The sequence below is a fragment of the Protopterus annectens genome, chromosome 1.part2 (genome assembly GCF_019279795.1).
Source record: "Protopterus annectens isolate FY-2018-M chromosome 1.part2, PAN1.0, whole genome shotgun sequence".
NCBI classification, from domain to species: Eukaryota; Metazoa; Chordata; order Ceratodontiformes; family Protopteridae; genus Protopterus; species Protopterus annectens.
The window spans coordinates 845,181,365-845,325,543 of NC_056727.1; positions in this window are offsets into that span (position 1 = coordinate 845,181,365).

A 144,179-nucleotide genomic window follows, 5' to 3' on the forward strand; every position below is an offset into this window, starting at 1 on the left:
TAATGCATAGTATAGTGACACAGCATGCATCTGTGGCTGACTCCATTACCAGACTCAAGCAGGAGTCAGTCTTAGAAAGATAAGAGGACAAGGTACTAACCGGACATGTGGGGGCAGATCACATGAGACTAAAAGTGCTTCTCAAGACAGTGCTGTAATTAGTCAGGGGAAACAAATACAACAGATTTCAGGCAGGTCATGTCAGTGCTCATGTGTGCCTAGCAGAACCTATCATTTGAGGTTACAATTATGGTCCTGCAGCATTGTCATCAGTGTCTGCAGGATCACCTGCATCAAGGAGGTCACAACATCAAATCAACTCACCATCCAGCAGCTCTCATGACAGCTCATCTTCAAAATCACTTGGACTATCACTTAGCCTATCTTTAGGAAATGTGTATGATGCATTTGAACTTGACCTGCTATGATTCAAGTGTGACATTTCTGTTGCTTACAATTTGACCTTCATAAACACAGGACAGCATTTAACTAGAAAGAGAATAAGTTCTTTAAAAAAAGCATGTGTGTGTGGGGGGGTGGGGGTTGATCTGAGCATGTTTCAACTTATGAGCATTTCATTCCTGTAAATATACTTCTTAAAATACTCATGGAACTATGGAAGGAAATCTTTATGTCATAACATAAGATAATATTCATTAACACTAATGCTCTCTGAATTACCATACATACAGCTAGCTGTTGTCTACAACGTAAAAGTATATACAAGTTTCCATGGAACACAGTAATGAGAAAATTACACATTAAAAAGTGTATTCTGCCATGAAAAAGAAAAACACTGCTGCATAGCTCCCAACTGTCCAGATTTGTGCTTCATATTTTTATTCTGTTCCTTGTAAAATGTGTGGTATTCTGGCAAATCACTGAGGACTGAAGTTATTAAATAATGACATACATTTGAGTTTAAGACGACATACCCTTCAGAAAATGCATGCTAAGACAAATCCTGTTATTCTTTCAACTTTCTAAGTTTATAAGAGCACTATTTAAAATCTGTCCTATATTTGGGCCTTTGTCCCCCCATTATGCTAAGCTTTGTCCATATTTCTTGCACTAAGAGGTTGGGAAGTATGTACTGCTACCACTTTACCATCACCATTGCACAAAGGATAACATTTTTGTTGCCTCTGAGGTCACAAATTATTGTGTGATAAAATAAAATAATCTGATGTGCAGTACCTCAACATGACAACCTACTTTAATCTGAGAAAATGCTGCATAATGTAAAAAACAATATGATTTATTTTCATTCAAATGCAAGTTATAAACATATGTTAAGTACTGAATTAACAGTTTTGACTAAGTTTACCATGAGGACATTCAGTGCATGCATAATTATGTACACCACTTCAGAAGAATGTATTGTGCAAAACAGTCAAAAATGTGATTTCTCCTTATATGATGGCTTAATACATCACTGAATAGGAGTACGTCAGTACTCATGCATGACTTTTATTGACAATAATATAATTATGAAGTTGGATTGGGGAAGAAACCTCCATGGTATCAATATTGGGAACTAACTCTCCTGATCTGGATATACTTGTCTGAAGTCAAGGCAAATGTAGAGGGCCTTTGATTGGCTAAATTTGCTGATGACTGCATGTTTGGTGCAGTCACTGGATTCCCCTAAAGATGTAGATATCCTCCAGGAGAGTCTGACACAGACAAATAACTGGTGTCATATCCATGACGTAAAACTCATTGCAAAAAAATGCATAATTTTACACTTATGGGAAAATTGCCACCCTTGCAAATTACAACACTGATAACACTCCCCTAAGAACAGACCCACTGGTAAGGGACTTGGGAACTCAGGTTGACAGTAATCTGAACTTGGACCACCATATGTCCATGGTGGTGAGAAAATCCTTCTATATGGCACAACTTATAAGTAAGTGCATGGCATCTAGATCTAAGGAGATCATAGTCCCATTATACTCATCCCTACTTAGACTAACAGTCACGTGCAATGAACCTTTCAGGATATACATGACCAAGTATTTGCAACAGCTGGAGTGGCCACAGAGGTTCTACATTAAAATGGATCTGTTTCACATATACAAAACTAACAGCACTAGAATTACCCAATATAAAGGTCCAAATCTCATCTGTGACATAAACAAAACATGTTGGAGGGACAAGTATATGTCTCAGAGATTAGCTCTTCCCTGGAATAGACTACCCATTTATGTGAAGGAGAGCTCTGCCCTATGCCTATTCAACTGCAATTTGGACCATTGGATGGGAAATCAGAAATTCACCCCTGTCTTGTCATTTCTGTCCCTTATGGACACATGCAGCTTATAGACACCTTAAGGCACAGGCATATACCAAAGCCGCTCTAGTCTGTGTGCTTTGATAAACGGGAAAAATTGAGGAATGAATGGCTAGGCTCAAAAAGGCCCTTGGGCAGTTATCCTTGTAACCGCCTGTGATCTTATGATGCCCTGACCATTACTGAAATAAAAAATATATTTATTTTAAGATGAGAAAGAATGTCAGATGAACAGCAGCAGTAGACCATGTGCTGCACAGCATAACCCACATATATCAATTCATGCACTGATTATACTGTGTTTTTAACTAGAAAGGAAACATTAACCTGAATGTTATGGTCCACAGTTCTGGACTAAACAACACATCTTTACCTGCACATCCATATGCCATGCATGAGTCTGTCACATGAAGTTGCTTACTACTGCTGCTGGCTGGTATTTATTAGTCACCATAGAATTGGAACTGGGAGGTGTAGTGACAGCAGGGCTCATTTCATCACCAGACCACTGCATGATCATGTTGTACAAAATGCAACATGCAGTAAACATCATGCATGCAGTAGCTGTGTCATGCTGAAGGGCACCCCCAGTCTTATCCAGGCTCCTAAAACAACTTTTCAAGTAGCCAGAGACCCTGTTAATGACAATAAGGACCAGGGACATGGGTGTGTGTGGTGGTGTCTTCAGAAGATACACTCACATTTCTTAAAGATGTCATGAACCATGGCTCCAGTTAATATACAGCATCACCTGGAAAAAAGAAAGATATATATAGAGAGAGAGAGAGTGAGAAAAGGGAGGAGGCAAAACAAAGGAAAGAGGTTTGATATTCAGCAATACATTTTACTATGAATAATTACTTATTTCCAATAGAAAAAGGAAAACAAACTTAGCAACAGGATTATCGCTGGGCATCTTGTTATGCAGGAAGAGGGAGTACAGTGAGCATAAGTACCAGATGTAAGAATCATGTTCACAGCCAGGATGCTGGGCAGAGACATCAGCAATGCACCCCCATGCATCACTCACTTCCTGGCAATTTAATGGTAGCCCGTCTTATTGTGGTACTTCTCCCCTGTGGACCATATGCATCCTTAATTGTTACATGGATGCAATCTACTGCACAGAGTACCTCAGGGAAATGTATCACCCCATAAAAGGCATGCATAATCTTGATTCAGACGTGAGGTGACACTAGGAAATAGATGCACTGATACACACATGTCAAGGGCACATCCAAAAACTGCTGCAGTACCCTCTAGGCAGAAGCCTGTGAGATACCCAATGTGTCACCATTCTGTTTCTGGAAGCTCTTTGTGGCAAGTACAGTGAGGGCTGTACATATCTTAATATCCGCAGGTATAGAAAATCCATGAATTCCTCCAGTACCCCTGTAGGGGTTATACATACTCACTAAGACCCATATAATAGCCTTGTCCATTCTGAATCTATCAAGTGTCTCCTGATTATAAGAGTTATACTGAATTATCTTCTGCCTATATCGCCACCTTCCTGGTCAGCAAGCATTGGTATTTGCAAGGGGGTTTGGCTCGACCAAGACAATCAGCTCTCACTGAGAAATACCAAGGCAAGCACCAAGTGACAGCATCTTAATGGATTGAAAATAGATCGGATTAACAAGACTCCCCTTTATATACCTTATCTGTGGATGATGAATAAAAGAATGACAATTTCACTATGGGTCACGAATACATGAGAGAATGCTTCATTGGCATACACCAGTTACATCATTCCTCATTTACATCTCATTATTAGTTTATTTAATTAGGCTTATTCATTGCCATCACACATCAGTGTAAGTCACCTCTATGACTGCTACCCAAAGAGTAGTAGTTAAAGGGACACTTTGAAAGAATGATATGTAGATGTGACTAGTGGGTTACACATGGGATGAATCTGGGTCTATCTGGTGGGGTAGAGATGCAACTGCTTTTCACAACAATTTGTGGTGCATGTCATCATTATGTTAATCCTTTGTTGCCACCTGCAAGGTAATCTGTACTAATGCCATTTTATCCTGTACAGGCTAGCTTGAGAGTATGGCATGAGGTGCAAGATATCCTGCACTTGTAGCAGTACTGAGAACACTGATTACTCATTGTTGTTCTCATCATACCTTTGATTCTACCTCTCATTGCTAGGTATAATGTGATCTGCACCATCCTGAGGGAACTTTTTGTACTGAACAGGTCTTAATTCACCTTCATACTCTTCAAGAGATGTCACATGATCAATGATATTCTGCACTAAAGATATCAATAGGTGTCACACACACACACACACACACACACACACACACACACACACACACACACACACACACACACACACACACACACACACACACACACACACACACACACACACACACACACACACACACACACACACACACACACACACACACACACACACACACAAAAACATACCTGTGCATGCACATATCCATGCAAAACTTGATTATACTGTGTTTTTAACTAGAAAGGAACTATTAACCTGAATGTTATAGTCCACAGTTCTGGACTGAACAACACATCTTTACCTGCATATCCATATGCCATGAATGAGTCTGTCACATGAAGTTCCTTACTACTGCTGCTGGCTGGTATTCATTAGTCACCATAGAATTGGAACTGGGAGTTGTAGTGACAACAGGGGTCATTTCATCACCAGACCACTGCATGATCATGTTGTACAAAATACAACATGCAGTAAACATCATGCATGCAGTAGCTGGGTCATGCTGAAGGGCACCCCCAGTCTTATCCAGGCACCTAAAACAACTCTTCCGATAGCCAGAGACCCTGTTGATGACAATAAGTACCAGGAACATGGGTGTGTGTGGTGGTGTCTTCAGAAGATACATTCACATTTCTTACAGATGTCATGAACCATGGCTCCAGTTAATATACATCATCACCTGGAAAAAAGAGAGAGAGAGAGAGAGAGAGTGAGAAAAGGGAGGAGGCAAAACAAAGGAAAGAGGTTTGATATTCAGCAATACATTTTACTATGAATAATTACTTATTTCCAATAGAAAAAGGAAAACAAACTTAGCAACAGGATTATCACTGGGCATCTTGTTATGCAGGAAGAGGGAGTACAGTGAGCATAAGTACCAGATGTAAGAATCATGTTCACAGCCAGGATGCTGGGCAGAGACATCAGCAATGCACCCCCATGCATCACTCACTTCCTGGCAATTTAATGGTAGCCCGTCTTATTGTGGTACTTCTCCCCTGTGGACCATATGCATCCTTAATTGTTACATGGATGCAATCTACTGCACAGAGTACCTCAGGGAAATGTATCACCCCATAAGAGGCATGCATAATCTTGATTCAGACGTGAGGTGACACTAGGAAATAGATGCACTGATACAAACATGTCAAGGACACATCCAAGAACTGCTGCAGTACCATCCAGACAGAAGCCTGTGAGATACCCAATGTGTCACCATTCTGTTTCTGGAAGTTCTTTGTGGCAAGTACAGTGAGGGCTGTACATATCTTAATATCCGCAGGTATATAAAATCCATGAATTCCTCCAGTACCCCTGTAGGGGTCATACATACTCACTAAGACCCATATAATAGCCTTGTCCATTCTGAATCTATCAAGTGTCTCCTGATTATAAGAGTTATACTGAATTATCTTCTGCCTATATCGCCACCTTCCTGGTCAGCAAGTATTGGTATTTGCAAGGGGGTTTGGCTCGACCAAGACAATCAGCTCTCACTGAGAAATACCAAGGCAAGCACCAAGTGACAGCATCTTCATGGACTGAAAATAGAATGGATTGACAAGACTCCCCTTTATATACCTTATCTGTGGATGATGAATAAAAGAATGACAATTTCACTATGGGTCACAAATACATGAGAGAATGCTTCATTGGCATACACCAGTTACATCATTCCGCATTTACATCTCATTATTAGTTTATTTAATTAGGCTTATTCATGGTCATCACACATCAGTGTAAGTCACCTCTATGACTGCTACCCAAAGAGTAGTAGTTAAAGGGACACTTTGAAAGAATGATATGTGGATGTGACTAGTGGGTTACACATGGGATGAATCTGGGTCTATGCCATTTTATCCTGTACAGGCTAGCTTGAGAGTATGGCATGAGGTGGAAGATATCCTGCACTTGTAGCAGTACTGAGAACACTGATTACTCATTGTTGTTCTCATCATACCTTTGATGATACCTAGTAAATGCTGTATGGAAAAAATCTCATTGCTAGGTATAATGTGATCTGCACCATCCTGAGGGAACTTTTTGTACTGAACAGATCTTAATTCACCTTCATATTCTTCAAGAGATGTCACATGATCAATGATATTCTGCACTAAAGATATGGATAGGTGTCTCTGTCTCTGTCACACACATACACACACACACATACACACACACACACACACACACACACACACACACACACACACACACACACACACACACACACCTGTGCATGCACATATCCTTGCAAAACTTGATTCAACATGCTCATTTTATTTTCAACCTTTTTATGTTGTTATGCAAATAATTAATTTAAGAGGCAATTAAGTTGTTCTAGACAGCTATGTTCATATATATTATCCTAAATGCATAAGGAAAATTTGTATATATTAGAGGGAACTTCTTGTGGTAAACAGGTCTATACTACATCTTTGTTTTTCTTTAAGAGATGTGACATGATAAATAGTATTCTGCACTAAATACACAGATGATGTCTGTGCCCCCCCACACACACTCACGCAGGCACACACACAATTGTACATGTACCCGTCCATCCATTCACAGACTTTATTCAACATGTTTCTTATGAATTTTCAGCCTTTTTATGTTGCTATGCAAACAATTCATTTTGAGAAGAAAACAAATTGTTCTATACCTTGGTTAGGTTCATATATGTTATTATAAATGCATAAGGAAAATGTGCATATATTCTGCATATTTTTTTTCTGAATGGCATGCATTTTATGTTGATTGCTATCTTAACATATTGTATGCACCCTAGTAATTTCAAAACTTGCTCAACTGGAAACCATTATTTTTTTTTAGTTTGCATTCCTTGAGTTCATTAGAGATAGAATAATACAGATTATGCTCTACACTGATCTTTAAAAGAAGTCTTGGTCTTACATAGGATACAGATTTTCACAAAACTTGACATATTTTTAAAACCCATAGTGCTACTGATTTTTGTTAAATATAAATGTGCCATTCAAATAATTCTTACAGTTTCTTTTTGTAATTTTAAATGCACTCCAGAATTTTCACTGTAGTTGACAATCTATGTCAAGACCTGCTGTGAAATTAAAATGAAATGAGCAACCTTTTTCACATCACTTAAATGTTATCAAAAAGAACTCATAGTAAGGTGCACATCAAGCAAGTTATTTATATTGATGTACATCTTTCTAGGGGCAATCTATTTTTTCATCTGACCAACAGGGAGTTATTTGCCAGCAAACTAAATCTGTGTCACAGCCTGCATGTCCTAGCTAAGATAAGGTTATAACATGGGAATCCGATAAAAAATACACAGCTCAGAGCATTGCAGATACAAGATTTTTCAAGAAAACAGAAGTTTGGAGTTAGATGTATTTTTGTCTTTTACTTCAAAAGCATCACAGCTGTGTCTAATGAAATATGAATCATAAACAAAAAGAAAACACACTTCCCATGCTAGCTGTCTGTAAGCCTTCCTGCCAATCCTGATTAGCCTTGTGCAAAAAGAGTCTCAGAGGTATTCAAAACATCTGTTTTGGAGAAGATTGTTGTTGTCCCCTTAATATTTTAGTTTGCTGAGTGCCTTTCAACCTATATAAATTCCTCTGTATTAGTTATCATGGGAAAACTTCACACTACTAGCTCTCTAAGGCTGAGCAGGTAATGAGGCATCAAATTGCAGGCAAATGGCATATCTGTAAAGAAATGAGTTTTCTAAATTACAGTGCACTGAAATTTACTTTTGGAACACAATCTGACTTCTAATGAAGTAAATAGAATGCAGAATTAAAATGTTGATCAAGCCAAAACAATGGAATACAATGGGAAACTTATTTTATTGTGATTTTCAACAAGTATCGCATAATTGATAGGTTACCATATACTGTCTACTGGATCTTTCTTTGAGGACACAACAGCCACTGCCACAACTATACAAGTTAAAACAGATTTTGTTATTTTGTAAAACTAAATGAAGTGAGAACTATTCTGTCTTCCTCACCTGTTGTTGATATTACAGGTGATTTCCAGACAGCACTTGAGAATGATGCCTACTCTTAATCCAGCAGTTTATAATATGAGAATTTCTCACTATCTCTTTAAGCCTTGGGGGCTGAGGGAAGGATTCCAAAAGACGCTGCTCCAAATACGGAAGTACTTAAAGGTGTGCATTAAATCTGATAAGAGTATCTAAACCAGTATATCTTTCACATGCACCACATGTGCTCTCAGTTTTCTGGGGAAATGCAAGAAACAGTAAGTGTGATATCTATCTGAAGTGTAACACTGACAATGAAATTTTTGTACCTAATATACACTAATACAGTATATGGACAAACGCACACACACACATCTACAAGAAACAACAAGTCTAAGGAAAAAAACACACAAAATGCCACACACACACACACACACACACACACACACACACACACACACACTAAAAAACACCAGTTCTCAAAATACCAAATGTACTAAATTACAAAAAAATGTTAATTGAGCCCCGCAACCCCAGACTTAAATGCACCATTACCGTGGCTACACCAAAAGAAACAGGATAGAAATCTCCCTACAGATAGGAATTGCTCCCAGTGCACATGGAAAATTGCACTGATAAAGATTTCTTGCACTATATAACTTGTATGCTAAACAGATATCATAGTACAAATGGACACCAGCCTACTTAGCCAACACATGCACCTCAGAAAGGAATCCCAGTATGTATTCAAAAGACCAACCTACCTCTCCATTTGATATTATTACTGGTAGCACATTTCATTGGTCTCACTTATGTGCCTCTGTCTCCCTGCAGTCCCTGCAAGCTTTTCAACCCTCTGTGCATTCAGTATAAACACACACACACACATATATATATATATATATATATCTATATATATATATATACATATCTATCTATCTATATATATATATATATATATATATATATATATATATATATATATATATATATATAGTGGCAATTTTTGAACAGCTTCCATGTCAACATTGCTAACATTGGTAAACGAACAAAGACACTCCTACACATGCTCTGATGCTATTCCTCAGACCATGCATATTTTAAATCAGTGTTTTTGTAGGAGAGCATGCTCTCCTGCATCCCACACCCTCTGCTAATTATGTATTGCAACTCTTCTTCTTCTTCTTTCGGCTTTTCACGGTTAGGGGTTGCCACAGCGGGTCACCTGTCCGCTCATGACTGGCAGTCCCGTTTTATGGTGTTGAGTTGCCAGCCTAGAGCACAACCATCCACAGAAGGTACAAACATGCACACACTCACACCTAGGGCCAATTTAGAGTGTCCATTCCACCTACAACATGTCTTTGGGATGTGGGAGGAAACCGGAGCACCCGGAGAAAACCCACACGACCACAGGCAGGACATGCAGACTCCACATAGAAGGCTCCCCAGCCAAAGATCAAACCATAGAACCTCTTGCTGTGAGGTGGCAATGCTATCAGCTGTGCCACCATGGCCGCCCTGTTTATTGTAACTCTAAGATCACATAATTACCATGGAAGAGGGCATATTCCCTAACTCTGGGATTGTCCAGTCTTGTGCAGGTGTCATCCATCTGTTTTGTCAACCAAAGTTTAATATATATATATATATATATATATATATATATATATATATATATATATATATGTATCTACTTTGTTTGTTCAAAAATACGTTACATCAAGCAACCAAAGTAGATGCCTACTTCAGCGAAAATGCATTTCAATGAAAGTGCACTTTTGCTGAAGCCTAGTCGCCGTATCATCTGACTGAAAAAAAAAACACAGAAATCATTGTTGCCCCACACACCCCCCCTACTTAAATATATCAACTCTGCGATCACATTACAGTGAGGAAAAAGGAATATTCCCATTCCACGCAGTATTGTGATCTCCGTACTTAGTTTTCGAAATTTTGGTACTTTGAACAACTGGTCTCAACCAAGTGGGTTTCGAAGTACTGAAACTTCGTACAAATGAAGTAGACCATATATATATATATATATATATATATATATATATATATATATATATATATGTGTATGGCTGTAAAAATATAAAACACTTCCTTTTAGATGCATGGCTTGAATGTGGGTCTCCCCTCTAGTTGTTACTATTAGGTGCCATTCATAATACCACAAAATAGGAGGAATTCAAGTACAGATGAGAAACTGATTTAAAGTGTGATGTGTCCCTATCAGTGAAGGGAAAAGTTATACAGCAGCATTCAGAGTCACTTGCAATGTACCCTTTTCTGGTTCTTTACAGCTCTAAATACTTTAGGTAGTTGTTATAGGTGCTGATTTTGTATCCTGTTTCACAGAGCTTGCATATTAAGAGCATTGCCCCAGCCAAGACTGCTTTCACAGAGGACATAGATCGCTACCTATGTTTTTAGTTATATCTCCCACTGTCTGGGCTGCTTTTGTGTCTGATAATGCTTGAGCATCCAATGATACATCAGTACAGTTGTACTGCTCTCACTTTGCAGAGTTTGCTTTATCACTGGCTTAACAATGGTGTATCCTCACATTTAGTTTCCGTCTTTTAACAGCAACAGCAAAACTCTGCCTCAGGCCATTTGTTTACCATTGCTTGGCTGGATGTGCAGAATCAGTGGGTTTGAGAATGCCCACACTGACTGTCTCTCACTAATGTGGGAGGTGTGACTCAACCTACAGGGCTCCTTTTGATATTCAAGCACTATCTGACTCTAGTTTAGTTTGATGTCAGTCCCCCATATCTGACTGCACTAATGTAAATTCTGACCAATACAATATCCCATCTCACTTTTTTAAATTTAACTGTCTTAGTCCTTTCTCTCTAGATGCATGGCTTGGATTTGGCTCTCCCCTCTAGTTGCAATTATTAGGGTAAATATTTTATTTAATTACATGCTTAAACTATTTTAAACATATGTACTACTGTAGTTACAATGTCTGCAGTAAAATGCATAGCAAATTAACTTTATTTAGAGCATCGCTCTATGCAAAGTATCTCATACTCTCCATTTTAAACTCCATCATTTCTGTCTGTTCTAATGTGCTGATTCCCTTATTTTATTTTTTATTTATTTTGCATTTGTTGCCCGGGGAAGTTCAGCTTGGTGCAAAGATTCCTTTTCAGTGGAGACCTGGGTAGAAAAGCTCCAGTATTTGCAGTACAAACAAAATATTTTAAGTTATATAATATCAAGAATGTCAGGCAGAATGCAATTAAAATAAATGTTACAATGTCAAAATAGATAAGATAGCAAATATACATACTGTAATAAGGATTCTTATACTAATTATACTCTGTAAATATATAGTTAAAAAACAATGTAGTAAGATAGATGTCACAGTGGAGAGTACTGAGTTATTTACAAAGGGTGGAAAGCAAAAGGCTGGTATAAATGAAATGAGTGGTAGAAGAGTTAAGAGAGACATAGGTAGAAGAAAGTGTGGTTGATAGTTGGTAACATAGTGGAGGAGAGCAGAGGTATAGTAGAAGAAGAGGGAAAAAAAACTGATATTATACTTATCCTGGAGATGTACAGCTACAGGGCCAGGATGTTCATAGGTGTTTTCTTAGATGTGTTTTGAAAGCCTGTTGGCTTTCAAGAAGCCTGAGAGCATTTGGGAGGGCATTCCAGAGTGTAGCTACAGAGTTTGAGTATAAGGAGGTTCCCAATGCATTTTGGGCTTTAGTGATGGGGGAAGAGGAGTTTGTCATTATAGCAAAGAATTTTGGTAGAGTGATAGTGCTGAAGCATGCCTTTTAGTGCTGGATACTTATTGGGGTGATCCAGCTCCTGTCTGCCTGGGAAGCCATGGTTGACAAACCATGCTACTTTGCCAGAGATGGTTTGCACTTGCCCCCCCCCAGGCTTTCAGCTGCTGGCAAAGGCTCTTGCCTCCTCCATAGTGCCTTTTTTAGGCAAGATATTGAAAACAACATTATTAATGTAAAATTAACCAATCTGAACAAAAAAGGGTCAGGTTGCTAAATGCTAAGCGCTTAAACCAAAAACTGCACTCTCTAGAAGCACATCTATCACTAGAAGATGTAGATATCTGTGTAGTCAGAAAAACCTGGTTTAAGGCCTCAAGGAGTACCCTGGCCCTGCAAGGCTACAATGCCTCCCACACATTTAGACCACAAAATGAACATGTGAAAACCAAAGGGGCAGTGTTTCAATCTATATTAGAGATAAATGTACCTCCTGTCTTTTTAGACTGGACAACTCCATGGAGTTACTCCAGGTCCAGGTAAAGCTGGGTAAGGCTCCCATTCAAGTCTTAGCCAGTTATAGATCCCCCTCAATGGGTCACGACACCCATGTAGCCTACTTAACCAAACTGAAGACGATCCAAATTTCACTGAACACACTGGCTTTGAGGGATTCCAATTATCCCACAATCAGCTATGAAACCTACTCAAGCCCAAACTCGCTAGCACAAACGTTCCTTGACTTTATGAATTCAAATGCCCTGGAATAAATTGCGCATACCCCCGACAAAAGGAACAAACATTCTAGAGCTAGTCCTCACCAACATGTCCAACAGGTGCACTGCTGCAACTGTTGAACCCTAATTAGTTAAAACTGACCAAAAATCAGTCACCTTCAAAATAACACTAACACCAGAACTCACAAGGGGTGAAATCAGACTAATAAACTTCACGAAGGCAAACTATACCCTCCTAGGTGAAGGTATAAATTAATGCCAAGCCCCACCCACGCTGAAAGTGATAACTACACCGAAGCTTACACTAAAGCCCTGTACAATCACTTCCATAAGTGTATAAACTCGGTTGTACCAGAAAGAATTAAAGCCAGAGCCCCAAGATAAAAACAATCTGCCATGATGGACATCCAGCATCAACAAACTCTACAATAAATGCAAAAAGTTGCTTATCCAAGAAAACAAAGGCAAGGCCCCAACAATGAAGAAGCACCCTCCTCAGCCACAACAGGCAAATAAGACAATGTGTCAAATCCTCAGAGAGCTGCCTTGAAAGAAAGCTAGCAAGTACTGCCAACGATAACCATAAGACCTTTTGCAGCTATGTACATAACCTAAAGGGTAGGACCCAAGCATGTGCAGAACTAGTGGCCCATGGTATCACACACACTGACCCCACAGAAATAGCAAACCTGCTAGTGGATAGGTTTGGAGAAAATGTCACTCCTCTATCCTCCCCTAAGTTACAACAAGCCATCCCACAAACTTCCCCACCATCTTACACATCAGAAGAGTAGGTTGTCAAAGCCCTGTCCAAGGCAGAAAACACAGTCTCTATGGGACTAGAAGATATTCCAGGCTGTCTTCTAAACATGCTAAAACATGAGGTAGCATCACCACTAAGTACCCTTTTCAATCATAGCCTAACTGCAGGCGTTGTTCCTGTGGAATGGAGAACAGGTACATTTATTCATAGGTTCATAGGTTCATACAAGGCTATCTGCCCTAGGGCATTTATAAGCCTAGCCAGAATGTGTTTGGCTTTCGCCACCCATTTTAAATTAATTTTGCTATGCCTTTTTTTGAGGTTAGTATACTGTGCCTCTGTCTAAAAGTGACACAGAAGTGATAGCCGGGGTAAACCTACGATCTCCCATCCACTCATCAAGATTCTTCTTGAAGAGAGTCAATGTGGGACTCTGCCTAACCTGGACTGGGATTTTATTCCAGGGTGAAGGGAGCCTCTGGGTTATGAATCTGTCCCTCCAGCATGTCCTATTTATTTCAGTGCTGAGGTTCAAGTCTCTCGAGCGCGTAGCTCGATGGGATTTGGATTTTCTGAGGTGCAGCATGTCCATTAATTCCGGGTTGGACATGGCTTTATACGTCAGGCACAGATTGCCTCTGAGCAGGCGGTATGCCATTGAGTAGAGCTGGAGTTTCTTTAACGGGACAGCATATGGCATCTGTTTGAGCCCTTTGATCCTCTTGGTGAGGTACTTTTGTAGTCTTTCCAGTTGCTGCAGGTGTCTGGTAAGCTACATCCCAAAAGGGGCATTGTACTCAATTATGGGCCTGATGAGGGATGAGTAAAGAGGCACGATGACCTCCCCTGATCTAGATGTGAATCCCTTCATGATTAGGTGGGCTATATAAAATGTTTTTCTAACCACTTTGGCCACGTGGTTGTCGAATGAGAGATTGCTATCAACTTGGGTCCCCAGGTCCCTAATGACTTCTTCTGTACTTAATGGATTACCACCTATGTGGTAATTTGTGGGCACTTTGTTTTTGCCAAAGGGGATGACTATACACTTTTTGGCATTTAGCTTGAGGCCATGGCTCTGGCACCAGTTGTCTGTTTCTATAAGGCCCTTTTGGAGGATGATTGTGTCGGCTGGAGAGTTGATTATGGCGCCCAGTTTGCAGTCATCTGCGAACTTGGTCAGCCACAGTCCTTCCGTGTTGGCCTGCACCGCCGAGAAATATATACCGAACAAGAGAGGTCCCAGGACTGAGCCTTGTGGGACACCACTTGTAACTGGTTTGGAGTCTGACATGGCTCCAGCAATTCTAACCATGTGGGTTCTGTCCTTGAGCCAGTTTGCATCCCATCTAGTGACATAGGGGTTTATATTTAAGCTGGTGAGCTTATCTATAATGCCCGAGTGGGGTATTGTATTGAAGGCTTTTGCGAGGTCCAGGTAGGCTGTGTGGATCACCTTCCCCTCGTCAATGGCCTTGGTGACTGTTTCAAAGAAATCGACCAGGTTTAAGAGGCAGGATCTGCCCTTAACAAAGCCAAACTGGGTAGGATCCAGTGTCTGTAGGTCCCCAATATCTTTATTTATGAGGTCCATGATGGTCCTTTCCATAGCTTTGCAGACCAAGCTAGTCAGGCTTATGGGGTGATAGTTTCCAGGATCCGTTGAGGCACCACCTTTGTGGAGAGGGACCACTGTTGCTGTATGCCACTCTTTGGGTACATATCCTGTAGCAAGGCTAAGATTGAACAGTAGTTTTATGTTTGGGTTTAGCTCTTCTTGGAGTTCATGTAGGACGCAGCCCGGGACACCATCTGGTCCCATTGATGCTGTGTTTTTTGCTTTGGAGAGGGCGGCTCCTACCTGAGCATCTGAGATGTCAGGGGGGCAGCACTCTGTTGGGATAGATATTTGCCCTTTTGGTGGGGGAGGGAAGAAGTTTGCACTGAACCTGTCAGCTAGGATGTTGGCAATGTCTGAGGGCTCAGTGTATTTTTTGTCATTTTGGACTAATTCTGAGCATATCTGGGAATGCCCACCCAGGTTCCTAACATAACTAAAGAAAGCCTTGTGATTATCCTTAGTGTCCTGTGCAATTTTTCTCTCGAAGCTGACCTTAGACGATTTTATGAGTGCCCGTAGTTTTTTGCTAATACTGATCAGAGATGCCTTCCCTTTTTGGGATTTTGCTCTATCATGTAGTAGCTTCCTCCTTCTATTGTATAGTTTGTTTATGGCTGGGGTCCACCAGACAGGACGTCTGCCTTTGGAGGATTGGGTCTTGGTTTTATTTGGGATTGCATGATCCATGCATTCCTGAAGGTGTTCATAGAATGTGTTTATAAAGGATTCTGCGGTCGGGGCCGTATTTTCCACAGGCCCGGGGGCTTTGAAGGATTTCGCCTCGGTTTTGAGGCGTGTGAAATTTGCTTTAGAGAAGTTTTTCACTGTGGTTTTCTGGGCAGGGGTGGGGTCGGGATGTGAATATCCAGTGAGATTAGTTTATGGTCTGATCTTACCAGTGAGGGATACACTTCTGGTCTGGAGCATAGTGTCCCCATGTTGGTGATGATCAGGTCCAGTATGTTTTCCCCTCTTGTGGGAGTGGTAACAGGTTGTTCCATAGCATTTGAGTTTATAAATTCTAGGAACCTTTGGGCTAGGGTGTTGGAGCTAGAGTAATGCTCCCAGTCTATGTTTGGGTAGTTGAAGTCGCCCAATATAATGGTGTTTGGAGAGACCTTCATATTTTCCAGTATTCTCAGGAAGGCCGAGTGGGGTTCCTGTGTTTGGGAGGGTGGTCTGTAGCAGGCTATAAACTGGAAGGCAGTTTTACCCACAGTTAGTTGCACATGGATAGTCTCTGATGCTTCCTGCTGTGCACCAACCTGGAGGTGTGGGTATCTTTGACGAATATTGATACTCCCCCTCCTTCTGTGGTTCGGTCCAAGTTTTGGGGCCGAAAAGCATGGTATGAGGTATAACCTGGTAGTGCTGGGGTGCTCTCAGGAGCCTTGAACCAGGTTTCTGTTACTGCACAGATATTGATGTTCTCCATGCTAAGGAGAGTTTCGAGTGCGTGCATCTTGAGGTTTAGACTTCTGGCGTTGAGTAGCATTACTCTTAGTTTCTTATCCCTTGTGATACCTATGGAGGTGGGTTTGTCTTTTGAGCCTTGCCTAAAAAAGGCACTATGGGGGTAGCAAGAGCCTTTGCCAATATCCGAAAGCCCAGGGGTGACAGGTGCAAGCCGTCCCTAGTGAAGCATCGTGGCTTGTCGAGCATGTCATCCCAGGCTGACAGGCATTAGATCCCCTTTGAATGACACCAACACTTAAGCCAATTGTTGAAATTGATCATCTTGTCTTCATATTGTGGCATCATTCTTGGTGAGGGTAAGATGCTACTCAAGGTCAGGATCATACCGGCCTGGGCTACATGCTCAGAGAGCTCCTCAATGTCTCTTTTCATGTAGTCCAGGGAGGTAGCCTAGCAACAGTCCTGGGTAATTATAGACCCATAACCCTGACAAGCCTTATCTGTAAGGCCATGGAACATATCAATATGGATCTCATAAACAAAGACACAAGTGGCCTCCAAACCCTGGATCCTACCCAATTCGACTTTGTGAAGAGCAAATCTTGCTTGTTAAATTGATGGATGTCTTTGAAAGTGTGACCAAGGCCATTTATGAGGGCAAATTTGTGCACACTGTGTACCTCAACTTGGCAAAGGCTTTTAAAACAATTCCACATTCAGGCATTATCAAAAAACTTAGAAAACTGAATGTAAACCCCTTTGTTGTAAGATGGGTTGCCGACTGGCTCACAGTCTGGACAGACACTATCAAAGTGGGTGACTTCACATCAACCAGCAGACCCGTTACCAGTGGGGTGCCACAAGGATCTCTGGTGGGCCCCCTACTGTCTGCTATATACTTCTCAGAAGTTCAAGTCAAAACTAAGGGGTTGTGGCTGACCAAGTTTGCAGATGGCTGTAAACTAGGTATGATCATTGAATCCCGAAATGATGCCAGTATACTCCAGGAGGGTCTCACACAGACCAGTGACTGGTGTACTAGTCACGGTATCAAACTGAATGCAAAAAAATGCATCATCATTCCCTTTGTTGCAAACAATGTCCCTTCACACTATCAAATCAACAACAATACCCTAAGTACCGACAAAGTGGTAAGGAGCCTGGGATCACAGATTGACTGCGACCTTAACTTCGACCACCGCATGTCTACCATAGTAAGGAAAATTTCCACATAGCACAGTTGATTAGAAAAGGTATCACCTTGAGAGTAAAAGAGGTTATAACCCCCCATATGCTCAGCAGATTCTTATTATGTTATCAAAACTTTAAAAGTTTGAACGCTATATGGTCGAACCCATATGTTCAAACTTTTACAATTTCGAAAACGACAGAAAAAAATAAAAAACAGAAAAAGAATACCTAACAGTTGTAAGCAGGGCGGCAAGCCCCCTGCACCCCCTGCACCCCCCATCCCCTGCTCTTTAATTATACCAACTCTGGGACCGCATTACAGTGCAGTAAAAGGAAACCTTCCATTTCCGTAGAGAACAGAGATCTCCGTTAACATGTTCAAACTTTTAAAAGTTCGAACATATGGGTTCAACCATATAGTGTAATAGGGACCCATGCTCAGCACTTATCCAGCCCATAATTGAGTATAATGCCCATTTCGGTATGTACTATATGAAGCAACTGCAGCAATTAGAGAGACCTCATAGGTATCTAACAAAGAAGATCAAGGACCTCCAGCACATGCTTTACATGGACCAACTAAAATCCCTGTCACTATACTCTGTAACATATATACTTCTTAGGGGAGACTTATGCCTGGCCTACAGAGCAACCCAAGACCCAAACCTAATGAACTTGCTTTATGTCCATAAATCAAATGGGTCTAGGGCTATCCATTCCAGGGACTTAAATAGGGCATGCTGGAGGGACAGCTTTATCTCCCAGCGACTGCCATGTCTTTGGAACAGGCTACCAATTTATGTGAAATCAAACATCTCTATTACACTTTTCAAGAGGAACCTGCACAAGTGGATGCAGCACCATAAATTCTTACCAACGATAGCACCCACAACCCTCCTGGACATGTGCAGTCATCACTAAATGCGATCTTGGGTATTAACTAGCACGTCTATGGTATTGCATTGGGTTGAAATGGCTAGGCTTAAAATGACCTCTGGCTCGATAGCCTAGTAATCTCCTATAATCCTATGATTCTTTGATTACAGTACAAACTAGCATTAGCTGACTATAATGGAGGTGATGTGGGAGTTTAGTCCAATTTAGTTGTTTAAGGGCAGAACAGTGATGTGCAGGGCAGGCAGAAGGTAGACTTTATCTATAGTGTCTCTATTTCTGTCTATTAGGTATGGTTTTATTTTATACAAGCGGCTGACCTTTTGGTGTTTTTTTTTAACAGTTTAGAAGTTTAGGTCAAATTTCAAGTTGCCATCATTTGTGACTGCAAAGAGTTTGGTGTTATTAACCTGTTCAATCAGGGAGTTATTGAATGAAGTGATTTTCACAAGAATATTACTCTGTGAATATATTTTTGGGGTCAAAAGTAGTAATTTTGTTTTCTGGGGATTAAGAAGGAGATGTGAGTTGTCTACCCAGGATTCTATGGATATAAAGCATTCTTGAGTAATTTCTTGAAGGTTTTGTAAGTTAGAGGCTGTGCAGATTAGTGTAGAGTTATCTGCATATTGTACAAGAGTGGTGTGCTTGGATTCAGTGTTGAGATCATTTACAAATATGTTTAACAGGACGGGTCCAAGTCTTGAACCTTGTGGCACTTCTACAGTAATGGGTCAACATGAAGAGTATTCTTGCTGTCATTTGACACCTTGGAATCATTTTTTTAAATAAGCTGTTAAACCAGGAGAGGAAGGAGGGTGAGAGACATAAGGGGGTGAGATTTAGTATCAGTTTATGGTGTGAGATGGTGCTGAATGTTTTGGACAGGTCTAGAAATAAGGAAGATACTAGGTTTCTGACATTTTTGTTTTATTTATTTTTTATTAATGGTATCAGCAAAGTGAAGTAGGGCAATAGTGGTGCTATGGTTGTGACCAAAAATGTTGTGGGGGGTTTGTTTATGGTTAGGGACTGAAGTAATTAGGAATGGATACACTTTTTTAATATACTCGATAATGGTGACTGGATGGCAATTTGTCTGAAGTTGGAGTAGTCAGCAGAGGGTCCTTCTTATGAAGAAGGAAGTATGCATGCCTTCTTCCAAATGACTAGGATACGAGATTCTAGAGTGGTTCTGTTTATTAGTATAGATATTGAATATGACAGAGCTTCATTTGCAATTTTTAGGAATTTGGAAGAAAGGTTGCCTGTAGCTTCCACTTTAAGAAAATAGAAAAAAAATCATGTATTATGTGGGGCATCTTGCTTTCACAACTTCTTCATGGGAACTTTGCTGCTACTCCCCATAACTTATATATACCATTTCCATATTCAGAAAACAATGACCACAGGCAACATTTTATCTTTCTTTCGATAAAAATTAAAGCCATGTAGAATGTTGACCACATGTGAAGTCCATGACCTGCATGGTCAGCCCTAGTTTCATTAAAAATTAACATGTATATGTGTGCTTGTGTGTGCGGCTGTGTGTGTCTGTGTGACAGTGCTTGCTTATGTGTGTGTGAGTGAGTTTATGTCAGTCTGTTGAACTGACACTTTATTGGCACCAACATAAACTAATTCAGATGAGCATTCAACTTATTTGGACTTCAGTGTGAGAAGGACAAACAATGTTATAGCACTGAGCATTCTACCATCAATAACATTTTGTTTCAGCAGTATGCCAGTGTGCCATATCAGGCATTTCTCTGCAACTCTGCAACTTTACTCATTTATAAATCCTTATTTTTTTCTTGTTTTAAATTATCTATCCAGAGAGACATTCTCTTTCCTTCAAAGTTTTTCAATTTCTTTTTCATGATTTCAGTTTTGAAAGTAAATCAATAAACGTTAAACAGTGTTTTGAGCTGTATATTTTCCAAACAATTCTGCTCCCATGAGTATGGGGACTACTTGTCCCCAGGTGCACTAGCCTTTCAGAGACATTTAATGAAACAACAACCAACTAAAAGTGGCTGTCATCTAGCCAGCCATGTTGTGTTATTTCCCCCCTGCACTATACTTCCTTTCAGTACTTTCAGCACTGAGTTCAACTTCCTTTCAGTCTTAGTATCAGTTGTTTGATGGCCTGGCTTTAGCCCTTCCATACTGGAGCCACCCATTTCCATGAATGGACTACAATTATCCCCACTGTTGGAGAAATGCATCATATCACCCCATGCATCATGCAAGGGATTTTTAGATTGCCAATCCTGTTTCCTTTGAAGACTAACATCCTAGGTACTTGAAAAGTCTCACTCTCTGAGGCCTTATGCAAATCTTGTGCAGTCACACAGCTTGCTGACTCCAGACATCTTGACCTTTCCTATAGCATGATGGACAATTGCTTCCACTGGGTGCCAGTCATACAGCAGGGAAAACTACCTTTCCTGTCTCCAAAAGGGTAATCCATCATCAGACACTCACTTTCATCTTTTAGTGCTGGTACCTCTGGCATATAGACTGCCGTTCAGTCACTTGTCATCTGAGTTGCATTTGGAGCTTTATCTTTCTGCACAACAGAAACACCCCTCATGCATTAGTATGTTTCTTGTACTCCACAAGTTATAAACAGACACATAGCTAATTTTATTGTAATTTAAGATAATGTCAATGACATGCATGCTACTCACCAACAAAGGAAAATATTATCATTCTGCAAATATCAGCAAGGAAGTATTACCTGTTTTCAAGAATAAAATTTCCTAAAATTATACTTTCAATGGTGGATTCACATGATGAAATGAAAGAGCATCATGTCGGCTATGGGTTATACCCATGAGTTACTCATCAATGCAGCTTCACTCTGTTGGGATACAATACTCCTTTGCTTCTTCTCTCACCAGAAGCAAAATGTTAGCACCACTCCTAAGAAGAGAAGCAGGCCACGGCCTGTTTGGTGATCCAAAGTCTTGTCCCAGATGATGCAAGGGAATGCATGCTTGTAGCCCTTTTATGGTAAATGCCTCGAACAGCAACCAGACCAATCAGGTACGTTAAGCACAGACACTCACTCCCCAACCAGAAAGAGTCAGGAATCAATGCACTCTGTTCATACTCTCACCAGGATCAGAATATAAGCACAGATTCCAAGCTGTCACCTATAAAGCAGTTGTTAAACTTTCTGGTGATCAGCAGTCTCCAGGAAATAATGTAACTGCACTCCTTCCTTCACCAGGAGAAAACAGAAGTACTAATCCAAAGATGACTACTGAGAGGCAGAATGTGGGCTCTCCAATAACTGGTGGTCTTGCAATAGATGATTAAAGGTAAGATGAAAAAATGGTTTATCCTAAACACTGCAGTGTGTACCAGAGGAGTTAGATGTGAAAGCAGGTAACAAGTTATACCTGTCTAAAAAGTATAGGAGCACACGTTCATCATTTACTTCAGAAACACTGCATTATCATGCCAAAAGTATACTTTGACATGAGATATCTAATTAATACTGAAAACAGGACTTCTAAATCCACAATAACTAATATAGCACAAACTTTTCAAATAACTAAACAGAAGTTTGTCAATGGAAGTTCAAACAAAATTAATGATATTTAATTATGATAGTACATCCATTGATGAAAATCTCAGTTACAGGAATTACTTACATTGAACAGTAAGAAAAAAAATGCAGACATTCTGCATTTATAAGAATAAGCTTTTACTTTCATGATCAGAATTAGCGTGGTACCATTCGCAGGAAACAAACAGGTAGGAATTACATATATCAGGTGATTAATTCTAGTATATCTTTAGTCATAGATCCAATAAACAAAACTAAACTACTTCCAACCCACCAAACATACTCAAAATAACTCTCACTTTAACATCACAGCAAAAGGCAACACTATATACCCAACTGAACACACCAAATTGCTAGGAGTAGAAATAGACAATAAACTAAAATTTGACATTCACATATCCATGACCATAAAAAAGTCCACAAAAAACTAGGAGCATTATACAGAAAATAAGCAATTTCTCACCAAAGCAGCAAAGATTCCAATAGCAAATTCCCACCTTATCTCCAACCTATTTTATGCCTCTCCAATATATACCAACCTAAGGCAATGCGATCTAAACAATCTGGAGACCTGCTACAACAAAATTGCCAAATTCGCCACAGGGGCATCCTGCCATAGCCACCATTGTCTCTCACTTGCTGAACTGGGCTGGCTTGAACTCCCTCACCTCCTTCAATGGTATCAACTCTCACTCGCCCACAAACTAGTAAACCATCCACTAAATGTCCCATCCCTCCAGAATCTACTCCAACCCTATCACACCACCAGACGACTAAGATCCAGCAACAAAAATCACTTGCAGATCACTAAAGCCAATAACTCTGCTGGTGAAGCACTATTCTCTTGCACCATAGCCAAATTATGGAACTCCCTCCCACCCACAATTACCTCCAAACCATCATGCACCCACTTCAAAACTTTACTAAAAGCGCACCAAAAAACATGCTGACTATGCCCTTGCAACTCCCACTCTAATATCACCCACCCCATCCAACCACTACCTTTCTTTCCACTCCACTAACTACCTTGATTATAGCAAGCTCAGATGCTCATAAGCCTAGTACTTCTGATACAGCAGGAACTTCTTATTGTAACATTTGTTAATGTCTGCTATGTACTTCACAGATAAAGATTCTATTTGTCTAGTGATGTACTATGTTCTTCATCTGTAAATATGTTGCAAGTAATTACTATGTAAATTGTTAATTGCTATGTGATCCAATGTAACTACTGTCTGTTTATTTTAACTGTGGAGCTTTTCTCCCTGGGCCTCCGCTGAAAATGGACCTACGTCCAGTCAGACACTCCCGGTCAACAAATATAAATAAATAAATAAATAAATAAATAAATAAATAAAAAGATAAATAACATGGTTTACATTACTGATTTTTAGAAAAACTGTGTATTGCCACCTGTTAGCCCTTCTAATTTACTATTTCTATGTTCTTTGTCTAACATTAGGCTCGTGGTTAAAAGCCTTTAAACATAACAAATTGTAGTTGTCATCTAGGAGAATTTTTTTCACATTTTCTTTGAGGAACTAGCAGCAAGACGTTTGCATATGTTACTGTTCTCCACTAGCTATGATAATTTACGTAAGCAGAAAATGTTTCCTTAATTTAAAATGATGGCAGTTATGGGCTACATAATCAATAGTATCTTTCAGTTTACATATTCTGTAATTACTGCAATATACTAACTAAAATGGTTGATAGTAAATTAGTAGCATTTAAAAATATATATTATACCTTCACAAGGGTGGAGCAGTGGTGCAGCAGCTAGTTCTTTCGCCTCACAGCAAAAGGTCTCCTGGTTTGATTCTCGGCTGGGGTGTCTTATGTGGAGTCCGTATGCCCTCCTTGAGTTTGCTTAGCTGTGAGCATGATGTGGAAGAGCTACTGTGGCAGGACTAGCCACCTGGTGGTGTTAAACTTGGCTGTAGATGATTGTCACTGTTGAAGTGACTCCCCAATCACATATGCAAAAAAGGGGTTGTGGAGGGATTATATCTTTAGTTTGTTTTTATCCAGCTGAGAGATACATTTAATAGAAACTAACCATTTATTACTACTACTGTTGTATATTTCATATGAAAAACAATTCCTTTTATATGTTCATAGCATACTAAAAGTTGGCAAAATGAAAACTTTTGCAATTATTAATAAAGGATATATTATTCAGAATTCACAGTATTATTATTTTTTTTATTAACACTTGCTGTTGTTCCATGTAGCGAATACATATTGAGGTGTAGAAGTATTAAACACAATAAAGGACTATCTGCCCTTTTAAATGGTGCAACACAGGAATTCTTTCTTTTTCTTGACCCTCTTTTCTGTCATCTAATCTTTTGTTGTTATGTTTTGAGAAAATATCGAATGGTTTAATCATATCTCATTACAGATATTCCTTAATATATTATGATTGCAATTTTATTTTCAAGTGATTATAATAAGGACAATAGTGTTTTATTCATATTGTGTTCAAAGATTTCAGATTTAACGAGACTATAAAACAATCTTATGAAATTACTTCTTGATTTAATCTTAATAGGATGAAAATGTAAGTAATACAAAATAACAGTTACAGCACAATTGCTTAATTTATCAAGTACCAACTACTATTATTACATTATTCAATTATAGAAACTTGAGTAATTTTATGCATTATAAGAAAATTACAGATAATTGCTCTGTTAACTTTTTGAATACGTTGATCAGTTGTATCATAAAGATGCATTTAATTCCTTCTAATTATATTTCCATTATGAGACATATTAGTTTGTCACTCTCTTCCCTGGGTGACTATGAGATAACAAGTTTTGTCAAGTATGAATGATGAAGTGACTAGCACTGGATTTTTGTGCAAGTAATTACTTTTGTCACTACTGTTTGTCAAATTTCATTACCAATCCATTAATATTATGTAGTAACTCATGTTTTTTTTTTTTTTTTTTTTTTTTTTTTTTTACCAAAAACTTAACTAATATCCAGTATAATAGTTGTACTATCTAACAATTTCCTAAAGCTATGCTATGTGATAGGTGTTTATACAATTTAAATTATTTTATGGTATTATTATGCACCATATATGAACTGCATTATAGACTCATACATTTGATGTACATTCAGTAGTTGAATACGCATATATCAATCAATATGTTTGTTTGGGGCATGGCCAAGATGGGCTCTGAGTAGCAGCAGATTTCAACAGCTCCACTAAAGAAATATTATTCTGACAGGAATTCTACCTTCAAACTAAAAACTGAAAATACCTTTATATATGATTTGAAAGAACTTAACTTCATCTACAATAATATCTAGTTAAAAAACAAAAAAGGCAGATTTTCTTGTCAAATTATTCCTGGATAATTTCTCCTCATCTGAAAGAATTTCTCATGAGCTTCACTAAATCCAGCAACCAAGATTCCAGCCTCAAAATAGAGATTCAGACTTTGATAACAAATATACAGGATCTTACTACAAAAATTGATAAGCTGGATATAAAAATAGATAATTTCAAGGATAAAACTACCAAACAAATGGATTTACTTCACCAAGACTTGTTACAACAAAAATCATAGATAACAGGAATTGAAAAAGCTCTGACCGATATGGATGGGAGAATTATTGAAAATGAAAACAATGTGGAATTCTTACTCAAACAAAATACTTCTCTACAAAATAAGTTACATGATCTAGGAAACATATCCAGACACAACAACCTAGGAATATTTAGACTACCAGAAGGCACAGAAGAGAACAACATGACTAACTTTCTCAATACTTCGTTACCTAAGACTCTTGATCTTACTGAAGCTATGTCCTTTGGTATTGAGAGGGCACATCGTTCCCTTGTCACAGTGAATACTGCTAACAAAAAGCAACCTAGATCTATCATTGTCAAATTCCTCTCATCATCAGACAAGGAATTAGTGTTAAAAACTGCCTGGTCCAAGTCACCAATTAAATTAAATGAAGCTACGATACATTTTGACAATGATTATTCATCAGCAGTTATAGCAAAAAGAAAAATATTCTTACCTTTTATAAAAGAATTGAAGAAAGCACAGGTGAAAACACACCTTTTGTTCCCTGCGAAGCTGAAGATATTTTTATCGGATGGTCCCAAAATGTTTGAAGACTTAGAATCAGCTCTGAACTATGTAAAAATCCATAAGATCTTGGAAAAAAAACAGAACAGATGGAATGGGCTAATCCCACTCTTAAGAGAATGGCTTCTAATCCCACTTGGAAGACTTTGGAGAAACAAAAAAGACTAAGAAACAAGTGACTTAAATATCTATGTTTGCAGTTTGTTATGTTTATGGAAACACTGTCACTGTGTTAATTATATGCTGATTTTTTTCACTTACAAGCTAAGCCTGCTTTTTCCTTTTTTCATGCCACTCACATATGACCTTAAGTATACACATAATTTCATAATTTCATTTTTACTTATACTGAGGTAAAAATGTATACTAATGGTAAATATATAGTTATGGGTATTTTTATAAAGATATCTTAAGAGTGAAAGGTAAACAAATCATGCCAACTATTTACAGTCAGATCAATTAAACCTACATAGTTAGTAGTAAATAAGAGTTCACCACACATTCAATTATCATTCTCTGCAATTCATACTGAACACTGTTTTTTTATAGTTTATACATTCAAAATTAATTTAAAACTTGTATATATGTGAAATTCATATGGGGATAATATGATCTGACAATCTCTTAACATTTTTATATGATTCATAAGTGAACTCCTTTACAGTTTTAAATACACTTTTAAATACACTTTTTTTTTGTCATGTAAATATAAAATGGATTAATAAGGCTATGTGATTTATTTAAAATACTTTCTGCTACATTTGGAGTTCTGTGGTGCTGTTTATTTGTAAAGGACAGTTCAAACTAGCTGTGCATGTGTGAGCAGGCTATGGGAAGCATGCAGATGTTACTCATATGATCTTTCCCTATACATTTTAAATACAGTTACATACTTGTTATTTTTTGTGTTTTTTTCACTCAAAATGATGAAAAAACATCTTCCAGAGACTTTGTGAAGCTCGAGCTTGATGTCCACAAGCTCATTTCTTCATGAACTATCTTATTTTCACTAAAAATCTTCTCTGCATTCCCAAATGAACTCCACGACATCACGACACATTTTGATGACGTTAGAGCTAGTCGACCTGCTCAACCAGGAAGTCAGTACATGTAATTTCAAGCATCAGAAACGCTGGGAAAGGTTGTATTTACTTTAAAAATGTATTTTAAACTTGCCGACTACACCATTTGGACTAAGTTTGATTCTCAAGAAATAAATCTTCAATTACCTTATTTTTATTTATGTTTATGGTAAACTGAAGGGGAAGGAAAAAAGGGAAAAGTAAGTGTGCATTTTTTTTTCTTTTAAATTAATGTATCCCATGTTATTTATATTGTTGTGCCTTACTTAACAGGATAAACTAATCGTATTACAAATTACAATTGATTTTCCATTCAGAGGCTGATAGCTAGATAGAAAATAATATGGGTTAAAATAAGCTCACTTAATGCATGATAGCATTTTCTATCACAAGTGCTTAAGGTGTCACCTGACCTTTCACTCTAATGATACTCATATTGATTTGTTTAAAATATTACACCAACATATAGCACATGTGTTAAATGGCTAGTAGTAACTTCAGTTGACAGGCTTCTATATAAGAATGCTGCTTTCATAGATTTCAGACCAGTTTTAAGGTACATATAACCACATATGAAGTTATTATTTAATCCGTTTAATTTTTATATACAAAAAAGATATGATCTGTTGCTGTTGTTTAAAGGTCAGTTTTGAATGACGAAATGGTTTAAGCAATACTTGATGAGTTACACTGATTATAACTATGCCTTACCTGTGTTAACGAATATGCAATCATATATAGAGTTAATATTTTGTATGTTTAACATTCATATATAGTGAAGGTTATGTTTAGTTGCTACAGTTAGAGGTTTATTCCGAATGACATTTTGTTATAAGTAATATTAGATGAGTTACACTGATTACAGATCTGTTTGACTTGTTTTAGTGAATATGTAAATATATGTAAAGTTATTATTTTACATATCTCACATTTATATATAGTGGAGACTGTTTTTAGCTGCTGCTGGGTACGGGTTTGATCCGAGTGACAGATGTCACTGGGACAAGGAGTTTATAACTCCAGGCGGATAGCTACCTCATTTTTTTATCAAATTTACACTTCATTCAATTTTATTAATAAGTTCTTCCTGACATCCATCTTAAGTCAAATGCATATAATTATAAGTTACAAGAATTGTATAACACATACAGTATATTATATGGTAACAGACAAAGACTATCATTTACATAACAAATATTTTGGAGAGGATTATATAAAACATAATCAATATAACACACAAATCACAAGAATTTCTTACTCATTTATAGAGATATTATGACTTCACTAAAAGGTTTATTAATCAACATAAATGGCCTGAATAACCCTATTAAAAGAGGAAGTTTACTTAAATACTTAAATATACACAAACCAAACATACTATTTCTACAAGAAACACATCTTTTAAAAGAAAATATCAACTTTTTAAATATTAATAAATATATAGTCATTGCCAGTTCAGAACATTCTATAAAGAAAAGAGGAGTAGCAATTCTCTGGAATGAAACTCTCCCTTTACCTAGAATTATTAAATCTTATCAAGACGATAAAGGGATGTTGTGCTTGGTGACAAAATAAATACAAAAAATGTTCAGTTTAGTAAACAATTATTGGTTACCGGGTATTGGAACCAGCACTATTAAACAACAATTGAACCAAATTGTATCTCAATCTGAGGGTAATATTATTATGGCAAGGTATTTTAAGTATGTTTTAAATGAAAAGGACTCTAGCACGTCAGGAAAAAGGAAAATGTCCTCACAAGCTAAACAACTAATACAATTCATGGATACATATCATCTAAAAGATATTCATGACTACACACACCTGAGCTCACCTCAATTTACATTCTATTCTAATAGATTCAAATCATACTCTAGAATAGATAGGGTAATCATATTTCCACAAATAATAAATGATTTAAAAAACACCAATATTGTGTCTTGCCCTATTTCAGATCATAATACAATTATATCTGAGCTTTATTTAAATGACACCCCAATGACTCATATAAGAAGAATACCTGCATATATAACTCAATTCAAAGAATTTCAAACATTTTTTGAAGAAGAAACACAGCATTTTATAAAATTCAATCAAACATCCAACTCTCATGACATTTATGTATGGGATGCATTAAAAGCTTACTTATACAGACAAATAAATAAATGGTATTATAACAAAAGGAAGTCCTGGGACGAAGACTTAAAAAATACAAGACAAATTAAATAGATTACATCTTAAAATTAATGACAAGTCCACATCTAAGAATATTAGAGATGAAATAAATAAAACTAAGGAAGAATATAGTGCAATCTTACATCATAAGACTATGATTTCCTTAGAGAAATTTAAATTCCAAGCCTATTCAATAAACCCGAAACATTTAACTAATCTTGCAAATAAAACAAAAAGAATCAACAAACATAATCATATTAAAGAAATATATTCATCTAGAAAAAAGAAAAAGGTTTATAATATATATGACATAATTGATGAATTTAGACATCATTTTCACACGATAAATCAAACATCTCAGATCATTCAACCATTAGATAAGATAAAACAATACATTAAGAAAAACCTGCATGTCACACTCAACAAACAACAGTCAGAAATCATAGATAAACAGATATCTTTACCGGACATACAAACTCAAATTAACAAACTTAAACAAAGCAAAGCACCAGGCAATGTTGGCATCATACCTGAATTGTATAAAATCGTGCCTAAACCAGCTATTTTGCCACCATCCTGGAAATATACTTTTATTTCGCCCATTCTTAAATCTAGTAAGGACCCTAAATTATGTACGTCATATAGGCCCATAACTCTTTTAAATATTGATTACAAAATGTTTATGAACATCTATGCTGATAGACTAAAAAAATTCTTACCCCAATTAATTAATGATGACCAAACAGGTTTTGTAACTGGTAGAAGTACATATGATACCATCAAACGGTCTCTTATTTTAATTGATTATTCACACAGAAAAAAAAAATTGTCTCTGGTTAGTCTTGACATTAACTCAGCATTCGATTCAATACACTGGGATTATCTATTCACATTATTACAATGTTTAAACTTTTCAGATAATTTTATTAATTTACTATTACATCTTTATAAAGGCACTCTGGCTTATATCAAAATTGGATCATACACATCGACTCAAATACCCATCACTAAAGGAACAAAACAAGGCTGTCCCTTATCTCCCTTATTGTTTGCTCTCATAATGGAACCGTGGGCTAACGATATATGAGGAAATAAATACATAGAAGGTTTGGAAATTAGTGACGAAATTACTTCTAAAATTCAGTTATTTGCTGATGATGTGCTCATCACTACTAAAGGAGATAATTCTTCCATAACAGCCTTATTTGAAGCTGTTAACACATTTCAATTTATATCTGGACTGACATTCAATGATAATAAAACTAAGATCCTACCTATCTATTTAAACAATAATAAAAGAAACATTAACAAAGACACTAACACATACATCACAGATCAAATTACATTATTTAGGCATCATTCTTGTTAAAGATATTAAATTAATCACAAAACTAAATTATAATAGATGTTATGTAAATATTCAAACTTTATTAACAAACCGAGGAGCTGCGGTGGTGGTGGTCCGGTAGCGTTGTCGCCTCACAGTAAAGCGTTGTCCTGTTCGATTCTCAGCTAAAGCGTCTCCTTGTGGAGACATGCGTGAATGGGCATACCTTCGTTGAAGGTTGTGCGTCAGGCCTGGCAAGTCGATACGTAAAAATCTACTGCCAATCATTAGCGGACCGGAGTTCCGCTGTGGCGACCCCTAATCAGGAAAAGCCGAAAGATACAACAACAACAACAACATTAACAAAATTGAATACAATTATATTTACAACTGAGGAAAGGTTAACTATCATTAAAATGATAATCCTTCCCAAAATTCTCTATATTATACAATCTATTTTAATACTTCCCAGTAAAGTTTTCATTAATAAGATCAATTCTCTATTATTAAAGTTTTTTTGGTTTCCCAGGAAACCTAGAATAGCACTCAAACTTCACCTTCATAGTTGGAACAAAGTGGGCATAGCCTTTCCTGATTTGAACCTTTATTCTAATGCAGCTATTATTAGGTCCATAGCACAACTTTTAGATACACCATATCAGGTCAAATGGAAAATATTCTGGGAATCCTCAGCTATGCTATTAATATGGAAAACACCGCCATAAAAATTAGAATTAATAAATAACCCAATATTATGGATACTTAAATATTACTTCATGTTACACAGCATACCCAAATATTCATTTAGCCACTTACACAACATACTAATACATTTTAGAAACTTTATATTTAAACACGCTAAGTGCAAGGAACTTTTTTTTACAATTTTCCAGATAGCCTTTACTCAAGAATCCTTGCAATCCTCAGATATAGATAAAATTACCTTGCTTAAACAAAAAGGTCTTTTGTATTGGTTTCAACTTATTACAGATGATAGGGTAAAGGATGTAGATCAGATAATAAGTGAATATCAGTTAAACAACTCCCTATGGCTTAACATACAATCCCTCAGACTATTCTTACAAAATAAGATGAACCTGATCACTTCTGCTAATAAACAGGTCACTAGTATACTGCTAGAATTCTTTAATTCAGTTATTCAACATAAACAAACGTATTCAGACAACATGGCATTTATATACAGACTTATCAGAGAAGAAACATATTGTTGTCCTGCTAATTTCTAGAACCATTTTTATACAGTTAATAACACACTTCCAAGGGATCTAGATAAAACAAATATATTAGAATCTGCAGGGAAAACAACACTTTCACTTAAATGGAAAATATATTCCTGGAGATTTTTATATAGATCCTTCTACACTCCTCAACTAATGAACAAAATTAATGGAAAACGAAATATTTGCAACAGATGTAAGTCTAAGACAAACATTGACTGGAACCATATGTTTTATGACTGTTCTGCTTTAAGTGTATTTTGGGAAAACATTAAAGAACTCCTACAAGCAATATTTACAGATAATTTTATTTTGAGCATATCATTAGTACTCTTCAATTCACCCACACCTGGTTGTGTAAAAAAAGTTAAACATTTCTTACTTTGGGCAATAGTGGCAGTAGCCAGGAAAACTATAACAAGAAACTGGATATCTGAATTCCCTCCTTCCTATAATGATTTTAAGAAAATTCTAATGGAAGTTGTCAATTGCAGATTGCAACTATGATATCTAGAATATCTTGAAAAACATATAATTATCATATATGGGTTAATCTACAGAATTTGTTGAAAAGAGATTGACAATGATATCATATAAATCAAATTTTAACCTCTCTATGTGTTTTATATATATATATATATATATATATATATATATATATATATATATATATATATGGAATAATCAAATACTAGGCAACTTAATGATATTCAATGGATGTCTTTGTATATAGTTTTAATAATTTCACTTTATTTGTTAAACATTGTTATGTAAATGCTTATGTGAACACTTTTTGAATTGTAAATATCTTTATGTTAAAAGAACATGTAATTGTTTATATTTATTTCTTTAAAATCAATAAAATTGTTAAAAAAAAAACAATATGTTTGTTTGACATGAATCTTGCAAACTTGTCCAGAGCATAATTTAAACTCCTAAATATTTTTTGACTTTAATATATACTGTAACATGTTTTAGACTTTATTCTGCACTATTCATAAATAGCATATGTAGCATATATGTGGATAAAAAACAGTTATCTGCAGTTCATCGAAAGCTATGCTGGATAGGGCAAGTTAAAAAAGATCTATTTTCCATTCTCTGTTACCAAAGAAATTTAGTCTGTGAGAGGAGCTGAGAAGGGGCATTTATTAATGTTAGCAGAACATAAAAGCTTTCATTCATTGAAGACTGTCATTTATAGCTGACCTCTGCATTAGTGTGACTTTCACTCAGCCACCCTTACCCACTTGTGATATTAAACACAGCATGCCTTGACTGACCTGTCCCTACTCTACATTTAACTTTGGAAGCTTCACCCAGTCTAATTATTTTTGCTCATTCTAGTGAAAATTAGAAGTTCACGCTGGAAATAACCTCCCCTTGGGCTGATAAAGCTTTAGTTACCCTCTTTTGTCATATATTCCCATTGCTAAATGTACACAGTAGTATGTAGATTATTAATCCATTTCTTCCATCTTTCTTTTAAAATCACAAAATCTAGGTAAAGTGGGTATAACTATAATTTATTGGTAACCTACAAACTATTTCTTAGGAATCAGCTTGGGTCAGTGCTTCTGTTTTGCTCAAGGTGAGATAAAAAGTAGAGGGACTTTATTTTCTATGCTTGGTAGAGACTACCAGCTAACCTGAAAACTGCTTTTTAGGAGCTAACTTGGGATTATTGCTACTGTTTTTCATCTTATGAGAGAAGGTGCAAAATGATAATGATTTCTGACTATCTCTGATTGGGCAGTGTACTTGTCTGGTGGCCTTATTTTGGAACATGGTGTAGTTTAGCTCTCCTGTGCTGAGCTGAAGTACATACTTTCCAGGACATCCATCAGGAGAAGACTGTGACAAGCCTAGTACCCCTTGCAGCATCTGGATAGAGACTTTTTACTACCAATGAGCCTGTCACCTGTTTCCCAGGAACCAGGCTGGAATTAGTGCTACTGTTTTATATCTTGTGAGAGAAGGTGCAGAGGGATATCGATTCCTGGCTCAGGTGATTGTAGCTGCACTGAGACTAACACTAGCAGAAGCCAGGGAGAGCTGTGTGTAGGCTCCTAGGGATGTCAAACTCCACACCCCATAGGTGTTAACTAGCAGCAGTCATTACCATAGTATAAAACGAAAAGAACTTGTGCCATAAATTATGCTCATAAATTTCATAATTTAATTATGAGTAATTACTTACTGAAGGAGAGGTTGCCGATAAAAAAGAAGTCTTCCCCTTGCCCAATTTGCTCACTGTTAGGACAATTTACCATCAAGCACTTTGAACATACAGACTGACTTCTATTTTATAGAAGAAACACAAAAGTGGCAGTTCCTGAAACACGATAGACAGACTGAGTCTATATTGAAACATCGAACACTAAAAACAGCGAACAATGTTTCATCAACACATTTTCAGTGAAAGCTGAAAATGTCGAAACCACAGAACAGCGATTTCTTTCCTAGGGAAAGAAATCGCTGTTCCAGCCCCCCCCCCCAAAAAAAACATTAAACACTTCCAAACACATACACACATACCGTAACCCAATCCCCCCCCCCCCAAAATCCAGTAAACAACTAAATACACATATGCACATAACCCAACCATACATCTAATGAAAATAAAAAACAGTAAACTTTTTAAACCATATGCACTTACCTTAACCCGTACCCTAACCCTAAGGTCAGTAATTCTCACACATTTACATAAACAGTTCCAAACACATACACACTTACCTTAACCCTAATTCTACCCCCCAAAGCAAAAGTAAACAGCTGAAAACACATACACATGTAACTCAACCATACATCTAACACAAAATAAAAAACAGTAAATACTTTCATACATATGCACTTACCTTAACCCACACCCAAACCCTAAGGTCAGTAACTGTTGCACATTCATGCTCGGGAGCTATACCAGACAAGGGACCACACTACACTTTGGAATACGGCAAAACAACAAAGCAGTCAAGTGACTTCTTTCCCAGGGAAAGAATTCACTGAATAGCCACTTCACTGTTTTGCCTGTTCGCTCCACATGTGTCGATGAAAACGCATTCAACAAAATGTGTTTTCGTCATACTAATAGGAACCCGACAGACTATGAGTCTGACAAGGAAATGACCTCCCACTTTAACTATCTTCACCGTGCTTTAAGTTGCAGAAAAGAAAAACACATCAGCAAACGTTCTACCACCGAAAGCAATACTGCTTTTGGCTGTAGAACTTCAGCCTACAGCAGCTACCACCATCACCTCTTCACTCTTCTGATCTGATGTTGAAAGGATATGTCTGAAATGACTTCAGTCCTTGGTAAATATGCCAGAAAACTACACATTTTTAAGAGGAACAATCCAAGGTATGATTTAAAAATCTGGACAACTGACAGGTATGCCCTTGTGTGAAAACTGCTGGTGTGATCCTTATGAAAGAAAAATAATCTAAAGTTACAAGACACAACATGAGTGGTTCCTTTCCATGATGGAAGAGATTTGAAGTATGGAATAAAAAAAATCATGTACAGATAAAACTCTTTGAAGTCCAGTTTGGATTAGTGTTACATTCATGCTGAGGAGAGTGCAGGCATGAAGCTGAACAACCAGATTTGTGTTAGCATACATTATGTAGGATATTATGTGTGAAACTCATATTTATGTATTATTTAATGACTTCAGTCTTCACAGATTTACCAGAAAACCACAAATATTATAAGGATCAGACAAAAAATATGGGACAAACATGCTAACATCATGTGAAGATCTGGACAGTTGAGAGGGATGAGTTGTGCTAGTGCATGTCATCACAAGTAGGGTGTGCCCGTTGTCAGTCAGAGGTAGGTGGTACCATTTTCACTGTCTTGGTGGACTGCCAAACAAGGAAACAATGCATGGTAAAGAATGAGGTGGGGGAATATGCTATCACGGTTTGTGAACACAGACCACTTTTGACAGTACGTTTGCTGTTTTTTTTTCTTTTTTGTAAGCAAATGCAGCTTGTGAACACAGATGAACTGCGAGGACCAAGTAATTTTGCTAACCTAGAAAAATGACTTGATTCTTGCAGTTCAACTGTTTTTAACCACACTTGCAAGTTAAAGAAAAAAAAAACAGCAGCATAGGTATTGCCAAAAGTGGTACAGTTGAGATGTTATTGGATACATTGGGGGAGCTTCAGTTCCCCTTTCACCCCCAGTAAATCTGCCACTGACATTATTGTGCCTACATTTCCTTATAAATAAGTTTGCTCTCATATCAGCTTGTCATAAGTCTTAGAATCCTTGGCAAAGGAAAAAAAAATAAATTATATGTGACTAGACAACCCACCAGTCTGCATTCTCATCAGTGCTAAAAATGCAATATATTCAGCCTATTCATAAGTTAGTGTCTGACACCTGGGCAGTAGTGACCATGACTCCTCTATGTAGATGTGGCCACAGTACAGACAAAGTTGATTATAGGTCCATCAGTCCCACCAGCCTTATATGCAATGCAATGGAACATATCATTGCAGAACTCATTTATGTAGACATGTGCAATTTAAATGATCTAGACCCCATTTAGTTTGGTTTTGTCAAGGGCAAGTCCTGTCTCCTAAACCTAGTAAACATCTTGAAAAGAGTACAGAAGCTATGGGCAGTGGTCACTCTGGGAATGCTGCATATCTTGATCTGTCCAAGGCTTTTGACATTATCCCCTGTGTTGGTATGTTGGTATTACTGAAACAAGAAAAAATCTTAATGTAAACCCATATATTATCCACTGGATTGCAATTTTGGCTAATCCAAAGGATCCAAAGTAGTAAAAGTTGTTAGTACCCTCTCTGAGTATAACATTGCAACTAGTGGAGTACCACAGGGATCATTGCTAGGCCCTCCCCAGTTTGTAATTCATTTTGCAGACACCAAAGCCAATATCCCTGAAGTATGGTTGAACACGTTTGTTGATGACTGTAAGCTGGGCACTGTTATCTACTCATCTACCGATACTAAAATACTTCAACAATTGCTGAAATATGCAAAACCTGGTGTACTGAAAAGCATCCAAGTTAAATACAAAAAAATACAGTGTAGTAGCATCTGATATAAATGCTTCTCCCACCTCCTGTGTCATAATAGGTAATTCTCTTCAAACAGATGGATACTTACGGGGAAAACTCTCTCTCTCATTTGATATGCACCATAGTCAGTATTCCTTTCATTTCACCCCGTTAATTTCCAAGGGACTATCTTCTTGATTCAAATAAGTCATCTCAACACTGAAATCTTCAATTATTAGACTCATTGTTGAATACAGTGTGCCCTTTGGTATGTACAAATCCAAGCAAATGAGCTGTAAAGGCCCCAATGATTTTTAACTTGGATTAGCCTAGACCTAGTCATTTCCAGCATGAGTGACCGGTGTTCCACACCTGAAGTAAACTCCTCGTTGGTCAGATCTGACCATAAGCTAATTACCCTAGATATCTGCATCCCACCCCCACCCATCATTAAGGAAACCACGGTACAAAATTTATCCAAAACCAACTTCATGCTTCGTAAGAAGTGGTGAACTTCATGACACCCATGCAGATGGACAATACAGTTACGACTGCTGAATTCTACACAAATGTAATCTATACGCACTTACACAAGTGCATGGATCGTGCTATCCCAAACAGAACCAAGATGCTATCCTCCAAAAAAAGGAAGCCAATTTGGTGGTCCCCTGCCATAAACAAACATTACAACAGAAGGAAGAAACTTTGCAAAAGAGAGTAAACTCCCATGAGTGGAGGAGCTCCCTGGTCAGCCTCAGTAAGATGCTGAGATCCCTTATATGATCCTCCAAAGCTAGTGACAAAAACAAAATCGCCACTGATTCTAAGGGCAACCACAAAGCATTCTATAGCTATGTCAAGAATCTCAATGGCAACACCCAGATCTGCTCTGAGTTACAGCACAATGGCATGAAAATTACAGAACCAGCTGATATTGTCAACATCCCGGCAGATAGGTTCAGTGCTAACTTTACCCCCTATCAACCCCTAAAGGGCCCATATCATACCTCTCAACCATACTGAACTATTCGGTTTTTACTAAGTTTTGGGGTCTAATTGAAGGGGTGCCACAATTCCTGAGTGGCACCGCTTCATGCTCACGTCGTCATTTCCAGCTGCAAATGTGAGTGGGAAACAGCACTCATTTTGGATTTATTAGCAGCAGCTGGGCCAGAAAATGCACTCTTTTCATCAGAGGGTTTGGATTTATTATTGGGCAATATACTCATTTCAAGAGCAGGACATGTTTGGATTTTATTTTGTTTTTCATTTCATGGAGTTATTTCATTGGAAGGGCAGGTTTGGACTCCAGTAGAGAGAGAGAGAGAGAGAGAGTGTGTGTGTGTGTGTGTGTGTGTGTGTGTGTGTGTGTGTGTGTGTGTGTGTGTGTGTATGTGTGAAAATGCCCCCATGTAATACATCTGATGGCTAGAAGTATTCAGGCTCAAACCCTGTACCTTTGATAGAGGGTGAAAAGAGCTGAAAGTCCCTAGCCACCACCATTTCTGAGCTTTGCCTAGATAATTTTTTTATGCTAAGAGTTGAGAGCTAAGCCTATGGTGAGAAGTGAACAGAATTTGTACTCCCCCATTATTGGCTTTGGTGTTTGTCCAGGCATTTTGTGCTAAGAGTTGAGAGCTATGGTGAGTGAGAAATGAGAACTGAATTCACTACATGATAGCCCTTAAGTTTCAGTCTTCCGATATTTTAGGGGACTGCTGATTTGGCATAGTGGTATGTTGCTTTGACTATAGTGCATAGGGTCCTGGGTTCAAGACTTGCCAGTGGAAATGCATTGCTGGTACCACATTTTATTCTAGCAACTTTCCAAAATTATACAAGCAATGTTTAAAATGTGTCCCTGGTAAGTCTCTAGCCACCAACACTTGTGAGCTTTGTCCAGGTTTTTGTTGTAAGAGTTAAGAGCTATGGTGAGAAGTGAGAACTGAATTCACTAAATGATAGTCATTATGTTCAGTCTTCTTTTTTTTCAGGAAACTGCTGATTTGGCATAGTGGCATGTTGCTCTGACTGTAGTGCATAGGGTCCTGGGTTTAAGACTTGCCAGTGACATGCATGGTGGTAACACATTTTATTCTACCAACTTTCCAAAATTATGCAAGCAATGTTTAAAATGTGTCCCTGGTTTTTGACCTTTTGCCCACCCCCCCCCCCAAAAAAAAAACTGAAGTTGAAAATAAGTGCGAGAAGCTCTGCAAGATGCCTATGGCTTACACTACTGTCATTCTATTTATAATGTGGGTGTGGAAGTAGACTTTTATGATGGAAATGTTCTGAAATGGGCAGTTTTGTCATTATTGGTTCATGCATTTTGTTACATTGTCTACAGTATAGCCTACTGGAAAAATGTTCAAACAATAAATTTAAAATGTGCTCTGACTAACAAGTGTGCTGTATTATACAAGGAAAATAACTTAATAAAGTCAGGAAGGTATATCAAAGAAAAGAACACATGTATGTTTCTTGTTTTGTGTGCAAGGGGCCAATGATTTGAAAACAGCCCAAAGGTAATTTTTATCCACCACTGGCCAGATGCGTTTTCTTTGGATGTGGTGTGTGGGTTTCAATACTATTTCAATGAATGTGAGTTTCAATGGCAGAGAAGTTTTAATGCCAAGTCTGTTTTCATTGTGAGACAGTATTGCTTTGTTTAGGAGATGTCTGTTAGTGTTTGTGCATTGTTGCGCTGCAAAATGTAAAAATAAAATCTAAATAATCATTGTAGAAGTAAAACAGTATGCACACATTAGTGTTTATGGTAAATGGGGAGAAATTGCCAGGTAATGGGACATTGGAATGGCTGCAGGGGGACTCTGGTGCCATATTTTGATTGTCTGTTCTTCAGTTTGCGTTTGAAAGTTGGTATCCCACAATTCCATTGGAGTGGGTGGGGTTACATAATTATGTATTCAAATTGTATGTTAATCAGTGTATAGATTTGTACCTGTTTTTCATGGGCCTTGTCCAGATTTTTGATGTTTCCAGGTTGAGAGGTATGGCCCATATCTATACAGGAAGAAAGCAGAGTCCCTGTAATCACATCTATGCAGGTAAAAGCTGCACTCTCTAAAATCAAAAACACAGCATCCATGGAACTGGACAACATCCCAGGCTGCATTTTACATTAACTTCAGAACGAACTGGCTCCACACCTAAGCACCACATTCAATCATAGTCTCACATCAGGCTTTATGCCCACTGTATGGCACACAGCAACAGTTATCCCACTCCATAAAGGGGGACCCACCACTGATCCTGGGAACTATTGCCCTATTAGCCTGATGAGCCTGGTCTGCAAGGCCATGGAATGTATCATCATGGAACTCATAAACAAAGACATTGGTAATCTCTGAACTCTGGACCCCACCCAGTTCGGGTTTGTGAAAGGCAGATTATGCCTTCTGAACCTGATTGACTTCTTTGAGGCAGTCACCAAAGCCGTAGACAAGGGTAAGGTGGTTCACACAGCCTATCTTGACCTCACCAAGGCTTTCAACACTATCCCCCATTCTAGAATTATAGCTAAACTCACTAAACTAGGTATAAATCCCTACATCACAAGATGGGTTGCCAGCTGGCTCACTGACAGAACCCACACTGTAAAAGTTGCAGACTCCAAATCTGACTTCAAACCAGTGACAAGTGGAGTACCACAGGGTTCAGTCCTGGGACCTCTCCTGTTTGTTATCTACTTCTCTGAAGTACAGGCTAACACAGAAGGCCTCTGGCTTATGAAGTTCACAGATGACTGCAAACTAGGAGCCATAGTCGAGTCTCCAAATGATGTGGACATTCTACTGAAGAGGCTCACTGAGACAGATGCCTGGTGTCAGAGGCATGGCCTCAAGCTCACTGCCAAAAAGTGCATCATCGTCCCCTTTGGTAAAAACTCTGTATCCATGAACTACCACATAAACGTCAGTCTACTTAACGCTGAATGTGTGATAAGAGACCTTGGGACCCAGGTGGACAGTAGTCTCTCCTTTGATAATCACATCGCCACAGTAGTCAGGAAATCTTTCTGTGTGGCACACCTCATCACAAAAGGGTTCTCATCCAGGAAAAAAAAGGTCATTGTTCCTCTCTACTCGGCACTCATTAGACCCATTACAGAGTACAAAGCCCCTTTTGGAATGTACCTCACAAGACATCTGCAGCCGCTGGAAAGGCCACAGAAGTACCTCACAAAAAGGATTACTGGCCTCAAACAGATGCCCTACACTGACCGTCTCAAAAAACTTCAGCTTTAATCTGTAACATATCGGCTACTCCGAGGAAATCTCTGCCTAACATATAAAGCTATGTTAAACGAGAGTTGTTGGACATGCTTCACCTAAAGAAATCCCAATTTCTTCACGCTACACACTCTAGGGACCTAAACCTTGTCACCACAATAAACAGGACATGCTGGAGGGATAGATTCCTGTCCCAGAGACTTCCTATACTCTGGAACAAGCTACCCTTCTATGTCAAGCAAAGTTCCTTATTAGCACTCTTCAAGAAAAATCTTGATGAGTGGATGGGAAATAGGAAATACACCCCGGGGATCACTTCTCTGGCTCTGCTTGACAGGGGCACAGGAAATTAACTTTCTTGGGTGGCGTAAGCCAGGGAACCTTGTCGCTAGGCTTACTTAGGCCCTTGGGCCGATAGCCTAGTACCTACCTATGAACCTATGAACCTATAAAATAAATAAATAAGCAAACAAACAAATAAATAAATAATAAGTTGCTCTGAGGTGACATGTGCCTTCTTTTCTAGTTATCAAACATGCAATCCTATGTAACCCTCTATTTTTTCTTAAAAAACAATGGCTATGCAAATCTACCATACCAGGGACCTAAATTTACACCAACAAATAGGCACAACTCGCTGTAAGGATAGGCTCCTAACACAACACATTCTAGACTGAGGAATAGGTTGCCATGGCTATTTTGTCTGCTTTTAAGTGTAGTTTTGATGATTGGATGGGGAGACATAACCTTACAGCAATGTTATCGTGCACACCTCTTCTCTCACTTTTAAGTGCTAGTAAATGGTGACAAGAATGTTTAATTGCAGGTGGATATGGGTGGGGATCTTATAGTCCTTGTGGATGCATGCCTAATAGTATTCCTGTGTTCCTATGAATATGAAGAATTCAACAAGATCTGAGAAAACTAAATGGGGAAAAAAGCATTTGAAATGGAAGTCATCAAATCAGAACAGTGGCAGAAATTAAAAACAATTATTTATGTACATATTCCATCACAACATACTAAGTTAGTTAAAATTGTTAATAGAATTTATATCTTACTAATGCTATTATTTCTAATGATGTTTATATCAGTGTAAGTGACCTGCTTTGGTGTAAAGCCTATCAATATACAGGCTTAAAGAGGAGACCAGATTCCAAAACACCTGCTCTCAGTGTAAGTGGTCACCTACACTGAGAGCAAGTCTTTTGGAATTGGGCCCAATATGAAGAACTGGTCAAATTAGAGCAGTTGGTGGGCTTGTAACTATTTACAGATCTAGCAGATTAGAACCATCAATCTGATAAAGAAGTTGCATTACATTCCTATTATACTATCACGTTTGTATTTACTATTTGATATACTAGGTAATTTTTCAAATATTGCTATGATTTAGAATAGCATTATATACAGCAGTATACAAGTGGTGCATAGAAAACACAGCAATCTTCTCCTTTACCTTTCTTCCCATGAAAAGAATAAATACTTATATATATATATATATATATATATATATATATATATATATATATATAGATATATATATATATATATGTGGATCCACTTTGAATCATCAAATGTTCAGAACATCGAAATTCTGATCATGGAGACCAGAACATCGATGTTCAGAACATCGAAGGTTCAAGATGAACCACACAAAAATAAAAACACTTACAAAAACTATTTTATGCAGAGGGGCTTCAGCCCCTGCACCCCCCATGTGGGGGGCTGCACCCCCCCACACCTCCCCTACTTTAATATTCCAACTCCGAGATCGCACTACAGTAGGGTAAGGGAAATCTCCTGTTTACCGCTATACGCAGTAGCGCTAAACTGGAGATTTCCCGTACCCTACCTGCAATGCCAACACTCAGATGGCACATACACAAACACACACACACACACACACACACACACACACACACACACACAACATGCAGAGAACCTTGCTGCCCTGCATACACACCGAAAATTCTACAATTTTACTTACCTGACACTCCCACTTTAAACCTTCGATGTTCTTGTCTTCATTGATCAGAATTTCGATGTTCTGAACATTCGATGATTCAGAGTGTATCCATATATATATATATATATATATATATATATATGGTTCCCATTCAGAAGCCTGAAACATCATAAGCCTGAAAATCAAAATCCTGAAACCAAACGCCTGAAAATTCAGAATCCTGAAATCTCAAAATCCTGAAAGCCCAAAATCCTGAAAGCCCAAAATCCTGAAACTCAAAATCCTGAAAACACAAAATAGACATACTGATGTCATTGTGGCTTTGCTATTGTTAGCCCTGTGGTGTTAGGTCATGCGTTGGGGTCAGGTAAGTGTGCGGTTGGTTTTATGTTAGGGTTAGGGGCGATTTAAGTGAGTTAGGGTTAGGGCGCAGGTTAGGCATGTATGTAATAGTGACAAATATTGGGGTTAGAGGCGGTTTAAGTGAGTTAGGGTTAGGGCGCGGCTCAGGTGAGTGTGCGATAGTGACGGACCTTAGGGTTAGGGTTAGGGTCAGGGTCAGTTGGTAGATATTAGTGTCTTTATAGTGACATATTAGCATTATTTGTGTTTTCAGGATTTTGAGTTTCAGGATTTTGGGCTTTCAGGATTTTGAGTTTTCAGGATTCTGAATTTTCAGGCTTTTGGCTTCAGGATTTTGATTTTCAGGCTTATGATGTTTCAGGCTTCTGAATGGGAACCATATATATATATATATATCTATATATATATAGCAATACTTCAAAAAGTCAGCACAGCAAAAAGCAACTTACTAACACAACTTATTGATCGGCAGCCTATTGAAAATAAAACAAAAAACGCCCCATATACCCCTGACATAGGTATATAGGTTTATACTAGGCTAATGACCAGTTAAAGACCTTATAAGCCTAGCCATGAACCCCTACCCAGTTTTGTTTGCAAGTACCTTGGATGCCTACATGGTGTGATATGTTAGTAAGGAGGTAGCTAAGAGTTATGTGGGGGTGGGGAATGTTAATTGGGGATTAATTTACTTACTAACCTCTGTCCATCAGAGACATGGTGGCCAGACCAGAAGTACATTTGCAATTTACCATCCAATGATCAAGGTTTTGTTTGAATAGGGTGAAGAATGAAATCTGCTTCACATGGATGGGGATCTTATTCCATAGAGCACAAATCCTTTGAGATACATATCGGTCTCTCCAGTATGTTCCATTTATGTCACAAAGCTCAAATACTTGGATCTAGTGTTTCTGGTCCTGTTTGTTTTGTGGATGTGCAAGAGGTACATCTGAGAATGTCTTATATGCCAGGCATAGATCACCTCTCAGCAACCTATAGGAGACTGAGTACAGAGACAGGGCCTTAAGTTGATCTGTGTGAGGAACCTTTTAGGGCATTCCAGCTGTTGCAAGTTCCTTTTTAGGTGCATGCTAAAGGGAACATTGTACTGAATGATGGGTCTGATAAGGGCTGTGTTGACTGGTCCTATTATTTCCTTGGACCTGGATGCCATACTATTTGCTATGAGTTGGCCAACATAGAATGATTTTCTTACTCTCTTGGCTATATGTTGGTCAAAGGCCAGATTACTGTCAACATATGTTCCCAGATCCCTAACTACCTGGTCAACTCATAAGGGTGTTTTATCAATGGAATGATTAGCTTCAGTGGATAATTTCCCAAAAGGCATTATAATGCATATCTTTGCACTGAGTTTTAATCAACAGCTTTTACACCAGTCATTTGTGTTAGACCATCTTGTAGGATGCCAGTGTCATGGAGGAATCCATGATAGCTCCCAGTTTACAATAATCTGCAAACATGGTTAGCCAGAGGCTTTGGCATTAGCCTTGACTTACGAGAAGTAGATGCCAAACAGAAGCTGACCCAACATGGAGCCCTGGGGTACTCCTGTGGTGACAGATCTGCTGAGAGATGTCGTCTTATTGATCTTGACTTATTGGGTCCTGTCTGTGAGCCAGCCAGCCAGCAATCCAGTGAGTTATGTAGGGATTTATACCTAGTTATGAGATCTTGTCAATAATACCTGAGGGGGGTATTTTATTGAATACCTTTGCCAGATCAAGGTAGGCGGTATGCACCATTTCTTCCTCATCCACAGTCTCTCAGACTCTCTCAAAGAAGTCTATCAAGTTGAGTAGACAAGATCTTTCCTTAACAAAGTCAAACTGGGATGGGTCCAGTTTCTTTATGTTGCCATATGTATATGTTAGTTGATGGGTTAGTCCTAACTCATTTAGGCTTTTTAGTGTTATACAGTTGTGGGGTCTAAAAGTGGTATTTGCTGCAAATGTAGCCACTTTATTATAGCATTATTCAGGTTTTGATGTGTGTGATGCCTGGAGGTTAGTTAGGATGAGAGCACCATAAAGTTGTGAGGGGAGGAGGTAAGTAGTGGCGAGTATAGTTTTAGTTCCGTGGATGAGAAAGTGTTTGCCTCTGTAAAGCATCCCTATTTATTGCTGATTTTTTATGCAATTTTGTATATGCACATCAAATTTAAGATTATCATCCTCTATTATTCCTAATAATTTGCTATGAAAAATAACTTCAATGGTTGTATTACTGAGGGACAGGATTTTATTTATTTAGTTTTTGTTTCATGAGACAACGATTTAGAGAGAAAAAGAAGTAATTTGTTTTTCTTTTGGGTTGAACATGAGTTGTGAGTTACAAAGCCATAGTTTAGTGGCTGTTTAAGCTTCCTAAATATTTTTTGGAGATGTCTCTGGTTGTCAGAACGTGACGCAAAAAAAAAAAGATAGAATGCAACTACCAATAGACAGATAGACGTAAAGAAATATATGTTCTTTTCTTTGCATATACATAATATCAAATAGTCTGAAAACCATGTCAGCAGCTGTACATTTCTGACAGGCATACCTATCATCTGTCCTGATTTTCAGGGATGTCCCTGATCCTGATTTTGGCTCAAATTTCAGCTCTGTCCCTCTTAATCCCTCCTAAAACTAGTGACTTTTGGAGAAAAGGTGGTGGATTGCATTTAATAAATAATGACAATAATTAGAGTTATAGACTTCTTTTACTTCAGAAAATATATACTAATTCACATTCTTTTATTCCGTCAAAGTCTTAAATTGATAATTTAAAAAAATCCCTGATTGCCCTGATTATTTCTGGATTTATCTCTGTTTCTGTTGAGATTTGTCACTGATTGTTTGAGAGCTATGCTGACAGGATCCTTGAATATTTAATACAAATGGTAGCTGAAGAAGTCAAATGCAATACAAAAGCTAAAAAACTTAATCTATCTATTATTTTCCTGATAACAATTCCAACTTGTAATTCACGCAAAAGGGGAGTACACGAGTAGAACAAAATAAACTGCAATAAAAGCTCCAAATGTATTCATTTCCAATAAATGTAATAAACAAAAATAATATCACTTGCATCAAGTTCACACAGAACAGCTTGCCCACTGAGGCTCTGTGTTTGCTGCAACCCTGAGTAGGATAAAATAGGTAACGAAAAATGAATATATAGAATACTGTAGCCTGTAGTACAGTGATAAGAAATTAAAGTCCATGTTAGTGACCTTTAAAGTTTCAGACACGTTCCACCCTGTCACTGAAGTTTGCTTTACTATTCTGATTTGGAACTATTGTATACTGGGCTTCATTGATGGTGTACAAGTCAGTGGATTGCACCATTATACTGTGTCAGATCATGATGCTGACCAGGTCCATATGGCTTACTTTCCCTGTACATGACAGCTGCTACTATCCCACTTTCCAAACTGATGACCATGCCATGAAGATTGTCTTATGGCAATGGTAAGTCATTTTTTGAAGGACAATTTTTTTGTGAAGAAATGAAGAATAAAGCAAAAACTTATTTATGATATATCACTGACTGTCTTTCTCTTGCTTAAGAAATACATTTTACTCTCTGATCTGATCTTCTGCAGCCAAAGAGACTCAGGATCATGGGAACAGGTGAGATGTGGAGTGCTCAGACTATTTCAAAAGCTGCTGCAGCTATGGCAATATTCACCACTGATAACCCATCAGTTTTACAGGCTGCTATGTCTTGTAGCCACAATGACCCCATTCATGTTTGATTTACCCTTATTAAGTACAGTAAAAGCATGTGACAGCAGACATTAGTCCCAGCTTTTTACTGGAGGAATAGTGTTTTCTTGGGCTACTTTATTTACATAATTGAGCAATATTTTTTATAATTTTATTGACTTGCATACAGGCTTAGCAAGGCTGTAGCAATGCAATGAAAACTCAGTTGTGAACAACTAAGAGAAAATAATAATAAAACCAATTTTATAGGAAATGAGAACTGTTTTGTTGAAATTGTGAAGCAGCTACTGCCTTACAACCCAATAATATGAGCTACCCTGGTATATGCAATGTGATTTCTTTCATTCTTAATTGCAAATAATATGGTTTTACACCAGAAAGCCCTCAGTGTGTTCTTCTATTCCATTAAAATTTAAAATGGAATTCATTCTAGGCTAATTACTGTCTCATGATATATATATATATATATATATATATATATATATATATATATATATATATACATAATAGCACATATGTATGTATATATATATATATATATATATATATATATATATATATATATATATATATTTAAATAATTTGCCAACCAGGTAAGCTCGCTAGATGCAAGGGTCCTTTTTCAGTGATGACCCATCAGTAATGGCTTGCTCAGAGTAACACATGAGGTAAACGGAGACTGAGGGAATCGAACAGTGGACTACAGAAAGCATCTTGCTCCTGGGCTTAAACCCCTGCATTGACTTTTAGAAACCCCAATTATGATGCATAGAGAAAAGAAGACATTGATGTTGTTGAACTAGAGTGGTTAAGATAAAAACTTTAGCATGTATTAATGAGGTGTTTTTAACTATTTAGCTAGAATGATCAGTAAGGAAGATATTTAGAGATATGTTTATGTCAAATGTTCAGGACAAAGTTAAATATTAACCCATCTGTTTTTAGCCATTTATTGCAAGGATGCCACTGCAGGAATGGGGTTGGTGCATTGGTCCACTGGAAGATAAATACTTTGGGCTATGGATTATAACTAAACAATGGGCTATCGTGAAAGAAAACCTGAGTAAATTTAAGACTCCAACCTCTGCCTTGCGGTGATGAATCTTGAATGCTGGAAGTATAGGGTCAGGGAGGATCAAACAACTTTGGTGAGTCTCCTTTTGGTGTGTGGTAGATCTAGGACACTAGTTGCTTTTGTACTAACTTGCAGTAGTGAATGCTGTAGAAAAGGAAATGAGAAAAGCACAAAGGTGACATTATGAACATGTGGAAATGGGATAATGACCTTATCCTGCACACACTGAGCTTTGGTTTATTACAACTTTTAGTGGTGCAACTTTACCTTCCTGGTTCTCAGTAGGTCACGCTCCTCATACCAGCAAGGAGCACATACTGTTGTGTCTTTCGGCTTTTCCCAGTTAGGGGTTGCCACAGTGGAACTCCAGTCTGCTAATGATTGGCAGAAGATTTTTACATGCTGGCTTGCCGGGTCTAACGCACAACCTTCAACGAAGGAACGCCCATTCATGCATGTCGCCACACAGAAGACGCTCTAACTGAGAAACAAATGGGCAACATCTAACTGTGAGGTGACAACGCTACCGCAGCACCACCACCGCACATGCTAATGGAAAAAATGGTCATGGTATTAGAATGTGGAAGTGTGTATCCTTGGGTGGATGACAGGGGACCAAAGGGTAAATCCCTGATGTGTATCTCAAATTTAAAGTGAGCTTACAAGAGCAGGGAGGAATTGGTAAGGCATCACTAATTGGTTTTGAGTAGGGCTATGGTTCTGGAGGTCAGTGGGTAATAGGAGATCAGCTGTGCAGTATAAAGAATACTAAGCTGTAATAAAGGAATAAAATCAAATGCACATGCTTCCCCAGATTTTTTAACCCTCATATGAGTTTACAATAATGCTATCTCTTTAAAGGGTTAAACCTTGGAAGATGAATACAGTTAGATCTCATTGGAATAAAAAGCCATTATTTTTTTGCCTTTGAAGTGTTGAAATAACTCACTAGTGAAATGAGAGTCCACCTACCCAGTGTTCAGGTGGATAGTGTTAATTAATAGTTTCTCTCCTGTATTTCTATCTACGTGTTTAGGAAATGATTGGCATTTGTCTGTTCGCAAAAACTGAAGTAAGCATACTCATGGCTGCCATTATCTGTAATGAGACCATGTCCTTTCTAGCACCATCTCATCTTCCTCAGAGACTGAGGTAGTCACCTTTAATGATAAGCACAATTATACTGCAGTAGTCAAGGCAAAGGTTAAGATGAAAATTATAATGCTATATGACAGCCAATACTGAATAATCCCTTAATACAAATGTTTCCAATCTGTATACTTATGGGTAGCCTAATTTGATGGGATGCAAAGTTAATGACCTGATGTCAGTAGGCAGTGTATTGCAACTGGTTGACTTCCAAGACAGATGCCCTTTGAAAAGAATAATTTAAATGAAGTGTTGTCATCTTGACAGTGTTTTGTGTGCAACAACTTTGTGCCCTGCTGAAAATACCATACAGAATAATAAATGCTGGCAGACACAGTTCATTTGGCATAATGGTTAAGATCTTTGCCACTCATACACAAACTATGTTGCTTGAGCTTAACCTCTGGCCAGTGCTTCAGTGGAGTCTTCATGTTGTTGGTGTGCCTCTTGGGGTTCCTCCCTAAAACATACTGGGTGTTTTCACCTCAAACTCACCTTAGCATGAAATTGTGGGGAGCAGCATAGACTCTAGTTGGCATATATCAGGGAAAAAGCTTCATAGGCCAACCACTTCAGGCATCAACTGTATCCTCTAGATAGAACAGCATGGATCACAAACTGCATATTGTGCCAGGGCTAGGCACACAACATGTGAACATTTGTTCTAAGTGATTTGGTCTCATTGACTAAGTTTGCCAAAAATAAGCATGGGTGTTTGTCAGCAGGTTTAGGAACTCACCTACCTGACTTGTGCCAGGCACCCATGCTAACAGTGTGAGGCATATATCTCTACTGGTCAGTATGTGCCCACCATAAAACCCAGCAGCCCTGGGGCAATAAACTACTGGCTGGCTGTTGAGTGAAAGCTGAATGTAAAACCAGTCAGTCTTTCAAACATGAACTAAGATTTGCTATAATCAGTATAGGATTATTGACAAGATACAGCTTGGAACTGGATGACATGTTAGGAGGAGGCTGGACATCCTCTGTATCCAGGAGGTAAGATGGAAAGACAATGCAGTGAAGATACTTGGTTTGGGATCTGGAGTATACTCCTCTGGGGTGGCCAGACTAGAAATGGCATGGGAAAAGTGGTAAAGGAGAGACTTTTGAAGATGGTGAGGGATATCAGCACAACTAGGAAAGACTCAGGACAGTCAGACTGCAGTGTAAAGAGCCAAATTCATACTCTCAGCCTATGAACCATAAGGTTGAGACAGCAAAAAAAAAAAAAGGTAATTCAGGTATTAAGTTGCAGGACCAAGTTGATGCAAGACAGCATGAGTTGGTGTGGATAATGAGGGGCATGAATGGCAAACAGAGCAGGATATGAAAAATGGGGCCACTTGGGTGAGGAAATAGAAATAAAGAAGGAGAAACTATTCTAGGCTTCTGTTTGGCAGATGGTTTGATTGTGACCAAGTCATGGGTCAGCAAGAGAGATATCCATAAGTTCACATATGAGAGTGGCCAATATGCAACTTAGGTAGACTTCCTCCTAGTAAAGAATGGATGGGAAAGGACACTGAGGTAGAATCAGTGATTGCAAAGTCATTCCCTATGAAATAGACTTCTCACAGCACAAAACACTGCTTGCCAAAATGAGGTGTCAGCAGTCATCCAAAGATTTTCTAAAGTCAACAGAAACAAGACTGAAGACCTTGATATTGACTGGCTGACAAATCTGCAACTTATGATTTGATATTTTCTTTTTGATGATTTTTTTTTTTAAACTGAGTCCCACTAATGGTTTAAATTTTCTCCTTGATGTCATCTAGTTTCCCTCCCATCTTTGCACATAAGTCCTCTCCCCACATGGACATACTCCTGCTATTGCCCTCGTAACTCATAGACTGCTACATCCATTGAAACACGCCACAAATCAGAATTTTATACAGTTAGTGCAGTGGGTTAATGTTTATTTTCCCTTTATCAAGGGTGAAAGGTTTGAAGCACTTATGGTGCATTTTAAAGATCTCACCTCCTGAGGCTTATGCCCATGAAGAGTACAGAAAAATGTAATCTAATCCATCACCTGTCATATATCAAATAATATCCAGTTTGATAAGAGCATTACCTGAATACTTCAATCCATTAGGCTCTCTAAATTATGTTGCAGCCCTCAAGGGCAGGTAAAACAAAGAAGGCTAAGTTTGATTTTCCTTTCTTCCATGGATACAAAGATGGATGCCTCCTAGGTTCCAGGTTAAGGGGACCACTTGTCAGACAACTTCATGTCCATGGGTTGCTTAATGTTGTAATTAATTCCTGTGTATGTATCTTGGCTTTGCAAGTGATACTGGAAACAGAGCAGTTTTGTAGGAAGATATGTCAAGCCTTTATGATATTTTTGTTGGTAGGTGAGGTCAAGGGGAGGATGGCAATAAACGTCCCTTCTTTAGAAGTCTGTGAATTGATGGGGGTTAATTAGTCTTACATAAAACAGAGGAACACTGTAAGTGATAACATTCTTTGTTTATGACTTAGTGACAGGACACAGAAGTATCAAATGACCAATTAGTAAGATACCAGTTCTGAACAACAAAGAGGTGGACACTATGACACCATTGCCAATCAAAGCAGAGAGCTTCAGAGAAAATGACATTATCATGGTACCCCAACGACTCTTGCTGTGCAGTAACACCCAGAAGTACACCCATGAAGTAAGTAGCTAACTTGTTGAGAGGACGCTAGGAAAAATGGTGAGTGAGCTTACTGCACCTGGTTATTAGTAAAATGTTCCTTCTGCAGTTTACTAAGGTCTTGTTTTTTTAACAAATATTAGGTGGGTTATTCTGACATCAGTATATACACAGATCTTCTAGATGCAGCAACATGGAATCTAATTTCAAAAGCAACAATTCCCACTGGCATGGCCATTTACCTGAAGTGCTTTGAGGATCACAAAAGATATCATATTTGCAGAGATAATGGTACAGTGTGTTCAAGGTGATTGGCAGCTGAAATACTGAAAATCTTTTTTGGGCAATGCTTAAAGGGGTTAATGGCATATGGCTACCTAAAGGTAAATACAGGACACTAGAACTTGCAGGCCTGGAAAGCTTGTTAAAAAGTTCTAATGCTTCAGTGCACCAGAGAAACTCAAGAGAAGCTCTAAAGGGTATCCAAAATAGGGCAGTGTCTATGTTGAAGCCAAAAGTGAAAAGTTCTGCACTCTTTTGGAAGAGAACATTGTACTTTTATTTTTCATGAGAACTGAATAGGGCACTTGAAGTGTGCGAATGAAAGAGTTTCATCTTTAAAAATGTGAAAATATATAGTGAAAAGACAGAAGTAGACCTGTGTAATGGAGTGCTATAAACAGAATGAAGCCAGATGGAAGAATTTCAGTAGTCGGAAAATAAGTCATTGCTATGGTGACATAATTCAGAAATAATACTTTGCTTTACTCTTCAGTTTATAGAGTAAATACATCTTTGGATATCTAAGTCTGACTCAGATAAAAACTGTGTAAATAATACAATGTTTTTGTTATTTCAAATGCTAATCTCATGTGCAGTATGTATTATTCCCTATCAGGCTGGGTTTGTGTCCACAGCTCATATGTGAAGACAAGGCATCAGTCCTATCACAGTGAAGTTGGACATTTTATGCACACAGGAATGTCAAAAGACATAACTTCACTGGACATTGCTGATCTAGACATGGCAAGAAATCATAGGTTCATGTGTTCTTATTAAGCCAATAGCCATGAAGACCATGAAGAAGCTCAGTGACATCAATCAACAGTGGTAGGAGACTAACAATACCCCCCTCCCAGTACACTTTTTCCACATATCCCTGGAAAATATTTCCAATCACCCATCCAGTCATCCAGACTGGTTTCAAACTTTGTTATGTTAATACTCTGCTTGAAAGGTAAGGCAGCCCATTCCAGAAATAAGGTGTATGTTAGGTTAAATACCCATCATGCCATATGATGTTATCAATGTGGTGGTATACTCTTAGGTCTCTACAGCTGGTGTTTGCTTTACCATTTGTTCTGCTTAGTTACAGGGGATCAAAGAGTCCTGGGTCATTCATAGCACAGAAGGCTATGAATAGAGCAACCCTCAAGAGTCTACATGGTGGTGAGTAGAGGGACATAGCTTTTAGTCTATCAGAGTAGCTAAGGGTACTGATACATAAGATTTTTTTGGCAAGGAAACATGGAGATCTTGCAAGCTGGTATAGGTGCTAAAGGGTGTATTATATTCAGTAGCGAGCCTAATAATGGATGAATCATCTGGGTCTATAAGTTCTTTAGACCTCGAGGAAATACCACAAAGGATACGTTGTACAAAGTAAAAGGATATCCTAACCACCACTGAATCACAGTGTTCGTTATCAATTAACCTTCCCAATTTCTTGATAACCATGTCATATTTAAGTGGAATGCTATCTATATGGCAAGCAGTAGTGATGCTAGATTTACCAAAGGAAATTATGCAGCATTTCTTGTTGGATAGGGTTAGCCCATGATTAATACACCAAGCATTTATTTGGTCCACCTTTGTAAGAGAATCTGAGTTTCAGAATGGGATTTGATAATTGCACTCAGTCTGAAATGGTTAGCAAACATGGTTATCCATAGTCCCTTGATATCAGTTTTATGTCAAAAAGTATCTGCAAGAATATTAGAAATGTTCAAGTGCAGGAGATGTAGGTACATGTGGGAACAAGTTCTGTACAAAATTATTTTGTCTGAGCTCCATAATGTAACTAAAGAAGGTATTATGATTGTCGTTTGAATTAGTTGCAACCCCAGGATCATAGCGGGCCTTAGATTCTCTAATGGTAAGTTTGAGAGATTTACTTAATAGTTTTAAATCCCTTTGATAATAATGAAGTGGATGTCTTCTAGTGATGGTCAGGAGCTTTTTTCTTTTTATTATAGAATATATTGATGAGGTCTTTCAATCATATGGGTTTAGTTTTAAATATTTACCATTATGCTTATTCCAGACTGGTATGGATGTATCTACTCATATTTCCAAGACAGACAATAACATTCAGAAATGTTGGTAGTTTGCTGGGGGTGATATCATTTGTGATTATTAATAAGTACATGGAAAAAGACATGGAGGAGCTCTCAGCTCTTGTAGCCCAGGCAGGTATGACCTTAGCCCTGAGTAGCATGCTGCCATCACCCAGAATGATACCACAGTACAAGGACAAAATGATTGACTTCAACAATTGGCTAAGCCTCTGGTGTCATTCTAAGGGCATCCAGTATCTGTCTGCCTGGGATGACATGGTCAATAGACCATGATGCTTTGCCAGAGATGGCTTGCACCTGTCGCCCCTGGGATTCTGGATACTGGCTAAGGCTCTTGCCACTCCTATAGTGTCTTTTTTAGGCAAGGTTCAAATGCCAAATTCACCACCATAACAGGTACAAGCAAGCAAACTCTGAGGGTAATGATACTCAATGCTAGAAATCTAAACCTCAAAATGCACTCACTCAAGGCACTCCTTAAAATGGAGAATATTGACATCTGTGCAGTGACAGAGACCTGGTTAAAGGCTCCAGAGAGCACCCCTGCATTACCAGGCTATAGTTCATACCACACCTTTCAGCCACATAACCTGAACCAAAACAATAAAGGTGGAGGCATGTCCATATTCATTAAGGATATCCACACCTCCAGGCTAGTTGCTCAACATAATGTATCCAAAATTATCCAAGTACAACTAACACTGGGTAAGACTGCAATCCAGGTTGTAGCTTGTTACAGATCCCCCACCATGCCCCAGGATTCCCACTCTTCATTTCTTAAGAAACAGGAAAACATTAAGGTACAACCCAATACCTTAATTATGGGCGATTTCAACTACCCCACCATCAGCTGGGAAAACTACTCATGTACCAACTCATTTGCTCAACGTTTTCTGGAATTCATAAATTCCAACACCTTGGCTCAGCTTGCCACACCCCCACCAGAGGCAGAAATATCCTGGATCTGGTCATTACCAATATGGGTAACTGGTGTTCCACACCAGAGGTCAACTCCTCGCTGGTCAGATCCGACCACAAGCTAATCACCCTAGACATCCATATCCCACCCCCCATTAAAGAAGCCACCATCAAAAACTACTCCAAATCCAACTTCATGCTTCTTAAGACAGAAGTGGGAAACTTCACAACACCCATGCAAATGGAAAATAGACGTATGACTGCTGAATCTTACACAAATGCACTCTATAAGCACATACATGAGTGCATGGATCATGTCATCCCCAACAGGACCAAGACGCTATCCTCCAAAAAACGGAAGCCAATCTGGTGGTCCCCTGCCATAAACAAACTCTACAACAGAAGGAAGAAGCTGTTTCAAAAAAGAGTAAAATCCCCAGATTGGAGGAACTCCCTGGTCAGCCTCAGCAAGAAGCTGAGATCCCTCATAAAATCCTCCAAAACCAGTTATGAAAATAAAATTGCCATTGATTCCAAAGACAACCACAAAGCATTCTACAGCTATGTCAAGAATCTCAATGGCAACACTCAGATCTGCTCTCAGCTACAGCACAATGGCGCTAAATATACAGAACCAACCGATATTGCAAACATCCTGGCTGATAGGTTTAGTGCTAACTTTACCCCCTCTCACCCTCCAAAGGGCCCATATTAATACTGGAAGAATGCAAAGTCCCTGTAATCATGGATGAACAAGTAAAGACTACACTCACCAAAGCCAAGAACACAGCATTCATGGGACCAGACAACATCCCAGGCTGCGTACTGCACAAACTGCAGAGCAAACTGGCACCCCGCGTAAGTACCATGTTCAATCATAGCCTCACCTCAGGCTATGTGCCTACTGAATGGCGCACAGTGACAGTTATCCCACTCCACAAAGGGGGTGCCACCACAGACCCCAGAAACTACTGCCCAATTAGTCTGATGAGCCTGGTCTGTAAGGCCATGGAACGTGTCATCCTTGAGCTGATAAACAAAGACATAGGTAACCTCCAAACCCTGGACTCCACTCAGTTTGGGTTTGTAAAAGGTAGATCATGTCTACTAAACCTGACTGACTTCTTTGATGCAGTCACTAGAGCCATAGATGAGGGCAAGGTAGTGCACACAGCCTATCTTGACCTCACCAAGGCTTTCGATACCATCCCCCACTTATAGATATATATATATATATATATATATATATATATATATATATATATATATATATATATATATATAGATATATATATATTATATTTATATATAAACTCACTAAACTGGGCATAAATCCCTATGCCACAAGATGGGTGGCCAAGTGGCTCACTGATAGAACCCACACAGTAAAAGTAGCCGACTCGAAGTCCGACTTCAGACCAGTGATGAGTGGAGTACCACAGGGTTTGGTTCTCGGTCCTCTCCTGTTCGGCATCTACTTCTCTGAAGAGCAGGCCAACACAGAAGGTCTTTGGCTAACAAAGTTCGCAGATAACTGCAATCTGGGAGCCATAATAGAATCAACAAATGATGTAGACATTCTACAAAAGGGCCTCACAGAGACAGATGCCTGGTGTCAAAGTCATGGCCTCAAGTTCAGTGCCAAAAAGTGCATTGTCATCCCCTTTAGGAAAACTCAGTACCCATAGGTGGTAGTTCACTAAACAATGAAAGTGTGATAAGAAACCCTGGGATACAGGTGGACAGTAGTCTCTCCTTTGATAACCACATTGCCACAGTAGTCAGGAAATCCTTCTACATGGCACACCTCATCGCAAAAGGGTTTGCCTCTAGAAAAAAGGAGGTCATTGTTCCTCTCTACTCATCCCTCATCAGACCCATTATAGAGTACAATGCCCCATTTGGCATGTATCTCACAAGACACCTACAACTATTGGAAAGGCCACAGAAATACCTCACTAAGAGGATTACTGGCCTCAAACAGATGCCATACGCAGACCGTCTCAAAAAACTCCAGCTCTACTCCATCGCATATCTCCTACTCAGAGGCGATCTCTGCCTAACATACAAAGCTATGTCAAACCCAGAGGTGTTGGACATGCTACACTTAAAGAAATCCCAATCTCTCCAAACCACATGCTGCAGGGACCTAAACCTTGTCACCACAATAAACAGAACATGCTGGAGGGATAGATTCCTGACCCAGAGACTTCCCATACTCTGGAAAAAACTACCCATTCATGTCAAGCAAAGCTGCTCATTGGCCCTCTTTAAGATGGGAAATAGAAAATTCACCCCGGGGATCACTTCTGCAGCACTGTTTGTCAGGGGCACAGGATAATAATTTTCTTGGGTGGTGAATGCCAGGGAACCTTAATGACTAGGCTTATATAGGCCCCAGGGCCAATAGCCTACTACCTGCCTATGAACCTATGGACCTATGATTAGCATGCTTTCAGTAATCCCCAAATGTAGGGTAGTCTTTAGGGGACACAAAGCACTTTTTCATATAGAACATCAGAGTGAATTTTTTGTCTGGTTACAGTGTGTACCTTCCAAAAGAAATACCAACACAGCAATCCAATTCATACCCATAAACCTGGTAAAGCATAAAGCTACAAGAAAATCAAACACACATGATGACCACAACAATGCAGAAGATATCATTAAGTGCCCTTAATTATAAGGATCCAGGGAACTTAACTGTATTGTCTAAGTTGTTGTGAAAGTCTTTTTTGTTTGATTTTCTGGTAATTTGCAAAAGAAACAAGTTGTCATGCTAGCAATTGAAAATACCCCCAGAAGTGGATTGAAGCTGCAACACAAAATTTTACTGGAGTTTTGGAGCATTTGCTGGTAGAGGAGACACCCAAACTAGTTATTCCAAAGTCTGTCCCAGTGGATCAGATGATAAAAATAACCAGAGGTGGCCCGTACTATTGGACTGCTGGACTGCAGCCCCCTCAACTTGAAAATAAAAAATAAAAAAGAAATAAATAGAAAAAAAAAATTCTTACATGCGCACTAGTCCAGACTGCTGCTGAGACAGTCTGGAACATGCACAGATGTCATGGACAACAGAGCTTCCCAGAAGTCTATGCTGGGGAAATGCATTGGGGTCAGGGTCAGACTGCAACATCAGCAGTCAGGAATTTAGGATCTTGCAACAGGCAGGGTTTGGATTCGAGTTTACTGCAGTCTCATCAGGCAGGGTCAGATTTGCACAGGTTCTGGATAGAGATCAGATGTGCGGTGGAGTTTTACTGTGGGTCTATGGACAGGATTTGTGCATGGATGGATTTTACTGTGGGTCTATGGAGAGGATTTGACAGGTAAGGGTGTGTGTGTGTGTGTGTGTGTGTGTGTGTGTAAATGCCCCAGGTGCAATATGCTGGTGGTTAGAGTCATGGTGGTGTGGTAGGGAGTACCTCAGGTTTGAACCCTGTACCTTGTATGCAGGTGTTAAAGACCTAAATTCCCTGCCCACCACCATTTGTAAAAAAATTGCAGATTTTTGCCTCATATTTGATCTGATCTATTCCTCATAATATCCATGGTTTGTAAATATTGCAATGCATGATATTTGATGGTGCAGTGGTAGTATTGTTGCCTCACAGCTGTAAGTTCTTGGGTTTGATTCTTGGCTGGGGTGCCTTCTTTGTGGGGGGGGGGGGTCTGTATCTTCTCCCTGTGTTTGTGTGGGTTTGCCTTTGTGTCTTCCCATGTTACAAAGACATGTCTGCATTATTTCTTCCTGGGCCTCTGCTGAAAATTGTTTTTTTTGTTCCAAGTCAGACTGTCCTGATTAACAAATGTTAAATAAAATTGACAGGCATTTGAATTTCAGACTTCAGGTTTCTGAATGTTTACTTCCTTACATATTTGATGGTGCAGTGGCAGTTTTGTTGCCTAACAGCTGCTGAAAATTGTTTTTGTTCTGTCAGAAGTAAAATTGACAGGCATTTGAATTTCAGACTTCATATTCTTCAGAAAATACATAGTAAAACAACGTTTTATTCTAGCAATAAATATATAGTAATACAACCTTTTATTATAGCAATTTTTTAAGTTTATATGATGATGATTTGAAATTTGTCCTTATTTTTGGGACTGTAATACCCTGTTATTGGCTTTGTCCAGGTTTTTTGTGCTAAGGTTGACAGCTATGGCAAGAACTGAATTCACTGAATATGTTTGAGGGCTGTATTCCCTCATTACTGGGTTTGTCCAGGTGTTTTGTGCTAAGAGGTTGACAGCTATGGTGAGAACTGAATTCATTAAATGATAGCCATTTAAGTTTCAGTCTTCCTCTCTTTCACAAAGCAGCCAATTTGGCATAGTGGTATGTTGCTCTTGACTGTTTTGCACAGGGGCCTTGGCAGTAAAATGTATGGTGGTAACACAGCATTTTTCTTTCACAAAGCAGGTGATTTGGCATAGTGGTATGTTGTTCTGACTCTTTTGCACGGGGACCTTGGCAGTAAAATGTATGGTGGTAACACAGCATTTTATTCTAGCAGCTTTCCAAGATTATACAAGCAATGTTTAATGTGTCCCTGGTTATTGCCCTTTTGACCCACCCCAATAAATTTGGCTTTTTCCAGACTTCTTGTGCTGCGAAGTTGAGACGCAGTTGAGTATTGAGTAGATTTTACAAGGAGCTGAGAGCTGCAGGGGAACAGAAGTTTAGTGCTGATTATGCTAGGTCAGCTCACATTGCTAATAGCACAACAGGTTGTGTACTTGCTTTTGATGCAGAAGGTTGTTGGTTCTACTCCCATAAGGGGTGAATGCTGCCGTACTGAAAGTTAAGATACTAACTATGAGCCTCTTATCAGTTTGCCATCCATTTCCTATTGCAATATTACTAGCTTATTTTTAATGTAATTTAGGCAATTTACTCCTCAGGGGCATCAGACACTTTATTTTTCGATGAAACCATGAAATATAAAGGTGATTGCTAGCAGCAACCTCTTCGTTACAGATTTATTTAACGTGGAATTATTTAGATGACTGTTTTACTACTTCAGAGATTGGGCATATTTACTGATAATGGTGGACTGTAGAATTGTGCATATTTACTGATAATAGTGGACTGTAGAAGTTTGAGTAGACTTTTATGATAGAAATGTTCTGAATTGGACAGTTTTGTTTCATTGTTTACTGGAAAAATGTTCAAAGCAATAGGAAGGTGTATCAAAGAGCACATGTACGTTTCATATGCAAGGGGCCTATGATTTGAAAACAGCCCAGAATTAATTTTTTATTTGCCACGGGTAAAATGTATTTTCTTTGAATGTGGGTTTTAATGTTGTTTCAATGAATGTGAGTTTCAAGGGCAGAGAAGTTTTAATGCCAAGTTTGTTTAGCAGATGTCTTAGTGTTTATCCTGTAAAATGCAAAATAAAACTTTCAAATGAAGTTCAAATCATCATAGAAGTAAATCAGTATGCACATTAGTGTTTATGGTAAATGGAGTGAAATAGCAAAGTAATGGATCATTGGAATGGCTGCAGGGGGAGGCTCCATTCGTCCATGGTTTTGTGAGGGGGAAGGGCGACAAACTTAGGCAGCCCCAGCTGAACTATACCTCCCAACTGTCCAGATTTTCAAACAATGAATAGATTTTTTGCTTCTTATTTTTGGTTTCTTCCTCATAAAATGTGTGGTTTTCTGCAATCATTTAGGAATTAAGTCACTAAATAATGACACACTAGTTTCATAACCTTCAGAAAAATGCATGCTAAAGTAAGACCTGTTCTATCAATGGTCCCAGTTTATACAAGAGCAATTTTTAGTACTGTTTATATGTTCCCCCAATATATTTGGCCTTGTCCAGATTTATTGCATTAACAGGTTGACAGGTACATGCAAATAAATTGCTTTATAGAATTAGGCATAGCCAAACCTCTCAACTGTCCCTGATTTTGGCTCAAAATGTTGCTCTTCCCCTAAAGATCCCTCCGCAAAATAGCAATTTTGGAAGAAAACATGGAGGGTCTATAATTAAGAAATAACTGTAATAATCAGATTACTTTTATTTCAGAAATGCATGTAGATTATTTTATTTTGTCAGCTGCTCAAGTTAGCAGTACTAATATTAAAGTGTCCCTTCTTTGACAGGTTCCCAGCTGGATTGTGTTGCTATTTTTATTTTTTTACATCACATTTTGGTCCATTTTTCATAAAATTGTGTTTTTTTGGCAAATTAGTGACAAATAATTAAAGACTGAAGTTAGAAAATAATGACAGACATTTGAGTTTCAGATTTCATACCTTTCAGAAAATTCATACTAATGCAAGACCTCTATTAGCTTTCTAAATTTATAAGAGCAATATTTTAAACATTGTCCTTATTTTTGGGCCTTTGTCCCATTTCTTTGTATGGCTTTGTCCAGATTTCTTGCTCTGAGGTTGAGAGGTATGACAAATGTGTCAGGGCCATCACAAGTCAGCCAGAGACATTTCGAACTGTGACATACTTGTTGCACCCCACTCCCCCATGTAGTGACTCCGGATGTGTCGAAGCAAGGCAAGAAGTAGTTATGCAGTGTGAATGTGCAGAGAATCCCACCCATCCAAGGTAGACACAAGTACTAGAGTGGCTTTTCATCTGTCCTTGATTTTTCCAGAATGGTCTGGTTTCTGTCATATTTTTTGTACTGTTGATTTATGCTTATTACTCAAAGTGCCTGCTGCTCTGTGTTTAAGTAGCAATACTTTAATGACCATCAGGTAAGCTTGGCTGAGATTGCAAGATGCAAGCAAGCTTTAATAAGCATACTGTTAAAGAATTGACAACATTGAAAGCCTTTCTGTTGCCATGTAGAGAATACTTAACTAGATAATGTATAAGCCTTGGGTATTGAAATGCATATGCCAGTATTTGTAATAAAGGACAGAATTACATTATTTTAAGAGTCTCATTACACTTGGAGACTTCCAGTCATCTCTGCAGGCTTTATCCGTAAACCGAATGCCAATCGCGTGGTCCATAACCTGTACAGTAATCCTTTTAAGCAATGTATCTTGAGCTTATTTCTTGTTTGCTTTTCATTTTTTACTTTGATCATGTTTTCCCCATGAAACAAGTAGATGTCAGGCAGCAGGTCTTTTTTGGATAAGGAACATTTTTACAAGAGATTTTTACTTTAAGCATATTATTTGTTACTTTAATAAAGCTGAATATAAATTATAATTAGAACTGCAGTGCAAGAAGTGGTTTGAGTTGAGTGCTGCTTGTTTTTCTTATACTTGATTTTGACTGGCATTCCATTAATGTATTTAAAAAAAAAGTAATTTATTTTTTCATGCCTCACAACCTTTTTTTGTTTCCATCTAGATATTAAGCTGTCATGCAGCCAATGCTTTGAAATATTTTTATTCTTCTACACTTCATTTTGTCTTGATTGGACTCTCATAATGATGGTTTGGCACCCAGGGCAGTATATTTAGTTTTTGTGGTTTGCTACTACGTGTGTGTGTGTGTGTGTGTGTGGTAGGGAATACCTCAGGCTTGAATCCTGTACCTTGCATGCAGGTGTTAAAGACCTGAATTCCCTACCCACCACCATTTGTAAAGAATATTGCAGATTTTTGCCTCATATTTGATCTGATCTGTTCCTCATAATATCTGTGGTTTGTAAATTTTGCAAAGCTTGATATTTGAGGGTGCAGTGGTAGCATTGTTGCCTCACAGCTGTAGGTTTTCAGCTTTGATTCTTGGCTGGGTTGCCTTCTTTGTGGGGTCTGTATCTTCATCTTGTGTTTGTGTGGGTTTGCTTTTGGGTCCTCCCATGTTACAAAGACATGTCTGCATTATTTCTTCCTGGGCCTCTGCTGAAAATTTTTTTTTGTTCCAAGTCAGACTGTCCTGATTAACAAATGTTAAACAAAACTGACAGGCATTTGAATTTCAGACTTCAGGTTTCTGAATGTTTAGCTCCTTGCATATTTGATGGTGCAGTGGTAGTATTGTTGCCTCATGGCTATAGGTTTTCTGGTTTGATTCTTGGCTGGGGTGCCTTCTGTGTGGAGTCTGCATCTCCTCCCTGTGTTTATGTGGATTTGCTCTGGTGCCCTGTCATTTTACAAAGACGTGTCTGCAGTATTTCTCCCTGGGTCTCTGCTGAAAATTGTTTTTGTTCTGTCAGCAGTAAAATTGACAGGCATTTGAATTTCAGACTTTATGTTCTTCAGAAAATACATAGTAACACAACTGTAACACAACCTTTTATTCTAGCAATTTTCTAAGTTTATAAGATGAATATTTGAAATTTGTCCCTATTTTTGGAACTGTATTCCCCCATTATTGGCTTCATCCAGGTTTTTTGTGCTAAGGTTGACAGCTATGGCAAGAACTGAATTCACTGAATATGTTTGAGGGCTGTATTCCCTCATTACTGGGTTTGTCCAGGTGTTTTGTACTAAGAGGTTGACAGCTATGGTGAGAACTGAATTCACTAAATGATAGCCATTTAAGTTTCAGTCTTCCTCTCTTTTACAAAGCAGCTGATTTGGCATAGTGGTATGTTGCTCTGACTGTTTTACACAGGGATCTTGGCAGTAACACAGTATTTTATTCTAGCAACTTTCCAAGATTATACAAGCAATGTTTAATGTGTCCCTGTTTTTTGGGCTTTTGACCCCCCCCCAATACATTTTGGCTTTTTCCAGTTTTCTTGTGCTGCGAAGTTGAGATGCAGTTGAGTATTGAGTAGATTTTACAAGGAGCTGAGAGCTGCAGGGGAACAGTACTTTAGTGTTGCTTAAGTGAAGCTGGTTTGCCTTGTTAATAGCACAACAGGTTGTATACTTGCTTTTGATGCAGAAGGCTGTGGGTTCTACTCCCACAAGGGGTGGATGCTGCTGTACTGAGAATGTTCTCCTTGGTGAAGATACTAACTATGAGTCTGTTATCAGTTTGCCATCCATTTCCTCTTGCAATATTACTAGCTTATCATTTTTTAATGTAATATAGGAAATTTATTCCTGAGGGGCAACAGACACTTTATTTTTCGATGAAACCATGAAATATAAAGGTGTTTGCTAGCAGCAACCTCTTCATTAGTTACAGATTTCTTTAATGTGGAATTATTTAGATGACTTTTACTTCTTCAGAGATTGTGCATATATACTGATAATGGACTGTAGAATTGTGCATATTTATTACTGATAATGGACTGTAGAATTGTGCATATTTACTGATAATGGCAGACTGTAGAATTGTGCATATTTACTGATAATGGTGGACTGTAGAATTGTGCATATTTACTAATAATGGTGGACTGTGGAAGTCTGAGTAGACTTTTATGATAAATGTTCTGAACTGGGCAGTTTTGCCATTATATTTGACATTTCAAATTGTGACATACTTGTTGCACCCCACTCCCCCATGTAGTGACTCTGGATGTGTCCAAGCAAGACAAGGAGTAGTTATGCAGTGTAAATGCGCAGTGTGTTCCCCCATCCAAGGTAGACACAAGTACTACAGTGGCTTTTCATCTGTCCTTGATTTTGCAGAATGGTCTGGTTTCTGTCATATTTTTGTACTGTTGATTTATGCTTATTACTCAGATTTATGCTTATTACTCAGAAAGTGCCTGTTGCTCTGTGTTGCTTTAATGACCATAAGGTAAGCTTGTCTGAGATCGTAAGATGCAAGTAAGCTTTAATAAGCATACTGTTAAAGAATTGTCAACATTGAAAGCCTTTCTGTTGTTGCCATGCAGAGAATACTTGACTAGATAATGTATAAGCCTTGGGTATTAAAGGACAGGATTCCATTATTTTAAAAAGCTCATTACACTTGTTGGAGAATTCCAGTCATCTCTACAGACTTTACCCGTAAACTAAACAGAATGCCAATCATGTGTGGTCCATAACATGTACAGTAATCCTTTAAGCAATGTATCTTGAGCTTGTTTCTTGTTTGCTTTTCATTTTTTACTTTGATCATGTTTTCCCCATGAAACAAGTAGATAGTTGTCAGGCAGCAGGTCTTTTTTGGATAAGAAACATTTTACAAGTGGGCCATCACAGAGATTTCTACTTTCAGCATGTTACTTGCTACTTTAATAAAGCTGAATATAAATTATAATTAGAACTGCAGTGCAAGGAGAAGTGGTTTGAGTTGAGTGCTTCTGGTTTTTCTTATACTTGATTTTGACTGGCATTCCAGTAATGTAGTTAAAAAGTAATTTATTTTTTCATGCCTCACAACCTTTTGTTTCCATCTAGATATTAAGTAAGCTGTCATGCAGCCAATGCATTGAAATATTTTTATTCTTCTACACTTATTTTTGTCTTAATTGGACTCTCATAATGATGGTTTGCCACCCAGGGCAGCGTACTTAATTAAAGTTAGTTTTTGTGGTTTTAGCTCCTCCCCTTTCTAGTTGACCACACACCATTCCCCTTGACCCCACCCATTCAGCTGTCTCCTGCAGCCCCCCTTTGATTTGAAGTCATCAGCCGCCACTGAAAAGAACCAGACCCCTCTCACAGAAAATGTGCCATCTGACAGTGTTGAAGCATTTCTATTAACCTTTGAGAATACAACTGAAAAGAAATCATGGCTGGCAGCAGCATCTCACTTATTCATTTTGGTGGCCTCTTTCCTCACTGCGTAACCTCAGGAGACATATCAGGAACTCTTATCTAATCTCATCAATAAGCTGAAGTCCAAAATATTGGTGAAGATTCATTCAACACCCTTGCTATGGCTTTATATTTCCATATTTCAACATTTTCATTGAAGAAGCCAATATGATTTAAACTACATGGGATTTCTGGCCAATAAATGCCTTCAACAGTACAGTAACTCTGCTAGCCAGATAATGAAACACATAGTCCTGGAAATCCATAGTCTAAAAATGGGAGCGAGTCAGACAGATGTCAAGGCATTCCTTGTTAAAAGCATTCTGTGGGCCATGAAGTTGGTAAGGCAAATTGCTCTTTGAGATATCTGGATCAATATGTTATGTCCAGCAAAGTGTGTGCATACCTGAAGAAATTAGCTGAAATCCCTATTAAAACCAATACCTTTCCACTGGGGATCTTCACCCATTCATGAATAAACTGAATTATTTATTCTGCCAGGGGTTTGCATGCCCAGTACCTCCTTGACATTATAAATACTGTCTTTTACAAATAGTTTAATTATCCTATTTGGTGCCCCAATATCCTTTATCTAGTCCTCATAAATATGGTCACTTCCTGCACATATCCATATACACCATCCTGCCTTGTTGAATCAGACCATAAGTCAGTGACCTTTTCCTTTAATACATATGTTACTTCCCCTGTAAATACCTGCTTGTTTAGGAAGTTCTCAAAAGCAAACTTCCTTCAGTTACTTGATGACCTAAATAAATTCCGATTTAATCCTCTGCCATTGGGACACACTTCTAAAGCCAATGCTTATGCCTCTAACTTCTACTTTCACTTAAACAGTTGTATTAATAAATCAGTCCCAGTCCACACCAAATATAATGAGAACTTTTAAAATAACCCCCTGTGACAGAATACCTGTATAAATAAATTATATAACCACAGAAAGAAATTGCTTAGTGCTTATAAGAAGTCTCATTAGGAGAGCAGTTAAGCAAACTATTAAAGAGTTGAGGGGAACCATTAGGAAGCTCAAAGTTGAATATGAACTTAAAATAGCCACCAAAACAATAAACTAACTACCAGTCTTTATTTAACTATGTTAGAAAGTTAAGAATTAACACCCAGCAATGCCCAGCTAATCCACAATATTACTACACACTACAACCGAAAGGGAATAGTTAATATCCTAACAAATGTAGTGCGGATTTTACATCTCTCACAATTGTAGCTATTCCATAGACTCCACAATTTCAACCACATCCTTAGCATAATCGTATGCTAAGAACACCTCATCCATGGACCCTGATAATACACCCAGTTGCCAGATTATCAGTGTCAAATATGGCCTGTCTGAATCTTTACTTAACACATTTTATCTAAGCCTCTCCACAGCCTATATGCCTGAGGAATGGAAAACAGACATTGTAATGCCTTTACACAACTGTGACCCTGGAAATTATAGACCTATTAGCATCAATAGCCTAATATGCTGTTGAGGATATTATATCAGACCTCATTCATTTGTATATTGAAAATCCCTTGCTTTGGGCCCTCATCAATTCAGATTTGTCTAAGGAAGGTCCTGCCTCTTTAACATCACTAATTTCATTGAAAAAGTAACCAAAGCAGTACATAGCAGTTATGCAGTGCATACAGAATACCTGCAACTGGCTAATGCCTTTGACACTATTTTCCATGCAGGCATTTTTGACATACTTATAAATCTGAATGCAAATCCTTATATTGTTACATGGATAACTAACTGACTGCCTTGACAGAACCCCTGTGATTTGAGTCACAAGAGCCACCTCTAAAAACAAAAATGTTATCAGTGAAGTAATATAGGGTCAGCGTTCGTCCCTATTCTATTTCACATGTATTTCTTGGAACTTCAGGTCAACACTCCTGGCTAGAGGGCTGCGAATTGGGTGTTGTTATTTGATCTTCTACTGACACAATTGCTCCATCAAGGGTTAGACCATGTCAACTACTGATGAAAGGACAATGGTCTCAAATTAAATGTAAAAAATTTAGTATAGTTTATTTTGGTAAACAAAATACATTTATATACCACAAAGGTAACACACCCCTCCAATAAGGGGTGCAATGGATCTAGGCACTCTTGTTGACAATACCTTATTATTTGACCGTGATGTTTCAGCTGTAGTTTAAAAGCATTCTATGTAGCTCATATCATTTCCAAAGGCACCTTCACCAGATCTAAAGAAGTCTTAATTCTCCTTTCCACATATCACAGCAGACCAGTTTTGAATATAATTAACCTTTGGACAAACTATCTGTCTGCTTGAGAGACCACAGAGATCCATAGCTAAAATGATCAGTGACCTAGTTATCAGAACAGATTGGCAGCATTCTTTCTGTACTCAATCTCTTAAAGACTCCTTAGTGAAGATCTGTACCTATCCTTTTGAGCCATGAAAGATCCAACCCTCTTTGACCTCCTATTCCTTTGTAGAAGAAATGTTATTTCAAATAAAAAAAAAACTAAACATTCAGCAATAGATAAATAAGACACTTTGGAATGATAGCTTCATATCCCAATGTATACCTCACCTCTGGAATAAATTTTTTCTACAAGTCAATTGGAATAGCACCCTTGCCACCTTCAAGGTAAACCTAGATAATGGTATGGGCATTTTCAAATTCCTCTTTGCATTATCTTGTTTTGCCCTCATTGATGTGGGGTGATAGTTTTGAATAGGGGTTTTGGCTAAGCTTGTAATGGTCTGCAGACTGGTTGCTTAGTACTTACTCACATGCATGAAAAACAGCAGTGGTGAAAGGTGTAATCAGTTTTATCTATGTATTCATTGGACATTTGTTTACTGGCTGATTGAATTGGCCTAATATTCCTTTTTCACAATTACTGGCCACAATACATACATTTAGTCACTTTCAATAACTAAAAATGAGATAAAAGTATACATTATTTCCATAGATCCAAGAAAAAAACAAATACACAAAAAAAATCTAAATGTTAGGAATGTTTACAGATATATGCAAGTTATGAAAAGTAATGATGACTAGAGCTATGTCATGTCTATAATGATAAAATCGGTTCCTGCACATCTATATCTATATCTGTATCTATATCTATATCTACATCTATATCTATATCTATATCTATATCCATATCTATCTATATCTATCTATCTATATATATATATATATATATATATATATATATATATATATATATATATATAAATATCAATCATCTACCTATCTAGCTATATATATATATATATATATATATATATATATATATATCTTATATCTTATCTTATGTGTGTGTGTGTGTGTGTGTGTGTGTGTGTGTGTGTGTGTGTCTGTGTGTGTTCATAGGTATATACTAGGCTAATGACCACCGGGGCCTTTCTAAGCTTAGGCATGCAACCAAACTCAATGACTTACCCTAGTAACATGTGCATCTTAATGGTGGGGTATGTCTGTTACTAGAAGTATGTTAGTTAGGAGGTTGCTAACAAGTTATATGGTGGATATGTTAGTTAAGGAATGTTTACTGCTGGCCTCCATCTATAAGAGACATGGTGGCTAGCCCAGGCTTGAATTTTTACTACCCATCTAGTGTTAGTTAGGGAATGTTTACTATTGGCCTCTGTCTATAAGAGACATGGGAGCCAGCCCAGGGATGAATTTGAGATTTCCCATCCAGTTGTGAATGTTATGTTTGAATTGGGTTAGAGACAAACTCTGCTTCACATGGAGGGGGACTCTATCCCGGAGCATGGGGATCCTTTGAGTCACATATCTGTCTCATCAGCATGTTCTATTTATGTTGCAAGCAAAATTCAAATCCTTGGATCTAGTATTGCTGGTGCTGCTCATACTGTTGATGTGCCAAAGCTCCATCAGGGCTGGCTCTAAGGATCCAAAATCCAAGGCGAAAAGAATGGAGATCACTACCAGAGATAGTAGAATACTATCAAAAGTTCACTTTATTTAATGCTCCCAATGTCACACATTTTTGTCTATAGAACATAGACTTTATCAGAACTAAATACAGCAAAAGGCCTTCCTTACCCTTTAAATACTTGTAGGCTGAAAGATGTGCCTATCACAAACATCATTCAATAAAATCATTTATTATTTAAATAAGTAAATAAGTAAATTTATTGATTAAACAGATAAACCATTTAGTGGTTGGAGACTCTATCCACAAACACAGTATTTGAAATTACACTAACACATCTTAAAAACAATTTTAGTTACCTCTATAGGAACTTGAAAATTAATTTTAATGAATATTATTGTTATAATATATATATATATATATATATATATATATATATATATATATATATATACACACACACACACACACACACATATATATATATATATATATATATATGTATATGTATATATATATATATATATATATATATATATATATATATATATATATATATATATATATATATATAGAGTGACTTTTGTGATTATTGATATTCAGGACTTGTTTACTGTGATCCCCCATAGTATTGGCTTTCAGTGGTTGGAAGCCTTTTTAGTGGAGAAATGTAAGGTTTCTAGCAATGACCTGCACTTAATTCTTTTCTTGATGGAGTTAGTTTTATCTAACAACTTCATATCTTTTGGGGGAAAATTCTTTCACCAAATAAAGGGAGTAGCTATGGGGGCCAATTGTGCCTTCACATACGCCAACATTGTTTTAGCTTGGTGGGAAAAAGAGTTTATTTTCGAATCTGAATTTACGAACTACTGGTTGTAATACTCTAGATTCCTGGATGATATTTGTGTATTTTGGGTGGGGTCTGATGAAAAATTATATGAGTTCTTATCATATATTGAAACCATCATAATTTTTTTGCACTTTACTAGCAATGTTTCCAAGAATATTTTACATTTTTTGGATGTGTCAATAGAAAAGTTTGACAAGGGGAAAATTAAATCTAAGATTTTTCGTAAAAGTACTTATTCAAACTCCTTTTTACATTTTAATAGTTCCCAGCCTATGTTTCAGAAAAAGAGCCTGGTGAGGGGGGCAATACATCCGAGCTATTAGGATGACCTCCTCTGACTGTGATTTTGAATTAGAATGTGACTTCCTCGACCGTCTTTTTAGGGAAAAGGGGTATCCTATTGATTTTTTACATGACTTTAGAATTTATGTTGTTTCTTATAGAGGTACAAAATTCTGCCTTATTTTAAGGATGGGTAGTGTTAATAGTAGTAAACAGGACCAGGCTGTGAAGGAAACATTAGATATGGCTGAGAACTATAGGGCTTTTATTATTGAGTACAACACTGATTTCTTCCACTGCAATAATATAGTTAGAACTGAATGGAATAACTTTTTGGAGTTTACTGATTTGCCATTTGAAAAAAAAACTGCCTTTTAAATTTGTCTTTAAGAGGGGGAAGAATTTAAAAAATCTCTTCGAAGATCATGGAAGATTTGTCAATAGGGGTGGTAAACGTAAAGGAACGCACCGTTGTGGGGCTTGCTCCCAATGCCAATATATTGCACATTGTGAATGAGTTTATATACCTAGCAGAGACAGGAAGATTTGTGGTCAGTTATATTTTAACTGCAACAGTAAAAGAGTGGTCTGTTTGGCCATTTGTTCCCCCTGTGGTGCATTTTAAATTGGTAAGACGGAGCGGAAGATTAGAAGACGTATTTATGAACACACCTATGAGATTAAGACAAAAAATTAGAAAAATGCCCTGTTTAAACATTCTCTGGGCTGCCTACAGGCAAAGTTTAACTTCTTTATTCTGGAATAGGTACAAGTGGACCAAAGGGGTGTACACTGGGAAATCCTGTTGGAATATAGGGAACTCTATTGGCAGGTCACCTTAGATGCGGGAAGAAATCCAGGTTTAAGCAAAAATATTAACATTGCCCCACTTTTAAAGTTAAGGGCTGCAAAACTTTAAAGTGGACACTTCTATTGGGGTATTTTATTTGCCTCATGATACATTTCAGTTTGTTATTTTATGTCATCTATAAGAGGATTTTATTATATATATTAGGACCTATTAATTTATAGGCCAGTAGGTGGTGTTATTGTATATTTTTTATACATCTATATTTTATACATACATACATACATTTTTTTTATATCTGTTAAATTATTCTAGAAGTTTATTTAACAGTGTCTTTCATAACAATAATATTTATTAAAATTAATTTTCAAGTTCCTATAGAAGTAACTAAAATTGTTTTTAAGATGTGTTAGTGTAATTTCAAAAAAATGTGTTTGTGGATAGAGTCTCTAACCACTAAATGGTTTATCTGTTTAATCAATTCATTTACTTATTTACTTATTTAAATAATTAATGATTTTATTGAATGATGTTTGTGATAGGTACATCTTTCAGCCTATAAGTATTTAAAGGATAGGGAAGGCCTTTTGCTGTATTTAGTTCTGATGAAGTCTATGTTCAATAGACGAAAACATGTGACATTGGTAGCGTTAAATAAAGTGAACTTTTGATAGTATTCTACTATCTCTGGTTGTGATCTCTGTTCTTTTCCCCTTGGATTTTGGATTATTTGGTTTGGTTGGCGGAAATTCTCCAGTGTTGTGTTACTGGCTCTAAGGATACCTTATGTACTAAGAACAGCTTGCCTCTCAACAACATGTATGAGACGGAGTATAGCGGCAGTACTCTTAGGTGATCTGTATAGGACAGTGTGCGAATATCCTGGATTCTTTTGGTCAGAAACCTCTGTGGGCATTCCAGCTGTTGCATATGCTTAGTCAGATACATGATGGGTCTGATAAAAGGGATGTGTAGAGTGGTACTATAACTTTTCCAAAACGTACCAATAGACCACAAACTAGAGAAAAATACAAAGTACTAAGCAGTTGAACACTCCCAAAGCCGATTTATTCACCAACAATAGCGTAAGCAAAGTACAAACTAAGCTTTCGGTGAGCTCAGTGTCTCACCTTCATCAGACAACATTTACAAGCCAGCTAGCGTAATTTATATACTAAATCCTTACTTGATTAATTACATTCAGTTGTGCAAAAAAAAAAGGCTATGACAGGATGAATACAATTTTAGCCAAAATCCAGAATTCCAGGTGGGATAGGTGAAGGCCATCTTTGGGAAAGAAAAGCAAAGTGGTCTGTTGACCATGACCTCCCAGGCTGACAGATATCAAATTCTCCTTGACTGACACCAGAATCTAAGCCAGTTGTTAATGTTAATATTTTTTTTAATACTGTGGCAAAATCCTTGGTGTGGGTAGAATGTGACTAAATGCAAGGCACATGTGAAAAAGGGACATACTGCCAGCACAGCCATCTGGAATTTTATAAATAATTATATGTCATTTGTGAATATCAGCATGATTTATATAAGATGCTTGTGTTATAAATGTATTAGAACTCTATGCCATGTGTACTATATCAAACTGGTGGTACAGAAGTGTGTGTTGAAAAGGTATTTTATAGTGTTTGTGTTTAAAATGGATCCACAATGTGTCCTGCTGGAAGAGAACAGAAATGTGTTTGCATGATTGTAACTGTTTTAAATGTATATATTTTAACAGGAGGTTAACATCAGTCCAGCAAACTTCAGAAATATAACTGACATTAAATTATTTATAGGCTAGGCCAGAGACACAGAGTCTGTGCTGAGAAGCTTACTGTATTGTCTTTAGGGTGAACTAATTACTAGCTCAGAAATGAGAAGGAATGCAACTGTTTATTTTATGACTTCCAGCATCTGCCAAAGATCTGAGCTTTATGAATTTACACAGATAGATACTAAAAACTGTCAGCTCTCAGCAGTGGGGGTTTCACCTAGGATAGAGTCAGATGACAACAAATGATGTCATTCTGCAAGCTATCCCAAAAGTAATATCTGAGATATTAATTTGAGAGTTCTCTTAGAGCAACACAGCATTCTGTATTCAGTCTCGGACATGAGAAGAACCATTCACTACACATCTGCCTTGCTCTGTATGTAAGTTTCTAGGGTAGAGTAACTCTCTTAGATTCAGTCAGGATTATAGTGAAGCATACTTTAGATGTTTTTATTTATTTAAGAATGTCCTGCAATGTTGTTTTAAATATTTCCTGTGGTTTTGAACTCTGATGTCACTGTGAAAATATATTTAGTATTTTCTTGTTCTTTTATTATTTATTATTAAATATATTTAAACCTTACATTATGTTGATCTTTGTAAGAAATATTTAGGTTTTGAGAGTTCTTGTATATTTATTTGGTGACGCTGTGTGGGCCACTCCTAATAGCCTTACTCTTGGTCAAATTGTCTTTTGTATTAATATTACTATTACACAGTAAGATTGGGCACCCTTTGCTAAGAGACTTACAGTAACTGATAAGAGTTGGCTGGTGGCAGTGATAACTACCTTATAATCTGGGCAAAAGGGAGCATAGCTAGTAAAAGCATCCCAGGTGTGTGTGTGTGTGTGTGTGTGTGTGTGTGTGTGTGTGTGTGTGTGTGTGTGTGTGTGTGTGTCTGTGTAAATCAAACCTCAAAGAGTGTGTGTGCCAGCTACTAGGGCGGGGACACAAAACATTGTTTGGACAGAAAGGGTGCTGGAGGTCTTGGCTTGGTAACTCAGCTGAGATCTCAATTCTATAGTTGTGTCAGTGAGAAGTCTTACTAGTGAGCTGGAGAAAGAAGGTGAAACCAGCCCCAGACTGACTGTGGTCTATGTATGCCCTTAAGGGAAATTGCACTTCATGAAGACAGCTTCATCTGGAAATACTGTTGGGTGTCACAGTACATACCAGTCTGAGACACATATTCAGAGAGATACAAAATATCTCTCTTCATATAATACAGTTGAATTTTGTTAATCCAATATTTTTTTGCCTTTAATGACCAGGTGTACCTTAAAAAATGAGTATGCCTATGGGTACCCCTTTTGTCCCTAGTTATGCTAATTTAGTTATGCAGGCATTTGAACATGATTACATTCATTGTCATGATTTTTATTTAACACTGTATGAACACATTTTCATTATATCGATTATTTATTGTTTATTTTGTTTGGTGGGTCTAAACATGTGCTTGATTTTATTAATGACTTAAATATAAACAGCTATGGTTTTGAGTTTGTTGGGTCGGTGTTTACAGACTCTGTGGATAATTTAAATGTGACTATAGGGTACAGTGGTGCAGCGGTTGCCTCATCACATCACAGCAAGAGGTTATCTGGTTCAATTCTCAGCTGGGGTGCCTTCTCTGCAGAGTCTAGATGTCCTGCCCGGTAAACAAATGTAAAATAAATAATAAAATATTTTTCTCTAGCATAATGAAAAGATTGGTTCTAAAGTATACAGAAAACCTAATTCCACATTTTTAATACTTACATTGTGACAGTTGTCATCCTCCCTATATTATTAAATGTTTACCTTATAGGGAGTTGTTTAGGATTAAAAAACTTAGCAGAAAATATTTTTTTTTATTAGAGATCAGCCATCTTCGCGAAATGTTTGCTGACAGAAGTTACTCTAAGGAACCACTCATGGAAACCTACTATAGTGTTTGCAGTAGCTCTCAGAATGAAATTATGAACAAAGGAATGCCACATCATTTTTCAGATGGAACACATTTACATGAGAGAGATTTATTTTTGTTACAAAATATAATGTTTTATCCCAGCAGATTATTAATGTTAATTATAAATTTTGGAAACGTTTATATTTGGACCGTTTTCTTAAATGTAACATTAATAGCAACCATGGATTTCTTATAGAAAGGGTCAACATCTGATGATTCACAGTTATTTTGTATATAATGCATATGAATGAATATGTTCCACCACATAAACTTGGTACATTTGTATGTGTCAATCACTCTGCTGCAATGTGGTACTTAATAGTCCTGATATCATCAATGGGGTTAAGGCTGCTATAACAGTCTTTCTTCATTTATGATTCTACATTTGTAGTTTATGTCCTCAGATGATTTTGTGATATTGTCTATATAGAAAAAACAAAGGGAAGATTAAAAGATAGGATACATGAACACCTGAGGGGCATTGAAATAAATAAAATACAACATTGCATGGCTGAACATTTTCAATCACACCATGCAGGTGATTTTTCTTTATTCAAAATTTCAATTTTACTCCAAGTTAAACAAATGTGTGTGTGATATTGACCTAAATGAGCTTTTATTGCAAAAGAAAGTGCCTGCATATTTAAGTTTAGGATGCCTAAACCTAAAGGTCTCAGTACAGAAGTGAGTTGGAAGGTTTTGATTTGTCACTTATTGGATCTTGTGATTTGTGATTATTTAATTAGGTTTTTTTGTATATATATTTTCTACTCTTGTGTTATTGATTTCATTGCCAATGTAGGCTCTGCCAAGGTACCAGGGATTTTTATAAAATTAAATTATATGTCTATGGTAAGTAAATGTCTGCCAGCAGAGTAGTAAAGGAGTAAACAATACACATAACACAGAATGTGTGCACTGTGTACTTAGCTTAAATGGAAAAGAATAGCCAGTAGAGGTCAGAAAGCCCATTGACTGTTAGTATGAAGATTAACTGAATACCTCTGTTTGGGAGTTCCTGTGTAAATAAAGAAAATTAGGAAGTATAGTGCCTCATAAAAATGAGTCCATTTTTAGCAGCAGTTTATTCTGTGTTATTCATGTTATGGAACTTATTTCACAAAAGTAAGTGATCAGACACGTGCATGTAAATTGTATAAACTAAAACAAATATAGGGCATGAGGGACCAAGTCTATGAATGAGACAAGTGATGTCATGTTTCACTGAGAGTGAATGTAGAGGATAGTATATAGTCCAGCTGTTATTATGGCCATACTTGCAGCCCTCTAGAGGTAAAGGATGGTTAATGGGTTATAAGTGTCATTATTAAGGTAGTGAACAAAGATGCTGTTGAATTTGATGTGAGCAATATAGCATCCAAAAGTTAAAGCATCAGCTCATTTGTTTTAAATTGTTTTCACCTGAATAGCATTTTCTAATGTTGATAGATTTTTCACCTCTGTATCTGTGCTGTCCAGTAATAACACCCTTAGACCCATGCTATCTACCTCTTAATGCCACATTTTTAACAAAGTGAGATGGTTGAGAAGCCAGAAATGAACTGCCTTAGTTAAACATGCAGTAAAAAATGATGCATTGTATAATTAAGATGTTTATTATGTAATACAATGAATACCAAATGTAGTCAGGTATGTGAAAATTTTGATCATGATTAGAAAAATATATTGCCTGTCACTTATAAATCATGTGCAATGCACTAAATGATTACAGTTTTAATTTCCACTCGTGTCTGTTTTTCTTATTTGATTGACTGAACATCTTTCACCTTTATTACTGTTGTTTATTTCCAGTAAAAGACAAAGGTTGAGCCTGACAAATGCTTGTTACTATAAGCTATCATTTATAACATATATTTGGCTGGGGGGAGTATGAAGTAAGCTTGCATTTATAATAGGTGTTAGTTTTATAGTGTGTACGTAATGTTTTATTATTTTTGCGGTGTTGACAGAAAATGAGAAATCTCCCATTTTGCGCTTCTGCATACAGAGCAAGACGGGAGATTTCCCATTTCCCCACTGTAGCGCGATCTTGGAGTTGGTATATTTAAGTAGGGGGGGGGTGTGAAGCGAAGTTTGTCTTTTTTTTTTTTTTTTTTTTTGGTTTCGCTTCAGAAGTTCGAGTTTACGAAACTCGATCTTTTGGTTTCGGTTATTTGCAGTTCGAGATTTTGTAAATTCGAGCTTCTGAAGTTTATATATATATATATATATATATATATATATATATATATATATATATATATATATATATATACACACATACATATATATATATATATATATATATATATATACATACACACACGTTTGTGTTGTATGTATGTATGTGTATATGTATATATATATATATATATATATATATATATATAGATATACATTATATTATATACATTAACAACAAAGTATAATTCAGTGGCAAAGGATAAGGAAATTAACTGGGATAATGCATGAGAAAATGTAGATCCATTTAACTGAGGCAAAATTTGCTTATTTCATTGACTGATTCGTCCTCCATAAAGGATTCCAGAATAAGACTGATCAACTATACATCTATAACAATTTTATTTTATTTTATGTACAATGTTGCACAGTAGTACAGTTGTTCAAAGACACAGAGACATTGGTAGAATTAGTGCAGGTATGTACAATAACCAAATATCATGAGTACAGACATTGTTTGGATTCAAAGAGGGATTCCCAGTGGCAGTAGGTATGCATCAGGGTTCAGGTCCGAGATCATTGCTTTTCATACTGGTGATAGACTGCATTACCAAACAGGTCAGAAGGGAAAAATCAAGAAAGCAGATGTATGCAGGCAATGTGGCATTACAAGCAAACTCTAAACAGGGACTTCAGCAAATGTTAGGGGACTGAAATGCAAAACTGAAGGCACATGAGATAAAACTAAGTATAGACAAGACAGTTGGCGTGGCAGTAAACTGGGGGTAATCAGATAATCCTGAAAACTGAGATATAAGGGAAAATAACATAACAGATTAACATCTTCAGGTATCTGAGGGAGAGGTAGTTGAGGAGAAGAGAAGCCTGAATGATGAGGTCAAAACTATAATCAGAGGTGCTGCAGCTATCTGTCCTAGATTGTCAAGGTAGTGTGAAATAGAAGAATACCAAAGAACCTGAAAAGTAAGGCGTAAAAAATAATGGTGTGACCAGTGCGTTAGTATGGAACAGAAATCTGGGCAGTAAAGGCACAGCTGTTATAGAAGCTCCACTGGGGATGCACATTGTCGTACAGATGAAGAAATGATGACATCAGAGGAGAGGCCAAAGTAGCTTCAGCTGCAGAGGTCAAAAAGAACATACTATGGTTGTTTATGCACATGTGCATGAAAGGAGAGGATGGTTTGATAAAGAAGACTTGGGAAAGACAGCAAGAAGTCCAGTGGAAACAAAGACATCTAGCAAAGAAATGTAGTGATTTCAATGGAGAAGACCTCTGACATCCAGGTATTAATGTTGAAAAAGTTAGGAGAGTGGCACTGAGTTGAGAGAGGTAATGACAGTTGCAGTGATACCTTGACTCCATGCAGACAAATGAGATAATTATGATGATGGAAATGAATGAAGCAAACTAAAATATATTTATATTAGAATGTCAACTTTTAGATTTCTGTATTTCTAAATTATATTTAAAAATTTGTTTTCCTTTATAAGTGACAAACTTTTTATAGTATAACTTGAAAATCACCAATAACATTACAAGAAGCCAGCATAAAGCATATTAATTCACCTAAATGCCTATTATGATACAAAAAAATAAAATACAATAAATTTTCAGAGATATAGTAATAATCATCACAAAAGTATGCAAGACATGCACTGGTCCTAATGGGTTAAACTTCAATTGTCTAACTTGTTTTCTATAGCATCTCAGTTGTAGTTTTTGTGTGTTTAGCTGTTTCAGCATGTCAGAGGGATGCCATAAATTACTTCTTTAGTATGTTTACACCTTGTTACGTGTGTGTGTGTGTGTGTGTGTGTGTGTGTGTTGTGTGCGCACATGCATGTGTGTATGTGTGTGTGCATGTGTGCATGTGTGAAAGGGAAAACATCATCCAAAAAGTAGATTAAAGGATTCAAGACAGCAATGTTGGATTGCTATGATCTGCTTGCATGCACAGGCTAGCCCCTTCTCACTTGTACTACTGAAATTACAAAACTGCTTCTTCATTATCCAGAAAACATGATGAGTATGGCTGCATCGAGCTTGCTACCATTTACCTGATATGCGTGATGAGACCCAGAGCTCATTAAGAATTACTTATGGGGGAAGCATTGAGAAATACAGACCTCATTAGATATTCCACTTGCAGCCACAGCAGGAACAGCGATGACAGCATATATGCTTGACCTGCCAGTGCTGTATGTGATGACAATCTGTACTAGACAGAACTTGTGATCAGACCTCGATGTAGCTCTGCATGATCATATGCACACAAGAGTAAGAAGACGAAATACCTAGAAGCTCTGAAGAGCAATGATAGGGGTGTTTCATCTATTTCATTGATGAAAATAAACGGTGGAAATGGGATTACAACAAAGTATTGAAAAATATGATCAGAATGGAGGTGGTGAAAGAAGGGTTATATATATATATATATATATATATGTGTGTGTGTGTGTGTGTGTGTGTGTGTGTGTTGTATATATATATATATATATATATATATATATATATATATATATATATATATATATATATATATATATATAGAGAGACAGAGACAGAGAGAAAGTAAGTTGGGGAAGGAAGGAAGGAAATAAAGTAGAAAGAAAGAGAGTTACAATAGGTAGCAGGGGGCACAAACAAGTACAGATGCTAGTCAAGATTGACATAGAATGTGCTGACTTACTGAGTAAGGGGGAGCCCAGTGAAGAAAGAGATGTTAGACAGATGGGGAGGACAGTTTCCGATTGGAGAAAAACAAGACACAAAGGGCAGAGGAACATCACGATAGGGGATATGGTTGTTATGGGTTGCAATACTACTCTATCAATGTGGAACCCATTGGGAGATCACACTCTATCAGTGGCACCCTCATCACTGAGTCCTGGCTCATAATTTGATGGTTGTGTGGGACAGGATACCATATAAAGAGTATGTCTAGGCAACTGAAGTAAGCCTCTATTCACTGGTCTGCAAGCTTCCCAACTACCATGGCAAGCAGAAAAATACAGGGTCATCACCTGTGGTAAGACCAGCAACTGGAATTTTAGCAGACCTCAACACTGAAGACTCAATAGGGGCAGGGCTTATGGACCTATGAGTCTGCCCCTCTACTGATGTTCTTTGTGATGCTGCGATGGCAAATTGGGTTTGAGATGCATGAACTCGTGCTAGCCACTGGGAGCTGGTGGGCTGGGGTGGGAACAGAGGTGATGCTCTGGATCTAGCTCTATAAAAAAAAAAGTGAATGGAAATAAATAACAAAGCAAACAGGAAAGAAGGATTACATAGAAATCATAGTAACACAGAGGGTGAAAGAGGGAAGTTCAAGCATACAATTGCTCACACCTATTGCATAAAACTATATATAAGCATAAAAAAAAAAAAAAATATATATATATATATATATATATATATATATATATATGTATATATATATATATATATATATATATATATATATATATATATATATATATTATTTATTTTATATTTGATTACCAGGAAAAAAATCCAACTGGGCAGAGCTGCCCATTTTTAGCAGAGGCCCAGGGAGAATAGCTCCATACAGTAATAAAATAGACAGTAAGTAAAAGTAACATTTACACTACCGCAGAATAATAATGCAAAGGTAATACAGACAATATAAGATTAAAACAATGTCAACATTGGCACTACATTTCTGTAGCTACATGAATGTATACAAATAGATAACATTATACATGTAGTAAAAATAATGTCAAGACTCCACTAAATTATACTTTTAGTAAAAATATAGTCAATTCTCTGCTTTCGGTGGTATATATATATATATATATATATATATATATATATATAGAGAGAGAGAGAGAGAGAGAGATAATAGATACATTAGTAGGCAAGCATAGTATGCTTTAAGAGTATGCAGTACTAATAATACCAATATGCATTCTGTTTGCTTTAAGGAGGAATAGAAGTTCTGAATGAAACAGTTTAGATGAGCGAGAGGAGGTGTGAGTAGAAGAATTGTTAGTAGTTACTCAGGCCTAGTACAAGAGCAAGTCCATGAGTTGGATAGGTGTGACTTAAGAAGGCTCTTAAAGTCATATATGTTTTTTAGTGATCGAAAGAGGAAGTGTATTCCATGTTTTTGCAATAGCAGCAGCATTGAGGGAGTCTCCAGAGTTATATTTGCTTTTAGTAATTTCAACTAGTGATTTGTTGGTACATCTTAGTGGATCATTGCTGGTATAGTTGTATAATAGTTCTTGTAGGGCTGTTTTTTTGGGGGGATGATAGAGGGTTTGGTGGGCTATTGTAAGTTGGTTAATGGTTAACATGTTTGGTATTTCTAGCCAGGATATTTTTAAGGGATTGGCAATGGTGGGATCTGTACAATGAGTCAGTGGTGAATTTTGCTATTTTGTTATAGCAGATAGTTTATTTAGGTCACCTTTGTTTAGATAGTTTAGTACTGGAGAGGCATATAGTAGTGTGAAGAATAGGTGCAATGGAGACTTTACTCTCAGAGGTTAGTTAATTTTTCGCATCGATAGAGAGTACCTAGTTTTTTGGGAACTTTTGTGATCATTTGTTCTACATGTTTATTGAATTTCATACTGTAATCTGTGATTACTCCTAATATTTTAGTTTGGACAACAGGTGTGATAGAGGTATTGTTGTATGATATTAATTTTCAATAATGGAATTGGGTCAATAGCTTTAGAGGGAAATAGCATTAGTTGCTTTTTTATGGCTGAGTATTAATTGAGCATCAGGTAGCCATTTTTCTATTGTTGAAAAGAATTCTTGGGTGATTTATTTAGGTCACCTTTCTGCTTTCCCTAGGTTATAAGAGCAAAGCGTCTTCCCTTCCAGACTGCTTCTACCTTCTTTACAGATACTGCTCCAACTCCTGGAATAACGTCTGTGCTCTACTACATAGCCAGTTTAAACTAAAGTATGTTCCAAGCTCATACCTCAAATTACTCTTACTTTGTTTACTGTAAAGGCTACCTACATACCACTGAGACCCCCCAAACACTCATCTGTTTGTTATAAACTTTACCTGTTTGTTTCTGTCTGCCATCAATAAGTTAGTCACTACCCTAGTGTCAACTCTCTCAATTAGCTATATTCCTTTGTTTTCTGTTTGTGGTTTCCTTTTAACTGTTTTTTATCTTACTGCGAATACCTGTGTATTCATCTGTAAAACATATCTTCCCTCTCTGCCTACACCTCCCCACCTCTTCTACTTATCTGCTGACTCTCACTGTGTGCTCCTTACTGTTTCCATCCTGGCCTGCTGATTGTTTTTTGTGGTGACTGACGTTTCCTGGGCCAACTCGCTCCATTCGCCTTTGCTATGCTCGAGCTCACTCTGCTCCCCTATCCTACCCCTGTTCACACCCACCCCCACTTTCATTTCATTAATACTGGCTACACCTCATTTACAACCCCTCTCACTCTTTCCACTTATCCAATCACAGTTGTCCCCTGTAAACTTCCTACACTGCTCTACAAATAGCTTCCTATCCCTCCCCTGCATCCACTAATATATCAACTATTGTTTATACCTATCCACACCACAACCCCACTCTCTCATCCCCTTCCCTCTCATTATCTCCCCCACACTCACAGCATCTTGGCATATCTCCACCTTTGACTCTACCTTCCCTTAAACTACTAATGCTCCCTTTTTGCTCAATCCTCTCTACCTTGTAAAGTATTCTATCCTTAATACTTCTTATATCTCACCCCTATCTTCCCTAGTAAATATCCTCTTACCCACACATATTTACTTAGCTTTCTGTCATCCTTCTACTAACATTATCTCATTTCAAACCATGGCCCCCTCTACCTTACATCAATCCTGCTTATGTACCTCTCTTTGCATATCTTCTGTCATACACACCATAATTGTTCACATTCATCTTTAACCTACACTTCTCCTATACTCCACAAGGAACCCTCCCTGCCCTTCCTAATTCACCCCTCTCTCTTTAACTCTTCCTACACACATCTCATCAAAATATTTTTTTTCTCTCTCTATTGCATCTTTCAAATTTAAATACAAACTCATTGGATTTTACCTTTATGCAAATAAAACTTCCCCTTTTTCTAACAATTTACTATCATCCTGTGACATCCACCCCAACCCAGGCCCATCTAGCACAATCAAAACAAACACCTGTCTCACTAAACATCACTCTATCTTTGCTATTAACATACAAAGTCTACCTAATAAAGTTACAGAACTACACTCCTGGATCAGCCATCAATCACCACATATCCTGGGCCAATCTGAAACTTGGCTAAAACCACATATTTCTAACACTGAAGTACTACCTCCTCACTACAACATCTATCGCCATAATAGAACCACCAAAAAAGTGGAGGTGTTGCAGTTATGCATTCTGAACACCTTAACCTATCCCCCTTTGCAATATCTTTGCCTAACTTTCAGCCAGCTGAACTACTACTTTTAGACTGTCACCTCAACCCCCATAAGAAATTTGCCATTGCCTCTGTCTATATCCCACCTGGAAGCAGCATTCATATTCTCAAATCAATTCTAGCATGGATTTCTATTAATATCCCTTATGAGAACTTACTACTAGGTGACATAAATACTGACTGGCAAAAACTATCCTCTCCCTCTTCCTCCCATCAAATCAACCTACACAGCATCCATCAACTTATCCCAACTCCTACCTGCTTCAACAACAATAATCAAGGCACCACCTTCGACTGGGTTGTTACTCTAACCCCAACCTATATCATGACCCCAGAGCCTGTCCAACTCCTTAACTGACCACCTCCATATCCAAGTCCAGCATTGCTCTTCCCAAATACCTAAATTCCACCATTTTAGAGAGTGTAACAAACTTTCTTCTTTCAATCCTAAAACCTTCAGTAATAGGCTCACTTCCAAAAACTGGATCTTCCTTAAGTACCACCCTCTTAATGGAGCTGCTCTATATTTTAATCACATTTTTCTTGATATACTTGACTCTTTAGCTTCTCTTAGAAATGTGAGAATCAAAGAGACCTACTCACCTTGGCTCACCAAAACCACCCTATCTCTCATGAAAGAAACAGACAAATTTGGAAAAAATGGCTAAAAACTAAATCAGCAACATTCCTACAAAACATATAAAGAAGAAATCTACCAAAAACAGCAATTAACAAAGACAAGAAAGCTTACTTTTATAATCCCCAGTTCTCCAAAACTCTAACCCCAAAGAATTCTGGCATACCATCAATAAAATCTTTAATCCAGGTCAACCTACCACCCCCAACCCCTACCCTAATAATTATCCCTTAGAAACTGCCACTTTACTTAATACCCACTTCATTGAATCTATTAAAAAATGTATCCAACCCTCCCAAAGCCATAACCACCCTCACACTACTCACTACACATGCAACACAACTCCTTTCTCTCTTAACCCCATCTCCACAGCCTACATCGTCACTTCTAATAAAACTGATAACCTCCCTTCCCCTCTTTGTTAAACTCTCTGTTTATTCCATAGCCTATCCTGTCTCTATCCTAATAAATAGATCTAGACAAAAGTTTACAGTCCTGACATTTGGAAATCTTTTACACCATTCCACTTCCCAAAGGAGGCAACTCCACTAAGCTATCTAACTACAGACCCATTGCCATCCTATCTCCTCTATCTAAAATCCTTGAAGAATGTATTCACAATCAGCTTTGAACACACCTTATTAATGAAAATCTTCTGACCCCCCCCACACACACACACAACAAGGCTTTAGGCCATACCACACCACCTCCACCGCCCTACTGTCCTTCACTCACACTGTTGCTGAAGCTAGGGACAAAAACCTTCTCATGTCTTGCCTCTTTCTCGACCTCTCTAAAGTTTTGATACTGTCTCCCATTCCAAGCTACTTACTAAGCTTAATGGCCTTAATCTCTCCCCCTTCTACTATTCACTGGTTCTCAAGCTATCAATCAAATAAGCTCCAGTGTGTCAAATGGCAATCTGCTTACTCCCCTTCCCTAACTTTCTAAACAGGTGTCCCTCAAGGCTCAATCGTTGGCCCCCTCCTATTCAACATCTTCAACAATAATCTTTACTCCTCCAACACCTCCTCCCTCATACAGTATGCCAATGACTCTACTCTTATCTCTTGTGCTGACAACATCTCTAAACTTCTTTCTATCACCCAAAACTGCTTCTCATCTATGGAAAAATGACTCACAGAGCATCAACTTATACTGAACCCCCAAAAAACTAAGCTCCTACTATTTCTTCCCAAAACATTCCACCACCTTAAATGTAACTTTACTATTTCTTCACTAGATAAGAACTATAACATCAAAACTGAGCCTCACACTAAGTTACTGAGTACAATAATTGATGACCAACTTAAATTCGACATCCATATCCAACAATGTATCAAATAAACTAACAAAAAACTGTGACTTCTCTACAGGAATAAGAAATTTCTTGCTCCCAAATCCAAACCTACCCTTGCTCAAGCCTATCTCCCTCCATGTCTCCTCTATGCCTCCCCTATCCTAACTCATCTCCAGTCAAACCTTCTCTCCAAACTAGAACAAGCTTACAATAACATAACCAGATTCACCAGTAACCAGCCTTATAAATCCCATCCCTGCCTTGCCCTGAAACAGCTTCAATGGCTAGAATTCCCCCAGCTCTTAATACTTGTCCAGCTGCAGCTGACATACTCCCTACTCAACAAACTGCTAGCATGCCCATTACTTTCTACCTTAGTATCCCTTTATACCCCAACCTGGTCTCTTCGTAGTTCTGACCAGCACCATCTAGACATCTATGAACCCAACAAAACATATGGTAAATTATTCTATAAACAGTCTGTGTCCCTTGCATGGAATAGGCTACCACCTCACATTCATGGCATCACTAGTTTCAGCTGCTTTAAAACTGAAGTCAAGCACTACTTTCTGAACTCAAAAGCATGTCCTTGCCTAAATCCTCCTTAATCTGCATTTTCCATTCTTTTTTTTTTTTCACTACCTGTCTACATCTAATAATTCAATGACTAATCTGCTCACTAGACAATACTACATTCTGCTACTTGGGAAAGATATGTCATTATTGTAATTATTCATTTCACCTGATTACTGCATATGTAACTTCTGGTTATGTTGTTTTGCTGCACTGTTTTTCTTGGGGTTTGTATAGTGCCTATTATGTTATGTTTTATGTTTGTATTGCTGGAGCTTTTCTCCTTGGGTATCCACTGAAAATGGGCCATTGGCTTTAATGGGCTAACCCAGTTAACATATGTCAAATAAATAAAGAATAAATAAATTTGTTGTAATTGTTGGAGTGATGGGGCAAAGCATATTGGGGTAGAATCATTGGCATACTGGACCAGGTTGGCATGGAGGGTAGCTTTATGTAGGTTATTGGTGAATATGGTGAAGAGAATGGGTCCAAGAATGGATCCCTGTGGAACACCTTAGTTTACTGGAAGAAAGAGGGATAGGGTGTTTTCCCATGTTAGGGCTTGTTGACAGTTTGAGAGATAATCTTTGAACCATGACAGTGTGGAGTTGTGTAGTTTGAGTTCTGAGAATACGACTAGTAGATTGGAATGGGAAACCATGTCAAGGCTTTGGAGAGGTCCAAGAATATGGTAGAGACAAGACTGCCTTTGTTCCATTGTTGATTTATGGTATTAGTGAAACTGACAAGAACAGTAGCTGTACTATGGTTCATGCAGAATCCATGTTGTGCTTCATCCAGGAGACTGCTAGTTAGTAAGTAGTTTAGTATCTCTGGGTGTACACATTTCTCAAGGATTTTTGATAGGGGGGATAGTATTGCAATTGAACTGTAGTTTATTAATTCAGTTGAATTGCCACCTTTGTATATTGGTATTATATGAGAAATTTTCCAGAGGAATGGAATATGTTGCTGAGCTATTGACCTGTTTATTAATATGGAGATGGGATACAAAATTGCTTTGGCTGCAGCCTTGAGGTATTCACCTGGCAGTCTATCAGCTGCAAGGGTAGTAGGTTTTAGTTTTGTCAGGTATTTTTATATTGTATTGTTTGGGACTGGTTGAAGGGAGTAACCTTTTTGATCAATAGTTGGCATTTGGGGGTTAGTTTGAGTTGTGGGGGGAGCTGTTATTAATTAGATTTTGATAGGAATTGGTAACGGAGTCATTAAACTTGAGCTACAGTGCTGCAAGCGGAGATGTCAATATTAGGGGGAGGGGTAGTAGTTTTCCCTGGTTGTAGTATTTTATTGATGGCTGCCCAAAATGTTTGAGGATTTGTTCTGTGTTTAGCTTGAACCTCAGAGAAGTGGTTTTGCTTGTCAATTCTTATTTGTTTTTTGGACTTGTTTCTTAGTTTGAAATAGTTTTGTCTATTTTGGCTGGTTTTATTTTGCTGCCATGCTTCCTGTGTCTTATCTCTCTGTTTTAGGAGTTGCCGGGTATATCTGGTAAGCCAGGGGGCATAGTTGGATTTTGTTCTTCTTGTTCTAGTTGGGCATGTTGGTCCAGAATGTTTAGGAAAGTAGAGTTGAAGTAATCCACTACTTTGCCCAGGGGGAAGTTTAAGAGGGGTGACCAGTTACAATGATGTAGAGCAATTAAGAGGACAAGGTATTTGAAGTTTTTTGTATAGCATATTTGTTGTAGGGAGGAGTTTTTTGTGGGTTTAGTGTGGTGCTTTATGGTGAAAGTAGGTTGGTGGTTGCTAAGACTGTCAGGTAGTGTCCTAGAGCTGTATGGTTGGGAAGGCAGATTGGTGAGGATCCAATCTAAAAATGATTTTTTCTTGGAGGATTTGTCAATTCTGGTAGGGGTTTGGATTAGTTGAATAAAGCCATGTAGGTTTATGTGAGTGGTGGGGAGGGGAGAGAGATACATGTAGACCAGTCAATATTAAAGTCACCTAGTATGAGTGTTTCTTGGGGGATGTCTTGGCATGACCAGTGGAGAATAGCTTCTAGTGTGTCAATGTTGTTACCAGGGGGAATATATGCACCAATTATATTCAATTGTTTTTGAGCCTTGGATTTTATTTTTTATTTATTTTATTTTTATTTAATATTTGTTAACTGGGAAAGTCCAACTTGGAATGAAGCTAATTTTCAGTGGAGGCCCGAGGAAAAATGCTCCAGATGCATGTCTTTTCATTTAATGAATAGGGTTTTAGCATTATTAAATGTAGGGAGATTTATGTTCATAATTTCTATTGTAATTTTGCTTTTGTATAATATGGTAATACCACCACCCCGTTTGGTCGTTCTGTCTTTCTTGAGTAGATTATACCCTTGGGAAAGTAACTCATTGTCATTAATATGTGGCTTGAGCTAGGTCTCTCAGGAGGACTATGTCAGGGGAGTATACGGACAGGGTTGTATACAGTACCTCTATTTTGTTGACTATGTTTCTTATGTTGATATTAAGTATTACTAGGTCTGTTGTATTCTTCTGGGAGTTTACTGTAGATGGAGCATGGGATGGGAGAGTTTTGGAATTGATTTCTGGGCAAGGAATTGGGTGGATGTCACCGCTGATTAGCAGTTGTGATGCAGTATGGACAATGGCTTGTAAGTATTAAGAACTAAAAGACAGGAAAGTACTTTTTGTGTGACTGCACCTGGTTGCTAGCTGTATTGTCAATTTTAAATGCTTTTATGCTTTGTCTGATATCATTCACCATTTAAATTGTTTTCTTTCTGCTTGACTAAATGCACTTGGCCGATTCTAGGGACATCATAGAACAATGGTGAACATCTAAGTGAGTTTTGGAGTAACTGCTGTGCACCCAGGGTAGCTTGTTGCTCTTGAACATTAGATTTAATTTGTCTACAATTGATTATTTTGTTTTCTTGGATGCTCATTATTGCACTGAGTTGTGCTGGGCACAGCTGACCCATAGTTGTAGCTGTGTAGTGGGTAGTATGCACAGGCAAACCCTGTCTCATTTATACTACTGAAAGGGTGCCGTCTTCTAATTCCTAAAAACAAAAAAGTAAAGGACTCCTTCCATTGAAAAAATCCAAATAGTAAATCCAAAAGTAAGGCAAGTACTACCACGCTGTGTATAAAGCAACTTCCCTTTATTAAAACAATAAAAGCAGTATTGATGATACTGCTTTTATTGTTTTAATAAAGTGAAATTGCTTCATACACAACGTGGTAGTACTTGCCTTACTTTTGGATTTACAATTTGTCTTTTAATTCCTCTCATTTAATAATCCACTTCTACTCTGCTTAACATCTTCTAAGTTTTATGACTCTATCCAAGATTCCTCTTAGCTGTACTGATCTGCACAGCAGGAAACAGCTGCATGGAACAGGACCAATTTGTTCTGTACACATCAATAAACCAACAAAATTCTATTTCTACACACACCTGTATGAAATGGAGCACCGGTCATCAGGAGGAGACAAGAGACTAGTCTCCCTTCCATCATAAACCTTATAGCATGCGGAATCGTAAGTCACTGCAGGAACTGCTGCATGCTTACTCAAAACAAGCCTCTGGTTAAAACAGAAGACTCCTTCTGTGAGAGGTGTAAATACTTTAAACTGTAGCAATCCCTCACTCAGGCAGTTGTAATCAATGAGCTAAACACTGCCATACCCCCACTCACACCTGTGTGACATATACAGACTCTAAAGACAAAACTGTCTTAACCTGATGGACACCTCTTCTCAAAACTTCTAGAACAACTAAGTCTCAACATCAGCCTAAACCCTCAAATCTGTCTGCTACATGTTTCCCAGTTCCTACAGATCTAAACCAACACTCAGCACCCTCTGTAATTGCAAGAAGCGTAGCCACAAAAAGATTCACAAAACAAGCTTGCAAAAGCCCTAAGGCAACAAGACCACAGTAGCTTATCTGGCAATATCCAGGTCATAGGTGACTCCTTAGTTAGACACACAGATGTTTCATTCTCAAGGCTGTGCAAAGACAGAGTCAGGGCTAGCTGTGTTTCAGGTGGCAAGAACTGCAATGTCACTAGGACTTTCAAGACCTTTCACCCCATGACTGATCTTTGCATACATGAAAATGAATGACTTGAGATGAACCTGTTTGGATCATATAAAGATGGACATGGCAGAGCTCTCAGAATGTGCATGTGAAATGGGTGCAAAATTAGTAATGAACCATATTATACCACACAAAAAATGATGCCATAATAGAAACAAAAGCTAATTAACATTAATTATTGGTTTATTAATTAATTAATGTTAATTATTGTCTTAATTTCTTGTGTAATTCCATGGGGATCCTATATATATATATATATATATATATATATATATATATATATATATATATATATATATATATAATTTATTTATTTATTTAATTAATTTATTTATTTGCAGTTTGTTTTCCAGGATAGTCCATTGGGCTACAAAGAGCCCATTTTCAATGGAGTCCTGGGGAGAAAATCTCCAGAGAAATACAAATACACAGTACAGAAAGAGCACAAATCCATAATATACATTTCAATTAAATGTTAAATACATATTTTGTATAGTACAAACCCATATTGTACATATATGTGTATACCGTAGGATGAGATAATTGACAATCCCAGATGCCTTGCTAGGGATTGCCTATACCTCTTTCCGCGTAGCTTCCAAAATATTGGCTAAGATCTTTTCTTCCGCTATACTGAATTTTTAGGTAAGGTTAGTCTGCTTAAAGTACGTACACAGTGTAACAAAATCAAAAGTATACAAAGGTAGCATTGTTCAATGCTAGAAAGCTTAATAAAAAGATGTACTCCTTTCAGACATTCAAAACTTATTGACATAGAGTTTGTGTAGTTACTGAAACAAAGCTTTAAAATAAAGAAAGCACTGCTGTGGTGAATGGTTTTAATGTCCACAACCTCTTCAGACCTAACATCAAATTGGATGGTGTAAGCAGAGGGACATATCAATTTTTACTATGCAACCATCTCACTTCCAGGGTAATAATGCAGGACAATGATCTTGACCTCCTCTATACCCTCCTCATATTAAGTAAAACCCAGTGTCACATTATTTTCAACTATTGTACTCTCTCTACGACACTGCTAAACCATGAGGCACATCTAAACAAATTGACTTCCCTCACTATTGAACCCACCACTATTCTATTAACTATCTTTTTATTAACTGGGGAACCTTCACCACTCCAAATAAGCATGCACAAAAATTCCTGTACTTTATTAGTGCCAACTTCTTACACTAATTAGTCGATATCACAAAGAAGGGCTCTAAATATTATGTGTGGTATTCAGCAATGCATATACAGTATTACAGTGTATATATATATATATATATATATATATATATATATATATATATATATATATATATATATATATATTAGTTTGTATTATGTCTACATATACTGAACTTTATTTATATGCACCTTTAATATCTGTAAAAGGAAAAGCAGATGTACTCACACCAGTGCCTAAAGAGGCTTTCTGTTCTCCTTTCATATTATTGGTAATTCTCTGTTCTGGCCTTAGGAAACAAAAGATTATCCCAACTGCTAGAGGTTCAATGGATGTGAAAAAAAAAGCGAAACAAGTATAGTACATCTCTGGACCTCTTCCATCAATCTCTTTTTGCAGTGGTGAAGAAAGTCTGCATGGCACTTCTTTGGTCACTATAGCCAAACCGTGGTAGGTCAGTGGCCTGTATCACTGCCCTGGAGAGACTGTGCCACTCATCCACTTTAAATGAAGGGCACTGATAGATATCTTCCAGCAAATTCTCCTCTTGGTACCTATCTAGCAAGTACAGAAAAATCTTAATTTCCTGGATGCAACTGGTGCACCCTGCAGGCAACAGTACCCTCAGGGGCAATGGTCATTCTGTAGGCCTGCAGCCACAGAATCCTGGCTGTCAGTGGCAGCTTCTGTTCAAGCTCATTTCCCATTGCAATATTTGTCATGCAGCATCAGGTAATTCAGTAACATGATCAGTGTTGGGGTGGATAACAGACTGTACCAATTTTAAGTAGTGCAATAAAGGATTGCCAATTACTGCTGAGGAACATGGCATATACTTTGGTAATGACAGTGTATGCACTATAGGTGATTTCAGACTTCACAGCATGAGGCTGAAAGTTGCATATCCTCCATCACTTTCCACCCACCTGAGCATGCTCAGTGTACCTTTCACAAGTGCAGGTGTGTGCATGACAACATATAGAATTTTCTGTGAAAGTCTGCTTATTGGTACAATGTGCAGACTGACCAATTCAAAAACATTCATGAATTAAGCACTCATTGGCATATTCAGTGGCTTGAATTGATGTGATGTAAGTATGACTAGGCTGCAGAGAGCCTCATCATCATGGTATGAAAGCATTCATAAAGGCACCATTGGAAAACAACTTACAGGTGATTTCATGATGGGGGACTTTGGTGCAGTGACTTCCAACTTGCTGAAAATATATGCCTTTTTTAACTGTATTACTTGCAAATTCAGGTATATCAATGGTCAAGTTTGCAAATACATGACAGGGAAATTTTTGTCAGCAAATGTGAGAACTTTGCTTATAGGATCAAAGAAGTATCAGATCCTAACAGGGTATTGTGCATAAGGGATTATACTGTTACTTGCAAACACACTTAGCAGTAATCGTGCAATGCATGTCTTAATGGAAGCAGGCCAGTCAAGAGGTGGTAGTGGATGGCAAACATCTTTACAAGTGTATAGGATATGTGTAAATCCTGTTTGTTTGGCTTTGGGAGAACACACTCACAGCACATTTACAAGCCAGTTGTTAAGTGTATGTGAGTTTTATGGTTTATTTTTTGTGGAAGTTGGCTGTTTGCAAAGGAGCTTGCAGGCCTGATACTATTGTAAGAATATGGGTGGAGTCCTACAAGTAGGATGAACTCCCTCACTGAGATATACTGATAAAGAGATATTGATTGAGATAGTAGTGGGGAAGTCTATGTCACCATGGTGACACAATGTTTTCATACCCACAGCAATATGCCTGGCAATGACATGTGAGGGAAACATTATGTTTCCATGGACAAGAAAAGTCATAAAAGCAAGTTCTCTAATGCACAAAATGAGAGGCTACTGTAGACCTACCATCTCAGTGGCTGATGGCTCTTCAGGCAGGAAGCTGCTGTATTGCCCTGCTGAGAATGTGTATTACAGGATATTGTGGTGAACATTATTTCTGCCAGTGGCCAGGACTGCAATTATGAGCAAGTATAGCCTAGGGCCATCACCATTGCCAATGATGCTGAGAAAGGGGATATCCACATTGCACAAGAACTAAAGAAAAACAGTCCCAAACTAATAAAACAAATAGGACACAGGGTTACAAAGTGGAATAGTGTTTATTATTACAAAAGTAAGCACTTTCGTCCAGGTATTAAGGACTTCTTCAAAATAACCAATTCTGAAGAAGTCCTTAATACCCGGACGAAAGTGCTTAGTTTTGTGATAATAAAGAGTATTCTGCTTCATAACCCTGTGTCCTATTTGTTTTATCACGTTGTACAAGAAGGTAGAATAATAGGAGTGGAGACCCTCAGTTGACCAATCTCTTATGGATACAAAGGAAGTGCTGGCCTCTGCCAGAGGCTCAGTAACATCCCATGATGGACTGTTGGACATCAGAGCAAAGCTGCAAAATTCCACTAGAATATCCATAGTCGATGCCCAAGGTGACTATTGCCATACAAATTTTAACCTATACTTACTGTCTGCAGGGTCACTACTCACTGCAAATATTAGTAATGCTGCATGTTTAGGGTAATATATGAACATCAGGGGTGCAACCACTAAGGGCATCTGCATGAAGTTATTTTTTTATGCAAAGTTGCTAGGCTGTGTATTTTTTAATCTGCACTAGAAATATGTTAGAAGTACTGAGTTATATTGGGCTTTGTGCTTTGCTGTATTCCTAAGTGGAATTCTATGCACCACCACTGCTGTGGAGCTTCCGCTAACTGATATCACAAGATGGTTTGCCACTAACTGATGCCAAGGGTTGGTTTGCCACTGATGTCAATAGCAGTAATCAGCTGGCATGGCGAGAGAGATAGAGTACAGAGTGTGTGTATTGAACACACTGGAGCCTGAACACAGACCAGGGCCACAGCCTCTATGCCTATTCACACCCAACAGACACACACACCATGCAGGGAAGACAAGATACTGTGGACACTCATAGTCAGGGCTCTGTGATAGGTTCTTAGGTGCTTACTAGGCTAACAACCACAAGGACCATGCATCCCACATATCTGACAAGTTCTGATACCCTAGATAAGTGTAAGCATGGGTCTGGGAGATGAACCATTTACAGGTTATTTGTTTGCATTGAGAAGGTCACTAAAGCAATGGATGAGGGCAAAATTGTTTACACTGCTTACCTTAACCTGCCAAGGCATTTAACAATATCCCCCACTTGGACATTGTTGACAAACTTAAGAGGTTAGGTACAGAACCTTATATAAGCCAGTGGATAGCCAGCTGGCTCACAGACAGGACCCAGGAAGTCAGAACTGGGAAGTCCACCTCTATAAAGAGGCCAGTCACAAGACAAGTCCCTCAGGATCAGTTCTGGGACCACTCCTTTTTGGCATTTACTTCTCTGAACTCAAGGCCAATGTCAATGGACTCTGGCTGACTAAATTTGCAGATGATTGCAAATTAGGACCTGTCATTGAATCACCCACTGTCACAGATCCTCTCTAGGAAGAGAGCTAACACAGAACAACAACTTGTACCAGCGCCATGGACTAAAACCAAATGCCAATAAATGCATAATAGTACCCTTCTGGAAGTCATCCACTCCTGTTAACTATCATACTGACCACACCCCTAAGGGTTGACTCAGTAGATAGGCACTTAGGTACAGATGTAGACAGTAATCCAGCCTTTGACTATCATGTGTCTACAGTAGTGAGGAAGTCATTCTATGTTGTACAACTTATAAACAAAGATATGACATCTAGGTCCAAGGAAGTCATTGTTCCACTGTATTCATCATTTGTCAGACCTGTCACTGAGTACAATGCCCTTTTTGGTATGTGCCTAACCAGGCATATCCAACAACAGGTATGTCCATAGATGTTCCTCATTAAAAGAATGCAGGTCATAAGTAACATATCCTATGCAGACTGCCTCAAGACCCTATCCCTGTATTCTGTCTCCTACACTGTTGAGGAGAGCTCTATGCCTGGCATACAAGGCATTGCCAGACATCATACATGGCATTGCCAGACATCACCCTAATGGACCTCGTGCATATCCACAAAACAAACAGCACCAGAATTATCCATTCCAAAGACTTAAACCTTGCCTGTAATATAAATAGTATATTAAACCACCAAGAAGGAAAAATAATCCAAAAAATGACTCAGCCAGTATATCCAAAGAATTTATTTTATAGTACCAACAATTGATGTTCTCCAGCGCCTCAGCATAAGCCTTTTAACAGAGTATAACAAAACTGTTAAAAGGCTTATGCCGAGGTGCTGGAGAACATCAATTGTTGGTACTATAAAATAAATTCTTTGGATATACTGGCTGAGTCGTTTTTTGTAATATAAATAGTACCTACTAGAGAGACTAATATGTATCCCATATTCTACCCCTTCTCTGTAACAGGCTCCCACTCCATGTGAAGCAAAGTTCTTTCCTAACCCAATTCAAGTGCAACAAGTTGGATGGGGAACAGGAAATGTATCCCTGGTGTAGCACCTATGTCTCTAATGGACACAGGCAGCCTGTAAATGTTTCATCTCCCAGGCCCCTGATTAGAGTTAACAAAGGTACCAGAACTTTACAGAGACTTGGGATGCATGGCTAGACTTAAAAAGGCCCTTGTGCTTGTTAGTCTAGTAAAAATCTATGAACCTATGAATAACATGGAGCAGGTGTCATCAATGCAGCCAATCTGCCACTACCTTTACCAGCAGGAGAGTGTATCACTTTGGTTATGCCAGTCATGGAAAGTGGTAAGCCTGGTAACAGATCCATAGGGAATTTAGACAGTAGTGATAAGAAATGTGTTAAGAAGAATCATTGAAGAAATATCCGTAACAACAACTCCAAATGTTCTAACACTGTATTCGGAAATATGATTTAAGAAATATCTATAATGTCAACATCACATACTAGATAAGGATATCACCATAATCTATAGGTTTCTGTAGTTATACCACCGATTGCATAGAATTACCATTAAGAATTGTAGATGCTCTTTAAATCCTCCTCTATATACAGTTATCATCTGTGCTAGAAGTCTGTTGATACAACTTCATATGGGACTGAACCAAATTAATTAGAACACCTGTATGCATACATTTCCAGACAACATGATCCCAGAAACTTATAACAACATGTACCTCTGGAAAGGATTAGCTTTAACAGACTTACTAATTACTATTACAGAACTTCCAGCACTTGCCAATGTACTTCTCACTCAGATTCACAAGGTGCATCTTGTGTGCACACAGTTTTAAGTACCATTTGTGCCAAACATAATTAATGAGGTTAATTGAATTTCAAGTTTTCAGAATTCCATTTGCACACATCCATGTAAATTCCATTACGCTCCAAAACACAAAGGCATACTGTATAAACACCCAATAATTATCATTAAATTGTACCATGCGTGGCACGTGCTCGGTATCTACCAATAATCTTAGAACACAACATCAGTGTAATTTTTAAGTATTGATTTTGATACATTGATTAATTAGAACATTGCTAACTGTGAATGGAGTCATACCTTAATGATCATTTTTGTGTTTTTCAGATTTCTTCTACTTGAGGATCACAATGGCTACTTCAAGCACTCTGATACATGTCCATGCACCCAACTAGACCAGTGAGGAGATGACCCAGCCATTGACTGCTTATGCCAGATTGGAGCAGAGGATGACAGTCAAGCCCAGGAACTTCTCTATGATTGACTTGTGGAACCGGATTGCGAGGGATCATCGGTGGAGTACAGGGATCTACCACAATGGAGTGCAGGTTCATCAACTCTATAATGGCCTGCATCAGAGGGATGCAGTGGAGCTTTGCAGGAGAGTCGCCAAAGTGCGGTAGCAGTCCATCAATCCCTACAGTAAGTACCAATATTCTACATATGCCTTAGCATTGCTACAGATTTTATAGATATTCCTTTCAAACATATATATCATATAGGTGTTGTTATAACCATGTATTAGCTCCTGTGACAATTAGCTCATGGGGAGAAATTGGTGTTTTGTAATTACTGTCCTCTTTACTATGGCTTCGGTACCCATGTTGCTATTTTATTTAATAATTGAATAATACCCATAACTATGTACCTTTGTAGATGTACATATGTTTTAAAACATCTAAACACATAATTTCACATAGCCTCTGATCTCATGAATCACAGATGCATACAGTCTAGGACACAGATGACTGGACATTTCATAGTTTTATGTTACAGTCCACTGTATCACCTGTTAGACCATTACAAATTGTAAAACTAACACTTATAAAACTTACTCACATCATTCTTCCTAAAGAAGTACACAGACATGTTTATTTAATGTAAACATTAAATATTAATGCCTGTACCACTGCTAAGCCATATTTTTTTTATGTGTTCATAGCTATGTCTTCACTATGAGAGGTGTTTGAATTGTATGTACTTTCCGTATTCTGTTATCACATGATTTCTAATAAACTCCTGCGGTTCCTGTTTTCTACAATGAAAGCATTATTGAATGTTAGCGTGGCTTATAGAGCAGCTAATTAGAAAGTCTAATTTTTTTGCTTGTTGTGAGTTTCAAACTCAGTGGTGGCTGGTGACTTCAAATCAAAGGGGGGGGGCTACAGGAAACAGCTGAATGGGCATGACCAACTTGAAAGGGGTTTGGCCAACTTGAAAGGGGTGAAACTATGTTACAGTGGTATCAACCCTGACTATGCTTACCAATTTACCTAAAATAAGTGCTCAGTCACTATTGCACATGCTGAATAGTCTACCAACCAATACCTGACTACAGTGCATTTCAGAGTTAATGAGGGGTTTAGGTTCTGCTGTAACACCTCTAATCAGTGAAAAAGTGATTGGTCTTCACTGCATGAAACTATCATGACTACACATGATGTAGTAAACATACACCATCCAGTATAAAGTAATCTGCATTTTGTACAATGCTAAATGAAAAATAAGGAGATTTGGAGATCTCACTTTAATTTCTTAATTTATTATTTACAATTCAAGGTCACTCCAATGATTCCGAGAGACAGTAAGATTATCTCAAAGCCCATACAATTTGCTGTTATAGTTACCACAGCTAGAAGGCAGAGCACATTGCTACACACACACACACACACACACACACACACACACACACACACACACACACACACACACACACACACACACACACAGGTTGGTTTGAGACTTACCTATGCAGTATGTGCAAACAGAACTTTGTATTCCATTTCTGCACCCAAAGAGAAGCTGTGGTCTGGTCTGGAACACATCAGGTCATACTGGATTTGACTTTTCTTTCCTTTTTCTGGACACACAAAAGGGACCATTTCAAGTTTCTCAAGCAAACACAGTATTTGCTGTATTCTGAAGAGCACATTGCTAAAACATGTGTAGGTTGTTTTGAAGACTTACATAAGCAGCATGCTGCAAACAGAACTCCGTACTTTGTTTCTGCACCCAAAGAGAAGCTACAGTCTGCTCTGCAACACATGAAGTCATACTGTTTTTGACTTTTCTTTCCTTTTTCTGGACACACAAAAGGGACCATTTCAAATTTCCCAAGCAAACACAGTATTCACATGACCCTAGTACCAAATAAGTGCTTGTAGTATAGTACCAAATAAGTGCCTCTATTGTGTTCCTCTGAGCATTTCTCAGGTTTCTTACTTGTAGATAGAGTCCATTCATCTCTCTTTATTTTGTGCAAACAAATCAATAACATTTCAGTAAAGCTTGTTATACTCCATGTTAACTCTATTCATTCTTTCCTGCCTCATTGTACTAAAAAGAAACGTTTTAATTATTTTCATTGTTGAGAAACACCTTTCTGCCTCAGCAGTTGACATTGGTGTGGTGGCTAGAATCAACAACACATTGTAAATCTCTAAAAACACTCTCGTTAATGAGTCATCCACCAAGAATTTTAACATCTTGACTGCACTGCCACTTGCTGCAAAATCTTCATGGCAATACACCACTCCAAGCTCAGATCTAAGTTGTCCCCTCAACAGGAATGGATAGATGTCTATTTCTGTGAAGAGATTTTCTGGAAACTGTTTTATGTGTGTTGAAAAGTTTTCAGGCAGTAACAGCTGAGAAGCCTGAAGTTGCCCAGTTTGTTCAAATCCTGATATTGTTTGGAACTTTATGACATCACACACTTCCTTTGCAACAATCGACAATGTGTCATGCAATGATATGGATCTTGATGGTCCTCATCTACGTCTTGCCAGGATGTTCTCTGTCTGTAGGTACTGCTCTACAGTGCCATCGATATCTGATCTGACACTGCCAATTGCATTCAAAAATATATGCACATCCTTTTCCACTGTGGTTGCATCTGTGGTACGACACTAAAGTTGCCTGTACAGAATGTTAACATGGGGCATTATACGATGGAAAACAGTCAGAAAAATTAAATTCATCATCTTCAAGTGTTCGCAGTAACCCATTCGCTTCCTCTACAGTTGCTACAGCAGATGTAGGACACTTGTACAAATAATAAAAACACTCTGACAGCAAGTCCAATTTTCCATAGACTGCATTTACAGTACAGGTATTAATTCAACCATGTTCCAGACATTTGTGGCATACATCATGCTACTATATTGTCCACAGCAGCTTGTCTTTGAATTGAATGTGAGAAAAAGGCTGGAATTCCACCAAGAGTTAAAAAAATGTCCTTGCTTTGGTATTATGTAGTGTGGCTCTTTGCATTACCAGATTGTTAGTGGGCATAGCAGGGTACATAATGAGCATATTTAAATTCCTGTCTTATGATGGGCTGGACTCCATACTGAACTCCACTCATAACAGATGCACCATCATAACTCTAAGCAACCACTTCTTCATGCTGGTGCCCCACTACTTCCTTCAACTGTTCTCTTATCACACCAGCAATATGCTCTGTAGTCTATCCAGGTGGTATAAAATATCCAAAAAAATGTTCTAGCACCTGGCAATTGACAACATAACGGAACACAATAGCAATTTGCCACAGTCCTGTAACATTAGTGGTTCCATCTGCAATTACTGCTACAAATTTTGCACAAATCTCTTTTTTTATTTCTTCTATGCATATTGTTAGCATGCAGTCCAGTTCATTCTGAATGGTTTTTGATGTTCCTTTAAAAGCAGTTGAAGGTTTTATGTGTTCAGCTAACTTCCAATCAATCCTGCCGGTTAATTCTACCTGTCTGCGGAACATTCCAGCACTCAGTGAGTCTTCTGATTCATCATAGCCTCTTAAAGCTACTTCTTCTTCAGCACACAGTTTGATGCAGTCAATTATAAGTGATAGAACATGATGTGTTTCTTTTACTTTTCTTGTTGTGTCTTTCCACTTATAATTGGTATCCAGTACTTAACTGAGACCTAATATCCACAGTTCTCAAAACTGCTAGACTCATTTGGTTGTCAAAATGTTTAGTGGACTGTTGATGCTTTCTAGCCTTTTCTACCATTCTCTTGAGATCATTCACACCCTTTGATGTCCAGGCATCCTCATCACTAAACAATAAACATGGGAAGCAGTGCAAACGTTTTGTTTCTTCATACCCACAGATCCAGTTGTGCTTGTCATAGACTGAGGTGCTGAAGCTGCATGTGTATGTTCTTGACCTACTTTTACCTTAAGGCTCCATCTTCAGATCAGGTGTGGGTCTTTCAGTCCTCTTGATTCTTAGCTTTTCATCAAAAGTCAAGTTTGTAATATTAATAGATTTTAGAGAGGTCACTGTAACAGTTTGCTCACTCATTCTGGCATTGTGGTGGTCGTAACACTGAAGTAAACATATTGCGAAAATGATTCAGTGCCAGCTTTGTTTACCTTTTAAGTACATCTTTACATACAATACTCATTTCATTAACAGTCCCCCATGCCCACAGTGATTGAAACTGTAGACTCATTTAAGGACCTGGGTATATGGGTAGATTCAGCTATGAGTTGCTCTAATCATATCAACCAATTGGCTAATGATAGTCATAGAACTATAGGTTGTATAAAAATATTTCTAAAGTCTAGGAAATCAAACATAAGGAAGTCATTGTTTGTTAGTTACATTAGACCCAAACTTGAGTAAGGAATAACAATATGGAAACCTTATAGGAAAACAAGCATGAATAAACTGGAAAGAGTACAGCAGAAATACATTAAGGACATCCATGGATATGAAAATCTAAGTTATTATGAAAGACTACAATATCTGAACTTGTACAGTGTCTCATAGATATTTAAGAAGATATTTTATTCAGGTATATAGGGCATTTAGGGACAACTACCTCTGGGAATGTTTGGGGTTATCAAAAAGTGCTAGAGAATCATCAGATAACCTGTGTAGAAGATTCTATAGGAATTGGAAGTATACAAATTGGTTCACTGACAAAGTAGTTGATGCTTGGAACAGACTACCAAATTACATTAAAGCAAGTACTAGTTTAGATATTTTTAAGAACAGCCTGGACATTTATTATGGGAATAAGTGTTTAGTATATTGTCACGCTAGAAGGGCATTAATGCCTGTGCTTAAAACATTTTGTATGTATGTATGCCCATGACCTACCTAAAGTATCTGGCTTGGCCTTGCCAGGTTTAATTAAGCCAGGATTAAAAATAATAATAATAATAATAATAATAATCATAATAATGTTTTTATTAATGGATTTTTGATGCACACACTGTCACACTTTGCAATCCACCTTGCTTCTCCCAAATACACATTAGTCCTGCAAAACCAGAATTAAAAGAAAAAAACAGGGCCATTCATTTCATTGCCCACTACAGTTTCTGCTTTGATCCTCCCAACATTAAAATAATATTAGATTTGTATTAGTTTAATTTTTGCTGCACAGAGACAATAGCCACAGCCTGTATGCTTAACCCCCTCCCCTTACACATTAGTCTTGCAAAGCCAGAATTACAGCAGTAAACAGCCAGTCATTTCATTGTCATACTGGCATAGCCCCCATCCCAATTGCCTAAGAAAGTTCCTGGTTTAAACTTAGAAAGTTAAAAAAATGAATTAAAAAGATACAACGGTTACATTACTATTTTGCTTTCACATAGACATTAGGCAAAGGTCAGCACTTGTACTCACTCCATCTCACTACACCCAAATGCACAGCAGTGTTACAAAGGCAGAAATATAACAGTAAATAATAGGACCACTCATTTGACTTACAAACAGCCCCCCCCCATACCTGTTATCAACTGAAAGTAGGTGGTTTGGACTTGCCAGCATCAGTAATAATGTTTTCATTACTGTGTTGAATTGATACATGCAAATAGTTAGAGTTTACATTCTGTCTTATTTTACCCAAATACACATTAGTCCTGCAATGCTGGAAATATTACATCAAAGCTACAGTACCAAACATTTCAAACACAAACAGCCATCATACCAATTGCCAACCTAAAGTATCTGCTTTCACCCTGCCAGTATTAAGATGAACATTGTAATGAGCTCATTCATTTACTCTGTTGCACAGGACCATAGTCACAGGCTTGCATGACAGGTGACTTTGCCCTAATACACATTAATCTTGCAAAACCAGAATTGCAGCAGTAAACAGCAAGGCAAGTCAAATAATTTCATTCACAAACACCCCCCACCCACTACCTAACTAAAGTAGCTGCTTTTTACCCGTCAGGATTAAAGTAGAAATAATAGCAACAAATGGGTTGCATACTTAAATTGCTTACCTAAATTGATTTCATTTTGTTGACAGAAACATTAGTCAAAGCTTGTGTGTGCCAGCCAAGTACACATTTCATTCTATTTATGTTTCCTTTGTTTCTTAGTCAAAAAAAAAACTTTTTAGCTTATGCCCAGGAAGAAAAGCTCCAACATATAAGAGACATTTTTAAACAAGCATTCAGTATATACATGAACGGATATGAAATAACACACATTAAGAATTAATTATTCATAAACTTGCTAATTATTTTACATTCATCTGAAAGTATAGACAGAAAAGTATTACAGTTTTGCAAAGCTAGTATTACAACAACAGTAAACAGCAGGCCATTTGCTACATTCAGATATAACCTCACTCTCCGTTGCCTACTCCACCCACAGTTTCTGATTTGATCTTGTGAGATTAAAATGAAAATAGAAACAGCAACAACAACAAAGAAAGACAACACTTGTCATTAAGGTAATATTCCTTTTTTCACATAAATGAAGTTGTCCAGGGACATCTTCATAGGGGAGTTAGGTTGTTATTAGGGAGAGTTAAGTGGGTTGGGGAGATGAAAGGGTTAAGTGAGGCAGGAATGGCTGGGAGGAAATGAGATAGGGTGGGGAGGGGCTTAAGAGGTTTAGACTAATGTAGCTGGGTTAAGCAAGCACATTTTGGCGTGAACTTGCTACATGCAAGTTCATGTCCTGACGACCGGTGGGTTCCTTGGTCAGGTAGGCCTTGGTTTGGTGGTGGGGATAAGGAGGTGAGTACCTGGGGTATAGGGTATGGTTATATGTATGGCATCAGCGGCTTGGATGCATTATCTGCCTTCACTCAGGAGATTTGTGATGTATGGTAGAAAGCACATTGGGGGGCATGTTTTCTGGCCCATATATATATATATATATATATATATATATATATATATATATATATATATATATATATATATATTTATATATAAATCAATAAATAAGGTTACAAATAAAATTCCTTGGTAGTAGCTCAGGATGGCCGGTGTTTAGTAAGGGAGCTTGATGCTTAAAAAGGTACAAGTCTTGCTTGTTACTACTTAGTGTTTCTCTAAGGTTTGTTACCGTATGAATCTTGATAGGGGCACTTTCCGGGTATGTTTTAGTCCCTTGATAGTTTTCAGGATGATCGGTGGTTCGGTAGCTTTTGCTTTGCCCTCATGTTTTTTTCTCAGCAACTACCCATTGCTGTTTGTTCTGGTGTCATGGCCAGGCACAAATGATTTCCCGGGCTGCTAGCTGAACGTTACCTTGCCACACATGCATGGTGCAGCCATAGTGAGCAAAGGGGAAAGGTGGAACGATGATTACAGTTCTTATAAGAAAAAAAAAAGTGAAATACACAAACGGCGATGATCTATTAAAGCCAGGGTTCACACTGTCACACTCGCTGATTAGTTAATGTGTTGTTGTAAGGCACTCTCTCGCGTCTTGTTTGGAGGTGGTATAGTGGAGAATGGGTGAGTTTTGCTATTGCTTTGTTTTCTCAGGCTTGAGGTGCAACCTTGTGATAGTGGGGACAGCATGCCTTTATTTAAGTTTGCCTCAACATCGCGTTTCAGTGCTCTGTTTTGGAGGCCAGTCTAGCTTGGGTTTCGCTTGGCAGGTTTTCGTCCACAACGACCTATGGTGGTCAGGTAGGCTGTGCTGGCATCTTAATTACTGAAGAGATTCAAGGCCTGTACTGCTGGGCTTTTTGTGGTCTGTAAGGCTCTGAGGTAGAGGTTATTCGTCCATGCGCTGGGGGTTTTCCTAATCCGTAGCATAAGAAATGTTCCCGCTCTGGTAATTAGTTGTTGGTGGGGTAAGGGTGTACACCTGTCCTCTGCTAGGTATAGCTTTCCACTGAGCAGTTCATTTTTTAAAAAAATTACAGGGGTTTGCAGAATGTCCGGAACCTTGTTATACATTTGGTCCGTATAAAAAAAAAAAAAAAAAAAAAAAAAATTTCAACATTAAAGTTTCGGTCTTAGAAAAGGACTGGTTATTAATGTAATACCTTGAGAAAAATCTTGACAAATGATAGGTTAAGCAGCTGCTTGTCATCCTAAATTCTATACAGCTCCTGACGTGTTTTCACTTTCTTTCTCTCTCTATAGTGAACTGTAAAAATCTACATATGCTATACACATTCCTTAATCCCTCATAAAGTTTTAATTTACCATCTCTTTGTATACTACTCGAGTTCTCCAGTAATTGTAACTGGAAAGTCTTCAGTACGAAATTGCAAAAATGTGTGTGATTCATAGATTAGTACCTGTTGCAAGTCATTTTAAGCCTAACAACTTTCTCTTCAACTCTGCACCATCTGTTGGTGAGGTGAACACCGTAAATATTAAGCCAACATGCTGCAGTAATAGCATTACAGCATTGGTAGGCCTTAGGTAAAGGTGCTCATCCAATGTAGAAATTACCGTGTTATTCAGACTAATACTGCTCAATGCAGATTATAAACTAGACAACTAACCAGATGGTTTCAGTTTCTGAGCTGTTGTCAAGAAATTCTGTCATGCAGTTTAATATTTTAATAGCGTGTATATGGATCATGCTGAATGATTTTGATAAATGAACTAATCTAAAACTGTACACAAATGCAAACATTTTGTTTCATGGCAACATTATTATCATCTACAACTGCTTAAAAAATGTCTCATTCGCTAGTGCTGAGGTTATTTTAAGTAATCCATATTCTACTCAGAATAAAAACTGGTGCAATTTCAAGAATGGAATGCAGAGCTTAAAGAAATTATTTTAACATCAATAGTGCTATGTTAGATTAACAAATTTAAGTGCATTCTCAATAAATCAGCCGGGAATACTGCTTATGGTTTCTTATACAATTGGATGCAGAAACCAGAATGATTGGTCTGGGGGATGGCTTTGGACTGGACTGACCCGCTGGATAGAGCCTTGAGTTAAACTCCTGCAGCGCACATGCAGTACGTGTGGGGATGGTTTAGACTGCATGAGACTTGAGCAATGGGAATGGCAGTTTAAGCATACCTCTCACTCTCTTAGTGCAAGAAATCTTGACAAAGGCCCAAAATTAGGGACAGGTTTTAAACATACCTCTCGAGGGGTGTTAATTCAATGTTAGGAAATTAGGAAGTTAGGAAGTTTAAGTGAAATCCATGGTAAAATAACTAAATCATATTAATTTGCTAACAGATACAAGTAAAACCAGCATCTTTTAACTATCCTATGACCTTCCTAGCTGAAGTTGATAGTCAGCCACATTTTGCCCATTTGATCCACATTATGAGGGCTAGTGGAGATGGAGGGTCGAAAGCTATGATTTTAGATATTGCTCTTTTAAATTTATAAAGTGGCTAAAGTAACAGGATTTGTTTTAAAGTACATTTTCCAGAAAACCACGGGTGTGTGTGGGCCAGGAAGGGGGGAGACAAGTATCTGGACATTTTGCGTGATGTTGTACATTTGAGAGGTATAAAGTTTAGTATATAAGGGGTCAAGGAAGGGGTAATTCTTTGGCACTCAGTAGTAGTACTTATTAGAATTTGGGACACAGCAAAATTAGGGTCAACAGTGGGGACAAGTTGTAGGGATTACTCTTATGGACTTGGTAGAGTGGTGGAGTAGCAGTTTGCATTGGCTTGGGTATTTTGAATGGGGGAAGTATTGGGCTCAGGGATTGTCATAGTTGTGGATATTGACAGGTCCCTTAATGGGTGTGGTTTAGTTTTAACATACTCGACTGGTAGTTAAATTTATCTTGGGTATTGATAAGGTCATTGGAAAGCATAGCTTCAGTTATAGCTGATTTGTCATAGATGTGAGTGGTAGTGGTACATTCCTTCCCGGGTTGGCAGGATAGGTTGTCCTTGCATATGTCTTGGAATATGTATTTTGGATGATTTACATGTCTTTTCTTTCTTGCAGATGGGGTCTTGGAATGCTGCAGCTGTAATATGGAATAGGTGGGTATAAAGTGGAGCCTTCTCTCTACATTTCAGAGAGTTTACTTTTCTCCTTTTCATTGTAGACGGCGGTGTGCCGAGTACCAGTTGAGGCAATACACAATGAATTTGCAGAGGATGGAAGCAGTGGTGAGCAAGGAGGTTACACATGGGAAGCACATGTGGGCAGCAGTTACTGACGGAAGTAAGTGGATTTCAAAGTTGAGTTTTGGTAGAGGATTTACACTGCTAGTCAGAGAAGGATAGGCATTTGAGTTTTTGATCTCAGGGTTAATTGCTTGTACTATTTGTTCTATTTTCTGTTCAGTATGTTAAGTTGTCCCTGTTTTGGGCATTTGCATTCATTAGTAAAAGGGAGCAATGGCCATTAGCCATAGGTAAGAGTTTGGGTTGCTGCAAGGGGCTTGATGAGGTTACTGGTAATGCATTTTATTTAGTGCTCATTAAGGCATGTCAAGGTGGACGGGGTTCAGGTAGGTGGAGTGGAGTCACAGCACTCTTAGTATCATAGGAATGCATTAGGCTACTGGCTCAGGGATGATTACAAACTAGACAAGTTTGGCTCTTTTCTTCGGGTAGCACTTATCACTCTTGTTCAAGGGGATATAAGTTATAGTATATATAAAAAAAAAAGGGGGGGGTGGGCGTTGGTGCCATACTTTGGTGCAGAGTTTAGGAAACATTTGATGGGGTAGCAGGGGTCCTTATCAGTGCCTCCATGTTAAGTAATTATTGGTATGTGTGCACATATAATTTATTGTTTTTTCTTTTCTTTGCAGATGGCTGAAGTGCAAAAGGCATCATGCGGTGGCTTGAAAGGGGATTTGAAAGGTGATGTTTTGATAGGATGGATGTTCTTGCCGCTAGAATGGGGCACAAGGAGGGTCTGAGTAACCACCTTAATAAGGCATGTTAGAGCTCTGTGTTTAATTAGTGAGCTGATTATTGTGTTGATATAGGGGGCAAGTAAGGAAGAGGTAGGTAGGGGGCCAAAGGGGGAAAACTTTTGGGGGTGGTTTATGGGGAGTATGAGGATCCCATGGGAAGAGTAGAGCTATGACATTCATAGGAGCATAAGAACTTATTAAGCTACAGCCCTATGGCTCTTGCAAGCCAGTGAAGTTCAATCCTGGCTTTCATGGAACCTTGGGGTAGTTGTATTCACTCATCCAGTTGTTTGAACTGTATGTGGAGGAAGGGCCAATGAGGTATTGGATAGGATGCTGGAGTTTGTTCCTAATGGGTGGTATTTTCAGGGTGACAAATTTGTCCCTTGAGTACGTAGTGTTGATGTCACATACCAGGATAAGGTTTTACAGAATAGCACAAGGATCATTTCACTTGGGGTTTGGGTGAATTTTTAGATAGGATTTTAGGAAGCATGGTAGGTAGATGGCTGGTTGGGATAGTTTTAGGACCTGGGTGTGTGGTTACAGGGGAGTTAGAAGATTTCAAGGAACCTTGGTGGCAGGATAAGGCAGCTATAGAGGTGATATGCTACAGCTGACAAGGTACTGGGTGTCTGACTTGATACTAGTTTTGACTGGGTGTCTTTGAGTTCAAGGGGTATAGTTTGTGGTTTTGTAGTGGTTATAGGTTGTCAATCCGTTCAGGTTGAGCCATGATTTCAGTTTTAAAGGAAGCGGGCTAAAAGGGTATGTATTCTCTTGATGTGGATGTTCTGGTTTTACAGTGGGGTCATGGTAACTTTACTTTATTTAGTTTCATTAGGGTGTGTTTCAGTGAGGGTATGGCAAGGTGGGTTTATGATGGGATTCTAAGGTGCTTTCCAGATGATGGGTACACCAAATGGTGTTTGGCTTGACCCTTCCCTTTATGGGAAGTAGTGGGTTGAACAATTTTGGGTAGAAGGGAGGGGGAACAGCCTGGTCAGGCTGGTTGTCAGAGAAGAGGGGATAAGCTTGCCCTCTTCTGCTCCCCCTCTTGTGTCTGGATGTTCATTTCAAGGATTTGGAGGAAGCTTGCTGAATAGATAAGCAAGCTGAGGTAAGGATACTGCTTATTTGGTGGAAGGTAATTTAATGGATGGTATATGAAGTGAGATGGGGCGCTGCTTCATAAGTAAAGTAAGCTAGCAGAGGTATGGACCCTGCTTGTTGGGCAGGGTGAGTAGGTACGCTGCCCTGATTAACATTACAAGGATGGTGCTTCATAAGTAAAGTAAGCGAGCAGAGGTATGGACGCCGCTTACTGGTCAGGGTGAGTAGGTACGCTGCCTTGATCAACATTACAAGGATGTTATGCTGTGTTTAGAAGCAATTATATTATGAAAAGTTGTAATGAATTTGAACAAGCTATGTTATTGAAATTTAATAAAGGTCGACAAATGTCATTTGGTATGATGTGTTTATTGAAGGGTACTGGGACAAATGACGTTTGGAAACAAACTAAGTTGTCCCTGGATATCTTCATGGGGGTTTAGATTGTTATTAGGGTGAGTTAAGTGGGTTGGGGAGTGAAAGGGTTAAGTGAGGCAGGAATGGTTGGGAGGAAATGAGATAGGGGTGGGGAGGGGCTTATGAGGATTAGTCTAATGTAGCTGGGTTAAGCAAGCACATTTTGGCGTGAACTTGATACCCACCCAGCCTCCCTCTTTTCATTGATGGGTTAAGGGGATTAGGGCTATTTATCAGTGGGGGTAGGCAGAGAAGAGGGGATAGGCTTGCCCTCTTCTGTTCCCCCTCTGGTGTCTGGATGTTCATTTCAAGGGTTTGGAGGAGGCTTGCTGAATAGATAAGCAAGCTGAGGTAAGGATACTGCTTATTTGGTGGAAGGTAATTTAATGGACGGTATATGAAGTGAGATGGGATGCTGCTTCATAAGTAAAGTAAGCTAGCAGAGGTATGGACCCTGCTTGTTGGACAGGATGAGTAGGTATGCTGCCCTGATTAACATTACAAGGATGGTGCTTCATAAGTAAAGTAAGCGAGCAAAGGTATGGACGGCGCTTACTGGTCAGGGTGAGTAGGTGCACTGCCCTGATTAACATTACAAGGATGTTATGCTGTGTTTAGAAGCAATTATATTATGAATAGTTGTAATGAATTTGAACAAGTTATGTTATGGAAATTTAATAAAGGTCGTGAAATGTCATTTGGTGTGATGTGTTTATTGAAGGGTACCGGGATAAACAATACTCAGAGTTCAGAGCTTGTGGCTGATCTTACTTCACTCAACTGCACATTACTCTTTCGAAACAAGCCAGAATTGCAGTCACTCAATTCACACATGGTCATTGCCCCCATCCCAACTACCCACCCAGAGAATCTGCTTTGAGCCTACATAGTTTAAAATAATGAAAATAAAAGACCATGGTTATACAGTATTTCTTTCACATCAAATAGCCAAGAACTTGCACATGATCTTACTTCAGTTCACCCATACACACTTTACTCATGCAAGAGAAGAGTTTGTTTCAAAAACAAAACATTGACAAACTATCCTAATTTACATTGCCTAACATTACAAAAAGATATTAGTTTAAAAAAAAACATATGGCATCCACAAATGGCTCCCCAGAACACACTGCATACCTAGTATATCTTTGACTTCTGCCAGGATATTATATTAAAAAAATAAAGAAAGCCATCAACACGACCCAAAACACATAGGCCACTAGCTTCTGGTTGAACCTGTCAATGAATTATGTGAAAAAAAGAAAATCATCAACAGTCCCCAAAACACATTGCCTCCCAACTATCTTTTTAACCCTGCCAGAATATTATACTAAAAAAAAAAAATAATAAAGTCATCAACAGCCCCCAAAGCACACAGACCACTAGTATCTAGTTGACCCTGTCAGTATATTATGTTAAAAAAAAGAAAATCATCAACAGTCCACAAAACACATTGCATCCCAACTATCTTTTTAACCCTGCCAGAATATTATACTAAAAAAATAAGTCATCAACAGCCCCCAAAGCACACATACCACTAATATCTAGTTGACCCTGTCAGTAATGTTAAAAAAAGAAAATCATCAACAGTCCACAAAACACATTGCCTCCCTAGTATCTGGTCAACCCTGCCAGGACATAATAATTAAATGCAGAAATTATCTGGTCAACCCTGCCAGAAAAAAACATTAATACAGAAAATATCTCATTAACCCTGCCAGGAAAACAATGCAGAGCGTATCTGGTTGGCCTTGCCAAAAAAATGCATTCAATAGTTAATTAATAAGTTTTTTTTTTTTTTTGTAGAGAGGTTAATTTCAAAAAATCCTTCTTTGCCAAGGAATCCTTGGCTTCTCGTACCTAACAGTAATCCGATTGATGGACAAACAAATTTCAATGATCCACAAAGTTTTTTTTCTTTCTCCTGCTCTCTCAGTCTTCTGTCTCTCTCACTTTCTCCCTCACAAATTAGCTGTGTTAAAGCACAGGAAGAGAAAGCAAAAGCAACAGGACTGATCAGCAGCCATGTCACCTACTCAGATTAACAGTCCAATGGGGTTCTAATTTATTGCTGTTAAAACCGCAATGACTTCTGGGCATCCCCATTGATGCCTACAATCTTCCCAGTCTCATCTGTTTTAAAAACAGTCTGGCAACAAGAAAAATACTTTTTTTAAAGCGGCAGTCGAGCATGCATGCACACACCTCTGTGAAACACAGCATCATTAGCTTTGCACACTAATTTGCAGTTCAAACTGCTATTAGTATGTAAAAATCAGTATTTAAACCTTTTTATGACAAAATTAGGGGGGGGGGGGCTACAGTCAGCAGTCCGATACCACGAGCTCCCTCTGTCCAAACCAAATTGGGGAAACTGTTACCTTGGTTAAATTCACCCATATCATTGTTTCAAAAAACATATTGCAATACTTTATATTAAGTTTTATGTTGTATATGGTAATGACTCACTGGTCTATGAATAATGCCGTAATCCATACTGGTCTAATAACATCAGTTGTTAAACAACATTGTTTGAAGAGTAGCACCTGTTTTCTTATAAGTAGCATATGTTGAGTAGTAGCTCAGTCTGTAAGAAAACAGGCAAACATATCTCCATTTTGTGTGCTGTGTGTTCAAATCTTTAAAGGAGTTGCATATATCTAAAACTGTTATATTGATTTAATATACCCATAGAATTAATTTACCAAAGCATGTTACACTTATTGATATTAACATATATGTTGAGCATTGTTGCAAATAACTCTGTTATGTGTCAAATTCCGACTGATATCTCCATAATCAGTAAAATTTCGTTAACATCATTTAACAGCAGTGTCAGTACATCTCGATAAATCCTGTTACTTATCTGAGCAATTGTTAGGTTAATATTGTATACTTTTTAAAAATGCTATTAATATTGTATACTTTTTTAAAAATGCTATTAAGATCTGTTTTGTCATGAAATACTGAAGGCAATAGTAGAACAAACTCAACCTCTAGTGTTGAGGTACTGTGATAGCCAGGCTAATAGCTGAAATGAAGACAAGGAAAGATGCATGTATTTAAGTAGTGATGTGCAATTTAACAAGGAATAATAGTTCTCAAACACATACTTTTTTGTGTCCATAACAAACAGCAACAGGTATGGTTCTCTTCACAATACGCAGACATTACATGTCACTGTCAGACTATCTGAGGAACGGACACTCTCCAATACTGTTAATTTGTCTGAAGACAGTGCTGACATGGATGTAATTTTCAGTTTAACAACATGAGCAGCGCATGTTCATATTTTGCTATCCTAAGCCAAGAGAATTCTTAGTAGATCATCCCTCATGAAGATGATGTCATAATATTAACTCTTTTCACTGCCTGGAAAACATGCTTTCACTTTTAAGATGTATTTGAAAGGCACATAGGTCACAAGATTATAATTTGGATGTAGATTGCAGTTGCAGGTTTAAATCTCACATCCTCTAATCTGCGCATACAGATGTTATCACCTAGATGTCAAAATGTCAACTGAGTATTGTGAGTATTTAATGTTCTTCAGAAAAAACAGTCTACAAAAGTGTGTTGATAAATGTGTATCATTGCTTTTGGGGAATAAAGTCTTAAAAATATATTTTTTTGGGCCTATATTACGAGCTCGAAAAGACCAAAGAGCGAATGGATCAAACATCAAAAATGCCATTCCTCTAAGTCGCTCTTGGGGGGAGCTGTGCCCTCCCACTAATTATATATTTACCAACTCCAAGATTGCACTGCAGTAAGGAAAGGGCAAATTTTCTGATCTTCACTGTACCACAATCTCACAATAACCACATCAATGAACTGCATTTTTGATGTTAAAGCCATTCACTCTCCACCCTGTTCAATTTCGTGATAGGAACCCATTTTTTTTATTTTAGAAGACAATGTGTATCAAGCAGATAAACAGGCTTGAAAAATAGTGGAGGGAGAGAGATAGAGAGGTATGTCAATTATTTTACATATATTGTGAATTGAAATGCATATTATACTTTTTCAAATTAACGTGTTTCTGGATTAGAATGCATGAATACTCATCATGCCTTAATGAGGTAAGTGAAATCAGCAAATGGTTCAACATTGTTATTGCATCTGCCTCAGACATCATGGGTGTATTTGTAAAGATACTGTTATAGCCTTGGTTGACTGACACTTGAGCAGGTACCCATTTGGTCACAGCAGTTTATAATCAGTACATCCTGCAAGTCCACATGGTACTATTTCTGTCTCCAAACCCTTGGTTGTTTTTTATACATACTGTCATATCCTATGTTGACTGCCACTTGAGCAGGGACCCATTTGATAGCAGTAGTTTATAATCAGCAAGCATATTCACAAGGTTTTGTTTTTTCAGCCTTCTGATTCCTGATTGTTGTTGAAGATAATGCATGCTGCTGTACACATGCAATACCATTATTAACAGAAATATTAGATTCTGATATCTCTAATGCTGTGCTGATTGAGCATGTTACATTGCTTTCAGTGTTATACTTATTATATTGATGAGTGTTCAGCCAGATATCATGCTGCCTCTCTCAGAAGTTTGTCATATGGTTTTCCTGTTGTCCATAATACTGTCCTCTACCTTTCACCTCATTTTTACAATGGTATGTTATGGCTACTCATATACATCAATGAATGGAGCAGTAAATTGTGTTTTGTACATTCATACATTTTTAAAAAGCTAATGAGTTGTCTGTGTATGTGTGTGTCTAAGCGTTTAGAAATATTCAGGAACAAATACTGTTGCCCTTTTTAGGGGTATGGCATATAGGGCTACAGGTCACTCTATCCATAATGGATGTGTCTCAGTCCCTGTGTAAATCATCATAAAGATATCATGTTTTGCTGTGATTTTTATGGGACTGTTCTGCATGATAGACTTTTTTTTTCTTTTCTGTTGTGTTTTGCAATTACCCTTTACAGAACATAGTATCTGAAGACATTTGCCAATGTGAAGATGACTATGTGTGCATGCGAGGCCACTGCCAGAATCTTCCAAAGAAGTTGGGGATGATGATGATGATAATGATGATGATGCCAATGCACCTGGACCCACCCCAGTCCAAGACATCCTGCCTGCACCCCAGAGGACATGTTGACATGACCAGTATGGATAAGATTTTGGAGATGAGATCTGGGAGATCATAACTGATGTGTTCTGAACACAGATGAAGGACATGATGGGGGCCTTCTTGGATGAGATGGCATGGGCTATGTGGGATTCATTAAGGATGATAGCTTGCAAGATCATTCAGAAGCCTGACCCACATCAGCCTGGTCCCTCTGGTTGGTACATATTATCTGTGTGCTCCACTTGTGTTCTGATGCCAACATAGTGATTGCCATGTATCTGATTGGATTTATTGGACTATATATGCACTTTTGTGCATGCATGCATAAGTGTTATAATCGTGTGGCATTTACTTTGGTTTCAATGTGTGTATGTCATACATTAACACACTACACTCTTCACACACATTCAACTGTCCATGCATTGTGGCAGTTAATCTGTTGATAGTACTACACCAAGCAGCCTGTAAACAAGTGTCTTACTGGAACGAATGGCAGGTAACATCTGTTGTCCATAGTCCAACACTAACAGTGTCATATGCCTTGGATGTCTTTTTTGCCATATCAGGAATATGCAACATATAGACATCATTCCACATGTTTTTGGATGATATTTGTCATGATATCCCACTATCGTGATGTGGTGTTGTATCATGGTTTGACAATACTGATGCCATGTGGAATCATAAACAGGTGTATCCTGTCTCTGTGCAGTCCTCCTGCTCTGACTGCATCAAACAGCAACATAGCATTAAAATGTAAACAATGTTACAGATTACATATTCTTTCACAGTACATCACACCATCTTTGCTGTATGTAGCATTTCCGCACCCATGATGTAGTGGCATTGGAGTACACCTTCCACAAATAGTTGTACACATTCTGACTGTATGTGTTGTATGCACATAGGATACATACTGACACGGAAATGTACCTTTGCCAAGTCAGCAGTCCCTGATTTTCAACTGATGTGCTGTAATGATGCTCACATGAGTGTCCTCTATTCTGTAATGTGCAGGGTGGTTGACTTGCACCTGCATTTCTTTAACTGACATTTGCATGATAGTAAATGTGTATGTGATTGCAATGTGTAGCTTACTTAACTATGCATGTCGATGTCACATGATTGCACAGTATGTCTGATATACATGTCAGGTTTGGTGGACATCAGCAATCCAGCTGGCCATTTGGCATACCTTTTGCATTTGTTTAAATTCATGTCTGTGTGTCTTCTACAGCACCCTGTGTGATTTACATATGCATTTGCATTACATCAACTTACTGTGTCATGCTTTACCCTGATGTGGATTCAGGTTACTCAACTCCCTCCCACCTTAATTTTTCCTAGTATTTTTGCGGATATGTTTGCCTTTGTTAAAACTGCTGTTCATTGCCATTTATTAATTTGACACAGTAGACATGTGCCAAATGTATGGTCATTTTACAATGTGGGACATGTGCACTCAAGTTGCTGGCTATTGCTTGCAATATGTCCTTGTTCTCATTCTACTTGTGTTAACCAGTGTAATTTTTTTTCATATCCATGTGCACAACCTGCTATATTCATTATTCTGTACTGTTACATTTTTTAATATATTATTATATGCCATTGTTGCATGAATGTCTATTGACCTTGATTTCATGTACATTCCATTTTTGCCACTGACACACATGCATACACATATACATCTGTGTGTTGCATTTGACATGGCATATGTGCATAACAAACACACATTCCATTACATGTTTTTTTTGGTTTTGTACACCTACTTGTGCATGTAGTAGCCTTTGTTGCTCTTCTGTGGTACTTTTGCTTGCCACTGTGCTTGGTTGTTTACCTTTCACATGCATGGTCATAAGTTTGATTCTGCACTCTGGAGTTATTTTCCATTGCTAGACCTGCATGTCCTGATCTGTGATGTTGCTTGGCTTACACATACACTGCTTACAGACTACTTGGATATGTATTCATTCATCAGTCTGTACTGTGATCCTTATTTATTATCGTACAGCACCATTGGGCATACACATCCAGGTATGACTGCTACACAGTTTGAGACATGGTAATGTGATAGTGCATACGTAGGTTTGTTTTTCTGCATTTCACCATGGCTGGTATGCATCCCCACCCTGTTTGCCAACTTTCCATTGCCTGTGTTGTGCAGTGTGCTGTCTGTGTAACTTACCTCTTCTTACTGTTTTTTTCCAACCTTTCTCTGTCTTGTATTGTGCTTTTTGGTCTATGGGTATACCTACTGGGATTACCTTCACCTCCTCTATCCCTATGTTTTCATTTCCTTCCATATTTCAAAAAACAGGAAAAAAAATGGGGCTTATTCCCTCCAAAAGGAAAAACAGTCCCATGGCCATCTGACTTTCCCTCAGATTTTCCTTTTCCAGCATCCCACTTGTTTATCCCTCTTCTTCACTCATACCGCACATCTACTATTCTATCTGCCACTTTCCTTGGGTGTATGCATTACATGTGTTCCCCCACACAAGTCTTGAACCCATTGTTAGTGACTATTAGTTATGATTGCCCTTCACCTTTAATTTTTTTATTAGGAAATTTACAGATAACATCCGTATTTATAAGTCCAAGCCAATATCTTTTAATGGTACATGTGTTATGTGGATACCCATAGCTGTCCTTGAGTTAATTGTAATGAGTGATGTGAATACATATGTCTTACAAATAGCCTTGTATCTGGGAACTATGTTTTATAAGTTAGTGGAGAGCATGGTTGTCGGAGAATTTTCTGTGTGTACTCCTGCAAATTTATTTTACACATGCCATGACATTTTTAAAGTGTGTATTTATTTATTTTTTTGGCTATCACAACTGAGTCAGTTACATTCCGTAATTGTCCTTGACCTTGCTGTACAGGTTTTGTTACATTTCTAAACAACTATCAGGATTCATGCATTGTGATCATCTTTCCATTTGTTAGGCCATGTACAATGTTATTGCACAACCATTTCTTATAATTATGGATTACCTGAGCATTTCTATAATATGCCATTGGAACGGCGATACTCCATTATGTGCTGAGATATTATATGCTTCTTGGTGCATATTAACATATTAATTACAGTGCTATCAGCAAGTTTTCCACTGATATCAGCATAATGTACCATAATCCACAAGCTTTACGCAATCTTGTTCCTTGTATCAGAATGACTGATATTATAAAGGATTTTGGCTCTCTAGCAGCAAATAAAAATAATGTATTCTTTAGAATTTGTTAAATAATTTGTTGATTTATACCTTTAAAATTTTATCTTGTAATATGTACATATATTACTCCCTCATTTTGTATCTAATTGGAACAAATATAAAACAATGAACTTTCTACACTTGTAGCATTTACCACCTCCCAAACAATATTTTTAGCCTGACAATTACAATTGAATTATGCTTGACTTGAAACCCACAGAAAAAGTAAATGGTTTCTTTTGCACTTGTTAAAAATGGTTGTTAAAACAAAATTCAGTGACTGTGAGATTATTCAGTGAGGAAGAAATATGAAATCATTCACAAATGATGGTTAACGTAAATATTCTGCTTTAATATCTTGTTTAACTGCACATAAACGCAACATTTTTTCTGCCTTTTTAGTTAGCAGTATGGGGTAGTTTTTTTTTTTTTTTTTTTACAAAATAACATTGAAGTGCACATGCAAATAAAAGTTGAGAATATTTATTTGATTAGTATAAAGACCTTTCCAGCCACACAGAAAGTAAAGCAAAATAGCCACCTTAACCTCATAGTATCAGTGCCATCTTGTCTTCTAGTTCATAATTATAGCTGCTATTATTTACTGGAAAATGTAAATCCCACCAAACTTTCAAATAATGACTTTTCTTAATCTGCTTCATTTGGTAGTTAGGCACTTGATATCTCCAGAATTTGCATCAAACAGGAGACCTCTGTCTCTCTTAGTCATTGAAGGATATTAGGGGTAATCTTTGATGAAAAAATCTGTATGTCATTTTTTTTCAGTTTATAGCTATTCTGCTTGGGATAGAAATTAATTTTCAGAATTTTTATGTTAATGAGATGGCGCATTTTCTTCAATTTTACTTCAGTTTGTTTTTTAATATACTGTCTAAAACTATGAAGACATTCAGAAAAGTAAATGACTGGTGTCATTTGCATGCATATATAAAGCTATTTCCAATATAAATTGCTAAGATAGATAGACAGATTTATACACACATATATAGTACAAGAAATATACAACAAAAGAATAAAATTATATTTATAATGCACAGGAAGGAACCGTTGAAACTATGAATGCACAAGTATCACACAATGTGCTACATCACTGATAGAGTGCTATTGTAATTTTTTTATACTCTGAATATTGAAAAAAATCATTAAAAAGAATAAAAATAAGGATTATGCTGAATGCATCAGTATTTTGTAAGACATAATTTCAGGATGCATTAGTTGGCATAATCTGAAAGCACAATACAACTGAAACAGCAGCAGTCTTCATTTCTTTCTTTAAATTTAAATCAAGGATGGGCAACCATTTTTAAGGGCTTATCTATGCATTTGGGCTGCTACATATTCTGAATGGATGATGGTTGAGAATTTAATGACACTGTGAATTTTATCACAAATTACTGTACTGTATGAGACGGAGCTGCACATTTCATTTTTCTCAACCTTACTCTTCACTGTGGTGCAAATGTGGAGTTGTTAAATATATATATATATATATATATATATATATATATATATATATATATATATGGTTTCACTTCATAATCTCGAAATGCTGAGATACCGAATTTCAGCATTCCGAGAACATGAAGCCAAAAATTCAGAATGCCGAAAGTGCTCAAGAGCGAATTTGAATATTTCGAATTTGCGCTTTTGCATTTCCGGTACGTTGCGTGTAGTGTTATGGTGCCTGAAATTGCAGGTGAGTGAGTGTTTTTATGTGCTTTTGTATGTTGTATGTGTGGGTAAGGGTAGGGAGGTCTAACTATGAGTGTGAGTGTTGGATCTGTTGGTGTTTGTGTATGTGTGATGTGTATTTGTGTGTGAGTGAGTAGGAAATGCCATGGTGCCAGCTTTTTTTTATGTTATGTGCGATCTCAGAGTTGGTATATATAAGTAGGGGGTGTAGGGGGTGCACATGGGAGGTAGTGTAGGGTTGTTTGGTTTGTGTGCTGTGGGTGGAATGGCATGGGTGTTATGTGGTGTATGTATGTTTGTGATTGTGTGATTCAGTATTGTGAATGGTTTGGCTTCATGGTCTCGGAATGGTGAAATTCGGTATTTCAGAATTTCGAGATTATGAAGTGAAACCATATATATATATATATATATATATATATATATATTTATATATATATATATATATATATATATATATATATATATATATATATAAATATATATATATATATATATATATATATATATAGATAGATATATATATATAGATATATATATATGTATATATAGATTCACTTCTGAATCTCAAATCGCTGAAATATCGAATTTCCTATCTCGAGACCAGAAAAACAAAACTTCACAACCAATAAAACCCAAAATACCAATACTCAAAACACTGAACCCTCCCCCAATATAAAAATACACACACAAAAAAAACATAAAATAACAAAACACACTACTCTACATTTAAGCAGGGGGGCAAGCCCCCTGCACCCCCCAAACCCTCCCTACTTATATATACCAACTCCGAGGCCACACTAACACAAACAGCATCACACCTACCACTACCAGCCCTACACTTCCATTACACACACTCCACATATGTAAAACAATCACCAAACTCAACAACTATGCACATATACCTTCACCCTCCTACCCTAAACAACACCTACAACATCCAAACACATAACAAAAACACATCTCTACCCTAAATCCTTAACTACTACACACTTACCTACATCTCCGAACATAACCACACACTGACCACCATCTTCAACATGCAGACACCACTACTTCATAAAGACACAGAACACTGTACACACACACAGGGAAATACTGTACATTCAACATTCTCAGATTCAACAAAGTGCAGGTTCATCAGAATGCACTTTTGTTCTTCTGGTCTCGAGATATTGAACTTTGATAGTTCAGTATTTTGAGATTCAGAAGGGTATATATATATATATATATATATATATATATATATATATATATATATATATATGTATATGTATATATATATATATATTTATAAGCAAACATATATTTATGTATGTATATATAATTTTTGGGGGGAAATGAGTGGCTTGACCTTCACATTGGGGGATGCTAGGGGGTAGCTACATGCAAAAAAAAATTCTTTTTTTTGTATTTTATGGGGTTTTTTTTGGCTCAGTGTTTTGGCATGTGATTTTTAATGAACATTGAGCAGAAAAAAATGTTTTCCATTTGTGTAGGGAATCCTCTTTTGAATGTGCCAAATGTCATGACTTATACTTTGGTAAGACAATCAAGTATTCAAACATGAGGTGACCAAAAACCTAGGAAGTGATAACTATATATATATATATATATATATATATATATATATATATATATATATATATATATATATATATATACACACATGCAACACACATATAATCAGTCTGATACACTTTGACCCTACCGGATACCAACCATGATTACAAGGATGCTACTATTGGAATTGCATCATAGGTTCATAGATGTGTACTAGGCTAATGGCCCTGGAGCCTTTACAAGCCTAGCCCATAGGATTACCCTGGCATCATGCCACCCAACCTTAGTTTCCAGTGCCTCTGTTGAGTAGTGCCACTGGAGTGATCCCCGGGGGGGGGGGGGGTTCTGTTTCCCATCAACTCATCAAGATTTCTCTTAAGGACGGCCAGTATGGTGCTCTGTTTGACATGTATGGGAAGTCTATTCCATAGCATGGGCAGTCTCTGGGTTATGAAACTGTCCCTCCAGCATGTTCTGTTGATTGTGGTAATGAGGTTGAGGTCTCTGGAGCATGTTGTGTGTAGGTATTGGGATTTCTTTAGATGTAGCATTCCTAACAGAGCTGGGTCAGACATTTCTTTGTAAGTCAAGCAGAGGTCGCCTCTAAGTAGATGATATGAGACAGAGAATAGTTGGAGTTTTTTTGAGTCTGTCCATATAGGACAAGTGTTTAAGGCCTAGGATCCTCTTTGTGAGGTACTTTTGGGGTCTCTCCAGTTGTTGCAGATGTCTAGTGAGGTACATGCCAAATCAGGCATTGTACTCGATGATTGGGCTAATGAGGGAAGAGTAGAGGGAGATAATGACCGCTTTCTTCCTGGATGCAAAACCCTTAGTAATGAGATATGACACATAGAAGGACTTTCGGTCCACAGTGGCAGTGTGGTGGTCAAAAGAGAGGTTGCTGCCAACCTGTCTTCCCAGATCTCTTATAGCACCTTCTCTTTTCAGTGGACTACCATCAATGTGGTAGTTCATGGGAAATGTTTTTTTTTCCCAAAGGGGATGACGACACATTTTTTGGCTTTGAGCTTAAGGCCATGGTTCTGACACCTTTCGTTGGTCTCCGTGAGGCTTTCTGTTGGATGCCAACATCACTTGGGCAGTTAATAATGGCTCCCAACTTGCAATTGTCTGCAAACTTTGTCAGCCAGAGTCCCTTTGTGTTGGACTGGACTTCTGAGAAGTAGATACCAAACAGAAGAGGAACCAGAACCGATCCCTGTGGGTCTCCACTCATGACTGGTCAGCAGTCTGACTTGGAGTCAGCTACTTTCACACTGTGGGTTCTATCTGTGAGCCAGTTTGCAACCCACCTAGTGATATAGGGGTTGATGCCTAGCTTAGTGAGTTTTTCTATGATTCCTGAGTGGACAATGGTACTAAATCAGCAGCTGCCAATCTGCTGCTACTCCTGCTAGAGGTCAGTTCCAAAGACCTTTTTTGGGACTTAATTCTGGCAGACTGAACAGGACACCAAATGACCTAGTTGTGGCTCTAATGGGATACACCTGTCTCAGATGGAGGAGCTGTCAAGTCCTAAAGTCTTGTCTAACAGTGACAGTAGAAGAGATAAAGAGATTGACCAGAGGCTTAATGCAACAATGACATGTGGTCTACTAAAATGAGGTAGGTAATGAAGCAAGATTGGAGTCAGAGCAAGATGATCTATGTCCCCATCCTCACCTATGGCTATAAGCTTAAATTACTGACCAAAATTATAGTATCAGTAGAAAGGTCATTGGTCTTACTTTCAAAGAATAAGGAGTTTGTTAGTCCAGTCTAGGAGATGCACTGGGCACAAGCCACTTGGAGGAGGGCTAAAGGCATTCAGAACAGGTCTGAAACAAATCATTCATCTTGCTTAAGAAAGTCTAGGATCTCACCCTGCTCAGGCTGCTACCATCATGAATGACATCAAGATACGTAGTCTAGAAAATGATAATGAAGATGATTATGAATTCATTTCTTTTAGCTTTATATACTGCATATACAACACACAGGGCAGTCAAAAGTGAGCTTTCCTACCACTTCTTGTATGTTATGGGTGGGATGGTGATCAATGCAAATTGTTGTTCTTGAGGACCTGCAGTGAGCAGCTGGGGCTCCATGTGAAACCTTCAGGTTCATGTGACACATCTCTAATCACTACTAACTTGATGTCTTGTCATTTACATGGATTCTTTATGCTAAATCAGAAGGAAATTTGATAAGCCATATTTCATTGATTTTGATTTATCAAATGAAATAGTTATCAAAAACACATATATATACACACACACACATAAAGACACTTTTCAGTTGGGAGTTAAGTCCTTTGTACGCTCTTATGTCGAGCACTTCAACCCTCCTCTTACTTAAATATTCTTAGTGCAGTCAGACAATGCCCCTCCATTTAATTTTATAATTACTAACTCCACAGTCATATGCAGTAGAGACCAGAGAAAATTTTGACTAACACAATCCTTCTAGTTTGTACAGACAGCAAGACCACTGAAAAATATGCTAATTTATTGCAGAAATAAAAGCAACCAAACAGTGTTTTTGTATAAATTGATATTGCTTTGTTTTTAATGATGTTTTGTAAAACAGACGTAAGTAAACTTGAACATGATTGCTAAAACAGAACAAGATCAACTGTGAGACAACTGTCTTAAATATATGCCCAGTTTTAATGATATCTGAAAGCAATGATAATTCAGATTTATGGAGAATAGCATGTTAAAGGGCACATTAGATACCTTTGGTTTGTCTTTCACAGTCATTATCACACCTTTTTATTAAGTAGTTTAGGACTAGAAGAACAATAAGGATGTATATATAAAACATTATCTTTGATTTTAACATCTTTATCATTTAAAGAACTTGGCTGAAACAGATTAGCTTTCAGTAAGTGTGTATTGCTCATATAGCATTAATTAAAGTGAACTTTCACAGAACTGTCAGTCGATTCACTAATGTCTCTGATATATTCCTATATCCTTGGATTCAGAGACAAGGTTGCTGCTGAATGAACTGTCTTCTGCAGGTGGGCAAAGTGTACATATTCATGGAAAATGTGATTCAGAGACATGTTTAGTGGCAATGTGGAAGACCTCATTATTGGCTAATTTGCATGTCTCTGAATTATCTGCAATTACTTCCAGTGCTAATCTACATGTTTTGAAGCTAACTACTGGTCGCTTAAGCATCATGTTGACAGAGGAACTCCCTCAGTTACACTCTAACACACACACATGTAGACATTTCTACAAATACAAATAAACACATAATCTCACATTCTTACACTATGATTCCCCCTCACTCAAAAACATGCGCACTCACCCATTTACCCCCATACACACACCCCTAGTCTCCTGATCCCCCATATAATCCCCCTACCAAGACTATCCAGGCAAACACACACACACTCACACATTGGCAAGCATTCATCCAGTACCATTCATACTCATCTAGACATGCACACAGTGACATACAGATACACACACACTAGTCCTATAAAGCCAGAATGTTTAAATTGAGCAGATAACAAGAGGGCACGTTGCCTTCTTCCACAGACAACCTCTATCCCCCATCCATCAGAAAGAGACACTTGGATGTGTACAACTCACCATACTGTGAAAAAAATATATAATAATGTCTCTCAACCCCTTAGCACAAGAATCAGGAGCAAAGCCCAAAAATAATAAGGGACAAGGATGAAAAATAGGGACAGGTTTTAAATTTTACCTTACATACTTATAAAGTTGCTTGTAGGACAGTTTTGTACTGGCATTCATTTTCTGAAGGAAATGAAGTCTGACTACTCAAAATGTTTGTCATTATTTAGTGACTGCAATCCTAAATCACTTGCTAGAAAACAACAAGTTTTATGAGGAACAAACCAAAGATCTGAAACAAAGTCAAAGACATTCTGCAATATCTGGAGCTAGTTTCAAATTTGTTTCACACCAACAGTAGCTGGACAATCATTTTTCTATCTTATTTTATAAAATTCACACTATTCCTACAAACCTAGCTTTAAGCTGAGAAAACAGCAAGAGAGTATGTCACTTTCATATACAGCCCCCACCCCCACCTCATTTATTGAATGCAGTCCTCAATTATCTACTAGGAAAAAAAACACAAACTGCATGAGGAGCAAACCAAAAATCTGAGGCAGAGTCAAGAACACTGCAAAATCAGGGAGAAACATGCAACTAAATATGCAACAATCAAAACAAATGTGTTACAGGGAAAGAAAGGTAGCAAAAGTAACTCTGATTTCATCTGCACATCATATTTCCAAGGAAAAAATATAGCATGGAAGCAGCTCATGTAAAATCAAGTCTAAAGGAACTTTTAACATAACCCACTGTACATCTCTTAAGACAATCAGATTTTCCAGTAACAGTATAAATATATAATTAATTATGTATAAGCATATTGCAACCACCAACACACACACACACACACACACACACACACACACACACACACACACACACACACACACACACACACACACACAAGACACACAAGCATGCGCACGCACACACACTCACACACACACACACACACACACACACACACACACACACACACACACACACACACACACACACACACACACACACACACACACACACACACACACACACACACACACACACACACACACACAAAACAACTGAATGCTACTTAAAGGTTCATAGGTTCATAGAAGGTCAGTAGATCCCTTAACAGCCTAGCCATATTTATCCCGAGTTGCCCCAATTGTTAGTACTTACCTGAGTGAAGTTCGCAGAGGTAATGGTCTATGTTAGCTAATACCAACTTCCTTTGCTCAGGGGGGACATGGGTTCTAAATTTATGGTTACCCATCCATTGATCTAGGTTGAATGTGAAGAGGGTCAGGGAGGGGCTCTGTTTCACGTGAACTGGAAGCTTGTTCCAGAGAAGTGGCAGTCTCTGGGAAATGTATCCATCTCTCCAGCATGGCCTTTTCATCATGTCAGAGGCTAAGATCCCTGGAGTGAGTGACTCTCATGCAGTTTGATTTATGAATGTGCAGCATTTCCATCAGGGCTGGGTCAGAGACTGCCCTGTAAGCCAGTCACAAGACACCCCTTATTAATCTGTAGGAGACAGAATACAGTGACAGAGCTTTCAGTCTTTTTGTGTAAGATTTGTTGTATGCACTCTATAATTTCTTGGTGAGAAACCTCTGTGGTGTCTCTAATTGCTGCAAGTTTCTGGTGAGGTACATCCAAAAGTGAGCATTGTACTTAATTATTAGTCCATTATATATCTGTGTATAATGGAATTATAACATCCTTAGATCTAGATGTGTTGCCTTTACTTATAAGATGTGCCACAGAGAAGGATTTTCTTACTATCGTGGATACATGGTGGTCAAAGTTCAGATTGCTATCAACCTACAGTAACTACCCAGATCACTTACCACTGGGACTACACTTGAGGGGGGGTGCTGTCTATAATGTAAGTAGCAGGGATGTCAGCTTTCCCAAAAGGAATAATGCATTTTTTGCATTTAGCTTTAATCCGTTGCTTTTACACCAATCATTTGTATGTGTTAACCCTGTTTGCAGTATATTAACATCATTGGAGGACTCAGTGACTGCTCCCATTTGCAATAATCAGTGGACTTGGTCAGCCACAGGCCATCCAAGTTTGCTTGAACTAATAAGAAATAAATTCCAAACAATAAAGGGCCCAGCACGGAACCCTGTGGTACACCACTGGTAACTGGTCTTTTGCCAGAGGTAAAGTCACTCACTTTGACAGTATGTGTCCTGTCGATGAGCCAGCTCACTCCTTATCTGGTAATATGGGGGGAGGGGGTTAATTCCCACGTGGGAGAGTTTCTCTATAACACCTGAGTGGGGAAATGAGTAAAATGCTGTGACTAGGTTAAGAGAGGTTGTATGCTCTGTCTTTCCCTTGTCCAGGGCCTTGGCGACTTTCTTAAAGAAGTCAACCATAGCATATATATATATATATATATATATATATATATATATATATATATATATATATATATAAAAAATTGGACATGTGTACTACTTCTAATTACCACTGTCATGGCAACCACTGACTATGAATCCCTACAGCATATGGGCGGGGTCCCTTTACATTTCCTGTGTGATGGACATCCTTCCTGAGTGTGGGCATCAGTGTTACAGACAGCCGGTAGCAATACCTCTTACAGGAGAACCTGCGCACTCAGAGTGACCACATATTTGTAGGAGGATCAGGATCTACAGACAGACTGTGAGTAGAGTTTTTTTATGCTTTGCATAGTATTGGTGTTACAAGGTGTGTCTGTACATACTAGTGTACCTTGGAATGCAGTCTGTCTGCATAGCTCACTACTGTGAGCCTATCTTCTTGCTGGACAGAGGTATGCCTATCATGTGTTGTCCGTCCACCACACAGGTCCTGTGTCAGATATTACACTGGCAGTGTGTGTGTTGCATGCTATCAGTACATGGCTACATCCATTTCTGTTTCTAACCTCAATTCCCTGACTAAGGGTATGTTGCAGACTGTCCTGTAACACCAGCAACTTGCTTAGTGTATGGTAACAGTGTTCTACATATGTGCCTGTGTTCCAGCCTATGTCCTCCATCTACATACCAAGCTTTGCACATATGTCATGCTGTTGGGGGTTGTTCTGTAGTGGACTGTGAGTATGTCACACTGCCATTGCTGCCAATAGTCCACTGCTGTTGTATCCCCCACATATACAGTGGGGCTGGAGCCATATATGTGTGGGTGTCACCTACACAATACATGTGTGCCCTTATGCACTCCAGAGGCCAGAGCATGTAACAGTGGTATATGGGCCTGTATCATTGAGTCTAGGTGGGGAGCATCATAAATGACCTATGCTGTTACAAAATGTGGGGGTATCAGGGGTGAACTGCCACAAGGTATCTGTATGTACAGTACCATATACTTCACCTATATTGACATTACTTACATGAATTGGGGTACTGCAAACCTACTGCCCCCTGCCATACAGACCGTTTTGTTTGTCGGTGTGCTTGTGATGGTGTCAGTTATAGCTTGTTATGTATCAGTTACAACCCATTTGATCACAAAACATCTTTACCTCCTACTGAGTTTGTACAGAGTGTAGATAGAGGCTGCTGAACTACACATCTGCAGTACATACTGTTGCTTGTTTGGTATTCTGTGGCCCAGTCTGTCTTCACTATTGTACAAATTGAAGGGCTTGGCCTGGACAGCAACAGTTGTGATCCTTTCCAAACTACTGTATTGCACGACAGGACTGGATGATATGTTTCTGAAAACATTAACTTTTTGTGTATCTGTCATGGCTTAGTGGTACACTACCTTGTCTAGGAGATGCAGGGTCATTGGTTTGAGCCTTGCAAGAGCTGTCTATTTTGTTGCTGGGCAGAACACGGGCCTTTGCATACAGAGTGATTAAGGCACTTTAAAGCAGTTGTAAGCAGGTTTGCATGGGTTTGCACGGATCTAAGCATTGCCTACACAGGTTAAGCAATTTGGAAGCTAAATGAGTGTAGGAAAATGTAACCGGAAGTTAGCAGTGCTTACCATTGCACAAACCCGTGCAAACACACTTACGACTGCTTTAAAGTGCCTTAATCACTCTGTATCCAATGGGCCTTGTTCTGCCCAGCAACAAAATAAACAGCTCCTTCAAGGCTCAAAACCAAGACCCTGCACACCATACACAAATTGATTTACCACTAAGCCATGGCAGATATGCATAATCATATTTTCACATACATATCATCCAGCCCAGGTATTCAACACTACAGGGAATGTATTCCACCATGTAGATGTGAGTGTGTGTGTATATATATATATATATATATATATATATATATATATATATATATTCATATTTAAATGGATATAACATATCTATATATGTAGATATAGCTATAGAAATATATACATATATATATAGATTTTTTTGTGAAACTCAGTCATAAGGGAAGGTTGGACCAGAGACATCTGCTTCCCCTCCTATCGGGACCAAGCGACTTTTATTATAGGACTCCTGGCCCTACTGGCGGAGTTGAACTGTATCCAGATCTCTGCCTACTAGCCGCAACCTGACATTAAGGGTGTCCATCGTCCTAAACAAAGTAAATAATACCTATACATCTGCTTCCCCTCCTATCGGGACCAAGCGACTTTTATTATAGGACTCCTGGCCCTACTGGCGGAGTTGAACTGTATCCAGATCTCTGCCTACTAGCCGCAACCTGACATTAAGGGTGTCCATCGTCCTAAACAAAGTAAATAATACCTATACATCTGCTTCCCTCCTATCGGGACCAAGCGACTTTTATTATAGGACTCCTGGCCCTACTGGCGGAGTTGAACTGTATCAGATCTCTGCCTACTAGCCGCAACCTGACATTAAGGGTGTCCATCGTCCTAAACAAAACATCTGCTTCCCTCCTATCGGGACCAAGCGACTTTTATTATAGGACTCCTGGCCCTACTGGCGGAGTTGAACTGTATCCAGATCTCTGCCTACTAGCCGCAACCTGACATTAAGGGTGTCCATCGTCCTAAACAAAGTAAATAATACCTATGTATGTAAAAGCTATTATTACCCAATAATCTGTTACTGCGTACCTAGCCTTCCAACCCGTCCTAGACTACCAGCAGCCATCACCAGTCCCTATCTTATGATCTACACCCTCCTTCCTTTAGTGCCCTTGAACACTCATCTCTATCACTATCTCTCCCTCTCACTCTATTGAGCCCTTGCTCTCCTCACTCCAACGCTCTGTCCTACTTACAATATCTCCCCCTACAAACCTGCTTCTGAACTATTACTTACTATACAGCTCCCTTACTACTATATTACTTACTACTCAGCTCCCTTCTAATATACCTCCTCCCTCTCTACACCAGCCTACCTTCCTCCTTATAAACACTGTCCATTGAATATCTGTTTTGTAACACACTACTCATACTATCCCTGTCTTACATACCTGTTTCTTCCACCTGGCTGATTGTTTTTCTCAGCATTCTTCTACTCCTTTGGCTCCTACTCCTTTTGCTCATTCCCCAACACACATCTATTCTCTCTTGTATATCTCTCCTCAACTTCCACGCTAGAACTTACCCAACTCATACCGTCTGCTTGTCCTGCCCTTCCCCTCCCCCATCTTGATACTCTTCGTCCTGCATTACCTTTCCCGCCTTTCACCTGGACCGTTAGCCCCTCCCCCTTATCTTTCCCATCCCTACCATCCTACCTTATAAATAACTCCCCCTACCCTAAGACGCCATCTTTAATTTACCCCACTGGCCTGGCTGCTGCACGTCTCCCATCTGAACGGGCTGAACATCTAGGGTGAGCTATACGCATACATCTAGTGTTGTTTCTTTTCCTGGAATAACCACTTGCTTCACTAATGTTTAGCGACTGCTTCTGGGTATGATATCTGGTTATGTGTAACCATTTTTAGTGACTGCTTCTATTTATAATATCTGGTAAAGTGTAATCCTTTTTATTAACTACTGTAAGGCGTGCTTTTGCGCTAATTGCCTATACTCTGCTCTAGCCATGTTTACTCTGCATTTATGGTTTGGTTTTTAATATGTTGATATTTTTGTAGTTGTTGCATCTCTACATGCAGCGTTTATCTTAAAACATAGTCCCTGTATGGTTTTACTATATTTAGCTATTTTGGCAACTGATATTGCGTCTAGAATACGCCAAAGTCTGTGGGCGATGCAAGCGGCGTTCTCAGTGCAATTAGTGGGTTTTCTACTGAAGTATCACGGGAAGGCAATAGAATGTCTGTTTGAGTGTATTTTGATCTGGTCACATGGTACACAGCGTTAAGCCACGCATTTTGAGTCTTATTTATTGTCTATACTGCTCAGGCAACTCCTATAGTGTTTATGTGTGCTTATTCATGCCATCGCTGCTAACAGCGATAACTTTGAAACGCACTACTGGGCTAATTGGGTACTCGCTGCTCTAGTATATTTTTCTTGTTGAATGACTTGGTATGTTATGCAGTACTAGCTTCGACTCAGTGCTTTTGTGCAAGTCAAACTGCCGTGAACATGGGAAGGCAATTGATTTAATGTTTATCTGGACACGCTGTAGTAGTACTGTTCAGCACATTAAGTGTCTCAAACATTGTTGAAACTGTGCAGGCAACTGATATAATGCTAATCTATCTAACCTCACTGCTAACTGTATAAACTCTGTGTATTGAGTGTTACACTTTGTTTGAAACCTCACAATTACCTCTGTTTATGCTTAATGTAAGTCGAGTGTTATACATTGTTTGAAACTGTACAAATATCTCTGTTTATGCTTAATGAATGTTAGCTTTCCTTTCTAATTTATATCTGATTTAATGATTCTAGTAACTCAACATTCCTTCCTTCTATCTCCCATCTAGACATCTGCTTCCCCTCCTATCGGGACCAAGCGACTTTTATTATAGGACTCCTGGCCCTACTGGCGGAGTTGAACTGTATCCAGATCTCTGCCTACTAGCGCAACCTGACATTAAGGGTGTCCATCGTCCTAAACAAAGTAAATAATACCTATGTATGTAAAAGCTATTATTACCCAATAATCTGTTACTGCGTACCTAGCCTTCCAACCCGTCCTAGACTACCAGCAGCCATCACCAGTCCCTATCTTATGATCTACACCCTCCTTCCTTTAGTGCCCTTGAACACTCATCTCTATCACTATCTCTCCCTCTCACTCTATTGAGCCCTTGCTCTCCTCACTCCAACGCTCTGTCCTACTTACAATATCTCCCCCTACAAACCTGCTTCTGATCTATTACTTACTATACAGCTCCCTTACTACTATATTACTTATTACTCAGCTCCCTTCTAATATACCTCCTCCTCTCTACACCAGCCTACCTTCCTCCTTATAAACACTGTCCATTGAATATCTGTTTTGTAACACACTACTCATACTATCCCTGTCTTACATACCTGTTTCTTCCACCTGGCTGATTGTTTTTCTCAGCATTCTTCTACTCCTTTGGCTCATCCCTGCTCCGTTCGCCCTCTTGATCTCACTCCGCTCCCTCCCTGCCCCCAAATCCCACCGGCCCTGGAACCTCTACATTTATCCCCACTAAACCCCTCCCAACATACTCTAGTCCAATCACTGACTCTTCCTATCCCCACCCACTAATATTACTATCTCCACCTCCCTCCACAACATACTTCAACTTACCATACTCTACTAATTAACAGAACATGCCCCATATACACCACCCATTCCTTCTACTATCCACATTAGCAACTCTCTTGCCACCTATAACTTAACCTACTATGAGCATCCTCTTCTCTCCACATGTACCATTCCAAACAAACACACACAAATTAACCATCCAAACACACACACTATATATCTTTGTGCCACATACTATAACTCTTATCTGGAACCAAAATACCATCGTCTCTCTCATATTAAATATCTAATTCTCTTTCACTCTAGGCACATCAACTTCTATGACCCCTCACCCAATCTAATTTCTTCATTGAGAGATGGTGACATACACCTAACCCTGGCCCTGTAACCCTCACTACTCCCAGTAATTCCCAACAGACAAAATCCAAGACTTCTCTACAGAACTTAAACTCCAAATCACTCTCTATAGCTCATCTCAATATCCGCAGCATTTGTAACAAAATCCCTAACCTCCACGCCCTACTAGAAGTCCACAAATATGACATCCTCTGCCTTTCTGAAACCTGGCTTAAATCCACTATAAAAGACAATGAAATTATTCCACCAGGCTATAACATCCTTAGACAAGACGCACTAGGAAAAAAGGAGGCGGAGTAGCCATTCTATACAAAACTGGACTAGAAATAAGTAAAACCAGCTATACCCTCCAGATAACACTAACATAGACATTATAATAGCCAAACTATCCCTCAATCCACATAAAGCAATTAATATCATCTGCATTACCTTCCCCCAGGCAACAACCCTCCAGTATTAGAAAGCCTACTGAACTGGTTCTCAACAACTCTCCCTCAAGAAACTATACTATTAGGTGACTTTAACATTGACTGGAACACATGTAAACAAACCTATCCAACTACCCACATCAACCTATATGGTTTCCATCAAACCATAAATTCTACAACTAGAACTAATAAAACCAGCAATAAAGAAACCATACTTGACTGGATCCTAATAAACAATCCCCACCAAAATACACTTCAGGAACACTACCAGATGACCTTAGTGACCACTCACTAACATACATAATTAGACACAAAACTATTCTAGCCAAACCACCTCTCATCCGTTTTGTCGTAACACAAAATCTTTGATCCCCTTCAGTTTCAAAATGAACTAAGCCTAGTCAACTGGTCTCCTTTGCAAACCCTGCCATTAGATGACGCTGTTAACCACTTCAACCACACCTTCCTTACCATTCTTGATCAGCATGCCCCATGCGCTCTATCATGAAATCTAGAACGGCAAAATGGCTTTCAACAAACACTAAACAACTTATGATTAGTAGAAACAAAGCCTGGACTAAATGGCGAACCACTAGAAACTCACTTGACCACCTTAATTACAAACAAAAAGAAACCTGACTAAACTAGCCATCCTACAAGATAAAAGGATTTTTACATCCAGCTACAAAATTCCTCCCAACACCAGCCAAAGAAATTCTGGAACACAATAAACTCACTACTATCCCTGGCAAAATAGAAACTCCTAGCCCAATAGGCTCCCACCCTGACTCGCCCTTAAACACTGCTAATGCCTTTAATAACTTCTTCACCTCTACAATACTCAATCTAGCTAGCCAGCAAAACCCTGACCCCTCTTTACTAGACACCTCTAACTGTACCCCACCACCATTTCATCTCAAACCTATACCCACATCATATATACTACTACTTCAAAACTTAAACCTTCCACTCCCTCAGCCGACAAAATCCCAGCAGAATATCTCCAGCTTGGAGCTAAAGCAGTTGCATATCCAATCTCTTTACTAATTAACAGAACCATTAAAGAAAGTACCATACCTTCACTCTGGAAAATCTCCCACATCATCCCACTCTTCAAAGGTGGGGATTCCTTTGAATACTCAAACTACCGCCCTATTGCACTTCTTTCTCCCATTGCAAAATAATGGAGAAGTGTATCCATAAACAACTACTCAATCACCTCCTTCAAAATAATCTGCTAGCTAACTGCCAACATGGATTTCGTCCCTACCATAGCACCACCACAGCCTTACTATCCTTTATTGAATCCATTAATCACAACCGAAACAACAATCTACCTTCATCAGCCTTCTTTGTAGACCTATCTAAAGCTTTCGACATGGTGAACCACCAACTACTCCTGCACCGACTTAAATCCATCTCTCTCGATAGTATTGCACTTAACTGGTTTACTTCCTACCTTGAGAATAGGAAACAAGCAGTGCTATGGAACAATAATCTTTCAGAGCTCCTACCATCCTCCTAGGGGTTCCTCAGGGCTCCATCCTAGGTCCCCTTCTATTTTCCATCTTTATCAATGACCTACACCATGTCACCCCTATCTACTTGCATTCAATACGCTGATGATACTACCATCATTTGTTCTGCCTCCAACCAAGATGACTTACACCTCCTTACCCAAAAACTTTTCAACCATAGAACAATGGTTCTCTAATCATTGTTTACTTCTAAACCCTAAGAAAACTAAACTGCTTCTCTTCAAACCTACACACCAATCCCCTATTAACTTTTCTCTTACATCAAACAATGGTACCATTATCTCCCCAGATGAAACGACCAAACTCCTTGGCATAACTATTGACAACCAACTCAAATTTGACTCACATATCAAGTCAACCATAAAAACAACTAATAGAAAACTAGGTTCACTGTATAGAATCAAATCCTTCCTTACTTCTGAGGCAAGAACTACCATAGCCAGAGCATCTCATCTCTAGCTACTTTATGCTTCCCTATTTACACAAACCTAACTAAATATAACATCAATAAACTTACATCAGCCTATAATAACATTGCCAGATTTGCCACATCCTCCCCATATAAAACACACCACTGCAAAAACCTCCGCCATCTTGGATGGCTAGAGCTACCTCACCTTATTCTATACTACCAGCTCTCTATAGCCCAGAAAGCCCTGCACCACCCTGTCAACACTCCTATGCTCTCCACCCTTATCCAGCCCTATAACAACCTAAAAAACCTTCGCTCTTCGAGCAAAATTCTAATTCAAACCTCTCAATCAAGAAATGCTGCAGGAGAATCTATGTTCTCCAACTCAATTGGTAAAAAATGGAACCTACTTCCTCCCAACCTAACATCCCAAACCTCCATCTCTATATTTAAAACTAAACTAAAACACTACCTAACCAACCACTGGCTTTGCTCTTGTGACTACCCCAGCTGATTATCATGGCTCCCATCTCCTATACACATATCTTTCTTTTTTCCTATTTTATTCTTTTAACAATACCTGTACTACTAAGACATGCCCTCTTTATCTTGTACCTTTATCCTAATCGATTTGACATTGCCTCTTTTTAATAACCAACTTCTACTATATTACTCTATCCATTCTGTTACTCTATCTACAACACTACCCTTTTACCTTCCTCTTTCTATCTTATACAAATGTCCTAAGTTCTGTGTTTGCTTGTATATCCATTACACTGTGTACTTTTTCTCCATGCCTATTCCTAAATATTCTGTAACAGACTATCAGTTATGGGTGAATATGTGTTTGTATTTGACAATTTACTGTTAATTATCATGTAGTAGATAGTAGAGCTTTTCCTTGCCTATTCCTAAATATTCTGTATCATACTGTCAGTCATGTGTGAATATGTGTATGTATTTGACAATTTACTGTTAATTATCATGTAGTAGATAGTGGAGCTTTTCTCCTCGGGCCTCCACTGAAAATGGACATGTATCCAGCTGGACCAGCCCGGTTAACAAATGTAAAATAAAATAAATAAAATAAAATAAATATATATATATATATATATATATATATATATATATATATACATATATATATATATATATATATATATATATATATATATATATATATACATATATATAAATATATATATATATATATATATATATATATATATATATATATATATACACCAGTATATACATATATACGTAGATACGCATGCATCTATAGATATATATGTATACATCCATCTGTTCACATATATACAGCACTAAAAATACATATATGTAAGCATATATATGGTTCACCTTTCAAAGGGAGACAATCATGCCTCCAAAAGCTGGAAGGCCCAAAAGTATTTTTTCAATATTGCACAATCTTGCAATAAATGCATCGAATGTGCAATGAGCGAATGTCACTATGCATTCTCTCATTGCAGATTCGTCAATTTGGGCGCGGATAGCACTATAGTGGGGATGGGGAAAATTTGTCTTTCACCACTGTAGTGCAAACTCGGACTTAGTATTTCACAGTAGGGGGGTTGTGGGGGAGCCATTCTCCCAGATGGGGGGTGCAGGGGGGCTTACCCCCCTGCATTATGATATGTATTCCAACTTGTAGTTCGAGAATCAGCGAAGCTGCTTTTAGATTTGCAGTGTTTTGAACTGTGGTGCAATCAGAAATGACGGATTGGTCCTTTTGGTTTGCAGAAAGGGCCGTTCGAAGAAATGATTGTCTCCCTTTCAAAGGTAAACACATATATATCTATATAGGTATATATGGACATACATCTGTAGATGAAATTGGGAACATAACCACAACATATATGTCCACATGCACCATTGATGGGTTTGAGAGACCCTAACAACATACATCTGGTATGGATAGGTATCCACCCCCCCTACAGTCAAACACGTTTGGCCTGCAATACACTACCAACCTTAGCAGAACCAATAACCAGGACCCTACATGACAAGGGCAGTACATGTTAACAGTACTCCATCCCACCTGTAGGATGTCAGGCTGGCATTACTAACATATCATGCGGTACAGTCAAGTGTCATGCTTGGGGGAAACCCCTGGGCAGGCACAGTAAGTAGCTGGGATCCCTCATGCAATCCAACAGGCCTACACCTGACAGTGGATTCACCAATGTTGGCAAGGATGACCACAAATCCACCATGTCAGTTGGGAACTACCACCTAGTAGCCTGATGACCCTGGTCTGCAGGGACATGGAACATATCAACAATTAACCCATGGCCAATGTCACTGGTAATCTTAACACACAGGATCCCAGCAATGTTGGACTTGTCAAAGGCAGAGAATACAACCTGAACCTGGTATACCTCCTTGATGCAATCATGACAGGTGTAGATGAGGGTTAGGAGGTGCACAATGCCTATGTAGATCATAGCAGGCTTTTGTACACCATCCCACATGTAGGAATGTGTGTATATGTTAAGGGATCTACCTCCGTTCATAGAATATGTTTTCAACAGGACTACTTGGCAAATGCCAACATTCCACAGATGCCATCCCATGGACATACAGTCCTTCACAGGTCATAGATGAGTTAATGCCCTCCTCCACACTGTAGAGGTGTGCAGCACTACTGGGGTTGCTATAACTCACTGGATGTGGCTGTTGTGGACACATCCGCCATCATTGCAGTTACTTTTGCCTCTATCCCCCACATAGCTGTCTGTAATACTGTACAGTGTATGTAATCAGGTTGTTAGTTGTTGTTTACACCATTAACACTAGTTGAGCACCTCACAGTCTCCTAAGGGTAGGACTATGCCACCGGCATTCGCACACTCATGTTACTGAGGTGAGAAAAGGTGAGGAAAAGGGACATACACCCTGCTCTTAGCATGTTCAATGTCATCCACGTTGCAGACTGCATATATAGCAATGTGTGGTTGTGCCTATCCTGTCTTGGTGGGATTACATGGGCAACAGCTGTGTTACCTGCATGGGGACATACCTCCATGTGTACAGTCTTGTACCTGTGCTGCATCCAAACCAAAGGTGCTGTGTGTTGTACACAGCCATGCCATGTGTACCACCCACTACACTTACTGGTGTCCACTGCAGAAGGCCTGCTGACACCACTACACCCATCAGCCATGTGGCACATGGACAAACACAACACAATCAGAATAGATAATGGTGACAATACAACATTGTTAATTACAACTATAATGCATCATGGCTGCACAGCTACACCTTCCAAGATATTAGCATTTCACTTTACTGCTGACAACATGCTACACAACATTCCATTTTTACACTGTTGTACAGTCACCCTGTGCATCAGTACCATGTTAGGGTATCCCTGCATCGATGTTACGGATGTCAGGATGTGGCACAGGTATCATCATATGCACAGGGTGTGTTGTTGGTTAGCCAGAGGCCTAGGCTGAGCCATACAATTGACAACATGTGTATGTGTGTGTGTGTGTGTCTGTGTGTGTGAGGAGGCTGCGTACTGTTATGGGCCAATGGTGATGTGTGTGCAGGTATGTGGTTGCCCTAGGTTTGTTGTTTATGTGTGTGTGTCTGCATGCCCACAGTTCCACCATGTGACTGCCCTATACAGGGATTTGTGAGACAGCTGCAGACTGTACCTGGCAGGGTTTGCAGTTCACCATCTCCAGCCACGAACATGGGACCTGTGCCTGGCAGGGGTGCTACAGGCAGTATCAGGTACAAAGCCAGACCGGGTACTGTCCCCTGAGGTTTACAGCTGTCCACTGGATCCAGGTCCCTCCTGGGACTGGCCAGGGCAACGTGCACATGGTATGCTATGATGGTCTGTGGACAGCACCCCCTCCCCACAGTGCTGGGGCTGGTACTGCCACTACGGGAGTGGCTGTGACTGGTGGGACATCCACTGCAACCTCCAGCTGCTGGTGTTGCTTGCATACATCCATGTGGCCATCGCAACTTTCCTGCCCTGTCCTGAAGCATGGACATGACATTGTGGATGACATCCAATGTCTCACCCCACCATCTATCCAAGTCCTCGGCGAAATTATGAACGGCACCTGCTAGGTCACAGATGCTGTCAGTTACAGCGGTGTGATGTGCCCTCTGTGCCCTTAGACCCTGTCTGCTGTACTGTTCCATTCATGCCTGTGCCTCCAGGACAGCCTGGAACATGCGTGTGGTTGATATAGATGTGGAACATCTGCCAGGGGCATGATGACCAGCAGTGCTCCAACGAGCACCCCTGAACATCTGCCTATGTGGTACCCCACCAGATATCTGGCTATGGCTGCTTTGTCCTGACACATGTGCCATAGATACCACACTGTCCTGGCCAATGCCAACCATAGACTGTCCCTCAGCTAAGGCCAACGGTGATGAGGTATGTAGAGGCAGTGTGACTGTGTGCGTGGATGGGGTGGATAATTGTGGGATGTCAATTGGTGGCCCAGCAGCAGCCCCCACTGACCCTGCCTGTGCCTCAACACACCTATCCTTATGGTCATTGTCTGTATCAGTGACATCAGATTCCCTGCAGGAGCAACCCAGACCCACCTCGTCACCTATGAGGGGAAAACAGGGAACAGACTGTAAGACCTGTACATCACCACTAAACAGTACATACACACACTCACACACATGCACACACACACACACACACACACACACACACACACACACACACACGCACACACGCACACACACACACACACACACACACACACACACACACACACACACATACACACACACGTGCAGACATGGCCACACACACAGACATACACACATGTAGTTGACATACATGACAACCCATACACTCCACCAGACAGCACCTACAGACAGCTTTCGCACCCCCATAACACACACAATAGCAGGTGATGGTTCAGTATAGTATCACACACAAACCTGTAATTACACACATGTCAGCATGCAGGACATGTGGTGCTCAACAGCATGCAGTGCAACTGTAGTCAATCCCCATTACCAACATTATACATGGCTGTGATGCATGGCTTCTGTTAGTAGGTGATGGCCCTCCCCTGGAACACACTGCACCCATGTCCACAGCATTGCTGTGCATCTGTTCAGCACCCTAGTATGTACTGTGCACCATACCTCACAGGTGTACACACTATTGCAGGATGTGTATCTGTATGTCAGTTATGTTTCCACTGCTGCTCACAGCCTCTATGTGTTTCTGGATTATTTGTGGACACGTGATTAGTGAATGCCTGATGTGTATTCACAGATGTCATCATCAGTGGTGCATGTATGAATGACAGAATACCATTAGACCAACCACAGACACAATGTACTGTACCTATGGTGAGTGTAGAGACCATTATTGACCATTATTGGGCCCTAGCTGATGTTGCCTGTGGTACACTTAGGTGCATAGGTGAGTACTGGTCTATTGTTCCTGGGGCCTACATAAGACTAGCCACAGGGGTTCCCAGCCATGCATCACCCAATAATGTTATTCCCCTGTGCCCCTGTTAGGCTGTGGCACAGACATACTACCCAGGGTGAATTTCCCATTTCCCATCCAGTTGTCAAGTGTTTTTGTAAAGAGGGCCAATGAGTAGCATTGCCTGACATGAATGGGTAGTCTGTTCCAGAGTATGGGAATTGGGAATTCCCCAGGACAGGGCCCTATCCCTCCAGTATGTTCTGTATAATATGTTGATGAGGTTTAGGACCCTGGAGTGTGTGTTTGCAGAGGGAGTGGGATTTTGTTATGTGTAGCATGTTCAACTGCTCTGTGTATGACATAGCTGTGTATGTTAGGCAAATGTCAACTGTGCCTCGGCAATGTGCACTGGAGTGTAGCCACTGTTGTCTGAGATGGTCTCTGTATTGCATGTGTTTGAGGCTGGTAATCCCATTATTGAGGTGTGTGCTCTGTTAGTGAACATGTACAGCATGCATTATGGGTAGGTGTGTTAGATGTGTACATGGCCTACACCTTAGCTATGACATGCACAGTGAATTTCCAAGCATAACCTTAAACCATACTCACCGGCATCCAGCTGCTGCCTTGCTGGTGTCCCAGAGGTACCTATATTGAGATGAGATAGAGTTGATGTCAGTGGCCACAGCTCTGGCATTGCTACAGGGTGGCTGCAATATTACAGTAAAACAACAGCTGAAGTCCATAGTATTACAAATTGGAGGGCTTAGAGCAGTCAATCCTCAATGCCCCTGACTTTGATTGGTATAAGTTTGAATATTCTAGAATCTTTACAAGTATTGATACTAGTATTAACAAAATGGTTGAATTTAAAAAGAAGAAGATCAACAGAGATCTCAATGCTTACAGTAAGGGTATTGCTTACCCCCAACCACCCCTTGTTCAAAACTATAATTTGGGACAGGAGCCCCTGTTGGTGACCAATAACGGAGCAGCGGCCATGGATTTGGATGGTGAGGTGCAGGAACAACAAGCCCATATAAATATGGTTCGTAGGAGCGAACGTATTCAAAATCAACATAATGCTTCGATACGCCAACAATCAGAAATGGGCATGGGCGGGGTGGAGATGCAGTATAATTCTAACAACCAAAGGGATGAAAGTCCTTTTCAGGATTTTCAGAACTCCAATCGTGGTCAACAACAAACTTTTCAAAACAAACAGAACAAGAAAAAAATGCCCCAGAGGAGACGACAGAACAGGAGGAGGAGATAGTAAACAGTGGTTTTAATGATCTCGTTGATTCTGGACTTAGAATGACCACTAATACTGAGGGTGATTTCCACATTTTTAACTTTAGTTCGGTTGAAGTCAATGAGGAATTAGCAAATTTCTTGTCTAAGAGCTTGACTTTTGTTCCGGATATAAGAGCCAACTTTGTAAAAACAGTGATCGATTTAAAAATATTTGTTCGCAAATTGAACTTATCTTGCGAGCTGGGACAAAATCTGAGTCTTATACAAAAACTTAAGGTATCTAGTCTGTTTAACCCACCCTTACAACCTGTTTTAGCTTTGTTTGAGAAATGCTGTGAGATGGACTTCCGACATTTTTTAACTAGCAGTTCTGACCAGCATAAAAATAGAAAATGTAACATAGATAAGAATGAAAAAGATCTTCTCAATTTGCTAACTACTAGTAAAGTAAGAGTCATGAAACCTGACAAGAGGGGTGGGTTAGTTTTCATAGATCAGGTTGATTATGAGAACAAAATGCTTGCACATTTAGATAGTGAAACCTATGAGAGTGCGAGTGTAAATGAGCTCAATGGAGCTTACAATAAGATTAAGGGTATCTTGAGTGACCTCTTTTTAGAGGGAATGATAGATGTGGATGTATATCATTTTCTTACTATGCCAGCTCCTATTGTACCATCTTTGTTTGGTTCACCAAAAATACACAAGAATGTATCTAACCCACCTTTTAGACCCATAGTAGATGGAAGGGGTTCCATTACTTATGGTTGCGCCAAGTTTGTAGACCACAAATTAAAACCTTTCATTGCAACAGAAGCGCAAATATGTCGCGATTCCTGGGAATTCTTGACTTATATTAATAATTTGGAGTTCAGTGATCAATATTTGTTCTTGACTGTTGATATTAAAGATCTTTATACTTCCATTCCACATAATATAGGGCTAGAATGGGTTAGAGTTTTTGCTTAGGAAAGGTATGGAACATCAGGACATTGACCTGATTGAGGTTTTGTTGGAAATTATTTTGGATAATAATTTTGTTTTATTCACAAACAAAATGTTCCTCCAGAAGAGTGACATTGCCATGGGTTCACCTTGTGGGAGCAGCTTTGCTAATTGTGTTCTTGCCCATTGGGAAACCACATTCTTGTTTAATTGTTCAACCTACAAAGAGCATGTCGCCTGGTATACCAGATACCAGGACGACATGTTCTTTTTGTGGAAAGGTCCGAAACATGCTATTGATCCATTCATATTAGAATTGTCTAGATTTACCTCTTTTTTGGATTTTACCTATCAGGTGGATGATAATATGGTCA